At 46.5% G+C, this 144,179-nt stretch overlaps 1 protein-coding gene across 1 annotated transcript; it reads left to right on the top strand.

The window, feature by feature from the left end:
* The first annotated feature begins 43,507 nt into the window (after positions 1-43,507).
* Positions 43,508-98,657, top strand: LOC144781632 (microtubule-associated protein 1 light chain 3 gamma-like). Its single transcript, XM_078660586.1, has 4 exons — positions 43,508-44,096; positions 47,567-47,622; positions 78,493-78,599; positions 97,947-98,657. Exons 1-4 carry the CDS (start codon positions 44,033-44,035, stop codon positions 98,104-98,106), a joined length of 387 nt encoding a protein of 128 aa, XP_078516712.1. The 5' UTR covers positions 43,508-44,032; the 3' UTR covers positions 98,107-98,657.
* The last annotated feature ends 45,522 nt before the right edge of the window (positions 98,658-144,179 follow it).

Raw genomic sequence — 144,179 nt, 5'->3', positions numbered from 1 at the left:
TGGGTCACTGGGGGCCCTCAACTTTTTGAACAGGTGCAGCAACAAGGCTGAGATTGCACAGGCCTGATGCATGCACATTTAAAACCTTTTTGAAGAGGTTAACACCTGTCTGCCTGTCTAGAGCATAGTTACATAGGCTAGAGCATATTTATTTATTTATTTATTTTCAAAGTTTTATATAGCGCGAACAAGATCTTTGCAGATATCAGAGCGCTTTACAGGAACAAGGGGTAAGGGAAACAGGAGAGTGATTAAACAAACTTAGCATAGTTACTTAAACTGTGGAAAGGCTGTTCCAAAGATGTTAAAGAAAACAGGCCTTTTTGCAGATGCCCCCACTTTTTGCCCCCATTTGGACTACTAGATGCTGATTTCCGACAGTGCACTGACACCTGCTAGTCAGGCTCCAGTGCCAGTGCTCCCTCCCTAAAACTGATACCTGTGAATTGGCAACCTCAATTGGCAAGAACTTTCACCTCCTTATAAGCCCATCGTATATGGTAACAGAGGTATCCAGGGCATGGTTGTTAAAGGGGTCACCATGGCCTGAAGCACTGTTTGTACCACCCTGAGTGACTCAAGTCAACTGATAACAGCATGCCTGCCACTGCAGACTGCAGGAGCAGTGCAAACTGCCCAAACTTGACATTGCCCTCACCATGTGTGGCAAGGTCAATGCACTGTTTTAAATATGTTTCAGTCACACCGTAAGGAAGGCGTCCTGAGCCCAGGAGGCAGGGTGCATTGTGTTTAAGGCGAGGGCATGCAAGTACAAGCTTAGCTGTCCCTAGAGTGGCTTTTTCTATTAAAGGATACTATAAGTGATAAGTGGTTAAAGGATAACATGGGCTGGCATCCAGGTAAACCTGAGGTTGGCAGCTCCAGAAAAGTTCTGCCAACATTTCTCACGTTTGGTATCCAACAACGTCCCTCATCACCCCTGACATGATTCTTGTGTTGAGGATGATGTGGCATGCACCCAGGTGGCTACCTTGGAGAGTGTCTCTCTGTTTACTCCAGCCTTTCCTGTGCTCTGGCTTGCAGCCTGCAACTGCTGCTGCCGAGACATGAATCTGACCCCTGCCAGGAGGTGTGAACTCTCCCAGGAGTCAGAAACAGTGGCCTAGACTGGATGGCTAGTGAAGTGGCACATCTAGGCGGGGAGTTTCAAAGCCTTCACCGCTTCTGATATGCAATCAGGCTGCCTCTCAAAGGAGGAACAACCATACCATTGCACTCAGGCACATTTGCACCCAGGCAGGTGGGAAAATTAGTTATTCTGGAGTTGTACACTGCCAGAATGGTAGCCACACTTCAAGGTTCTGGGTAGGAAAGTTGACATACACCCCTGGATGTTGTCACTTTAGAGCATTTTAGCCGATGGAGCTAGTAGCCCATTGGCCACTTGCACCCACTCCTCTAACACCCCTAAATCTAGGATTTAAGGGCTGCCCCTGACAAAAGAACCTCAATTCTGATCTGACTTGTAAAAAAGGACACAAGAGGAGACTCGAGTCTGCGACAACAAGAGCTGCACAAACCAAAGGTGTGATACTCTCCACCTATGGCAACCTTCCTGGAACTGCATGACTGCAACTCATCCTGAACCAAAGACCGGTTCCCCCAGAGAGACAGACCCCTTTGAAAGCTGAAGTCAACTCCAGACCCCCTCCCCCTCCCCCTCCCCTGGACTAGTGGCAGTAGTCCCCAGCAAACCACGGGTAAAAAAACAATATGCCGGAATCAAAGAATCGCTGGACCCTCCGAGGGAGAGCCCAAAAGTAGTTGGCCCAGTTCATTGTGAGAAACATAGTCCGGACCCTCAGCAAGTGTCAGGCAGCTACTGTTGTCCTCTGGACGTCAAAATAACTTTCTGTTGACCCTCCCACTGCCAAGACCTGTTGGTCACCAGTCCGGCAACCACCACCTTTACCTCATCTCTGCACCTCAAGGGAACACCGCAAAACCTTCATCCAACATCAGCAGTGACTTCATTGTCAACTTTTACACCCGATTCCCCATCAGCACTGTGTAAGCAGTAAAAACATCACCCCCGCTGCTGCTGCTTCAGCACCAAGACCATCCTCTCATATAACTATACATTCCTCTCAGTAAGTTAAGCACATGTTCCAGACATCTACTTGTAACTTACCTGTCTCCCGTGCCTCAACCATTCATGTTCTGTGAGCGAGGAAAGCTTGCACAACTCTGTGATGTTGGATCTGTTCTGATGAAATAGAGAACTGCACATATTGCCTTCTGTGAGAGATGAAAGAGTATTTTGCTATTGCCATGCTGTCCCTATTCTGTGAAGAATTAAAGCTTGCACTGCAGTTGCCTGATTGGTGCCTGCTTGTGCCGCTGTTACCCTATGCTGTACCTGTCCTGTGAAGCAGGAATCCCTGCACCCTTTCTGCTCAGGGTGTAGCAGCTGTAGGAAGAGGGATGTTTCCACTGTTGTAGCCCCATCTTATTAAATTAAATAAAAAACAAAGCTTAATTTAAATGCCCTTGCAATACTTTCCGAGACCAAGGCATACACAAATGTTGACATAAGTGACATGACCTCACCCATGCTAGGGAACCTATAATCAAGAGATTCTACAACCTGTGAATAGTTGTACTCTTATATGCTTCCAAAAGCAATATATGGAACCCACTGATAAAGCATACAACATTAGGTAGGTGAGTAATAATCATCCTATATGAGTACATGAAGGTATGGTAATTCTGTAACAGGGTTGGGTATTTCTAGGAGTTTTGTACTTCTTGTATGTTTAGCTCTGTTTACAAACATTATAGGTCCTTTAACGCCTCTCCCTCACTCTTTAATATGTTATCTACCTGTGTTGTTCCTGTCCTGTGTGTGCGAATTGTGTGATGATCTTTCCGCTGTTGACTCCTATCCTCAACTTATCATTTGTGTTAGAAAAGGTTGCAAGACTGTCCATGTTTACATTTATTGTTTGTGAACCTCGGTATAAAGCTTTCCACTCCACATAATAAATAAATGATCCACATTGCCAGTGCTTGTTTTAATGCATAGTGTGAGTGAAATTGTGAACCCTCACAAAATATGTGAGCAGAGTTTAATTTTGGTTTTACGTGTTAAAAAATCGTTTTTGAAATGAAGTAGGGGACTAGGTACATTTGAAAAGATAGCTGACAAGTGGCTCCATGTCATGTATTCTACCTTCTGCAACGTTTGCCATTTTAGCTAACAGCACTTTGCATGCTGTTTTTTTAAATTTTATAATGAAACTTTTAAAAGCAAAATTACGAAACCTACATCGCAGCATGCTGTTGGGGTAAAATAAAAAATAGATGGCGTTGTGTATGTTGTAGAGCCAATGCGGAGAATTGTGAAATGCAAAATAAAATGTACTTCCTGTTTTTTTCTTGCAGGCAATCATGGGTTAAACAGCCCAATGCTTGGTCAGCACAGCTTGTGAGATGCAAATGTCAGCATCTCCTTCTAATGGGCTAACATTAACACACCTTGGAAAAGCAGCTCCCTAAAAGGACCTATTTAGAAGAAGAATGGAGCATCAGCAAGTTAGACACAAAGAGAAAAGAAAAATAATGACCTTTCACCCTCTCTTGCCAAGCCCATGGTGGGGGAGGGGGCAGAGGTGAGGAGTGGGTGGCTGTGTGATGGTGCCAGTGGCATAACAGACCCTTAGCGGGCCTTCCTGCAAGGAATGGTGAGGGAGACCACCTACAATGCCAATCTATACCTGTCGCCAACCACCCTGTAGAAAACCTTCACCTTCGCCGCCTGCATCTTTATGACATAAGCAGGAGTTTCCATACTACGTTTAGTGTCAAAGAGAAAAAAGTCATCCTAGTGGGATGTGCATGCTCTACATACCTGCACACTGAAAACCGAGCTGTGGTCATACTTTTTATTATAATATTAATATTAATATTAATGAGGTAGGTCGCAATTTGCAACCCCCTATGAATCGCAAAAATAACAGGGATGGTGGCCTGAGGAGATCAGCAGTCCACCATGTCTATGATTGCTTTTACATAAAGCAATCATTTTTGTTGTAAAGCAGCCCGTTTTCCTTATAGGAAAATGAGACGCTTTCCCCCCCCAAAAAATGAGACCACTGCCTGCGCTTAAAAATGCTTTTACAAACATTCACAAAGGGGGAGGGGTCCCTTGGGGCCTCCTTCCCATTTGCGCATGTCTTACCACCTACTTGAAGTAGGTAGTAATATGCAAATGTTTTGCAACTGCATGCACGGGCACAAAACATTCATGCATACTGTTAGGATTCACTATTTGGCGGGGACGCCATACACACGCCCCTTCCAAATAACAAATCACAAACCCATTTTGCGATTCGGTATTAGGTTACCGAATTGCAAAATTAGGTTTAATGCATCACAAAAGCATTTTTTGCAATCGCAAATAGGCCGATTCTGCGAATCGGCCCGTTTGCGAGGAGAAAAATGCTTGATGCATCTGCCCCTAAGTGACGTGTTGCCGTTCAGTAGGCGGCTCTATGCAAAAGTTGAGCGGCCACCTTTCAATTGCTTTTTACTACATTTGTATGTTAAACTGGTACAAATTAGGTCAACCTTTTGCCCAGGCTGTGATAACTTGTTGAAAAATGATAAAATTATTAGGCAATACTATCACAAAATATGACACATTACGTCACGTAATTTGTATTTTCTTGCCACTTAATTTAAGCAACCTTGACACGTAGGGGCCCATTACGATGGCGGGCGGACTTTAACGGTAAAAGGGACAGAGTTTTGTACTTCTTGTATGTTTAGCTCTGTTTACAAACATTATAGGTCCTTTAACGCCTCTCACTCACTCTTTAATATGTTATCTACCTGTGTTGTACCTGTCCTGTATGTGCGAATTGTGTGATGATCTTTCAGCTGTTGACTCCTATCCTCAATTTATCATTTGTGTTAGAAAAGGTTGCGAGACTGTCCATGTTTACATTTATTGTTTGTGAACCTCGGTATAAAGCTTTCCACTCCACATAATAAATAAATGATCCACATTGCCAGTGCTTGTTTTAATGCATAGTGTGAGTGAAATTGTGAACCCTCACAAAATATGTGAGCAGAGTTTAATTTTGGTTTTACGTGTTACAAAAAGTTTTTGAAATGCAGTAGGGGACTAGGTACATTTGAAAAGATAGCTGACAAGTGGCTCCATGTCATGTATTCTACCTTCTGCAACGTCTGCCATTTTAGCTAACAGCACTTTGCATGCTGTTTTTTAAAATTTTATAATGAAACTTTTAAAAGCAAAAGTAGGAACCCTACATCGCAGCATGCTGTTGGGGTAAAATAAAAATAGACGGCGTTGTGTATGTTGTAGAGCCAATGCGGAGAATTGTGAAATGCTAAATAAAATGTACTTCCTGTTTTTTTCATGCAGGCAATCCTGGGTTAAACAGCCCAATGCTTGGGCAGCACAGCCTGTGAGATGCAAATGTCAGCATCTCCTGCTAATGGGCTAACATTAACACACCTTGGAAAAGCAGCTCCCTAAAAGGACCTATTTAGAAGAAGAATGGAGCATCAGCAAGTTAGACACAAAGAGAAAAGAAAAATAATGACCTTTCACCCTCTCTTGCCAAGCCCATGGTGGGGGAGGGAGCAGAGGTGAGGAGTGGGTGGCTGTGTGATGGTGCCAGTGGCATAACAGACCCTTAGCGGGCCTTCCTGCAAGGAATGGTGAGGGAGACCACCTACAATGCCAATCTATACCTGTCGCCAACCACCCTGTAGAAAACCTTCACCTTCGCCGCCTGCATCTTTATGACATAAGCAGGAGTTTCCATACTACGTTTAGTGTCAAAGAGAAAAAAGTCATCCTAGTGGGATGTGCATGCTCTACATACCTGCACACTGAAAACCGAGCTGTGGTCATACTTTTTATTATAATATTAATATTAATGAGGTAGGTCGCAATTTGCAACCCCCTATGAATCGCAAAAATAACAGGGATGGTGGCCTGAGGAGATCAGCAGTCCACCATGTCTATGATTGCTTTTACATAAAGCAATCATTTTTGTTGTAAAGCAGCCCGTTTTCCTTATAGGAAAATGAGACGCTTTCCCCCCCAAAAAAATGAGACCACTGCCTGCGCTTAAAAATGCTTTTACAAACATTCACAAAGGGGGAGGGGTCCCTTGGGGCCTCCTTCCCATTTGCGCATGTCTTACCACCTACTTGAAGTAGGTAGTAATATGCAAATGTTTTGCAACTGCATGCACGGGCACAAAACATTCATGCATACTGTTAGGATTCACTATTTGGCGGGGACGCCATACACACGCCCCTTCCAAATAACAAATCACAAACCCATTTTGCAATTCGGTATTAGGTTACCGAATTGCAAAATTAGGTTTAATGCATCACAAAAGCATTTTTTGCAATCGCAAATAGGCCGATTCTGCGAATCGGCCCGTTTGCGAGGAGAAAAATGCTTGATGCATCTGCCCCTAAGTGACGTGTTGCCGTTCAGTAGGCGGCTCTATGCAAAAGTTGAGCGGCCACCTTTCAATTGCTTTTTACTACATTTGTATGTTAAACTGGTACAAATTAGGTCAACCTTTTGCCCAGGCTGTGATAACTTGTTGAAAAATGATAAAATTATTAGGCAATACTATCACAAAATATGACACATTACGTCACGTAATTTGTATTTTCTTGCCACTTAATTTAAGCAACCTTGACACGTAGGGGCCCATTACGATGGCGGGCGGACTTTAACGGTAAAAGGGACAGAGTTTTGTACTTCTTGTATGTTTAGCTCTGTTTACAAACATTATAGGTCCTTTAACGCCTCTCACTCACTCTTTAATATGTTATCTACCTGTGTTGTACCTGTCTTGTATGTGCGAATTGTGTGATGATCTTTCAGCTGTTGACTCCTATCCTCAATTTATCATTTGTGTTAGAAAAGGTTGCGAGACTGTCCATGTTTACATTTATTGTTTGTGAACCTCGGTATAAAGCTTTCCACTCCACATAATAAATAAATGATCCACATTGCCAGTGCTTGTTTTAATGCATAGTGTGAGTGAAATTGTGAACCCTCACAAAATATGTGAGCAGAGTTTAATTTTGGTTTTACGTGTTACAAAAAGTTTTTGAAATGCAGTAGGGGACTAGGTACATTTGAAAAGATAGCTGACAAGTGGCTCCATGTCATGTATTCTACCTTCTGCAACGTCTGCCATTTTAGCTAACAGCACTTTGCATGCTGTTTTTTAAAATTTTATAATGAAACTTTTAAAAGCAAAAGTAGGAACCCTACATCGCAGCATGCTGTTGGGGTAAAATAAAAATAGACGGCGTTGTGTATGTTGTAGAGCCAATGCGGAGAATTGTGAAATGCAAAATAAAATGTACTTCCTGTTTTTTTCATGCAGGCAATCCTGGGTTAAACAGCCCAATGCTTGGGCAGCACAGCTTGTGAGATGCAAATGTCAGCATCTCCTGCTAATGGGCTAACATTAACACACCTTGGAAAAGCAGCTCCCTAAAAGGACCTATTTAGAAGAAGAATTGAGCATCCGCAAGTTAGACACAGAGAAAAGAAAAATAATGACCTTTCACCCTCTCTTGCCAAGCCCATGGTGGGGGAGGGGGCGGAGGTGAGGAGCGGGTGGCTGTGTGATTTAGATAGTGCCAGTGGCATAACAGACCCTTAGCGGGCCTTCCTGCAAGGAATGGTGAGGGAGACCACCTACAATGCCAATCTATACCTGTCGCCAACCACCCTGTAGAAAAGCTTCACCTTCGCCGCCTGCATCTTTATGACATCAGCAGGAGTTTCCATACTACATTTAGTGTCAAAGAGAAACAAGCATTGGCATAGCCAATAGGTCTCGCCTTTGGGACCTTATATGTGTTTTGCCAGAGCTATTGGCTTTGCCAATGGGTTTAAGCTATGTTGCAGAGTTATGAAAGACAACAAACAGAGCTTTTTAAAACTGATAAATGTATCTAAACTTTATTGTCACATCAGAAAATGAACCTGGGCCACTGATCCAAGGTACACAAAGCCTATAACATACATCATACTGCACCTGGGACACTGTGGAAGGCACATCACTACCCAAAACCTGTAACAACATACTGCACCTGGGACACTTGTGCTAGGCACATCACTACACAAAGCCTGTAACATCATACTGCACCAGGGACACTTGTGCAAGGCACATCACTACACAAAGCCTGTAACATCATACTGCACCAGGGACACTTGTGCAAGGCACATCACTACACAAAGCCTGTAACATCATACTGCACAGTACCCAGACAGTTTCCTGCACTAACCGCCCCCTCACAAAACGTGCTGATCACACACATCCACCATACAACCAAAGGCAAACCTGGATATTAATATGCCAACATTAATGTGACATCAAACTAACAAATACACAATAATTTGTGATGTCACTGTCTAACATTGTGCCTCGAACTCCACAATGCACAGCGCATTGCCGGGGACCTCACAGAGCAGTTACTTAGAAAACGACCTTACCCCACTCCGCTGTGACCTTAAAGTACATCTTCTATATGACGAACAGAATAAGTTAAAAAAAATATTTCTCAACTACAGTTAAACAAGTTCCCGCTTCCCGCCGGGCCGCCGCGCTGCCTGCGACGACCCGGAAGCGGTTGGGCAGCCGGCCAATCGCAGCGCGGCCCCAACCGGAAGTCCCGCCCCCATCGCGGTGCGAGAGAGAAGCCACTGTCCGAGGAGCCCCGAGGGCTCCTGATCGAATCCCGGTCCCGAGATGGGGGACCGGGTGAAGAGCGGCCGGGCGCATGAAGAAGGCGGGGCTCTCATGTGGTGAGAGTGCCCCGCAAAGCGCAACCGCCGCCCGAGAGGCACGCCGAGCACCGCCAGAACAGGTGAGTGTGTTACGGAGGAGGAGGGGTGAGTGGGGGTGGGGTGTGCGCGTGTGTCTGTTGTAGTGTGTCTGTGCGTGCGTGTGTCTGTCTGCGCGTGTGTCTGTTAAAGGGGGGGTGCGTGTGTGTGTGTGTGCATGCAGTGTGTGTATGTGCGCATGCGTGCGGGAGCCTTTCTGTGCATGGGAATAGCAGGGACGGCGACGCGACGTGCGCGCTCACGAGCTACAATCTCCAGGAGGACAAGCTCGTCACAGTCTGCTGTCTACATTCCCCGGAAAGCCCGGAAAGTGACGACATAAGTTGTCTCCCTAGACAGCAAAAGCTTCGCTTTTGCTTTCGTCTAGGCGAGACCTAAAAAGTCATCCTAGTGGGATGTGCATGCTCTACATACCTGCACACTGAAAACCGAGCTGTGGTCATACTTTTTATTATAATATTAATATTAATATTAATGAGGTAGGTCGCAATTTGCGACCCCCTATGAATCGCAAAAATAACAGGGATGGTGGCCTGAGGAGATCAGCAGACCACCATGTCTATGATTGCTTTTACATAAAGCAATCATTTTTGTTGTAAAGCAGCCCATTTTCCTTATAGGAAATGAGACGCTTTCCCCCCCCGAAAAATGAGACCACTGCCTGCGCTTAAAAATGCTTTTACAAACATTCACAAAGGGGAAGGGGTCCCTTGGGGCCTCCTTCCCATTTGCGCATGTCTTACCACCTACTTGAAGTAGGTAGTAATATGCAAATGTTTTGCGACTGCATGCACGGGCACAAAACATTCATGCATACTGTTAGGATTCACTATTTGGCGGGGACGCCATACACACGCCCCTTCCAAATAACAAATCACAAACCCATTTTGCAATTCGGTATTAGGTTACCGAATTGCAAAATTAGGTTTAATGCATCACAAAAGCATTTTTTGCAATCGCAAATAGGCCGATTCTGCGAATCGGCCCGTTTGCGAGGAGAAAAATGCTTGATGCATCTGCCCCTAAGTGACGTGTTGCCGTTCAGTAGGCGGCTCTATGCAAAAGTTGAGCGGCCACCTTTCAATTGCTTTTTACTACATTTGTATGTTAAACTGGTACAAATTAGGTCAACCTTTTGCCCAGGCTGTGATAACTTGTTGAAAAATGATAAAATTATTAGGCAATACTATCACAAAATATGACACATTACGTCACGTAATTTGTATTTTCTTGCCACTTAATTTAAGCAACCTTGACACGTAGGGGCCCATTACGATGGCGGGCGGACTTTAACGGTAAAAGGGACAGAGTTTTGTACTTCTTGTATGTTTAGCTCTGTTTACAAACATTATAGGTCCTTTAACGCCTCTCACTCACTCTTTAATATGTTATCTACCTGTGTTGTACCTGTCCTGTATGTGCGAATTGTGTGATGATCTTTCAGCTGTTGACTCCTATCCTCAATTTATCATTTGTGTTAGAAAAGGTTGCGAGACTGTCCATGTTTACATTTATTGTTTGTGAACCTCGGTATAAAGCTTTCCACTCCACATAATAAATAAATGATCCACATTGCCAGTGCTTGTTTTAATGCATAGTGTGAGTGAAATTGTGAACCCTCACAAAATATGTGAGCAGAGTTTAATTTTGGTTTTACGTGTTACAAAAAGTTTTTGAAATGCAGTAGGGGACTAGGTACATTTGAAAAGATAGCTGACAAGTGGCTCCATGTCATGTATTCTACTTTCTGCAACGTCTGCCATTTTAGCTAACAGCACTTTGCATGCTGTTTTTTAAAATTTTATAATGAAACTTTTAAAAGCAAAAGTAGGAACCCTACATCGCAGCATGCTGTTGGGGTAAAATAAAAATAGACGGCGTTGTGTATGTTGTAGAGCCAATGCGGAGAATTGTGAAATGCAAAATAAAATGTACTTCCTGTTTTTTTCATGCAGGCAATCCTGGGTTAAACAGCCCAATGCTTGGGCAGCACAGCTTGTGAGATGCAAATGTCAGCATCTCCTGCTAATGGGCTAACATTAACACACCTTGGAAAAGCAGCTCCCTAAAAGGACCTATTTAGAAGAAGAATTGAGCATCAGCAAGTTAGACACAGAGAAAAGAAAAATAATGACCTTTCACCCTCTCTTGCCAAGCCCATGGTGGGGGAGGGGGCGGAGGTGAGGAGTGGGTGGCTGTGTGATGGTGCCAGTGGCATAACAGACCCTTAGCGGGCCTTCCTGCAAGGAATGGTGAGGGAGACCACCTACAATGCCAATCTATACCTGTCGCCAACCACCCTGTAGAAAAGCTTCACCTTCGCCGCCTGCATCTTTATGACATCAGCAGGAGTTTCCATACTACATTTAGTGTCAAAGAGAAAAACGTCATCCTAGTGGGATGTGCATGCTCTACATACCTGCACACTGAAAACCGAACTGTGTTCATACTTTTTATTATGATATTACTATTATTGACAACATTTTAACTGTAGGCGCTGAATGAATGCTCCCCTCACTGATGCCTAAATAGGGGATTAGGTTTGTAAGGGACGTGCAGATGCAAATTAAATCTAGTCACCAAAAGGTGAAGATTATGCAAGTTATTTCTTTTTTGGCAGAGCAAGTTCATCTACCATAAATTTGAGGAGCTCCCGTTCTATGAGATAGTCTGTTCCCATTGCTATTGAATGCCTTATTCTGAGTGCCCAGGTGTAGCACCATTTGGTCTGTGACTTAATGTGTGCCCCCTCTGAAGTCCACTTCTTGGGACATCAATGATGGTATGGCTAGTGGTATTTTAAACATTGCTTATAATAAAGCGCAGAGATAACATAATACAGATGTATGAAGCATTAAGCTACATACCACATCATCTGCTACACCCGCTACACATTTTAGCAACAACATTTTTTTAACTTAAACAGATCAATAGTTATTAAAATCTAAGGGCCAGATGCATCTGAAAAATATTTTGTGATTCCCTAATTACAAATCTTTGCACTCACAATTAGAGAATCACAAAACGGCATGCATGAAAGTGTGCAGTACACTTTCTGTGATTCCTAAGGGGCCACTAATGACTACCTCATGAATATTAATGAGGTAGGTCGCAATTTGCGACCCCCTAGGAATCGCAAAAATAACAGGGATGGTTGCCTGCTGAGATCAGCAGACCACCATGTCTATGATTGCTTTTACATAAAGCAATCATTTTTGTTGTAAAGCAGCCCGTTTTCCTTAAAGGAAAATGAGACGCTTCCCCCCCCAAAATAAATTAGACCACTACCTGCGCTTAAAAATGCTTTTACAAACATTCACAAAGGTGAAGGGGTCCCTTGGGGCCTCCTTCCCATTTGCGAATGTCTTACCACCTACTTGAAGTTGGTGGTAATATGCAAATGTTTTGCGACTGCAGGCACGGTCACATAACATTCATGCATACTGTTAGGATTCACTATTTGGCAGGGATGCCCTACACACACCCCTTCCAAATAGCAAATCACAAACCCATTTTGTGATTCGGTTACAGGTTACCGAATTGCAAAATTGGGTTTGATGCATCACAAAAGCATTTTTTGCAATCGCAAATAGGCTGATTCTGCAAATCGTCCCGTTTGCGAGGAGAAACATGCTTGATGCATCTGGCCCTAAGTGACGTGTTGCCGTTCAGTAGGCGGCTCTATGCAAAAGTTGAGCGGCCACCTTTCAATTGCTTTTTACTACATTTGTATGTTAAACTGGTACAAATTAGGTCAACCTTTTGCCCAGGCTGTGATAACTTGTTGAAAAATGATAAAATTATTAGGCAATACTATCACAAAATATGACACATTACGTCACGTAATTTGTATTTTCTTGCCACTTAATTTAAGCAACCTTGACACGTAGGGGCCCATTACGATGGCGGGCGGACTTTAACGGTAAAAGGGACAGAGTTTTGTACTTCTTGTATGTTTAGCTCTGTTTACAAACATTATAGGTCCTTTAACGCCTCTCACTCACTCTTTAATATGTTATCTACCTGTGTTGTACCTGTCCTGTATGTGCGAATTGTGTGATGATCTTTCAGCTGTTGACTCCTATCCTCAATTTATCATTTGTGTTAGAAAAGGTTGCGAGACTGTCCATGTTTACATTTATTGTTTGTGAACCTCGGTATAAAGCTTTCCACTCCACATAATAAATAAATGATCCACATTGCCAGTGCTTGTTTTAATGCATAGTGTGAGTGAAATTGTGAACCCTCACAAAATATGTGAGCAGAGTTTAATTTTGGTTTTACGTGTTACAAAAAGTTTTTGAAATGCAGTAGGGGACTAGGTACATTTGAAAAGATAGCTGACAAGTGGCTCCATGTCATGTATTCTACTTTCTGCAACGTCTGCCATTTTAGCTAACAGCACTTTGCATGCTGTTTTTTAAAATTTTATAATGAAACTTTTAAAAGCAAAAGTAGGAACCCTACATCGCAGCATGCTGTTGGGGTAAAATAAAAATAGACGGCGTTGTGTATGTTGTAGAGCCAATGCGGAGAATTGTGAAATGCAAAATAAAATGTACTTCCTGTTTTTTTCATGCAGGCAATCCTGGGTTAAACAGCCCAATGCTTGGGCAGCACAGCTTGTGAGATGCAAATGTCAGCATCTCCTGCTAATGGGCTAACATTAACACACCTTGGAAAAGCAGCTCCCTAAAAGGACCTATTTAGAAGAAGAATTGAGCATCAGCAAGTTAGACACAGAGAAAAGAAAAATAATGACCTTTCACCCTCTCTTGCCAAGCCCATGGTGGGGGAGGGGGCGGAGGTGAGGAGTGGGTGGCTGTGTGATGGTGCCAGTGGCATAACAGACCCTTAGCGGGCCTTCCTGCAAGGAATGGTGAGGGAGACCACCTACAATGCCAATCTATACCTGTCGCCAACCACCCTGTAGAAAAGCTTCACCTTCGCCGCCTGCATCTTTATGACATCAGCAGGAGTTTCCATACTACATTTAGTGTCAAAGAGAAAAACGTCATCCTAGTGGGATGTGCATGCTCTACATACCTGCACACTGAAAACCGAACTGTGTTCATACTTTTTATTATGATATTACTATTATTGACAACATTTTAACTGTAGGCGCTGAATGAATGCTCCCCTCACTGATGCCTAAATAGGGGATTAGGTTTGTAAGGGACGTGCAGATGCAAATTAAATCTAGTCACCAAAAGGTGAAGATTATGCAAGTTATTTCTTTTTTGGCAGAGCAAGTTCATCTACCATAAATGTGAGGAGCTCCCGTTCTATGAGATAGTCTGTTCCCATTGCTATTGAATGCCTTATTCTGAGTGCCCAGGTGTAGCACCATTTGGTCTGTGACTTAATGTGTGCCCCCTCTGAAGTCCACTTCTTGGGACATCAATGATGGTATGGCTAGTGGTATTTTAAACATTGCTTATAATAAAGCGCAGAGATAACATAATACAGATGTATGAAGCATTAAGCTACATACCACATCATCTGCTACACCCGCTACACATTTTAGCAACAACATTTTTTTAACTTAAACAGATCAATAGTTATTAAAATCTAAGGGCCAGATGCATCTGAAAAATATTTTGTGATTCCCTAATTACAAATCTTTGCACTCACAATTAGAGAATCACAAAACGGCATGCATGAAAGTGTGCAGTACACTTTCTGTGATTCCTAAGGGGCCACTAATGACTACCTCATGAATATTAATGAGGTAGGTCGCAATTTGCGACCCCCTAGGAATCGCAAAAATAACAGGGATGGTTGCCTGCTGAGATCAGCAGACCACCATGTCTATGATTGCTTTTACATAAAGCAATCATTTTTGTTGTAAAGCAGCCCGTTTTCCTTAAAGGAAAATGAGACGCTTCCCCCCCCAAAATAAATTAGACCACTACCTGCGCTTAAAAATGCTTTTACAAACATTCACAAAGGTGAAGGGGTCCCTTGGGGCCTCCTTCCCATTTGCGAATGTCTTACCACCTACTTGAAGTTGGTGGTAATATGCAAATGTTTTGCGACTGCAGGCACGGTCACATAACATTCATGCATACTGTTAGGATTCACTATTTGGCAGGGACGCCCTACACACACCCCTTCCAAATAGCAAATCACAAACCCATTTTGTGATTCGGTTACAGGTTACCGAATTGCAAAATTGGGTTTGATGCATCACAAAAGCATTTTTTGCAATCGCAAATAGGCTGATTCTGCAAATCGTCCCGTTTGCGAGGAGAAACATGCTTGATGCATCTGGCCCTAAGTGACGTGTTGCCGTTCAGTAGGCGGCTCTGTGCATAAGTTGAGCGTCCACCTTTCAATTGCTTTTTACTACATTTGTATGTTAAACTGGTACAAATTAGGTCAACCTTTTGCCCAGGCTGTGTTAACTTGTTGAAAAATGACAAAATTATTAGGCAATACTATCACAAAGGGGTCGATTCCGATTCGGGGAAAACTGCTCCGAATAGCCGTACAGAGCGTTTTTCCCGTACGAATCGTACCTGCAACGTCCCCCGTACGTACGACGAAGTACGATTCGTACCAGGAGCTGGACTCCGTACGAATCGTACAGAGACTGTACGAATCTAATCCCTGTACGAATCTCCCTCGGAACCCGCTGTGCGCAACATCCGTATGGTTCGCGGATGGTTTTTCTGACCCAGCAAGTACGATTCGTGTCGGGTACGCACCGTACAACGTTTTTTCTACGGGAGTCGAAAACATCCGGAGAAGCAGAGTTCGCCTCGAAACAGGTACGGAACGCACCCCCCCGGGTACGGTGCGTACACCATATGATCGCAAGGGTACGGTGCATACCCCTGCGATTATGGGGTGTACGCACAGTACCCCGCGATCATGGAGTGTACGCACCGTACCCCATGTTCGCTGGGTGTTCGCTGCGTACACCCTGCGATCACGGGGTACGGTGCGTACACCCCATGATCGCAGGGGTACGCACCGTACCCCTGCGATCATGGGGTGTACGGACCGTACGGTGTGTATGTGATTGTGTGCTTTTCCATACGAATCGCCCTTACCTGACGTGGACCGTACAAATCGCGTCCTCATACCCGGGTCCGGATCGTACTCGTCGGGTCGTACGGCATATTTATGATTCGTACGGAGAGGGCTCCGGATAAGAATCGTACAGACGTTTTTTTTCCAGGATCGGAATCGACCCCAAAATGTGACACATTACGTCACGGAATTTGTATTTTATTGCCACATAATTTAAGCAACCTTGACACGTAGGGGCCCATTTCGACGGCGGGCGGACTTTATCGGTAAACGGGACCGACTGCCAGGAATGCGGTGGTCCCGCTGTGCCCATTAGGATGCGACCGCCACCCTGGCGGTTGCATCCCGCATATTTAACATTGTGGCGGGCGGTTCTGTAAGCAGCACCCGCCACAATGTTAAAAATGCACGTTGTGTATTGGCATGCACAACGTGACTGCCTGGTGCCTGCCACCTTGTGTATGCCAATGAAGGGGGGTACCATAGATACCCCTCACGTGCAGCCACCCACCCACCACACCCCCCCCGGGGGCCCGTTAAAGCAAACTCCGCCGGTCTTTCCATGGCGGCATCGCCGCCATGGAAAGGCCTTTCTGAATGCCCATGATAATATGGATGGCGTTGCCTGCAAGACACTGCCACCATATTGTCTCCCTTTTCCGCCCGGTCGGCAATCCGACCGGCGGAAAAGCAGCGGACGGACTTTCCGTCCGCCGCGGTACCCCTGCCATGCTAATTTGGCAGGGGGTAAATGGCGGGCTGGGACTTATCGCGGGCGGATCGCCACCGACGGGCGGCCGGTGGCAATCCGCCCGGGATCATAATGACCCCCGTAATTTGGTCCTTCCATGCCGCATAATTCCAATAAATATAGCCCAGAATCAGTACTAGATTGCATTATTGATGTCCAGCCGGACACTTGATTTAATAAATCGAAGCAATTAGTAATGATCAAACACAAAGTAATCGAGTGGGACACAGGCCTGTATCCTGCAGAAACACATAAAAACACAATTACAAATGAACAAACATTTTTCAGGCAAAGCAGGGAAAAGCTTTTCGCCAATACAAATAATCCGGGCAAGCATTTTGAATAAACAGTGATTGCACTTGTTTTAACAAATCGGTTTAAAATGCAAACTGTTTAAAAAGTCGACGACGTTTCGATCCATAACTAGATACTTGGATCATCATCAGGACAGGGCGAATTGCAGGCCTGAGGTAATTCGCTACCTGGACCTGAGGCGTGGAGGCTCAGTGTGAGCAGGGGAGCGACAATTGGATCCTTACGGTGTAGGAGACGTTACATTGAGCGGTCTAGGTCAAAAGCCATTGACCTTGTGATCAGAGTGACGCTACTCCACGCTACCGGCTGTATGTGTGATCGGCATCTAGCCAGCGCCTGTACCGAAACGTTCTAATTTGGATGCCCTTCGGCCATCATTACAAGGCTGCCTCCAATTCCGTTCATAGGTTTGCTTTAAAAGCCGCCCTCGGCTTTTAACCTAGACCGCTAAGTACCTAGTATCTAGTTATGGATCAAAACGTGGTCGTCTTTTTAAACTGTTTGCCCGGTAAACCGATTTGTTAAAACAAGTGCAATCACTGTTTATTCAAAAAGCTTGCCCAGATTATTTCTATTGGCGTAAAGCTTTTGCCTGTTTTGCCTGAAAAATGTGTGTTCATTTTTAATTGCTTTTTTGTGTGTTTCTGTAGGATACAGGACTGTGTCCTACTCTATTACTTTGTGTTTGATCACTACTAATTGCTTCGATTTATTAAATCAAGTGTCCGGCTGGACATCATTAATACAATTTAGTACTGATTCTGGTCTATATTTACTGTAAATTGAATTAGATGTTTGAAGGGACAATTGTTTTTCATAACTAGTTGACACCCAGGGTCCTTCCTACCTTGCGGGTTCCCTTGTTTACACTAAACGCATAATTCCAATGGCCCTGGTAAACAAATTAAATGACTTGTTGTGGGGTTCACATTCAGTGTAAGTGATGTGGTCCCCTTTTCTCGCATCTCTTCGGATTTAAAAAAAATCACTTGTCCCTACAGAACTCCTACCTTTATTTTATTGCATATGCAGGGACACATTTAACTATGTCTAACAGGGCTACCAAGTTTGTCAGCTTATGTGGGACATCTCATTGTTTACAGCAACTAATGTGTAGCATTTTCAGGCCTCACATGTGACACTCTGACTGATAACTTAGGGAAAACTGTCTTTGACCCAAGCAGATAATTTGTATGCCCTTGTAACAGAGATTTTCCCTGATGCACGTTCAAAGACCTTTTGCAGGTAACTTACCCTAATGGTGTCAGGAAGTTTACCTAGCAATCAATACAAATTGACTTCATTCGGACCTCTCACAATATTATGACTCCTGTTTCAGCAATAACTCCCTTACGGTCACTTGCCACTATCATCACCTAACTAATAAAATCATGTGCTTTGTCCCCTTCCCCGCAGCCTCTTAGACACTTCCGTGGTATAACTGACTGCCTTGTTATACACAAAATAAAAGATTTTATTTCGGAAACTAAAATAGCCAGTGCTGCTGTACATTCCTGCTATGGGGGCTACCAGTATGAAAACACAGCATACTTTGTGGAAACAATGAAGAAAAAGGTTTCCATGCTTCATATGTGTACAAGAAATTTTCAATTAGACCTTACAAAGTGACCTCACATTTTTCCATTTCAGCTATGAGTAGGTAATGCATTGCATTCTGGTACTTGTAGTCCTGTCTATAATGGGAAAAGCAATATTACAAGAGCCAGGCTTAAAAAAACAAGGCACGTCTGACAAGAGAGAGGTTGAGATGCCTACTTTAGAATCCTGCAACTTAATGTGGTTACTTAAATATTGAATTCACTGATTTTTTTTTATGTAACACAGGCATTACTTTGGTTTAAAAAATTATACACAAAGCACTTGTAAATATTGCAGTTAAGCTGGTCACTTTCGTTTTTTAATGCTGTGCTTTTATTTGTATATATTTGTCAGTTATTTTTAAACCCTATGTATTGTATATTGCTTTTACCTTTTTCCTGGTACATTATTCAAAGTTCTTCAAAGCATCCCAACATCCTTCCTGGGAACATGCGTCCCTGGAGAGGGAGTCGCCCACCTCATGGTTACCTGTACCAACCAGGCATGGGAGCGCATAGCTAAAATAGTGCGTAAAACCTGAGCTATACTGCCCGCTAGTGCCTTTGCCGTACCTCCCACTTGCACCGGTCACTCATGAGGTTGTGTGCTGAGAAATGCTCCATAAAAGGAACCTGCATGTTTGGGGCAATCTTTACCATGAGGGCATATTAAAGGACCGGCAGGAGCTCCTGACCGGCGACAACGCCACTCCGCTGGAGGTTTTCATATATATAAGATTGGAGCATGAAGTCAAGGCCAATATCCTGGGTTTCCCACAAGAACCCACCACAATGGATTTGCTCCACACTGTGTTAAAAATGACAGGGCCTGCACATGCGGTATCCAGCATCTACCACACTGCTCTACTGGAAAAACCACTGTTAAAACAGGTGGCTAGTGGGGCATGGGGCTAAGATCTTGATGTGCCATCGACGGACAAGCAATGGACCTACTGCTGCACACATACAGAAGCCATCGCGGCGAGCAGCCAATTGCGGATCATACACTTTCCCATGTTCCCTGTGCTTGTGGCTACATAGCTGAAATAGAGACACCAAATAGAAAGCTTGTAGCATTGAGTCGTTTATTAGCCAAACGCAGAGTGGCATGCAGATGGGGCAGAGGGTGAACCCCTAAATTCGAAGACTGGATCTCAGATTTCATCTTCTGTAAGGACCAGCTATCGAAGTATGCGCAACTCCTGCCTGCCTCGTCTCGCTCCCAGAGAAATCTGGGAACCCCTAGTGGAATATTTGAGTGAACACTCAAACTGAACTCCTGCATGTTGGTTGGGCTGGACACTTGGACTGTGACTCTCTGGGGTAGAGAGGAAATATGGATATATGCACTCAATCTGTTAACAAAGACCGCCTCACGAGCAAGGTGGAGATATGGCCGGATCCTTCATACTGTACTTGTATTTAGTGGGAGTCTGTACTAACTTGATTTCAAAAGCAAATATGTGTTCGCGCTCTGATGTTGATATCAATTGTTAGCATGACATCCAGATGTAAACATGTTTATTTACAGTGGCGTGCATTTATATGCCATATTACTTTATGCTTTGCTGTACGTAAGTTGGAAAATGTAATAATTTTTTTTTTAAATCACCTGCAATGCCTAGCAGAAGAGGGATTAAGGGAGGGCTCCACTTCGGAATAGGGTCTGCAGCACAGTGGCGGGCGATGCACGAAGTATTTTAAGGGCGAGAACCAGGCTGACATAACGGTTCTAGTTTCTTGGCCACTGCTTGGTAAGAAATTAATACCGGCCTCTCTATTATATGCGTGGACAAACGCCCGGTCGAGAAGTACAATGTCCATTGTGGTTTATTTTAGGTTACATCAATATTGGTGACTTTATCAAAGAGTTTTAACATAAAAATAGAAGATGAAAAGTGTCTACAAATCTGCAGCAATACTGCGGTGTCTGGCCAGCCCATCCTGCCTCCTAAACTCTCAGCCCGGTAAGGTCTAACCTTCAAGCACTGCATAAGTGCAGACTCCCTTACTTACCTAGTGCTCTGAAGCGTGCACCTGACCCCTCCTCTGGTTCACCTGAATGGGCCCTTTTTCTAACAGAGCACTTCCAAGATCAAAATAAAGAAAGGGATCAATTGAACATCACCTCACCACGGAAAACAACGAGAAATGGCACATTAACCATAAATGATATATCCAATGTCTTTACCTCACTTATTAATAAAGAGGAAATAACGTTTCAGCAAGACCCTCAACTTTCAAATTTCTAGTCCTCTTATGAAGGCATGAGGCAAAATATTACCCGCCATATTGCCAATGTCCGTTCGGATGGGGCCCCGGGCCCTAACGGACTCCCGCAGGCCCTTTTTAAAGCTGATCCCATGCTTTGGTCTGGACATCTGGGCCCACTATTTTTGCATTGCCGACACACCTACGATATACCGGATTCATAGAAAGGAGCAACAATTCACCCAATTTTTAAATCAGGCAGAAGAGCTGGTCCTAAAAACTACAGGATGATAGCACTCTCAGATGTAGACTCCAAGTATTTCGCCAGCCTCTTGTTGGAAGATCTGTCGTCCTGGGCGGTAAAAACCCAGCGGCTGCCATTTAATCAGACCGGCTTTGTGGCCAAATCAGGCACTACTAGCAACCTACTGGCCCTATCCATACTTATGGAGAAAGCAGCATCCTCAAAAACGCCATTGCACTGCTGCTTTGTTGATTTTATAGCGGCCTTCGACCGGGTGCCTAGGGCCCTTTTATGGCACAAATTACAAAAATGGGGAATCCCGAGTATCCTGTTAAAATTAATAATCCAACTTCATTCAAACACCTGGATTCGCATTAAGTTGGGTGACGGCTCACACGTCTCAAGAAAAATACCGACTTCCTGTGGAGTCAAACAAGGGTGTGTGTTGGCCCCTCTTTTGTTTAAATTTTTTATCTCTGATTTATCCCATCTACTGGACAAGGTCAATTCTCATCCCCCTCACTTGGTGGAACCTGAATTAGTAACTTGTTTTATGCCGACGATCTTGTGTTATTCAGCCACACGAAGGTCGGTTTACAAAGACTTCTTGACCAGCTGCTTTCTTTTACATTGAGTAATGCTCTGGAATTAAATCTTTCAAAAACGAAAACTATCACCTTCGGGAATCGGAAGCAGCAAACTGGTGGTTGGTTCTTTGATGACAAAAAATTGAAACTGTGACATCATATAAATATCTGGGTCTTTACATGGATTCCAAGGGCTCTTTTGTAAAACAGAAAGAAGCAGTCAAAGCAAAAGAACTGTCCCTAGAAGCAGCAATGATGAAAGTTTCGGCACAGTTACTTGGCCAAGTTTATCCTCCCTCCTGACAGTTATGAAGGCAAAGATTACAAACTGTTTAACCTACGCCCAAGAAATAATTTTGGGGAGCAACTTGTTAATGCTGAATAAAACAACAACCAGAATCTACAAACGAGTCTGGCACCTTCCTAAATCGGCCTCTCCGGCCCAGATCAGGCTCAAGCTCGGCCTTCTGAACCACGTGGGCATCGGTGCAGGCGCATTCATCAAATTGTGCCACAGACTACGTAATTCAAGGGAAGGAAGCCTGGAGACCAGGTTGTGGCAAGAAATATCAGCAGGTCACACCAGTCAAAAACATCGATGTTTCCTTGACCACTCTTTGAAACTGCTCGATGCCGCGGACTATTGGGGAACCAATCCGCCCCAGCAGGCACTCAAATTGTCCATTAAAAAAAGTGTTCGCCTCTGGTCTTTCATCAGGACAGGGCACAAATGTCCAAACGAAAACATGCCCGGTCGATAATTACTGAGCTCAAACCCAGATCAGAGGCCTCTTACCTTTCGAGCACCTACGCAGCAGTTTGAAAGAAAAGATTTATGGCCCTGAGGATGGGCGAATGGCCCTTTTCAAAACACTTGCCTGCATGGCGTCGTCCAAACGAGGACACTAACTATAGGGGCAGTGGTCATTACACGGAATCAATTGAGCATGTGGTGTGTGTTTGTCCAGCATTTCTCAAGGATAGAAGGCTGTTGTTACGCAGTGAATGGATCAAGCACGGCGTTCGATCATGCCGGCAAGCCATTATATCAGCAATGAACCCCAACAACACAATGCTCAACGTTAAGTTCGCAAAATTTGTTTTTCAAATTGCAAAAAAACTTAACTTCATGGGGTTGCAGGACCCATTGCCACAATCTTCAAATTCATGTCTGGTCTGGGACCTCCTGACTCACCAACAATGTCATTACGTTTTTAAACATATCTTAGCAGCTTCATGTGTAAAAACATTAATAACAATATTTATATATATTATGGTACTTTGTTAAATAATTTAAATTTTCCGTTGCATTAAGATGAAATATATTTTTTGCTTGTTTTTAAATTGTCATGATTTTAAGTAATCGAACAATAAACAGTTCATGTGTCAGTTGTTTGGCTACGACTTCTACTGCACCTACTCAGAAAGATATTATTTGCTTGTATGAAGGAAGACCTAGTATAAAATATTACTCTTGCAGCTAGAGGAACCATACATTACTCTGATGTGTCTGATGCAACGATGGAGGGAGAACGCCAGGCTCCAGAAAGTGGGTTAGAGTTAGTTTCATCTATAATTGAACGAGTGTTCTGAAGTTTCCAAAGGAATAATCTTGCATTGTGGATTGTTTTAAATATATGCTTTCTTTGTCTGAAGCTTTTAAACAGATGGCATTAACAGTGTTATTAACAAGAACATTCTGTCCCCTGTTATAAGGGAGCCTTCAACATTGAACCCTTCCCCTGTCTGGCCCACAACAGAGAGAACTTTAGTGTAATGCTACTTTTGAGAGACATGTAATAATTGTAAGCACAAATTGCATTTCTGTTAGCCAACGTGAAATATGCCTTAGCTACTGTTCAGCATGATGAACAGTATACCACTGCTATGAATGCAGGACAATCAATATGTCGTTGACTATTACTCCGATCTGTAGTGAAGAGCATAGTGATTCGCAGATAAGAATTATACATTGGGGCCACCTAGCAGCTTCATACAAAGAGTCCACAGAGTCTTTCTTCTAAAAGCATTGTGCTGTACCACGAAATGATTGCACAGTCTACCTGAATGAGCTCCCCACTAGAACAAGCATTAGCATAGCCAAAAGGTCTCGCCTTTGGGACCTTGTAAGTGGTTAGCCATGCAAGGATATTGTGCTGCATAACTAAATACTTATAAGGTCCCAAAAGCGAGACCTATTGGCTATGCCAATGCTTGCTGTCAATGTGGCCTTGTCCTCCAACAAGGAAAGATGTTTCACAGTTTTCCACACAACACACCTATTAAAACGAGTCTGACAACTGTAAGAGAATCTCAAGCTCTCTCCACAGTAGCCACTGGGCGCACTGACAGTGACTCCTGAGGTCACAGTTAGCATGCAGCTCAGCAGTGTCAGGTTGTGTTACATTGTAGCACAGTTACCAACATGAGCGCAGATGAACCCAGCCAGCCCTAAAGCATACCAGGAGCATTGTGCATGCACTCTCTGATTTCAGCATAGTGCATACAATATAGGTGATCTGCTTGACAGCTGTGCGAGGTGCAATAATGTGTGACTTTCCAGTGCAGTGATGCAGACCATCGCACTGAAATGCGTTAGTCTAACGCCTGATGCGTGTTACTTGGCAGGGCTGGGCTAGGACTATGCCCAGCTCCCACAAGAGTGTGGCATAATGGAAAGTGTAGACACCCCAGGTAAGGATCCCATTGGACCCTACCTGTCACTCCTCTGTAAAGTCCCGAAATCTAGTAATTACGTGGCATCTTCAGACTCTAAAATCAGATTCCTGATGACCTACAAAGAGCAGACATCGAAGAGCTGCAACAGCAACAAAGAAGGATGAGTGACTGACTCTGCTCCAGCCCTGCCGGCCTGTCTGCTGCCTTTCGCCCTTGCTACAAAAGATGATTTGTCCTGCAGGCCCAGTGATCACCAAAGCCCTGGGAGGACTGCCTACCTTCAACAAAGATCATGAACTCCTGTGGACAGTGGACCTGGCCAGAAAAACCCAACTTTAAAGAACAAAGACCTCTGCCCTGAGGAACCGCGAAACTGCCTCTGGACCCACCTCCGAACCTGATACCCACCGCCTGAGTCCATGAGGCCCACTGGTCCTGCGAAGGTTCCCTAGTGATTCTGAGTCAGTGTGGGCTGACCCCTTCTGGACTCTACCTCGATGCCTGCATCTTCAATCCGAAGACTCCCCCTGACCACGACCTGCCCGGTAAACTGCTCCCAACACCAGACGGCCCCCACTGCACTCAAAGCCCCTGGGCCTTGGGGAACTTGACCAACGGTGTCCCTACGTCCTCTAGCATCAGAACTTACCTGGGCAGCTGTGGGTTTTCTAAGTCCAGCCTCCTGGTCCAAGCCTGCAGACGTTTTCCAGAACTGATCTCCCACATTGATTTCAATTAGGCGCCCGATTCTGTGTCGGCACTCTGTACCTGGCTGCTCCTGTGCCACTGAGGGTGTACATTTGGTGCTGCCTTGTGGCCCATCTGTGCTTACCTTAACTCCAGGAGATCGACCACCGACACAGCTTTACTTATCTGTGAGCAGGGCAACTTCGATAACTCTCCATTACTTAACATAGGCACCTGACACCAAGTTTGACCTCTGCACCCGGCTACCCCTGTACTGCCAGTGGTGCACTCTTGGAACTACCTTGAACCTTGCCTGGTGTTGACCTGAAACCCCGAAGACTGGTACTGAGTCTTGTACTTACCTTCAAAACTGCATTCTTGTTTTCCTCCCATGAGGGGTTAGGGGGGCAGCCGAGCCGCGAGGTCTGCCCCCCGGGCTGTTTTGGGAGGGGAGGGAGCGAGTCATGGGCGCGGCCATTTTGCCGTTTTGGGCTGCTTTTGGGTATAGCCCAAAAGCAGCCCAAATTACATGTTTTACAGCAAAACGATAAAAGGGGCTTCCCGCGTGACCCAGCCACCATTTTAGGTATTGAAACCTGGTGGCTGGGAGCGGAGCGAGAGGTTTTTGTTGTTTAGCGTGGTTGGCGGCGTCTTTCAGGTTGGCGGTGCATTTTTCTGGGCAGTTGAGGCAAGCGAAGATAAGATGCCTGACAATGGGGATTTTCGTGTGTTGGAGGCCATCCGCCTGCTGAGCGAGGCCAGGGGCGCGGCCCGTGGTTTAGCTGAAGGGGCTGGGCAGCCGCAGGGGGGGAAGCATGCTGGAAAAGGCGCCTCTCTGCGAGAGCGCCGCTCTGGCGAGGGAGGGGCGGAGGAAACTGTCAGGCCGCGTGTGGGGAAGGCCCCGGTCAAAGAGACAGGACAGCGCGGTGACACGCGGGATCTCCCCAGCACGTCGGCTGACGGCCGGGAGATCCCCCAGAAAGGCAGGAAGGTAGCGGTTAGGCAGCGACCGGGGCAGAAGGCGGTAGGGGGGCGGGGCACGGAGGCGGGCGGTTTGGGCGCCACAGCAGGCTCAGTGCAGGGGGGCAATAAATCCCAGAAGAGAGCAGGGTCCCCTGACAGGGGGCAGGTAGGTGGTACAGGGCGGGGGGAGGAGGAGGAGCCCCTCACCAGCCAGAAAGGGGGACAACTTGGAGGGGGGGAGGGGCAGGCAGGAGACAAGGCCGGAGAGTAGAAGGGGGCACAGGGAGGAGTGAGGCAAGGCATTGGAGGAGGGGTGTCAAGGGGGCAGAAGGTAGGAGATGTGGGGGGGCGGGGTGAGGGTGGAGGGAAGAGCTGAGTGGGAGCGGTTGGGTCTCCCCAACATTAATAGACGCGGGGGAGGGCGACCAGGACTGGGAAGGCCTGGACGTCTTTAATTCCTGGGTGGAGGGGTTGAGAGAGGCCCAGGGTGAGACAGGGGGCAGGCCAGTGAGGGGGCAGGGGACGGCGCCACGGGTGGGGCAGGCAGAGGGGCAAGGTACAAGGGAGGTGGCAGAGGTCTCCCTGGGGGTGGGGGGATTGGGGAACTGGCATGGAGCGATGAGGAGGAAGGGGGAGAGGTCGTGGGGTCGCGGGACAGGTGGCGGGAAGGCGGGGGGGCCGCGCAGTGGCAGGGACCCAGCACATCAGCAGTACTGTTTTTATTGCCGGGGACTGCGCAGTGCGGGGCTCCAGACTTGGCCAGGCTTGGTGCGGCGGAACGGCGCCAAGGTGAAGGGAGGGCCGTGTTTCTTGCAACAGGTCCGGAGACAGCGAGGGACCACGACATGGCTGGCACAAGAAGGCCCCTGGTGGGCTCGCTGGCCCATCACCCCACAGGGCCCCTACGGCTTGGGGTCCAGCGGCGGACGGAGAGCAGCATGGAGGAGGACTGTTTTGTATGGTCGGGTGGTAGAGGAGGGGAGCGGGCAGCGGGTAGGGTGCAGTCGGCGCCCGCGCTGGCTCGCCAGGTATATAGGTGGGGCGGGGTAGAGCTCCGTGAAGGTGATGAGGAGAGTTTGGAGGAAGGAGAGTTACGGGAGGGCGAGGGCGGACGGGGGTCCGTTAATGGTGTGAGCTCTTTCTTGCAGGTGTCACGGGGCCTGGGTGCGGCTACGGCCCGGACACAAAACAGGGACTGGCCGGCGATGGGGCGGAGAGGTGTGGAGCGACAAGGGGAGGCGCTGGTGCCAGGTAAAGGCAATGCGATGCGCGCGGTGTCCGTGGGGGTGGGGGACGGGGGAGAAGGGCTGGTGACCGGTTGTGCAAAGGCAAGTATGTGACGGATAAGGGTGTGGGTTCGGAAGAGGTGGTGTTGGCGCCGGCGGAGAACGGTGCACCGGGAGCGGCAGGGCCGGCGGCCGGGGAGACGCTCGGGACCTCGGGAAGTGCGGCGGGGGAGGCGGCGTGGGTTGGCAGTGGGGAGAAGGTGGAGAGTAAGGAGCTGAAGATAAAGCGGCTCCCTTATATGGGGGTCACAAAGCCGTTGGGGGTGCACTTAATGGCGTCCACCAAAGAGAGGATATGGAAAGGGGAGTATGTTGAGCTGTTGAAATTGCTACACCGCGAGGTCAGATCGAAAGAAGGGTCAAAGGAAGAGGAATATGAGCTGCAGAAGCGGCCGAGGGTGCCTTTGACGATTGAGAATTGGACGGCGGCGTTTTAAATTTTCGCGAGTGTATACTGCGAGAAATTCCCTGAGCGGTCGGTGTCCATGTTCAAGTACATGGACGTTATACGGAAGGCGCAGATCACAGGGGGGGGTTACGCATGGGCGCAGTACGACGAGGAGTTTCGGGCTCGAATGGCGTGGGATCCGGAGGCCAAGTGGGGGGAACTGGACTGCGACCTCTGGCAGCACACAATGGGGTTGGCGGGGTCAGGGATGGCCATATTTACTGCCAGCAGTTTGCCTTTAGTGTACCAGCCCTTTCAGGGGCGCCCCACCCGTGGGGGGTTGGGAACAGGGGCCAGGAGCCAACCCGGAGCGGCGGGCGCATGTTGGGATTTTAACCGAGGAACGTGTGCCAGGGAGCATTGCCGTTTTAAGCACGAATGCTCGGGATGTGGTAGGTACGGACACCCCGTGGTCCGTTGCATGGCCCCACCCGTCCGCAGGGGGGAGCCCAGGCGCCGGGAGGAGGCGCGCGTCCCGGAGCCGCCCCGCAGGCGGGCAGCGGGCGAGGGGGTAGGGGCTCTGGGACCCAGGGCTCGTACTCCAGTTAAGTTGGAACACCTGGCAGTGGCCCTGCGTACTTACCCGGACGTGGGGGCCGCCGAGTGCTTGCGAGACGGTTTCCGGGTGGGGTTTCGGTTAGGTTATACGGGGCCGCGGCAGAGGCGTTGGGCGGACAATCTGCGGTCCGCAAGGGAACACCCGGAGGTGGTGCAGAGCAAATTGGACAGGGAGGTACAGGAGGGGCGCATGGCAGGTCCGTTTTCGGATTGGCCATTGGAACATTTGATAGTGTCCCCCATTGGGGTGGTGCCCAAGAAGGAGGCAGGGCAGTTTCGCCTCATCCAACATTTATCGTGGTCGGAAGGGGGGTCGGTGAACGACTTCATTGATGAGGAGGAGGCCACGGTGTCGTACTTCTCGGTGGAGGCGGCCATGGTTTTGGTGGTAGAGGCAGGCCCCGGTGCAAAAATGGCTAAGTGCGATATCAAATCAGCTTTCCGGTTGTTGCCGGTTCACCCAGACGACTGGTGCCTACTGGGAATCCAGTTTTGCGGCCGCTGGTATGTGGACAAGGCGCTGCCGATGGGCTGCTCGATGTCTTGTGCCCTTATTGAATGTTTTAGCACGTTCCTCCAATGGTTTTTTACGGAACGCACGGGTCACCAGGGAGTTACGCACTACCTGGATGACTTTTTCTTGGTCGGGCCCCAGACTCCACGGACTGCCAGGTGGCGCTGGACAGGTTTCAGGAGCTCATGGAGGACCTAGGTGTGCCCTTGGCACCGGAAAAGACAGTGGGACCAGGCACGGCGCAGTCGTATTTGGGCATTCAGCTTGACTCAGTGCGGATGGAGGCACGGTTTCCGGAGGACAAAAAGAGGCAGATGTTGGGATTGCTGGAAGTGATGGTGGCGAAGCACAAGGTGGCAGTCCGGGACATTCAGGTGCGGTTGGGTCACCTGAAATTTGCGTGCAGAGTGGTGCGAGTGGGGAGGACATTTTGTAGGCTTTTGGGTAGGGCGCTGGCGGGCAACAAGCCTCCACACCACCGCGTGCGTTTGTCGGCGGGCGTGCGGGAAGATCTGCGGATGTGGCGGTTTTTCTTGAACCAGTTCAACGGTGTGCCCTTACAGCGGGACCTGGACATGGTTTGGGAGGTGCAGATTTTCTCAGATGCGCCGGGCAGTGACGGTTTCGGTTTGTACTGGAACGGGAAATGGTGTGCGGAGAGTTGGCCCCGAGAGTGGCGTGGAGGGGGCCGGAGCATTGCATTTCTGGAGCTTTTCCCTTTGGTGGTGGCGATTTGGCTGTGGGGGGAGGTGCTCACACACCGGCGGGTGACTTTGCATGTGGACAATATGGCTGTGGTACAGGTGGTGAACCGGCAGTCGGCAAGGGACGAACAAGTGTTGAAGCTGTTGCGTGTGTTTGTGCTGGGCTGCTTGCGACATGACATTGCTTTTCGCGCGGTGCACGTCCCGGAAATTGACAATGACATTGCGGATGCCTTGTCTCGTTCGCAGTGGGGGAGATTCCGTGGGTTGGTCGAGGATGCAGAGCGGGACCCGACGCCCATGCCAACTCAGCTGTGGCGAGTGGGCAACACCGGATGTTACAGCTGGGTCTAGGATCGTTGGCAGAATCGACCAGGGCAATGTATGTGGCGGCATGGGGGGAGTTTTTGGCGTCCGGGGCATGTTGGAGGGCTCCGGGAGCTGCAAGGCGGGGGGATGTGGTGCGATTTATGCTCTCGTTGATAGACAGGGGTCTCCGGAGGGTGACCATAGCAGGCAAGTTGGCAGGGATATCCTTCATGGGTAAGCTGTGTTGGGGCTACGCACCCTCCACGGGGGAGCTCGGGTCTAGGATGTTGGAGGGATGGGCCCGGGAGTGCGGGCGGGCAGGGGTGTTGCGGTGGCCTTTGTCGGAGGACCTGTTGCAGAGTTCTGGAGGTGTTGCATTTGGTGTGCGTGGATGAGAGGGAAAGGTACTTGTTTACGACTCTGATGGTGTGGATGTTTGCGGGGGCGTTTCGGGTGTCTGAAATGGTGGGCCGAAGAACGGTCCATGGTCTGGGTTGGGCGGAGGTGCATTTGGAGCACAGGGAAGTGCGCATTTGGCTGCGGCAGTCGAAAACGGACCAGCGTTGGGTGGGGGACTGGGTGGCGTTGCAGGAGAGGGGGGACTGGCTTGCCCGGTGCGCTGGGGGTGGGCCTGGAACGGCGTTCGACCGGGGGACGGTTTGGTGTTCCAGCACGCCGATGGATCGAAGGCGACGGGGCCGCAGTTGCTGGGGGTGATGAGGAAAGCTCTGGGCAGGTTAGGGGTTGATGGAAGACAGTATGGCACTCACTCGTTCAGAATTGGGGCGGCTTCGGAAGCGCATCGGCGAGGTTGCGGCGGGGGGCCATCATGCGCCTGGGGAGGTGGTCCTCGGCTTGCTATCGGCGGTATGTGCGTAGCTCTGAGTTGGTTTAAGTGCGCGCTGAATGTTGGGGGGGACACTTTTACTTACATTTGTTTTTCATTTCAGGTTCGGTGGCGGGTCCTGCGCCACAGGGGATGCTAATTTGGATTGTGGGCCACTCATTTGTGAAGAGAGCGAAATTGCAGGCCCAAGATAACTATTTCGGGGAGAACCTGGGCTTTAATCCTGCGCTGTTTCAGGTGGTGTGGCTGGGGAGGGGGGGCATGCGTTGGAAGGAACTTATGTCTTCTTTGAACGGTATGGTGCGGGGGGGGCGGTGCCCGGATGTTTTGGTTCTCCAATTGGGGGAAAATGACATGGTGCGGGAGACTGGCCTGGTTTTATTGAGGGCGATGCGGCGGGATTTGGCAGAATTGCGGCGAAGCTGGGCCGGGTGTTCGGTGGTCTGGACGGAGCTGGTTCCGTGGAGGGTTTGGCGTGGGGCGAGCCGGCCACAGGCGGAGGACAAAGCGCGCAAGAAGATAAACGTAGAAATGGTGCGTTTCTGTCGGCATCTGGGGTTTGCGAGGATCTGGCACAGGGACATTCACTATGATGCACCGGAAATGTTCAGGGGTGATGGGGTACACCTCTCGAGGATCGGGATGGACTTGTACCTGTTGGAGCTACGGGAGGTTTTGGCCCGTTTGTTAGGAGTGCGCCGGGAATAGGAGTCTGGTTACAGTTTTGAGCTGTTTCGCGGCGCAAGCCGGAGAGAGGGTGGGGGGGCAGGGAAAGGGGGAGGAGGTGTATTCACCTGCATCCACCTTTCCCTGGGTGGTGGAGTTTGGTTGGAATGTTGGCCAAGTTTGGCTGGAGGTCGGTATTTTGGTGTTAAGTTTGGGGACTTGGGGAACGGGAGCGGGGAAAGGGGTAAACAGTTGGGGGTTACATTAGAGGGTAGTTTGGTTACAGTTGCAATAGGACAAATAGGAATGTAGGTATTCTGAAGCATTGGATTTAAGACGTAGGGGGGAAATTTGGTTATTCATGGGATATAATTCTGTTTATATATTGTTATGTTGCGTGGTGGAGGGATATTATCATGTGGGATCGTAGGGGTGGAGGGAGAAAAACAAAAAGGGGGTCAGGTAACTCGATGTTTAGAGAGGTTCTAGTTTTGTAAGGCAGTTAGCCAGTTGGTAAAAAATGTGATGTGCACCTGTTTCAATAAAGCGGCCTTTTACACACACAAAATTGGTAGTCGGTCAGTGCTTGCCTCCCTCTCTCCCTCCCAAGAGGGGTTTGGGGGGCAGCCGAGCCGCGAGGTCTGCCCCCCGGACTGTTTTGGGAAGGGGAGGGAGCGAGTCATGGGCGCGGCCATTTTGCCGTTTTGGGCTGCTTTTGGGTATAGCCCAAAAGCAGCCCAAATTACATGTTTTACAGCCCAACGATAAAAGGAGCTTCCCGCGTGACCCAGCCACCCTTTTAGGTATTGAAACCTGGTGGCTGGGAGCAGAGCGAGAGGTTTTTGTCCCACCCTCCCTCCCTGGTTTTCTGGTTTTAAGGGGGTCTTTTCCATCGGGTACCCCTTTTTAGGGGCAATAGAATAATTTTATGAAGGCCGTGGCATTGGGACAGGTTCACAGGGCAAGGTTAATTTGTATGTTGTCGCTGGAAGCAGGTGCAGGCGGAGTTTGGTTGGAATGTTGGCCAAGTTTGGCTGGAGGTCGGTATTTTGGTGTTAAGTTTGGGGACTTGGGGAACGGGAGCGGGGAAAGGGGTAAACAGTTGAGGGTTACATTAGAGGGTAGTTTGGTTACAGTTGCAATAGGACAAATAGGAATGTAGGTATTCGAAGGCATTGGATTTAAGACGTAGGGGAGAAATTTGGTTATTCATGGGATATAATGCTGTTTATATATTGTTATGTTGCGGGGTGGAGGGAAATTATCATGTGGGATCGTTGGGGTGGAGGGAGAAAAACAAAAAGGGGGTCAGGTAACTCGATGTTTAGAGAGGTTCTAGTTTTGTAAGGCAGTTAGCCAGTTGGTAAAAAATGTGATGTGCACCTGTTTCAATAAAGCGGCCTTTTACACACACAAAATGGTAGTCGGTCAGTGCTTGCCTCCCTCTCTCCCTCCCAAATGTAAACATTGCTGAACTGAAAAATTGCACTGAGTGTTCACTTTTAAAGTCAAGTCAAGTCAAAGAAGCTTTATTCGGTATGTAAAAAATACAACTATATAGCAACAGACATAGTAACAAAACAACATACATATATATCAGATTATTAGGGACACGTTTCCGCTAAAATATGTACAAAATGTTATCAAAAAGTAAAACACAAATAATTATAGAGTTATTTCTACGTACACTACAGTATAGCGGCATTCATCTGATATTGATATATGTGCAAAGTAGCCTGATAAAGTGCAAGTGTTAATTCCATCGTTCCTAAAGTGCAATATGAATTTAGCAGCACAAAACCACATGCTTAAAAGGTCTAAACTACGTCATAATAAAGTGCAAGTGCTATGGCCTTCTTTCAGTGCTCAACAGAGATGATAGCAGCAATTATACAATATTCATATGTGTGCAAATTAGCATGGTTAGCATGATAAAGTGCAAAGTGTCAGTAACATCCTACCAAAAATACACAATACGTTTAGCAGCACAGATTTCAAGTACTTAAAAATGATAAAGCGTTATTGAATAAATTCATATAATAATTGACTTTCTTACGGAAATACATTTTAAAATATAAGTGGGCACATGGAAACATACGTCTGGAGTCTCTAGATTGAACATCAGTTGCATCGCTTGTTGTATACCACGCGTATTATATTTTAAAAAGATGGGTTTCAAATAAAATTTTCTATAAAAGGTATAAAAGTTACAGGATAACATAAAATGACAAGTGTTCTGTTTGGATTTGCCGTCACAAGGACACAGACAGGTAGCGGGTTTCTTAACCGCAGGAAAGGCCACAAGGTGGTGCACAATTCCCAGACGGAGACGGATCAATACAAAACGGTGAGAGTTAGTACTAACAATGCTAAGATAGGGTTGGAAGCCTTCATTGATATTATATTCCAGATAGAGATTGAACGTACTTTGTTTTGCATATTTTTCCGCTCTAATCCCAGCTGTATGTTTAAGGAATAAGATTTTAAGCTCCTGCTTCGAAGGTACAAAATTAGTTACAGGGTCTTTGAAGATGTTTAGGCCATAAAGTGTCATGTACCAATATTGTATATGACTTAACCAGGGAATAGTTGATCGACAATCAAGTTTAATACAGTCATTAATTACATCCTGGGTGAACTTTGTCTCCTCCTTTGCCCAAATTGAGCGCCAAAGGGACAGGGGACGTAAAACAATTAAATCATTAACATGATTCATATTAAGTTCCCTGTGTGTTAATTCAGTTGAAGCCGTAGCTGGTGCACTGATTAAACGTTTTTAAAACACATTTTCCTCACGGTGAATCAGTTTGGTACTCTGGGCATCATATCCCCATACTCCGGCTCCGTATATGGCTGAAGATATACATCTTGCATTAAATATAGATATCATTTCATGAATTCTCCGTCCCCCTAATTTTGCAGCAAATCTAAAAATACAACTTGTATTCCTAACCATTTTAAATAGGACACTTTTTTGTTCATTAACCCATCTCCCATCTCCTGAAAAGGTAATACCTAAATAACAGAAACTACTGACAGATTCTAATCTCTCCCCTTCTAAAAAGAAGGGCTTACATTTTCTCAGTTTCTTACCACATACCATTGTAACCGTCTTTCCTTTATTAACTTTCAACTTCCTGTTTTCAATGAAAAGATGGAATTGATTAATTAGATGTTGCAGTCCATTATGTGTCCTAGAGATGAGGACCGCGTCATCCGCGTATAAAAGGATTGGGATTGGGTTACCATTAATGGTGGGTGCATCTGCATTAATCTGTCTTAAAATTTGATCGACCTGATTAATAAAAAGCGAAAACAGTAGAGGGGCAAGTACACATCCTTGCCGAATACCTCTCCTGATCTTAAAAAACGGGGTACATTCACCATCTCTTCCGTATCTCACTTTGCTGGACAGATTGTTATACAGCCGGGCAAGCAGATGGATAATTTCAGTGGGGGCGCCCATCTCCAATAAAGTAGGCCAGAGCAGTGCATGTTCCACCAAGTCAAATGCTGAACTCAAGTCGGCAAAGCACAGGTACAGATTACCAGCTTTGGCTTTAGTGTACTTGCCGACTATGAGTTCCAGGTTCACGCACTGCTCCATTGTACCTATCCCCCTACGAAACCCATACTGGACTGGGGATAAGATGTTTTTTTCCTCAGCCCAGGCTTCCAATCTCACTAGTAGGACTCGACTAAGGATTTTAACTGTCGAGTCCAGGAGTGAGATGGGTCGATAGTTTCGGGCCTCGGACCTAGATCCTTTTTTATGGAGGGGAACAATAATTGACTGACCCCATGTCAGTGGCAAAGTATCTTCCACTGCAGCATTAAAATAACGTGTTAAAATTGGGGCCCATAGGATTATTTCATGTTTATAAAAGTCCATGGGTACCGCATCAGGCCCAGGTGCTTTCCCACCCTTACTATTTTTAATTGCCTCTGTAACTTCATCCAAAGTTAAAAATAGGTGCATTTTCTGCCATTTAGGGCATAACAATGCATCTGCATTAAAAACCAACCCATCTAGATTAATATCAGAGTTAAAAATCTCTGAGAAGTGAACGATCCAGGCATGGCAGCTAACATGAGAACTAACTTCGGAATATTATCATTCTTTAAAAAAGGGCCATTAATAATTTCCCAAAATAGTTTATGATCTTTAGTTTCAGCAGCCCTATCTAGTTTATACCAAGCGTCATTTTGCAACTCTTTTTTCCTAGATACCAAAGCAGATTTATAATTAATTCGTCCTTCTCTGACTCTTTCTTTATCTCTTGGTTTATCATCCAGCGCTATTTTTAGATTTTTTAAAGCCTGGGCACACTGTTTATCAAACCACACAGTTTTGATTCTTTTAGGCTTTCTATTTCTTACGGCCAAAGACTTCTCAACGGTACTTGTTATTTTTAAAAAGTTAGAGAGTAAGGTGGGCGCGGTCACAGTTGGTGCTAAGCAATATTCAATCTCTATATTACATTTACAAATGATATCCTTCGTCAGTTTATTGGGGTCTATCTTGGTCCATTTGATCCTCATGCCGTTTGGTCTCTCGGCCGTGATCCCTTGGACGGGCCTACCATATACTGTTGTTTTCGGGCCCCAGCCCATTAGTTCCACTGAGATACTATTATGGTCACTCACGGGCTGCTCTATTACCCAGACGTTGGAGTAAACTGTGCCATTAGTCACCAGAATATGGTCAATATTAGAGTTAGCATCCCTCCCTCTAAACGTGGGGCACTTTTCATTTTTTTTATTCTTAACACATTCTAGTAGCTCCAGATTTAATCGAGCTACCAGATTGTTCAGTGCACTACCATAATTACTGTGTGGGAAATGGTTAAAGAAGATGTTATCACCACCCGGGTACTCTTCACGATGTCCACAGATCCCCCTTCGGGCTTGACTACATGCTTTGATGTTAAAATCTCCTGCCCATAGTATCACAGTTCTGTTATTTGAGCGCGCAATTGCTGCTTCTATTGCACACTCAACATCAGGGACGATCTTATCCCGATTAGGACCCACAATATTGTTATAAAAATTCACAATAATTAGATCCCTGCCTTTACTGTGTATTAAGCGTAAAACTGAGGCGTGCTCACCCACCACCATATATCCTCCATCATTAAATTCCGTTAGTTTTGTAGAAACCAATGTCAGTAGACCCCCCTTTGCTCTGCCAGCCTTAGAGGCTACTGCTGTCACGCTGTAAGAGGTGTAACCATCAACTTGTATTTGTTCTCTGTGCCATGTCTCTTGTAAACAGATTATATCATAACCCTGTTTAGTAAAGTTGTCCCAAAACGGTGTATTTAGTTCAGCAGCAATTCCTGCTATATTCCAGGTGGTAATTACAAGGGAATCAACATAATTGTCTCTTGTGCCCTCAGAGTGATTAGATAATGATGATGTTTCTATACTTGGTATCGTATTGATGATTTGTAAAGCATTGATAGTCGTCATAGTTACATCATTATCTTTGCTTGATTCATAGTTGGTCACATTTAAGGTTTGCTCCGTTTCAACTCTTACACAGCATTGACCCCCCCAACTCTTTTACCAAAGTTACTGTATCACCAAATACAATGATCTCAGGTTGTGTGGCCGTAGATGATGCATTCAGTCAATCATTCTCCTCTAATGAGTTGAACACCTGGAATCTATTGTAAGTTGGGACTGCAAAATTATCGTATATATTGAACAGTTGGGCCGGAGTGGGGGGAACATCTGGATGGTTAATATGTACAGCTCTTGGGTGCTGAAATGGGTGCGGGGTAATTTGCCTTCCTGACTGATTCCTATAAAAGTAATCAAGTGGGAACAAGGTGGTATTATATTCCTGATTAGATGGCATGGGTGCGTGTAATATCGAATCTCTCGCCCATTCAGTAGTCCTATAGTTTATAACTATGCAATCCCCATTTATCTCCTTTTTATTTGGTCCCACCCATCCTAACCTCTGAGCAGAAATGATCTCACTGGCCCCACGTATTGGGAAGCCACAGTTTTTCACCAACCAGTGCAAAGTTTTATTTTTTAAAGTATCTTGATTTTCAAATTGGGTAGGCAATAATTTGGGTATGTTAGCAAGGATCGCCACATATGGTCTACATCCCGGTGGTAAATTAATTGTGGCCGGAATGATATTATTATTGTGATGCCTGGGTGCTGACGGGTTCTTATTATAAACATGATCGCCTGTATTCTTCTGACCACCTACGGCTTTCATCCCTTTTGTTGTGTTGGGAAAAATGGTCGCTGGCCTCTTGCTGCCACTTATAGTAGCTGCAGAGTTCACCGCCGGGGCAGTCTCAGTAGAGGTTCTATTTACTATACTTGGTGTATTTTTGTTCAATTTTCCGGGTGGTACAATAGTTGTAGGGGACCTAACCTGTGTACCCAGTTGTTCTAAGACATCCAGGTTAGCTATACCCAATTTTTCTAAGTTCTCTACTTTTTTAATAAGGGTTTCTAGGGTTTCTGTCACTGGTGCAATGTGGGTTATTATGGTTTTCTCCAAATATTGCATCAGTCCCTCAACACTAGTTGGAGTTAGTGCTTCCTCTGGGTACATGTTTCCACTGTTTTGATGTTTCTCACCCTCCCTCTCACGGTCTACCTGAGTTTGTACCGCTCTCTTCTTTTTGCGTCTAAATGCCTTACCCTGCTTACTGATTATCAGCCTCTTCCTACCCAAAGTAGGTTTCATTTTAGGCTGAACAGACCCACAATCAGTTTCGCTGCTTACCAAACTGATATCACTCGTTTCTACAGTGGGGGTGATGCCGTTGATGTCAAAGCCATCTAAATCCCCCAGATCATTAGACGCGTCATTCTGGATTGTAGGCTGCGGTGTGACACTTATTGTCATGTCAGGTGTTAAAGACAGTCTGCTATCCCTGACACAGGTAATAGATGGTTCTGAATTTTGAGGTACAACAAATTGATTTGGGGCATTTCTAGGCAGACCTGCAAAAGATTGTAACAAAGGGGAATCATGAGATAATGATGTTTCATTTGTAATATCAACTAATGTGCTAGCCACATTTGGCGATTGAGTTATTAAACACATGCTAGCTGGCAGTGAGAGTCTTCTCTCCTTGCTCTCAATGGCATTAACCACAACCCCAATAGTTTGCTGTAACATTCTATCGATAGCAGTTAGGGTGGGTAAAGGAGGTGGTACCGATGTTTGTTTTCTTGTAACCGAACGTGTATGCATGGGAGTTTTTTTAACAACCACTCTACTTTTACTTTTACCCTCCATCAGGGCTATTGTCAACTGCTAGTCGTAACAGTCAAACGTACAAGAGAGTTACCTTCATGGCCAAGGAGAAAAATCAAGGGGGGTGGCCCAGGCCAGTCTCTGAGGGCCTCAGAGGGCCCGCCCTTTGCCCGGGCTTAGCCCGGCGCGTCTCGCGCGCGTCCTCGTGGGACGAAGGAGTGGGTGTGTCTTTATGCGCCTCCTGGCGCTGCGCAGTGATGGTGGAGGAGGCGTCCTGAACACAGGGCTGCTGGGGGCTGTAGTTGAATCTCTCCCGACCGGCGGAGCCAAGCCCGGCCAGCCGGAAGTGTTGGAAGATGATGCACAGCAGCGGAGCAAAGCCCGGCCGCCCCACAGCCACAACTCTCGAGCAGCACGCCTCAGCGGAGCCTCAGGGACAGGAGGTAGGCTCGGCCGGTGTGTACAGCTTTCCGTTAGACCGCCACCCGGTCCTCAGCAGTGGGTGTGTCTTTATGCGCCTCCTGGCGGTGCGCAGTGATGGTGGGTGAGGCGTCCTGAACACATGGCTGCTGGGGGCTGTAGTTGAATCTCTCCCGACCGGCGGAGCCAAGCCCGGCCAGCGGGAAGTGTTGGAAGATGATGCACAGCAGCGGAGCAAAGCCCGGCCGCCCCACAGCCACAACTCTCGAGCAGCACGCCTCAGCGGAACCTCAGGGACAGGAGGTAGGCTCGGCCGGCGTGTACAGCTTTCCGTTAGACCGCCACCCGGTCCTCAGCAGTGGGTGTGTCTTTATGCGCCTCCTGACGCTGCTCAGTGATGGTGGGGGAGGCGTCCTGAACACAGGGCTGCTGGGGGCTGTAGTTGAATCTCTCGCGACCGGCGGAGCCAAGCCCGGCCAGCCGGAAGTGTTGGAAGATGATGCACAGCAGCGGAGCAAAGCCCGGCCGCCCCACAGCCACAACTCTCGAGCAGCACGCCTCAGCGGAGCCTCAGGGACAGGAGGTAGGCTCGGCCGGCGTGTAAAGCTTTCCGTTAGACCGCCACCCGGTCCTCAGCAGTGGGTGTGTCTTTATGCGCCTCCTGGCGCTGCGCAGTGATGGTGGGGGAGGCGTCCTGAACACAGGGCTGCTGGGGGCTGTAGTTGAATCTCTCCCGACCGGCGGAGCCAAGCCCGGCCAGCCGGAAGTGTTGGAAGATGATGCACAGCAGCGGAGCAAAGCCCGGCCGCCCCACAGCCACAACTCTCGAGCAGCACGCCTCAGCGGAGCCTCAGGGACAGGAGGTAGGCTCGGCCGGCGTGTACAGCTTTCCGTTAGACCGCCACCCGGTCCTCAGCAGTGGGTGTGTCTTTATGCGCCTCCTGGCGCTGCACAGTGATGGTGGGGGAGGCGTCCTGAACACAGGGCTGCTGGGGGCTGTAGTTGAATCTCTCCCGACCGGCGGAGCCAAGCCCGGCCAGCCGGAAGTGTTGGAAGATGATGCACAGCAGCGGAGCAAAGCCCGGCCGCCCCACAGCCACAACTCTCGAGCAGCACGCCTCAGCGGAGCCTCAGGGACAGGAGGTAGGCTCGGCCGGCGTGTACAGCTTTCCGTTAGACCGCCACCCGGTCCTCAGCAGTGGGTGTGTATTTATGCGCCTCCTGGCGCAGCGCAGTGATGGTGGGAGAGGCGTCCTGAACACAGGGCTGCTGGAGGCTGTAGTTGAATCTCTCCCGACCGGCGGAGCCAAGCCCGGCCAGCCGGAAGTGTTGGAAGATGATGCACAGCAACAGAGCAAAGCCCGGCCGCCCCACAGCGACAACTCTCGAGCAGCACGCCTCAGCGGAGCCTCAGGGACAGGAGATAGGCTCGGCCGGCGTGTACAGCTTTCCGTTAGACCGCCACCCGGTCCTCAGCAGTGGGTGTGTCTTTATGCGCCTCCTGGCGCTGCGCAGTGATGGTGGGGGAGGCGTCCTGAACACAGGGCTGCTGGGGGCTGTAGTTGAATCTCTCCCGACCGGCGGAGCCAAGCCCGGCCAGCCGGAAGTGTTGGAAGATGATGCACAGCAGCGGAGCAAAGCCCGGCCGCCCCACAGCCACAACTCTCGAGCAGCACGCCTCAGCGGAGCCTCAGGGACAGGAGGTAGGCTCGGCCGGCGTGTACAGCTTTCCGTTAGACCGCCACCCGGTCCTCAGCAGTGGGTGTGTCTTTATGCGCCTCCTGGCGCTGCGCAGTGATGGTGGGGGAGGCGTCCTGAACACAGGGCTGCTGGGGGCTGTAGTTGAATCTCTCCCGACCGGCGGAGTCAAGCCCGGCCAGCCGGAAGTGTTGGAAGATGATGCACAGCAGCGGAGCAAAGCCCGGCCGCCCCACAGCCACAACTCTCGAGCAGCACGCCTCAGTGGAGCCTCAGGGACAGGAGGTAGGCTCGGCCGGCGTGTACAGCTTTCCGTTAGACCGCCAAAATTATTTTTATTTAAAAATGTACCTACCTTTTTACGTACAACTTGGTCTTAAAATAATTCTTTAAAAGAGCGTATTTTTATGAAATTGGTGAGGATCTCGTTTTTGAGTTGTGTATCTTTTATTAGTCACTGTATATAACAAATGTTTAACACTCCACTGTGTTAAGCCTAGGGCTGCTTACCCACACTACCACAAATAGAGCACTTTGGGTTTACATTGAGCCCTGTACACTTCTGGGGGAATCACTGGACTCTTTATAAGATATAACCCCTTAGTGGTATGTGCAGCAGCAGCCATTGCAGGTAAGCGTGGTGGGACAGTGAGGGGGCAGGGCGCTGCGGGGGGTGTAGACAGATAACGAATAGGAGTTTTTTATTTAATTTCTTCCTATTCCGTCATCTGTTGACATCCCTGGCCCACCCCACTGCACTTATCTGCACCGGCCGCTGCTGGATATATGGTATATGGCATGTGGCCGCTGCTGGGTATAAATCTGTACTCCATTCAGCGGCTCGTTTTGGTTTTGGGGCCAAAAGAAGTGACCACATCACTCCTTCACTGCTTTCTCTTCATTGGCTTCCAATCGAAGCAAGGTCAATCTACAAGACTGCCTGTATCTCCCACAGAGCCTTGCACACTTCCTCCCCTCGATACCTGGCGAATAAACTCAAAACCTCTGGAGGCTCCAGACCTTCACATGATGCGGAAAATGTACTGCTTGAGCCCCCCACCTTCAAAAGGAAAAGATCGACGGCTCACTCCTTCTCAGGCAATGCGGTTAGAATCCGGAACTCACTTCCTCCACCTCTCCGACCATCTCTATCCGGACCTTCAAAACTGTCCTCAAATCTCTTCACTTCCAAAGACACTTCCAGAATATTAATACATCCCTTTTTATGCCCCTCAAGGAAGTTCTTACAATGTTGTTATTATGTAATATTTGCCTGAACATTACTCATCCTAATGTGTTTTTGTTTTCTGTGTGACCGCCACCTATTGTTTTATTTTACCTTTTCATTTATCTCATTTGCATCTGTAACGTGTAAATATGTATATTTTCCTCATGTAACGTACTGGGTTCGATTGTGAAGCGCTCTGGCACCTTTGGGTAAAGTCTGCGCTATATTAAATTGCATAAATAAATAATATATTAAATAAAGTGCCAGCTCCCCACCGCATCTAATAACAATGATATTAAAATTTATTTATTTATTTATTTATGCATTTTTGTATAGCGCGGACTTTACCCGAAGGCGTCAGAGCACTTCACATTAGGAACAGAAATGAAACATAATGAGAAACATTACAAAAGAACAGATTACAAAAACATACGTTACTTACATAAGGTAATAGTGACAATTGTGAGCAAACAAAATACATGAGGTAGTAAAAATTGTGAGCAACCAAAAATACATGAGGTAGTAAAGGTAATAGTGACAATTGTGAGCAAACAAAATACTTGAGGTAGTAAAAATTGTGAGCAACCAAAAATACAAGAGGTAGTCAAAAGTGCACAAGAGGAAAAGTGACAAGTGTGCAGTTATAAGAGAAAACAGTATAATTTGAGGTATAGTACTGCAATAAGTGCTAGACACTCAGGCACAAGAACAAGCGTTACGTAGGCAAGGTGGCACTTGTGCAAGTATCAAAGGTAAAAACATGTGAGAGGTAGCAACCGTGTGTTACAAGGGCAGAGTGGTGTGTGCATGTTACAAAAGGGCACCGAACACCAGTACATGGAAAATACTGCAAAAAGGCAGACACTCCAACCACAGGAATACACTGGGAAGGCACTTCCATGGTCATGGAAAGTAGAAAAAGAAAAGGCAAAGTCCAGCAATTAAAAAAGTGCCCTCTCAATGACAGAGGTTTCTGGTCATCCTGCTCAGGGTAGGCTGTGTGGAAGGGCTTATATTCAGGGACGTGTCTGCATTTGGGATACATGTGCTAAGGAAAAGAATCAGTTTAGCTGCAGACGGAAGGGCAGAGGTTATCAATTGTGGGAGGGGCTTCAATTCAGGCAGGGTTATGTGCGGGAACAATACCCTCCGCCTTCCTCCTGCACAAACAAGCAGAGGGAGTCTAAGGTCCAGGGAGGGGTATTTGGAGGAGAGTGGGGTGGGTCCAGCCAGGGTAGGATTTCAAGTAGGGGCAGGCTAGCCTCCACGACCGAGTATCTGCGGAGGGACTCGCAGAGGACCGTAGTATTGGTATCTAGGGGAGGGTCGAGGTCAAAGGGAGGGGCAATGTTAAGGGGCGGGTCTGGTGGCCTGGATTGTTTTTCAGGTCATGTGTTGGGTTGTGTGCAGGGATTGGGGGTGGGGTTGTATTACAGGTGAGGAGGCTGAAGTCCAGGCTGAGGTTATGTAAGGTAAGATCATCCCGAGGGTGGGGTTGTGACCGTTGTGTGGTCCAGGGAGCGGTTATATGCAGTGGCTCGAGGTTATCTGAGTGGTTCGTGGGCGGGGCCTGGGGGGTCGACGGAGGGCTCGCTCCACCAGTAGGCGGAGAGGGGGCGGTCCTTGGACGATCCCCTCAGCACGCTTCGGCCGTGGTCAGTGTGTGCGCGTGCAGGTCGTGGCGTGAACAGTGCTCAAGTGCGAGCTCGCGGGAGGGGGAAGGTGTTATTGAGGCTGGAGCTGGTCAAGCCGGTTTGAGTCGGTTCTCTGCTTGTGTCTGGAGAGGAGGGGTATTAAAGCTACCCCCGGAGGAGGGCTGCAACCCGCGCGCCGTCGGGGAGATTGATTGCGAACAGCAGGACTCAGCAGCTCCTTTGCACAGTCCCCTAAAAGTTGTCTTCTCCGGTCCAGTCGCTTCTCGAAGGCGAGGAGGAAGACTGCCAGCCCCCCTCTCGGCGGTGGCTCACCTAACCCCACATTAATTGAAGACCAGGACTGAAACAGCAGAGTCTACAGCCTGGAACAACCCGAGAGTGACCAACTCCTTTCACGAAAACGAACCCAAGAGTGACCTCCCACCCCCCAGGGGTGCACCCCGGAAGCCGGACACCCTTGCTGCAGGCAGCCCCGAGTCCGTGTCTCCGTTTCTCCGAAGGAGTGAGGATGCCCCCCGTGGATAGGAGCCTAGAGTACACCAACCTGCCATTCAAGGAGCGGAAGTGTCTGGGTGAGTCTGGAAGGGGGCAGGGTATGTGCAAACATGTGTTGTGGTTGCCCCGTCCCGTGTTCCACGCGGACGTAGTGCCTTCTGTCCCTAGCCCACTAAATTGCATTTATATAGCGCTTACTACCCCAGACGAGGCGTAGCGCCCTTCACAGTTGTCACGTCTCGTCACCAGAGCCCCCGCTGTAGAGGGCTGTCTGCCTCTCTCCATCAAACTCCCCAGAACTTCTGCAAAGTGTGGGTTTTTAAACGTGTTTTTTATTGCATTCTTTGCGGTCCATCGCACCGTGCTTCGGGTGTGCTCTTGGTGAATCTCACCTTAACTAACGCATCACCTGCACTAGGAACAGCCGCTAGAAACTTTTTACTGTGGTCGGTTTTAGTATTTGGCTTTCAGCTCCCAGTGAATTCGCTTCTGGGTGGTGACACTTGCGCTAAATAAATGCCTTTACTGTAAGTAAGTTGTCTCCAGGCAAAGCACCTAGAGAGCTATGTTTTTTTACCTGGGTGTATAGTTGGCTAGCCACACATATATTAGGAAATCTCGGCAAAGTCTGTTTCACAGACTCGTACAAATGGACAAGCCACATAATTGATGGTAAGAGCCAAAACACGAGCCGAGCTGCAAAAAAATCAACGTTTGTATACTCTCGCTTTCTCGAACTAGCTAGATAACGATCTGACTTTTCGTTCTCCCTCTTGTGATCTTTCTCCCTCCCGTGCCTCCTTCCCTCTTTGCTCCATTCTTTTTCTCTCTCCATTTCTACCTTCCGCCCTCTCACTTATATGCACACTCCATTTTCCTACTCTTTGTCTTATATTTTCTCCCCAAACTCTTTCTCTGGTCTTTCTTGCTCTCATTGCCTTTCTCATTTAACCCCTAAAAAAAAAACAGGTTGCCACTCCTTCTGGTTCCCCCTCCTTTCTGGTTCCCCTCTCTGTGCCTTATCACGGCATTCTCCAGACCCCTCCCCCGCTGCCAGTTGCAGTGTTTTTGTTGATTCTGGAAACTACTAGGCTTGGCTCGGGACTCCCAGTGTGGACCTCGGACTGATCACAGCCTCGAGCCTTAACTGGCTCACCTATGTCTACCACTCTGTCGCTCACTGGATGCTTTCCTCTCGCTTTTTCTTCTCCTGGCTTTTTTTGTCTCGTTATCATCCACTAGCTCGCTTCTCTCATGCTCTGGCTCGCTTCGCTTTCTCCCTTGCTTGCCCGCTGGTTCGGTGCTTTTTCCTCAGCTGGTATGCTTCGCTCATTCTTGCCCGCCGCCCCCAAATTCGCTTGTCTCCTCTGGTGAACCATTTCTTCTGCGATCATCCCATGGCCCATTTTGTTCTTTGGTTTGGTTCCTTAATCCCCTTCACAGGCTCTTCTTCAGATGGCACAGCAGTCTTAGGGTGCAGGACTGTAAATATTAATGAGGTGTATCCCCCATGTCCTGTAGCCACCTCCGAACTGGAGCATGAATTGCCCCCCACCCCCTTTGCACGTCTCTCCCAGGCTGGCATAGCCGAGCACCCACGATTTCGCGTTACGCATATTAACCTAATCGAAATTACGCCAAGTGATATTCTGCAACGTTTTACTTTTTCACAGGAGCGCCTAGAACACGAACACTTTTTGAATACTAGTGAATTACATCTGCACACATCATCCTTTGTGTGCAGCAAAACTGTATTTCACTGCTAATGCAGGGGCACGCCTCTTTTATGGCAGAGGAGTGTCAGCCTCACTGTCCAGAGCCAGTGGGTGATAAATAAAATGATAATTAAACAATTGTATTATAATTTTATTTATTGCTGTCGGAGCAGCACAATAAGTATAGAGACTGACATTTCGGGAAGGAGGAGTCATGTGCACGTATAAGTGGGCATGTCTGTTTGGCCGGCAGTCTTAGGTCGTCCAAACAGACATGCGCACTTACGTTTCTCCAACCCAGGTGTGTTACACATCCTGGTTGGAGAAAAGCCACTGTCTCCCAGCCACTGTCTCTGAATGGTAAACGAGGCCGCTCAGACCAATCCTGGCGTTGCTCAAATACAATGAGAGCAGCGTCTGGTTGGGTGGGGAGCCATTGCCTTGAGGCCCAGCTTCAACCGGGCTGGACAAGAGGAGCAACTAGGCCGCAGGGAGTGTAGTGGCAGGCAAGTCATGTAAATATTTTTTTACTACTCAAGTCTTCCCACCTGCCTCACCACCCTAGATAGTCGGTGGCCACCACTGTGCAAATGTAATGGTCATTTTGAAGGAAAACATGTTGTCTGTAACGGTAGTGCTCTACCTCTCCATTTTACGACACTTCACTCTGCAACATGCCATTCTACTCTGCGCCAATCGCACCACAACACACCGCTCCCCTACCCACCACACTCCAATTTATCCCCATCCCCTCAAGTGTACCCCAATCTACCCCACCCATCTCCAGTCCACTCTACCCCAGTCCACTATAATCCAATCTACCCTGCTCAAACTCACCGCAACCCAGTCCACCCCACTTCATACTCCACTGCAATCTATCCAACTCCTCTCCACCCCAGTCTACCCCACTGTTCCCTAATCTACCTGTATCTACTCCATTCCTTTACCCCCTCTAAAATCTACCCCTGCCCAACTCCTTTCTACCTCCATGCCACTCCAATCTCTCCAACTCGCCCCCCCCCCCCCCCCCCCCCCCCCAAAAAAAAACCGTTTAGCCATGCTGAACAGCAGCCACACTGGTGCATGTAATGGCTAACCTATATTACTGAACCCAATAGCTCTTGCATAGGCAAGATCTATTGGCTTTCCCAGTGCTTGTTTATTGTAGCAGCATAAAACAAAACATGGAAGCGGCTGATATCAGCTGGTCAAACCATTGCTTTGGCTTGACAGAAATTAGATGCCGATGCGCGGATTGTTGTGCAACACAAAGCAAAATAGTTCAGGAGCATTCAGGAACTTGCAAAGGCTAGATTTCCGTTTGCTAGCCCACCAAACATCCGCAGTGTGTCTGGGGTATAGCATAAGGACACTTGGCATACAGGTTCTCAGCGGCCCTGAGGGTGGACAAAAGTGTCTTCAAAGGAAGGGGAAATGTTGTCCAATCACTTGGCGTGTCCCCCATATGAGACCATTCACCCTGCACAATGACCCCACATATAAGAGGTTTACAAGTAAAAACAAAAAAAATAAGGTTAAGTAGATCAACTGCCACCCAAGGGGGAAGAGTGAAACGTTCTGTGCCACATATCCTATACTCCTTCTCTTCCCCTGCTAGGCACCCGATGGGTAACAGCCACCCTCTGCTGCGGATGAGAGGCACTATTTGGGTGCACTGCATATGCAGCAGAGACTTGTGCCGTACTGTTCTGCTAGGGAATGTTGTGTACGTCATACTATACTGTGGTTAGTGCGGTTGTTACATTTACCTCACTTCCCTGTTGCTTTCCACTCCATGTCTTACCTGTTCCTCTTTTGTTTGTTTCTTTCAGCCACCAGAAAACGGGAAGTGGTTGGCATGCGTTCTAAGTTCCCCTCTAAACTGCCGGTTCGTATCTTAATGTTTGGGGAAGAAGGGAGTGATTTCAATATGCTAATCTGTGAACCTTTCTAGTGTACAAAACATTTCGAAGCATTTTGTTTTTAATTGATGGGGGCTCGAGGATATGCTGTCTTTTTGCATGGTAAGTAATTTAGAGGGGCAGTCATAAGGCAGCTGGTGGGTGCATATTGTATTGGCTTTAACTTCTGTTGTATGGTGTTGATCAGAGCTTTTTTTGGGCTGCTAGAGTTTTATTTTTCTGATTCATTAAGCATTTATATCTGTTATATGGTAATTCTTGGAGCCACATGTGGTATCAAAAATATCGTGCTATTAATGGGTAAACACTGGGAGTGATCATGTCTTTCTGGTAATGAACAGATATATATCAAAGCAGTACCCTTTCAGGCTTAGTGCCCTATAATGTAATAAAGGATGTAGGGAACTCCGGGTAGTTCCCAAGCTTTAGGTGGAGAGCACTTCCTTCAAATGAAGCACTCTACAACACAACTGACACACTAAAACTGCTCTCCTCAAATGTCTGCTTGTCTATCAGAGTTTTTAACCCCTTCGCTGCTAGGCCTTTTCCCCTCCTGTGCTAAGCCTTTTTATGGCTATTTGGGGTAGTGCGTGCTTAGGACCCTGTAACTCTTTGGCCACATAAGGTATCCACGCCAATTTTGCGTCCTTTTCTTCCAACGTCACGGGGATTCTAAAGGTACCCAGGGTTTGTGGGGTTCCAGAAATTAAGCAAAATATAGTAACATTTTTGTTTTTTTCAGAAAATGGGCTGCAAAGGAAGGCCTCTGGGTTTTTCCCTGCAAATGTTGTCAAAAAGGGGTTGTGGGGCTGAAATCGCCACTTTCCCAGCTTTTAGGGAATGACAGTCTTGAACCAACATTTTTCACAGTTTTGGCAGTTTTCTGGGACATAGCCTATTTTTAGTGCTTCCAACCTCCTTCCAGTTAATGGTAAAAATTAGTATGAAAACAATAATGGATCCTGGAAAGCTATACGTTGTACACCTTGGCAGAGAGACTAAAAAGACCAGGATCCCTGCAAAGCAATCTATTCCTCAAACACACACACATACTGGTTGGATTTGGCACAAGGGCAAGTGATGGTTCAGTATATCAAATTTTATTAACAAGAGATTTCGCAAAAATGAAATGCACTGTCAATTACATGGACACAAAAACTGAACCAATGACTCGCAGCTCGTGAGCTGTAAAGCCACTTCAAGGCACCAACCGCTTTACAGGCCATTCACACACCTTTCATACCTGATACACAGAAGACCATTCACACAACCAGACACGAAAGCAACACATCACAACATTCAAAAAGAAGGGACAAGGTGCAACCTGCTTCAAAAATAAAAAAAAAACAATTACTACACAGCCATCAAGTCCTCAAACACACCACATACTGGTTGGATTTGGCACGAGGGTGAGTGATGGTTCAGTATATACAATTGTATTAGCAAGAGATTTCACAAAAAATGAAATGCACTGTTAATAATTGAAAGGACGGAAAACTGAACCATTGACTCGCAGCTCGTGAGCTGTAAAGCTACAACAAGGCACCAACCTCTTTACAGGCCATTCATACACCTTTCATACTTGTGACGCAAAAAAAACATTCACACCGCCAGCCGCGGACCCCTCACATTACTACACCTCCACCAGCAGACAGCGCCATTCAAGGGCCCATCACTTTCACATGCCCACATTCCTGACACAGCAACTACACAAACTCATGGATTGCATGGAGTTGGGCTCACTAGCACTGTGTAGTGACCAGCATTAAGTCACTTCTCACACACTGCCAGCCGAGGGCCAGTCCACGCACACCGCCAGCCAAGCACCAGACCACGCACACCGCCAGCCAAGCACCAGACCACCGCCAGCCAAGCACCAGTCCACACACACCGCCAACGAAACGCAAGTCCACACACACCGCTAGGCAAACGTCAGTCCACGCACACCGCCAGTCAAGCGCTACTCTACGCACACCGCCAGCCAAGCACCAGTCCAGGCACACCACCAGCCAAGCACCAATCCAAACACCACCAGGCAAGCGCAAGACCATGCACACCGCCAGCCAAGCACCAGTCCACAGACTCTGCCAGCCAAGCACCAGTCCACAGACACCGCCAGCCAAGCGCCAGACCACGCACACCGCCAGACAATCGCCACTACACGCAAACTAACATCATATTTTAGAATTTTTTTTATCTAAATAAAATAACATAAACAAATTGATACAAATCTACTAACACAACAACTAAAACTAAATACACAACTTAAATGCCAACTTTGTTACTGAACAATAAGTATTAAAGAATAGAGGCCAGGCAGTTCACTTTACCACTCATGGATGCTCCCAAAAATTATTTTGCGTGTGGTACATTCTAAAACAAGCTGGTACACATAGCCCAGAGTTAGGACAGTCGGGGCAGTACATAACAACTTCCTTCTGCAAACCTCTTCGCCAACAGACTCTACATCTCCGACTGGGAAAGTCTTTTGAGGAAGTAGGAGGAATTTGATCAGGAAAGTGGCGATCTTTCAATCTGGCAACATCCTCCACCACTCCAACTCTAGGAACACTTGCCTGTTCCACTAAAACAAGGCTGCCTATTACAGACTCCTGAAACTTTACAAAAGTCATCTTTGAGGACAATATTCCTGGAACACAACAAAAGCATTAAAGGTTGCCAAGTGGAAAAGATGTATAGCCAACTTCTTTAATGGTGATTACTACTTTTAAAAATATTGTGTGATTATTGCTGTCAGTACTGTGTTGGTGCACCGGGGTCTCATAGGGGCTTCCTGCATCAAAGAGGGCCTGTGCTCGTTTCTTCCCCTGCCCGCCCCGTTCCGACGCGGCAACCAGTGCCGTTTGAGCGGAGGGCGGGACAGGAAGAGCCAGTCACCCCACCCAGCCTCTCGCGCGGTTAGCGCTCTAGCTTTTGCAGCAGGCAGGGCATTTAAGCCCTCTCGTCGCCCAAGCGCGCAGCGGTTGCGCGCAGGGGTGCGCCTTAGTCGCGCCTTAGTCGCGCCTGAGACGAGCCAGAGAGGAGCCCGTCTGTGCCCGTCCGTGTCCGAACGGGGCCAGGGGCCATGACCCCAACTTCTGCTGCATCCTCCTGTAGGGCAGTGTCTAGATTAAGATATTCCTCTAAGGACCTACGCAATTTGTGGATTCCTCCGCACAAAGGCTGTGCACAGGACTCTGGGCCATGTCCTGGAGGCCCGTTCTCATGCAAAAACTGCCATTACCAGTCATACCCCTGCAAACTCCCTTCTGACATATTGTCTCCTGAGGACCTTAGTCTCAGGTCTCCTAGGGGAAATAGTATATTGTGCAACATAAGATCTCTTTCGAAGCACCACTCTGAGGTTTGGGATTTGATTCACTCTACCCGCCCTGACTACTGTTTCTGTACGGAGACCTGGCTCAAACCCCATTTGGTTCCTGCAATTACATTGGGGATCCCCTTGGGGTACAAGATACTTAGGCTTGACCGCCCTGTTAAGACTGGCGGTGGGGTCGCCATTATCTATAGGGACACTCTCACCGTCACCATTCTAGATCAATGCTGTACCAAGGACATAGAAATTCTGGTCTTCAAAATTGGTTCTAATCTAGAGGCCAGCTGGAAGGGGGCATTGGTGTATCGTCCCCCGGGCCCTTGTGCTGATGCTTCCACTCTCCTTCTGGAGACGCTGGCCCCTCATTAATATAGGGACCAATTTTATACTCCTTGGAGATTTTAATATCCACAGCGAACTCCCCGACAATGTAGAAGCCCATAACCTGCTGGCTGATCTAGCAGCCCTGGGCTTCAAACAGTGCAACCAGGGCCCGACCCATCGTGCCGGTCACACTCTTGATTTAATCTTGTCTAACTCTCACACTCTGACCTGTTTCCCTCCCACACAAGTGGAGTGGACTGACCATTTTGTGATTACTTTCTCCCTCACACAGGAACGCCCCCAACCTGCTCCCCTCCCGTTATGGCGTAGGCAGTGGCACAAAGTGTCGGCAGATACTTTTAAAGATGTTTTTATCCCTCCCGACATCTCTCCCTCGGATACCGCCGACATGGCCCTCTCTAAATATAATGCGGCCTTGAACACTGCTGTTAACCTCATTGCCCCTCTAAGACTCTGTAATCAGCGGTCCAACCGTAGGCAGGAACCATGGTATTCTGACTTACTGCGTGATGAAAAGAAAGCATGTAGGAAGTTGGAGAAGACCTGGAGAAGTTCGCACAATGTAGCTGACAAATCTCGCTACCACTCGGCCTTGAGACTTTACCATAAAAATATTAGAACCGCCCGCAAAAACCATATTGTCTCCCAATTATCGGAGGCAGGTAATGACTCCAAACTACTGTACCAGGTTCTCTGTACCTTCACTAAGCCTGTTGCGTGTGATAGCCCGGAGACAGTGTCCCAAAAACTGTGTGATGATACTGCTGGGTTTTTTGCCAATAAGATCGATGCCATCTATCATAATATTGCCCAATCCATCACCTCGGTCGATACCAAGGATCCCTCTCCCAGCCTTCAGCTCGGAACAGTCGGACTTGGCCCTTCTGTATTATCCTCAATTCCTGAGATCAGTCTGGATCAAGTCAACTCTTTGATTGGGACAATTAAATCGGGCAGCCCGGTGGACCCTGTACCCGCCCGTGTCATGCATCTTATTGGGAATGCTCTTAGTCCCACCATTCAGATGGTGATTAATCGCTCTCTTTCTGAAGGATTGGTCCCTCTAGAGTGGAAAAAGGCCCTGGTCAAGCCCATCAGAAAAAACACCTCCATCCCTTGGTCGGATATGACCAACCTGAGGCCGATCTCCCTTTTGCCGTTTGTCAGCAAATTGATGGAGAAACATGTCAACCACCACCTTTCCAGCTTCATCGAGCAGACCGGCTGTCTGGACCACTCTCAGTCAGGGTTCAGACCTAGGTATAGTACCGAAACGGCTCTTCTTTCCGTCACGGATACTATACGCATGTCTCTGGACAGGGGTTTGTCTGTGGTGTTGGTGCTGTTGGACTTGTCCGCAGCATTCGACACCATATCCCATGCCATTCTCCTAACCAGATTAAAGGAGATTGGCATAGACAAATCTGCCCTGGCGTGGTTCACCAGCTTTCTTGCAGAGCGTACCCAGAAGGTTAATATGGGCTCCTTCAGTTCCATCTCCACCAATATCACCAGAGGAGTCCCGCAGGGCTCCTGTCTCAGCCCTACGTTGTTTAACGTTTGTTTCCTCCCTGGCCGACATCATGAGGTCCTTTGGGTTTTTACCCATTTCTTACGCTGATGACACGCAGCTGCTGTTTACCTTTAAAACCTATACCCCTGAGATAAGACGAGCTTTCTCCAACGGCATGACTGCGGTCGCCAGCTGGATGGCCAGGAACTTTCTCCAGTGCAATGTGGGAAAGTCGGAAGTCATGCTGTTCGGGGAGGCAAAAATCCTGTGGACCCCTGACTGGTGGCCCACAAGCCTGGGAAAGGCCCCTTCCCCTAAACAGGTGGTGAAAAATCTGGGGGTCCGTTTAGACCATGACCTCACTCTTGCTCACCATGCCAACATCACGGCGGGATCCTGCTTTCATGTCATCAGCCTCCTTCGGAAAGTGTTTCCTCTTCTCCCTGACTGCACAAGGAAGACCTTGGTCCAGGCCCTCGTATTGTGAGCCGCCTGGACTATTGCAATGGCCTATTGTTAGCAGCCAATGAAGGAGTGCTCAACAAACTTCAGGTTGTACAGAATACCGCGGCACGCTTCGTGACCAATGCCCCCCCTAGAACACCATCCCTGCCCCTTCTTAAAGGGCTCCACTGGCTCCCCATCCGGAAACGGGTGGAATTTAAGACCTGTTGTGTGGTGCACAAGAGTGCATAACCTAGGGCCCCACTATCTGGCCGAAAAATTTGTCCATCACCGCCCCTCCCGTACCTTAAGATCCAGCAATCAGCTGTTACTTCAGATTCCCCGACACAATAAGACCAGACAGGGAGGTCGCGCTCTTTCTGTTATGGGTCCTAGTCTGTGGAACAACCTCCCCTTTTCCCTCAGACAGTGCTCCAGCCATCAAGCCTTCAGGAAATGTGTTAAAACTACTTTATTTCAGAATTAGCGCCAGTTTGGACCTGTATCACTCCACAGCACCGCGCGGAGATACACCTTCGGGTGTGATTCCGGCGCGTTACAAGCCCATAAATAAATAAATTGTATCAAATGTAAGCCTTACGAAGAGCAGCATACGGTTCCAACCTCTGATCTACTCTGTCAACACCACCCATGTGCCTATTATAGTCTAAAATGCACACAGGTTTGCGTACTTCTGCAACCTGACCCCAAACAGTCACCGGTTCAGTGCTTTCATCATGGATGGTAGTCAACATGTAGACATCTCTCCTGTCTGAAAACTTCACAGCTAGAAGCTCCTCGCAATGCACTGCACTGTCCCCGGGCAAGCTCTTTACAAACAAGTTCTTTTGGGAACCCTTTACTGGTAGAGCGGGTTGTGCCACAAGCAACAGTGCCACTTTGGCCAATTCCCTGAACAACCGCACACCAGTGTAGAAGTTATCTACATATAAATGATGGCCTTTGTTAAATAATCCTCTACCAAGTTCCCACACAATTTTCTCAGTCACTCCAAAAGTGAACGGACAACCGGGGGCGTTAATACTGGATTCCTTACCGGTGTACACCCTGAAATTAAAGACCTATCCAGTCCGACTGTCACACAGCATATACAGCTTAATTTCATAGCGTGCCCTCTTACTAGGAATGTATTGCCTAAAAACCAAGCGGCCCTTGAACAACAACAAAGACTCATCCACTGAAATTTCCTTCCCAGGAACATAGATCTCAGAAAACCGATCAACAAAGTGATTAATGACATGCCGAATCTTGAAAAGACGGTCACAATCAGGGTGAACTAGTGGCAAAGCGAAACCATTATCGACAAAATGCATCATCCGAAGCAAATACCTATCACGACTCATGACTGCCGGAAATATAGCAGTTGCCATCAAGGGAATAGTAGACCAATATGAAGCCATTGATGGCTTCCTAAGCAAGCCCATCAAAAAGGTTAAACACAAGAACTTCTTCATCTCTTCCAGATTTGTGGGAGTCCACCGGGCAGCTCTAGCGTGGGGCTTAAGGCTTGCACTGTTCTCCCTCAAAAACTGTTCTGCTTACAAATTAGTCTGCTCTACAATCTCAGCCAAAAACACATCATTCATAAACAACTGAAAAAAATCAATCGGCAAAAAGTTTCACCCTACACCCTGGAACACCAGTACATTCAGGCAATGCCGGCTGCACCATGCCTGGGGCAACCCAGAGGTCAGTACTTTCAACGGGAAGACTTGCAGCCCCCTGCTGCTGCCCAGCTGCCTCTTATCTCACTATACCAACAGGACGTCTTGCAGTCCCAGGCTGCAGCCCTGATGCCTCTTGTCTCACTACACCAACGGGAAGTCTAGCAGCCCCAGGCTGCAGCCCAGATGCCTCTTGCTGCACTATCTGCACAGCAATGTCCTCCTCAAACACCGGCACTTCATCCACACCGAAAGTAGCTTCATCAGCACTCGGAGTATCTTCATCATCAGATGATGCCATGTTGAGAGAACTTACTACCTGAATCTTCACCTCCCACCTCTGCCTCAGAATCAGTCAGTCTCTGGACCATGGTCAGAGGAAGAATCAAAAAGCATTCCAACAACTTGCTGTGCAGTAATCCGGCGGCTAGCCATTATCCTTACTAAAAAGGGAGACTGCACAAACAACTCCACAACCAACACTGTGCAAAGTAAGTAAACAAATGTAAGCCTTTATCACAAAGATCTATATACTGAAAAATATACAATTCACTTACAAGAGACCGCTACACTCACCAGTACCTACTCTGCAAAGACACAGCAAATAGTCCACGATATCCCACTAGAAAGAAGAAAAAATTCTTACATCTACAGAAAGCAAAATACACATCAAGCACAAATGCAAAACATGTTTTACAATCACAAAAAACAGAAAACAAACATACTCGTATTATTACACTTTGCAAAAAAAACATTTACATTGAAATTGTACAAAAAAGGTTTCTTACCAAACACATGCAACTACACAAACAGCAGAGCCACCAGTAACGAAACCGCACACTGCAACAGTCTAAAGAGAAAATAAAACATTCCACTTTACAAGAAAAAAACCAATACACATTACAACAGGGTATGTCACAAATGGGGTGTCTGTCCCCATGGGGGGCAGAATTTAAATCTTTTTAAATTTGGGCCCCCTGGAAGCAACCCTTGCCCAAGGGGTTGCTTCCATTAAAAAAAATAAAAATATATATATATATTCCCTGGTGTCTAGTGGGGTTTTCTGGCACCCCCCCCCCCCCCCGAGGGCAGAAAGTCCAAATTAAGACACTGGTGGCAGAACATATTTTTTAACAAATATGGGCCCAAGGAAGCGACCCTTGCCCAAGGGGTCACCTCCATTTTAAAGAGCAACAACATCCCTGGCTCTAGTGGGCTTGCTTCTCCCCCCCCCGGGTCCAGAATCGACCAATAAATCGGCCAATCTGCAGAAAAGTCTGAAATAATATTTGCCCCCAGGGTCACTTCCTTTACACAAGAAAAAACAATCCCTGGTGTCTAGTGGGCTTTTCTACCCTCCCTGGGTCCAGAACCGGCCCAAAAAACGGCGAGGCAGAAAAGTCTACAATATTCAAATTGCCCCCTGGAAGCGACCCTTGTCCAAGGGGTCGCTTCCTTTACAAACAAAAATAATCCCTGGTGTCTAGTGGGCTTTTCTACCCCCCCCCCCGGTCCAGAATCTGGGAAAAAAATGCCCGATCTGCTGATGATTACTATGCCCCCCCTGAAAGCGACCCTTGCCCAAGGGGTCGCTTCCTATTAAATAAAAACACATCCCTGGTGTCTAGTGGGGGCATTCCTGGTGCAGGATCGCGACGCTGAGCGCAGTCCTGCACCAGGAATGCCCTGCATTGGGACATCAGGGGAGAGGAAACACTGTTCCCCCCCCCCCCGATGCCTCAAAGCACCGAGAAACAGTTCCCCCGGAGAGCCAAAACCTACCTGCTCTCTGGACGCGCTGGAAACAAATGGCTTCCAGCGCGTCCTGCGCTTCCTGATGACGTCCGTGCGCGCTGACGCTGCCACCCCTGCTTGAAAGTCCACGATCGATGCCCCAGGGGGGTGTGGTGGAGCGCCAGCGCTCCCCCGGGGGCTGTGCAGATGACGGAGCGGTTGCATCATCAGCACAGCCCAACCGATGCTGATGACGGAACCGCTCCGTCATCAGCATCAAAGGGGTTAAGCATATGATTAGCAGAATGCCACCTGGGCCAGGTTAGAAAAGTGACAGTGTTTTGCCATTTTTGCAGCAACGTTTTTGGGCTCAGGATTAGCTTATTTAGAACTTGGCAGTTGTGATACTCTGTCAAAATGTGGAAGATGCTGTCTGCCGTATTTAGAGTACCTTTACTATCATGCACTTGTAATACAATGATGGGACATCCACCCATTTTTGATGGAGTGCACGCTACCAACTGCAAATAAGGCCCTTGGTATTTACACAGTGCATACTAGTTTTTGTGGCACTGGTATGGTTAACTAACAAGAAAAGAGGGGCCCCTTAAGACCAAAGGAGTAGGGCACTATACAGTGAATAAAAACAATATCCTTTGGACAAGGCTGTTTTATTCAAACATCACTCTATCCATACGTTACATTCAAATCTAATTCCTCACTTTGAAAACTCACTCATCCATACTGAGAAAGATTGAACCATATATATAGCCCGCAGATAAACAATGCAAAAGAGCTAGTAAAAATCTACAAATTGAGTTATTAATTATACAGAACACAGATAAAAAAGGACAGAAATTTGGTTGACATAATCTCTCACAATAATCATTAGCAGCAGTCCTTTATGCTATACAATAACAAAGGATAATACAAATGAAAACAATAAAAAAAAGTGAGTGTAACTAACACAGACTAGAACAATATGCCATTAAAGATTTACACATCCGTGATAGAACAATGCCAAGAGCGTGGAACCTAGTACTTTGTGGTTTGTACTAGTTAGCCACCGCCCGTGTTCACGGATTGTTTAGTTGATTGGGCGCCGATGTGTTTCGATGAATCAATTATACCTCCATCTTCTCAAGAACAAACACTTGACTCTCTTATATTAAAACCTTGCAAAAGGCAGATTAAAAACCTGTGTAATGAAATACAAACATCAATCAGTTGTCCCTAGTCTGCAAAAAAGCTAAAAGGACTATAATTTTAATACAAGTAAGTTTCATATTTGATACATATTTTTTAAGACCTGCCATTCCGTGAAATACATAGTAGCCTGTCTTTGATACATTTTAAAACACTCTTTTATGATCATATTTATTGGCCCCTCCTCAATGTACATAATCCCCAATGCACACACAGGAGTCTAAGAAAACATATTCCAAACATTTTGATAGAACTCCAATGTGAAAGCCACTGTTCGAGGCATATGAGCTGCAGATCGTACACTTTTGCAATAGATCGCCACCTGGTGTTGGGCTCGGGTGATTGCAGGTTGTTGTCTTCTTGGAAGAAGTCTTTGTAGTCATGAGATAGGTGACTCCTCCCTTGGACAATACTGCGCATGGTCATCGACTCCATCCTCAGATTGTTTTTTTCCGCCACTGGGTTCGGATGAAAGTTTTCCGCTCCGGCTAGAAAAGACTTTCAGCAACTTCGATGCGTAAAAACGTTATACAAACATTTTTGACATCGAATAGACTTTTCGACATCACCAGCTACATTCCAGTGCTTCGACGCGCGTCGTTGGGCCTATCGGCGCCGTACAGCCTACACCTCATGGACTGAACTCCATTCAAGAGATGCCCGGTATGTTGAGCAAAATTCCCTCATAGTGACCATCACGAGGTCTGCAACCTCTGTCTATCGCCGGAACACGACGAGTCGACCTGCACAACTTGTGCATCCTTCCGATCGAAAAAGACCATTCGGGATCGGAGGGCACGTCGACACGAGATGAGGAGAACGGCCCCAGCACCAGAGGCCATCTTCGAGGAGAAGATCGTTGAAGAAGACATCTCCGAGAGCGAGGACATCTCCGAGGATGAGGCTCCACTCGCCGCCGAGGAAGACTCGCCTGATCTCTAGATCATATCGGAGGCAGAGGACTCGGATGACTCGATTCCATCTCGTCAACCCGTGAGTACTCTTGCCCCTGCACAACAGACACTACCAAAGGCAACGGTCAGCACTCCGCCAATGGGCCCCAGTCGAGACCGAAATATTCCCTCAAACACCCCGCCTTCGGACTCGGCTCCGAGGAAAACAACTACGCCTTCTGGTGCCTCGGCACCGACAAAACCACACGTGCAGATTCCACCTCTTCTATCGGCACCGTAGCATACACATCCTTCGACACCGAAGGATTCTTCGACACCGAAGCCAAAACGCCCTTCGGTGCCCAAAGACAAAGATCCTTCGGCACCCAAACCAAAAGATGCACCAGTGCCGAAGCCGAAAATTGTACCGGATCCTCAAAAAGCTCCGGATCCAAAACATTCCGGTTCCACAAATAAAGATGGAAAGCCAGCGTCCGAAGCCTCGAGGCCAACGAGACCTGTCTCTATTCCTAAAACTCCAACTTCGGTACCAAAGACTCCAAGGCCTGATTCAGAGACACTTAAACCCCCAAACAAGCCTACCAAGCCAAAACCACCTTCGGCACCGAAAATGTTGCCACGGGACTCTGTAACGCCTCCTACAGCAAAAAACACAAAACAACCCCCGTCGGCACTGACAAAATCGACGCCGAAGAAGGTTGGAGAGGAAGAAGGGCTGTTTCGACCAGATCCTAAACAAAAGAAAGTCCATATCAACCCAAAGACTGGACATGTGGAAGCCATTTCTTACAAGAAAAGACCAGCACACACCACTTCTACCTGTGGTTCCTGCCAAAAAGAAAGATTGTGCAACTTCTCCAATGCACCCTTCCTCTCCTTCACCTTCTTCCTCTCCTATCCCTCCTTACTTTTCACCTGCAGTTTCTCCTGTTCAATCTCCTGCATCACCACACTGATGAGGAGTATGATATAGGTGGAGGGAATGACATACCAGACCCACATGCATACCCGGTAGATGAAGATATCAATGCAGATACATATCCTAGAGAGGACGATTTGAGACTTCCCACCACACAATGTGCCCGACATTCCTGATCCTCAATCCTACCCAGCAAAACCTTCCCCTCCAGAAGATAGTATTGGGTTTAATCATCTCTTAAATAGAGCTGCCCTTTACCACGGGGATTCAATGCACTCTAATGCTATAGATGAGCATTTTTTACTTGATACATTTGAGCAGTCACAAAGGTCTACGCAAATACTACCCATGATCAAAGGAGTCATTAAACATGCTCCAGAGGTATTTAAGGACCCGGTACGTTGTAGAGTGTTACATCCAAGAATAGAAAAGAAATATAGACCAGCACCAGTCTATATTAAGGGACATCTGCCACTAGACTCTTTAGTAGTGTCCAATGCACGGAAAAGGGCTAATTCCCAAACTTCTGGTGACACGCCCCCACCTGACAAGGAATCCAAAGTTATCGATGCGTCCGGGAAACTGATTGCTGCGCAGGCTACAAATATATGGCGCATAGCGAATACACAAGCCCTGCTCTCATGCTATGACAGGGCTCACTACGACCAATTAGAAAAACTGCTAGAGCACCTCCCAGATCAATACAAAGATCAGGCAACAGAGCGAATACAAGAAGGCAAATTAATATCTAATGCCTCAATTAAATGTGCACTAGATGTAGCTGACACAGCATCCAGAGCAGTCAATATTAGTGTTATACTCCGACATGCGTGGTTTCGCATTTCAGGGTTTAAGACTGAGGTTCAGACTACCATCTTGAACCAGCCCTTCAATCAAAACCAATTGTTTGGGCCGGAAGTAGACACTACATTGGAAAAAATGAAAAAAGACACAGCTAAGTCTATGGGTGCATTACAATCCACACAGACTAGAAGTTCTTTTCGCCGCTCCTTTTATAGAGGAGGCTCTAAGCAAACCGGCGCAGATACATCCTCTTTCAAAACGCACACACAGACCTCCTCTAACAAAGGCTACTTTAGAGGAGGATGCAGAGGCAATAATAATAAGGGAAGAGTTAACAACAACAACCGCTCCTCTTATACTCCCAAACAGTGACTTCCCTCTGGCTCCCCTACAGCATTCCACTCCTGTGGGGGGCAGATTATCACAGTTCCTACCTGTCTGGAACTCCATCACAACAGACAGGTGGGTAAGACAAATTATCCAACATGGCTACTGCCTAGAACTCACAGCAACCCCCCCCCCCCCCAAACATACCACCCAGGCAGCGTCCAATGTCTACAGACCATATGACTCTGCTTCAACAGGAAGTTCTAGCACTTCTACAAAAGCATGCTATTCAATTAGTTCCTTTAGAAGAACAGGGAACAGGAGTTTACCCCTGTACTTTCTAATACCCAAGAAGGACGGGACACTACGGCCAATTCTCGACCTCTGGCCCCTCAACCATTACATACAATCGGATCATTTTCACATGATCACTTTGCAACAAGTACTCCCACTACTACAACAAGGCGATTTTCTTTCAACACTAGACCTAAAGTATGCCTACTTTCACATTCCCATACATCCTGCTCACAGGAAGTTTTTAAGGTTTGTCATACAAGGACAGCACTATCAATTCAAAGTCCATCCATTCGGGTTCACAACAGCACCACTTAGCAGTAGTAGCAGCACATCACAACAGATACATGTCTTCACTTACCTAGACGATTGGCTCATAAAAGCAAAATCATTCAGTCAATGAGTCCAACCCACAAAGCAAACTATTCTAACACTGCACGACTTAGGGTTTACCATAAACTACACCAAGTCGCACCTAGAGCCTTCGCACGTTCATCAGTATCTAGGAGCTACCATAAACACATCTACAGCTGTAGCGTATCCCAGTCCAGCCAGGATACAGAGAATTCAGACCTTAGTCTCCATTTTTCAACACCAGCAGTCTCTCCAAGCCAGAGTGTTCATGAGACTTATAGGCATGATGTCATCTTGCATCTTCATAGTTCCACATGCAAGACTGCAAATGCATCCGTTACAGGAATGTTTAGCATGACAGTGGAATCAGGCTCAAGGTTAGCTCGAAGACCTGGTGTTGGTAGAAGACCGTACATATCGCTCTCTGCCACCAAAAACTTGACAAGAGGACCGCCGTTCCTAGAACCTCTTCCACAGATAGTGCTCACAAAAGACGCATCCCTAACAGGATGGGGAGCCCATCTCTTACAATATACCACACATGGCCAATGGAACAACCAACACAAAATGTTCCATATCAACCATCTAGAGCTGCTAGCAATCTTCCTAGCACTCAAAACGTTTCAGTTGCAAGTACAAAACAAAGCTGTCTTAATCCGGACGGACAATATGACAGCCATATACTACATACAAAAACAGGGGGGGGGGGACACTCTCTACAACTGTCCCAGCTCGCGCAGAACATTTGGAGATGGGCCATTCCTCAAAACCTACACCTGACTGTGGAACACCTTCCAGGAATTCATAATCAGATGGCAGATCTGTTGAGTCGACAGTCACAACAGATTCACGAATGGGAAATACATCCACAAGTGCTTCAACCATTCTTCCAAATGTGGGGGCATCCACAGATGGATCTGTTTCCCACCCACGAAAACGCAAAATGCCCAACCTTCGCCGCCAGGTTTCCACACCCACAGTCGGAAGGGAATGCGGTATGGATGAACTGGTCAGGCAGATTTGCGTACGCTTTTCCGCCTCTCCCACTCATTCCACTAGTAGTGCGCAAACTCAGACAACAGTCTCTCAAGCTAATACTAGTAACTCCCACATGGGCACGCCAACCGTGGTTCACCACACTACTAGATCTCTCGCTGGTTCCACATCAAAAGTTAAAGCTCACCCCCTCCCCGTTAACACAGAACCATGGAGAAATAAGACACCCAGAACCAAGCCAACTGAATTTGGCGATCTGGCTCCTGAAGTCTTAGAGTTTGGTTACTTAAGCCTACCACCAGACTGTATGAACATAATTAAAGAAGCTAAAAGACCCACTACCAGAGCGTGGTATGCCGCTAAGTGGAAAAGATTTGCAATATATTGTAACAATAATCACATTGATCCACTGGATGCTTCCATCCAAAATATCTTTTGATACCATTTGCATCTACAAAGGTCCAATTTAGCTTACTCTTCCATACGCCTGCATCTGGCAGCAATTGCAGCCTATCTACAGAATAGGCAACATCTATCTCTCTTCAGAGTACCTGCAATAAAAGCATTCATGGAAGGATTAAAACGAATAATCCCACCTAGGTTACCACCTGCTCCGGTATGGAACCTAAACTTTGTCCTTACAAGACTTCCCCTTTCGAGCCTTTACACAAGTGTGAATTGCAATTCCTAACATGGAAAACTGCTTTCCTTGTTGCCATCACCTCTCTCCGAAGAGTAAGTGAAATACAAGCATTCACAATACAAGAACCATTTTTTCAGATACATTCTAATAAAGTGGTTCTTGGGCCTAATCCAAAGTTCCTGCCAAAGGTTAGTACTCCTTTTCATCTTAACCAATCAGTAGAGCTACCTGTGTTTTTCCAAAACCCAGACTCTGTAGCAGAAAGGGCTTTACACACCTTAGATGTTAGAAGAGCCCTGTCATACTACACAGATAGGACTAAATGCTTTAGAAAGACAAAACAATTATTTGTATCTTTCTCTCCCCCACACAAAGGCAACCCCATCTCTAAGGGGGGAATCGCCAGGTGGATTGTAAAGTGTATACAAATATGCTATCAAAAAGCTAAACGTACACTAACCGTTCCTCTAGAGCACACTCCATTCGCAAACTAGGAGCCTCTATGGCTTTCTTAGGAAATATACCACTAGAGGACATATGCAAGACAGCAACATGGTCTACACTACACACCTTCACTAAACACTATTGTGTTGATGTGCAGGCCAAGCAGCAAGATGCAGTGGGCCAAGCTGTCCTAAGAACACTGTTTCAAAATACTGCAACGGATACAAGCGACCTCCGCTAGGGGAGACTGCTGCACAATCGATGCAAAAGTATACGATCTGCAGCTCATATGCCTCGAACGGAAAATGCTACTTACCAGTATGCATCTGTTCTTGGCATGTAGAGCTGCAGAGTCGTACACGCCCTCTCGCCTCCCCGGGACTTGTATCCATTCCAGTTCTCATCTTATTTAGATGCACACGCATGGACATCCTTTCTCTTTACTTCTACTAACTCCATCATTTCCCATCATGGTGAAAAACAATCTGAGAATGGAGTCGATGACCATGCGCAGTATTGTCCAAGGGAGGAGTCGCATATCTCATGACTACAAAGACTTCTTCCAAGAAGACGACAACCTGCAATCATCCGAGCCCAATACCAGGTGGCGATCTATTGCAACAGTGTACGACTCTGCAGCTCTACGTGCCAAAAACAGATGCATACTGGTAAGTAGCATTTTCCTTTAGGTTATCTCCAAATATATCTATATATATATCTATATATCAATCTTCTCTCCATTTGTACATACTGGCATACAATCTGAACTTAATATTCCACCCTTTTAGCATTCAAATATCACTCGCCATACTACCATATAACCTAAAACAAATCCACCTCACCTATTGTTGGTGAGGAAAGCCACGATCTGTGTGCATGTCAGCTACTTTTCATAAAACTAAGAGTAGCCTCCTTAGGTCAATCCGGATAACTCTACGATTTATCTGAAAACATATAGAGGTGCAATCGTTATAATAAGTCCCTCCTAGTTCATTGAGCTGGCCTGACTCGTGAGGGGAAAAGAGGGGGACCTCCCCTTCACTTTCCTTGATCTTTTCCCTTCAGGATGGCTCGGTATAAACAAATGGGCCAAAGTGTATCTTCACAATCCAGACACAACGTAAAAATGGCTCTGAAAAGCACAGATAGTGTGGATCAAGGCTCAACGCTTGCATGGTGGATATTATATGAAGGAAGGTGGTCTTATAATATTTACCTTTGAATTTGAGCGGTTATAGTTTAAGGATGGACTCAGGGCTCTTTAAGAGTCTTACCGTTAGTCCTACTTGGGTTATTCAAGAGGTTTCAGCCTTCGCAGGTTCCCTTTCATAATTAGGGTCTGAAATCATAATAAGTGACCAATGTTAGAAGCCTATTTATACAGCTAGCCTTATGGGCCCTTAGGGAGGATTCAAGACTGCCCCGTCCCGCATATTAAAAATGGAAGATATAATCTCTTCCTAAGATGTCCCAATCAGGCTCCTATCCTGGCGCGTTCTAAGTGCAGGGCCGCCGTGTGAGCCCTGTAAAATCAATCACCGGCAGTAGGTAGTGTCACGGAAGAAGCAGACGGCCCGGTTCTTTTATACTATCGAAGATCTATGGAACACCTGGTTATCGAATCGCCCCCTAGTGGGAAGCTATGTTTCTCAGATCTATGGAACACCTGGTTATCGAATCGCCCCCTAGTGGGAAGCTATGTTTCTCTGGCTAAAGATCACAATCTCTTCCGGGTTAGACCCTAACTATAGAGTCTGTAGCGCGGTTGATAGGACACAGTTGTCAATATCAGGCACCATCTTAGCCTATGCAAGGTCCATATACCACAGGCTTCTCTCAGGGGATAATAAAAGCTAAAAATCAATACACAGAACCTAACTGTAGGATAGTGCATGATGACATAACATTTGGAAACTGGGTCTGCTCTATATCTTAAGAGCGGTCCCCCTTCCTCTAGGGAGAAATATGTTCCCTATCTCCGGCTAGAACAGAGGCGCCATCTTAGAGTGGGCTGCATCTGATTATTCCACATACTAATGGGTTCAATAATCTGTTCTTGATCAGCTTAATAGGTCCTTGTCATTCTGTCTGACATCTACTAAGGTTGTATTTAAAGCAATATATTAAAAAAACAGGGGGGGTTGCTTCAAAGAGTTCCTGCTACTATATTCGTGGGAAGTGGATTGGAAAGCCTATTACTCACCCTAAGCTTCGAGAAAATGTTTTACTAATGACTGGGAAGTTAAAAGAGGGGGGTGACACATTCCCCATTTTTATTAAATGAACTAACCTGTTTACAAAAAATCAATTGAAGGAAACCTGTTTGCACTTACACCATGTTATAGGAGCAGAATAGGTGATAAATGACATCCAATCTTCCCTTTAGTTGAGACCCCTAGTAATGGTGTCCAATTTGCACATAAACCATTTTTCTGGTCTTTTCTACATTACCACCACGTCTGTTTTGTTTAATTTTTTCCAGTACAAACCACTTGAAAGCATCACATCTGTGGTTATTCTGACAAAAATGTGCTGTCAGGGGTGCATTCTCTTTTTGTGTTCGTATAGCAGACTTATGTTCTATTAATCTGTATATAAGTTCACGTCCTGTCTCTCCTACGTAACCTAGGCCACATGGGCAGACCAGGAGGTAAACTAAGTTTTTGGTTCTGCAGTAGGTCCATTCTTTGGATGAGACAATATTGCCCCTGTATTTTTTTTGGTCAACTATACATAGTTCGCAGACTGAACAAGATCCGCATTTGTTGTTCCCTATTGCTCTAGTTTGGAAAATAGCGGTTTGAATATCATCATCTTTGTCGGTGTAAGTGTGTACCAATGAGTTACGGAGATTTGTGTTACGCCTGAAGGCGAACAGAGGTTTTTCAAAAGGTTCTTTTTCTTTCGTCATTTATAGTCTTCCAGTTCCTATTTATTATGTTTTTTTTTTATTTGATTACTCACTTGTGAGAATTTGCTCACAAACCCTATCTTCTCAGTGGTTTTATTCTTCTTTCTTTTTGTTCATGTCAAGCATAGCCTCCTATCATAAAATCTAGCTCTTTTGAATGAGTTTTTAATCAATTTTTGTCAGAATTTATATAAAAGTCTTCAAGTGTAGTGCAGTTTCTGCGAAGTTGCAGTAACTCCCCAAAGGGGATATTGTCTTTTTGTGCCCTGGAGTAATGACTTTTGTAGTATAGTATGGTGTTATTATCTGTTGGCTTACTGTCTAGTTCAACTGCTAGTTTATCACCGTTTTTGATAAAAAATATCCAAAAAGTTAATGTGAGGGTTACTACACTGAGAGGTGACTCTAAGATTGGAATCACCTAGATTAAGCCAGGCTATAAATTCTTCCAGTTTGTCACTGGCAACCCTCCAAATGAAAATGTCATATATGAAGCGATACCAGTGACTGGTGTTCTTGAAGAAAGGGGCCAGTTCATTGAACACATGGACTTGTTCAAAATTGCTCACATACAGGCAGGCCAGACTTGGGGCGCAGGTTGCGCTCATGTTGGTTCCCTTTATTTAATGGTATTAGTCTTTCTTATATAATAAAAATTGTTCTTCAATACCATACTCGCAAAGCTCATTATAAAATCTAGGTTGCCTCCCCCAAGGTCTTCTGCTTGAAGCATAGCTCCTACTGTTCTCATTGTGTTGACTTTGGGGATATAAGGGTACATGGCTTCAATGTCTAAGGAGACCAAAAACTGGGTCACCCCATTTAAACCCAAACCTTCGAAGGTTGCAATTGCGTGTGCGGAGTCTCTCGGGTAGGATCTCTGGCAACAATGGGTTTGAAAAAGAAGTCTGCATACTTATTGAGCAGTTCTAAAATAGAACCTATGCTGCTTACTATGGGTCGCATCGGAGGATTTTCAATATCCTTGTGAATTTTAGGCAATCCATATATTGCCCGTGTGATAGGGTCTGAATTACATAAAAAACTTCTTTTGCGGCCAAGTCTAATAGTTCATACACATCTTTTCTTAGCTGGATATTTTTAGAATGGGACACTTGTTGATGATGATCTCTCATGTTGAGTAAACTCGTCATTTTCCAATCATACTCCTTCTGGTCAAAAATAACAATAAGGGCCACATTGCTATTGTTTTCAGACTTGGGCCCAGGTTATGAGTGAGCAGAAGTTTTCTGGCCCCTGAGTAAACCTCTGTTTGAGTTGTGTGGCATTTTACTGAACCCTGTAATTACTGTGTGTGATGAAATCCACACCATTAGTTAATATTTTGGGTGGTAAAATCTGCAAGATTTCTAGAGGAGAAAAAAGTACACAATTGACAGGGACATGTGGATTTGGGTGCAATGTCCTGTAGTATGAGGTCATAAGCAGTGCATTGCGGGGGTGTAAGTTAATGTTGACTCAGTTAACTAGAACTGCTGAATTTCTATGGTTTTGTACGTGTTCAGTCTGAGCCTAACTAACTTCTCTGTAACCTTTGCTTTTTTTCAGTGAATTTCCCCTTTTTTTAAAATGTTATTTCCTAAATATAACATCCCTGTGACCTTTGAGAGTAGGTGTGTGAGTGGCTGTATAGGTCTGAGTGGGTGCATGGGTGTCTGGGTCTGAGTGAGCGTGTGAGTGGGGACATAAGGGTCTGTGAGTGGGTGCGTGATTGTCTTTCTGTGAGTGGGTGCGTGAGTGTCTGAATGGGTCCGTGAGTGGGGGTGTGAGAGTCAGAATGGGTCTGTTTGTGGGGCCGTGAGGAACTGAATGGGTCTGTGCATGGGGAAGTGAGGGTCTGAATGGGTCTGTGAGTGTCTGAATGGGTCTGTGAGTTCCTGAGTATATATATTTTTTAAAGTCTGCAGAATTCTCAGCGAAGTTATATGGGGCCGCACTGAGAGTCACAATGAATTTTTGAATCTTCGCACAGTGAGGACTGGGTGCAGCTTATTCCCCCTGAGTGGAGATAAGGGGAATTATCAGCCTGCGCTAGCAAGAAAAACAAGATCATGGAACGCTGCACAGCTGCATGCACACCACCGTCCTCGCAAGACGACAACGTGACAAAAAGATAGGATGTTGTACCTCCGCAAAGAGGGGCAAGACAACTGCACACATGGTTCAACAACGACCTAGATAAGGAGCAGACTCTTCACCTCAGTCACAACTCCAATTAACAAGAAGAAGACATTAGTGTCTACCTGACAGCAACAAGCAAGTCATTTCAAACCAATTTCCCCAGACTGCTCTCTTAGTGCTTTAAGAAATGAAGAGCCCAAAGTAGCCATGCAAAATAGTGAAGAGCAAGCAAAAGTACCATTCAGCCTTGAATTGTTTTAGAAAAAGGGCCCTCCAATAACACATTACATTTTCGTTAGCAGTGATGAGAAAAATTAAGATGGAGGAAGACCTGGTAGGATTGCCATCTAAAACAGGGGCAAGGAAATACCCCACGGGGCACAAAGGATATGCAACGGGGCCAACCGTCCTTAGAGTTCCAGTTAAAACAAACAATACCCACACCGTTGATCTCGATTAGTTTAATCAATAACTCAGAGGAGGCCAAAATAGAAGGCGCACACCGGAAGGGATACCGACCCAAGAGAATTGGATCAGACCAACACCAGTTACCCAGCCCCTGGACACTTAGGCACAAGATGCCTGCAAACTAAAGAAGAGATTAAGTCGGGGACAGCTGAGATGATTTGAAAATGACCGTAGTCCATGATCAAACCCCAGTGATCCATAAAAACAGTACTGTGGAAGGCAATACGCTGAACACACGTACCTACTACCTACTCTGCGTCTCATGCATATTTCTTGATTCGGGGGGGGGGGGGCCCATCACCTCATTTTGGCGAGGAGTGAACCTATATTTCCCTTGTCTAAAGAGACCTCCACGCAACTGGTGCTGCTGTGCTGATCGACTTAAGCTTCAATTTCATTCTCATCGATTCAACAAGGAGTCCATCTGGCGGCTGCTGCTTCATCCATTGTACTCTTCGCTCTGCTCTGGAGTGCTCCGGTGTGTGGCGTTTCCAAGCTTTACCGTAGAGTGCTGTTTCCTTCTCTTCTGCCGGTCCGTTGTTTCTTACTTTGCCACTGTGAACAGCTAACTGACATCACTTTGGGCCTTCACTTTCAAGATCCTGCTGCTTGCCTGATGCTGCCTGGTCTTGTCCGCGTGTTGCCTGGTTACGCCTAACGCTTGTGTTGATGCAACCCTCCTCCTTGCCTGACGCTGCCTGTCTTCCTCATCATCTCCTTTGCCTGCCTTGCCTGACCTTTTCGTCAGCCCGCACAGCGTGCAGATGCACTCTTTCATTCACCAATCTCGTGCACCGTGGCAGGCATTGTAGCTTTTTGCCTGATCTTGCCTGATGCTCTATCAAGTTTACACTGATGTCGGAGCTCACAGTGAGGTGGCATTACTGGTCTCCAGCGCTGATTCACTCACCTGTGCTTCATTTTTTTTAATTCAGCGTTTACACGCACAGCTGCCTTTTGTGCCAGATTTCCACATACGTCGATCTCACGGTAAAATCGTTTTACTGGTCTTCAGCGCTGATGCGCAAAACTGTTGTTCATTTCTCTCTCTCTCCAGCTCTGACTTGCATACCTGCCTGTTGTGCCTCTTCCCTTCAGCGCTGACACGCACAGCTACTCTTTTGCACCACTTTCTTCAGCACTGACCCACACAGTTGTTGTTGGGTTCATTTACTTTCAGGGTCATAGCTTAGGTTAAACGCTGGCATTCTATTGTTAAGGAGGCTTTTTAGTCGCTCCTGTCCTTTTGTCCCCGGCCACCGGGACTGAATCTTTCACATGCGGTGTGATACTGTCTCCTTTAACTGGTCCATACGCACTCTATTCCACCACACTTGACGCCGGGCTCGCAGTCTTGTTTTATACGCAGCGTTTCTAATGTCGGAGGTGTTTTACTACGATCCGTACACCATATTTGTGGAATAACTTGTAGCCCTTTTGCCATTCTTGTGCCCACGCCATACGCACTCGCCTCGGAGTGCGCACAGTCGGCCCCGGCGTCTTGTTCTGGTGCGTCCGTCTGTGGCTCGCGCCTCCACTGCGGCACTGTTGGCACTCCCCCCCCCCCCCCCCCCCCCCCCCGCAGCAGAAGCATGTCCGCAGTGGCGCTCGCCGCCCCCTTGCCACCAAAGCACAGCCCTTTTTTCAGGGTTTGCAGCATTTTAATAATACGGGTTCACCTTCGCCATGCTTCCTACACATTTCTCCTATTTATGTTCTCCTGAAGGGAAAGGAAGCAGTGTATTGCGAGTAGAAAGGCTCCCAGACTGGAGTGGTCTGTAGTAAAACACCTTTCCTTCATTGCGCTTTTCACAGGGAAACCATGTTCTCTCCCAGTACTACTAAGTGCTTTCTCTGCTCTCGTCTCTTCCGTTCTTCACCCTCCTCTTGTCTCTTCACCCCCTTCCGCATAACTTACACCCCCCTCTCCCCTCCGAGCCACACTCACCCGGTGTTTGTTGTCACCCAGGGCCCGCATGCGATACTTTTACAGAAACACAGTCTCGGTTCAGAGGAAGGCTTCTCAACTTTCATTCGATTCGAGGGAGGCTTCGCTCGATGCTCTGAGCTGCGGAATGACGATGAAAGGATTTGTTGTGTTGCCGCATATTTATTGGACACTTATTTCAGAAATATTAAAGTATGTCATGGGCTTTGAATTTAAGATAATGCGACGCAGGTCTGGACTTTTTTGAAAGAATGGCTCCTGTATTTCTTGCATTGGGAACGAGCTGTCCAATAGTAAAAGGAAGCCGGACTTTGAGAATGCGGTCTGGCTTAATGGCAATCATAACATTGGCATTAATATTATAATTATTGTTATTCAATAACCACCACAACAACCGTGACAATAATTCTTGCGTAGAACTTTGTAGGGACCTGTGCCTAGTATAAGAGATGTAAAACCTCAAGGTTTAGTATTACTCAATTTACTGACCCCAAGAGTCCGCCCGGCCCAAAATCCAACTCCTCACGTTTCAATAACTCATTGAGCCATCCTACCGGCACCTCACGCACTTTATGCCGAAGCAGGTGTGTGAAATGAAATGTAGTGGTTAACCCGCCGATTGCTAGGCTTCACACCTCTCCGTACCAAAGGTGTATGTTGTCCAGGAGGGAGCGGTGTCCTCTCCCTGCTGTCAGTCTAGTAAATGTTTCAGGTGTGGTAATCCTGGTCACTTGGCCAACTTTAAAGACTGTCCTTGATGGAAAGTCTTGTGTTTGAATTGTGGTAAGAAGGGACATTTCTCATGCTGCCATTTCTCATGCTGCCGCAGATCTACAAAAGAACAAAAGAGGGACATGGAAGGTGATATTTATGATCATGACTGTCAGGTTGTTGAGATTAGCCAGGCCAATAGTTCGGGCAATCCGGATCCCTTTGGGGAGGGGTTTATAAATGATCAATCAGTAAATGCTTTTTGATTCTGGTGCCAAGATCACACTCATTCCCAAGCTTTTTTTATGATCAACAACTTCTGATCAAAGTCAAGCTGGTGAAGCTGGACCTCAAACCTAGAGGTTATGGTTGGGAAAATCATTGACATCTTGGGGTATTTTTGGGGCAGTATTAAATTTAAAGGGAGAATTGTTCCTGGTAAAATGTATGTCTCCTTGAAAGGGGGCTCTTTAATTAGTTGGTTTCACCAGGGTGATCTTTACGTGTATTTAGACCCCAATCAAACACCTTCTTTGTGTTTGAAGAATTTACCTGCTGTTAAAGCAGTAAATGGAGGGATTGCTATTTGGGTTGCAAGATTTCCAGAACTTTTAAAAAAGGAATTGGGTTGTCTCAAGAACTATATTCATCATATAAAAATGAAGCCAGGTGCTACGCCTATGGTAGCAAAAGTCAGAGGTGTACCTTTGTTAGTGAAAGACTGTATGAAGAACGAATTGGATACGCTTGTTAAGAATAGGATAATTCAAGAGGTGGAGGCAACTGAGTGGATCTCTCCAGTGGTTACGGCTCGCAAGGCCAATGGAGAGTCATGGCTATGCATTGACTTAAGGGAGTTGAATAAAGAAGTTATTGTTGACCATTATCCTCTCTAACATCACGGAAATGTTGACTTCCTTGGGTGGAGCTAAGCATTTTTCAATGTTGAAACTTTTATCTGTGTACCATCGGGTCAAACTCGAGGCTTTCCAGGAGCTCAAGACTTTCATAACACCTTATGGTACTTTTAAGTTTCTCAGGGTGCCCTTCGGTCTCATCTCCGCAGCCTCTGTGTTTCAGAGGGTGATAAAGAGGGTTCTGAAGGGTGTTGCTGGGATTAAAGTCTATCAAGATGACATTCTAGTGTATGGTATTCATCTAGAAGAACCTAATGAAAGGTTGGCCTTGGTCTTAGAAATAGTTCTTGCTGCTGGTCTCACACTGAAGTTTGAGAAGGGCCATTTCCATGTTGGGGAAATTGAGTACCTGGGTCATTCATTTCTGGTTCAGGCATTAAAGTCAAACCGTCCTTGGTACAAGCTATTTCTAACATCAACTATCCCAAGGAAAAAAGAATTGGTAACATTGTTAGAGATGTCTGAATTTTACAATAAGTTTGTTCCCAACTTTGCACACAAAGGAGGCTTTGCAGGGTCTATTGAAAAAGGGATTTGTGTAGAGTCATGCTTGCAGTGAAGAGTTTAATAGTATCAAGCTTTTGTTTGAATCATGCACCTATTATCGAACTTTGATTCTTCTTTAGTATCTTACCTCAGACTGATGCAAGCTCCGAAGGTTTGGGTGCTGTTTTACTACCCGAAAGGTGGTGGCTCTGAAAATACCATTCTTTTTAGATCTAGGCCTTTGGGATGGGCTGAGTGTAATCACTCAGTGGTGCAGAAGTAGGCCCTTGGTGTTTATCGGGCCATTCGCAAACTAAGAAAATTCTTGTGGGGGAAACCCTTTGAAGTAATCTCTGATAACAAACCTCTTAAAGGTGTGTTCTGCAAGAAAGGTGTTGATTTTCTTTCTCACAGAATAAGAAAATGGGTTGTTGTCTTGCAGGAGTTTCAATTTGATGTTTTTTACTTACCGGGCTCTCAAAATATTTTAGAAGATTTTGGGCCAGATGTATCAAAGGGTTTTGCCCATTCTGTGTCTATGGGGAAATGTGTTGATACATATGGCCCTTTCTTTCCAGGCTACGTAGTCCAAATTAAATTTCTCGTTTGTCAGAGGAGAGTGAATTCTTTCTGGAGAAGAATTTGAGGAGGCGGTGTGTGGCATTACCGAAGGATTCATCTTGGAAGAGGTGTGGAGTGACAGTCTCAATGCGGACAATATTTTAAACTGGTTATGTTAAAGGTACGAGATGGTTGGGTTGACAGACAAAATTTTGATGAGAATCTTAAAGGGTTTTGTAACTTTAAAGATGAACTGACCTTGGTGAATGACATTTTGATGCGTGGAAGTAAGTTGGTGGCCAATGCTCATGTGAGCCATATGGGAATAGCAAAAACCAAGGAAAGGATCAGAGAGGCTTACTGAAGGCCGGACATGGATGTTTGCATAGAGAGAATTGTTCACAATTGCTCCCAATGTGCTGGGAGTGACCAAGTGCTGAAGTGTAAAACTCAGCCAATGATTATCAGGGAGCAATCCTGTGGTCCGTGGCTTGATGTTGCCATCAATATCTTGGGGCCTGTGAAGTTGAGGTCTCAAGACTGCAATGTGTTGGTTTGTGTGGACTTGTATTCTAGGTGGCCTGAGGTAAAGATTGTTAATTCTGTTAAACCTAAAGTTGTCATGGTATTTTTTAGAGGAACTTTTTGAACGGGAAGGGTTTCCCATGTCTTTATCTGATAATGGGGTCCAGTTTACTTCTCATTCCTTTGAGAAATTTTGGGAAGAAAGAAGCTGAAGACCTAAAAAGACTGCGTTATGCCATCCTGAATGCAATGGAGTTGTGGAAAGATTTGTTGAAGTACTGAAGGAAACCATGCAGTTAGCTGTGACTTCTGGTGAGGATTGGGAAGCTGCTATCAAAAAAAGTTCGAGTACAGATTTACACCTCTTTCATCCAGTGGGGTGGCACCTTTTAGATTGTTTAAAGGGAGAGCGGCCATCAGACATTATTCCGTCATGGGTGGTCTCTAGTAGGAAAATGGCTGACAGTAAAGTTGAAAGCACTGGTGTGGAAGGAAAGGGAGTTGAGATGTATGGAAAGGAGGAAGGAATTGTTTGATGTGAGTAAAGCTGCACAAAAAAAACACTTGTAGGGGTTGGTGACTGGGTCAGAGAAGTTACCAAGAAAGGGTGTCAGTATTTCCAAGTTTGGTAAACCCTTGAAAATCATAAAGTTGTTTAACAATGCAGTCAAGACCAGTGACTATAAGTTATAGAACCTTGGCAGGATTGCCAACTGTTCTCCTCCTGATTCTGAATGTGCTGATGTTCCTGTGCCTTATCCCACATCTCAAGCCACGAGAGGAAGTTCTTTGCGCATGAGAATCGCACCTCGTCGTTTGCAAGATTGTATACGCTAATTATTATAATTTTTTCTTTGTCAATGCTATGCTCTTTTCCCATCCTATGGTGTTGGGTCGATCTTCAGCCTTGGGGTTGAGTGGGTGCCAAACTGACTGATGTTGGCTTTTTCAGATACATGCCCATCATTTTAGTACAACAGATTTATTTTGATTGATTTGATTGTTAGATTTGTAAAGCACAACGAATGCCCGGAGTCGGTGCTGAGCTCTTTCTTCATCCATCTCTAGTCAAAGATTTTGATATCAGTTGAGTTCTTAAGTGCACTCTGAAATTAATTGACCGTTTTCTAGAGTCCAGGATTCACATCAATGAATTCACAAAGTGCTAGATACCATTCATACAGAGGACCAGACATATTGTAACAAAGTTTCCCCTTGATATTTTTTAGGTCTCGTCTAGGCAGCACACATGCGTTGCTCTAGGAGATGACCTTCATAAATTGGTCCGGTCTTTTCAAGCACTTGTGCTTGTGCTGGCATCCACCTTGCTGGAGCGAGCAGCGGCGCGCGCTAATTGAAAACAGATGACCCGCGCGCCGCTGCTTGCTCCCGCAACGTGGATGCCAGCACGCGTGCTTAAAAAGCAGTTAACATTTTTTTTCTAGTCCGTGCGGCCACAACACTGGATCACTGCTTGCAGCTCCGTCTCGTTTGATCAGACCGCCTCATTCCTTGAAGAGTTGAAAGCAGACTGCACATTCACTCGTTTATCTCAGGTGCTGAAAACCGTGTTAGAAGAGCGTTTCAAAGCAGAGTAACCTTCCTGACACACTCAGCAGGTGCTCCGGTTCCCGGCCACAACACGGGCCCCGGCCCCTTCTGGTAGCCTGCCTTCTCTTGTATTGACAATTATCCCTCCATACCATTGTTGAGATTTTTTAAAATGTTTTTCTTTTAAACAAAAACAAGTGCCCAGTTATGATGCCGCCGGAGACAGCTTTCTTCTTGCGCTCGAAGTGCAGAACTTGAAACGAGTCTTAAAAGCAGATGCCTGTGGGATTCAAAGGTGAGCCCGAAAACAGCAGGGCTGTTTGAACCTGTGCTGTGCAGTTATCATGGTAAGGTTTTGTGGTCAGACGTTCTATTGCTAATTTAGCCCCACAGAGAACCCTATTTTTTCTTATCGGGCTAGAATAAGAGGCAGATTAGGGAATTGTAATACACTTGAGTTATTGAGTGAAAAATGTTGTTGCAGGGTATCCAAACTGATGCAAATTGACCCCTTTTTGGATGGTCACCCTCACTTTTTAGGTCTCGCCTGAGCAAGCGCACATGCGCTGCACTGCAAGGCTTTAGTAAGGGCTTCAAAACTGTGAACACATGCTAGTGCGTATGCTTTTATCTCCCGCCATTGGCCTTTGCCTCCTTCTTTCTAAGAAAGACAGCACTCAATTGGCCCAAGGTGGGTGCATGGCCCGCCTTTTCTGTCCCTTGGCCTAGAGTGCTCAGGAGCAAGCAGCAGCAACATCTGTTTCCAATTATCGCACCCGCGTCTCGCGGTCTCGTTAATTCGAAACAGATGGCGGTCGTGCTGGCCCTGGTGCACTTTTGCTTGTTTCTAAAATCAGTGAGTGACGAGGAGGATCTTGTTTATCAATGGAACACTGACTTTTACGACAGCCCTTAAGCCCATGCTACGTCTGTGCACGCAATAACACGAAATATGCTTTTAAGGCCAACTTACAACTGCTTCAACTTTGCAACAGTGACGGATAAATAAAATGTAATACATAGGAACATTCAGCAGCGCCATGGGTGTCCATCACGTCATCCTACAGCGTATGGCAACTTGAGTTCTGCTTCACATCCTACGAGCTTCACCCCCCCCCCCCCCCCCCCAAAACCGCGCTATCAATATCCGCATAATGCCCATTTCCATAGGGCCTACCCCTGCTTTCTATACACATAATTGGAAGGCAGTCTAGGTGCACAAAGTCTGCTGGCAGTCTTTCGTCTGCAGGCCGCGCGGTGAGGCGAGCTGGGGATTTCCACCTCGGTAGCAGGCCCTCTTTAGACTCCACAGGACGCCAAGCCCCCCTACCGGCGCTCTGACCCGGCCCAATTCATTGTAGTCCAGCCACTTATCTAAGCGGCCCTGTTCCACGGCCAACAGTTGTAGAAGTTAAGCTTTGGGGGGAAATTGTTCATTGTAGCTCATTTAAGTCTCCCTCTGAGGCATACACGTTTTCATTGAAATCCTAAAGGCTTCATTCGCTGTGTTGGATCATTACTAACAGAGCCACACATTTGTTGAACATTGGGTGCCATTTCTCCCTCTTTCGACCTTCGCTGTCGGGAAAACATTTTACACTCCTAAAATGTACCTGTCCCAGGCTCAAAGACTAACAAGCTTTTGTTTTTCTGATCAGACTGCGAGAGGTTACCCGATTAGTTCCCTTCATAACATCCCTAAATGTGTTCAAGAGCCCCTAGCATTTCAATTAAATCTGTGAAAGTTCAAATCTCGGTGTCTTCTTATTGGATTTTTCCCATTTTAGTCTCATTTCACTCATAAATTCTTTTCTTCTTTTTATTATAAAAATGATTATGGAGCTTTATTGTGTTTCTGTGCCATTTTATAACGTATATGCACTGCTTAAATACTCCACACGCTGTCTGTGATTTAAGCTGGATTAGTTTCTGTCCTGTTACCAGGGATTGAGCACAGCTTTATTTTATTTAATTTGTACATCATCTGGCAGGTGATGGCCTTATCCTTTGAGCCGTACACTTGCCCTACCCAATTAATAATCCACTTCGCTTCACAACGGAAACTATTGATGAAGCATTTAGCACAGCAGACCCGATTATCTCTCAAGATGTATGTTCAGTTTATAGTTCTATAATGAAAGTGGCAATCCCTCCTAGATCACACGTGCTAGATTGGGCATAATGCTTTATTCTGATTGAGCAAAGAATGAGGAAACTGAAGATTACCCGTTTCCTTCCCAGTGCTAAGGACCTACGGGAGAGCATCCGTTTAAATGTCTGGGTTTCTTGCATTCGAGACTGACATTTAGTCTGCTGTTACGGTTCTGAATGCAATATATGTAGTAATCCAGGGTAGGTGAGCTTGTGTTTGTGTGTTTTGTTGATTTAAAATTTGGAAAAGGGCCCAAACAAGGTGTGTTACAGATTGGTTATTAGGTCACACAGAACAGATACTTTATTCCAAATGGGCACCCACTTGAGGGCACACGAAAAGGCTTCGTTGTAAAATTGGACCTGTGCTGGTACAGCTCCTTTTTCTCCATTTCAGAATGTATTGATATTGGTTTTTACAGGCTCCTGGTGTACCTGTTGCCTCGGCTTGTTTCTTTGAGTTTATGCCTCTGCACGTCTGACTCCTTCCATCTCTCATTTTCCAGGTCATTGTAGAGAGGTACCGCAAAGAGACATTCCTCCCACTTTTGGACAAAACAAAGTTCCTGGTTCCAAAGGATATGTCAGTGGGGCAGTTCATGGCCATTCTGAGGTGAGTCAAAGAATGGAGCCCCGCCCGCCCCCCCCACCCACCCACCCACCCCAAAAAAAGACTACACTCGGCGTGATGACACCTGTTCTTAAGGAGGGATTAGGGCAAACCCCAAAATATAATCTTGTCTTGGGGGACAAGGGGAAGTGATGGGGAAGATGGAGATCCTCATTCGAGAACGGTTGGCTGGGACCGGATTTGATTGCTTATCATTTAAAAGAATAATTGTCTGGCCAAGTTTTGCTCAAGTTTTCAAATTGGTTCCTAAATATCTGTGTTTGTAATGTAGTTTGGCTTTGACTTGAGCCCGTTTGAAAACCTGCCCTCTTGTAGGTGAGCTCTGCTGGAATTGAGGAAATGTTTGCCACTTTAGCAATGTTTGCAGAAGTGCAAGAAACGTGAGTGTTACTACTGTTATCTAAAATCTGATACAATGAAAAACTTCCTTGCAAATGTAAAGGAAAGTTTAAAATTCTATTAAGGACACGGAGGCGAGGATTAGGCTTTGTCTCTCTTTACTTTTATTATGTAAAATTACTCCAGCTGGCATTTTAAGATTGTAAAAGTTAATCATGAAAGAACTACATCTCTCATGAACACTTGGGAGTGACATCATATATTTCAACCAATGAACAGTCCCTCGTATAACATCCTGTGTCCTCATCTAGATTCCTCTTCCTGAGACGGCTGTCAATCACCATTTTACTGCTCCCGTTTGTTAGAATCTGCCCCTGCAAAAAAGGGATACCCATTACTTGATACGGTAAAGAGATCTCAAATATCCTGACACAACACAATTCAAAATAATGCCAACAAGTCCATAGGTGAAAACAGATTTTCGTATCATAAATCACCCCATAACATCAACTTGTCTTCAATAATGGGACAGGGAGAATCTTTTTAAGAATTCTTAGGGTTGGCTAATCCTCGCCTGCGTGTCCTTAATAGAACTGAAACTTTCCTTTACTTTAGCTAGGACATTTTTCATTCTATGTCAGGACCCGGAGGCGAGGATTAGGCTAGTTCAAAGCTTATCCCCCACCACCACGTTTGCCAGAGAGGTCACTGGTTTAAAATAAAAGGTCTTGAAGGTGGAGTCATTTGACCAGCCTGCCACATTGAGGATATCTTCAAGGCGAGCTCCTAGGCAGAATGCTTTTGAGGCCATGGCTCCTCTGACTGAGTGGGCTCCAAAACGGGAAGTATCAATTAACCCTGGGCAAAGCACTACGTTTTCGTAGTTTGCGCCACTCCGCACTACGCAAACTGCACGTAGCACAGTGCAAACATGCGTAGCATAGTGCAGTGGTCATTTTTTGCTTGATCACGGTCCTCCACGTCAAGTTAGCGACCGCGAGCAAGCAAAATGACATCCTTGCGAGACTTTTTCCTTGTTCGCGATCAGCAACATCAAGTTGCCCATCGCGAGCATGGAAAATAAACCTCCCGGCGAGATTCTCAACACGGGGAGGTCATGTTTCTCATTGCGAGTGGTTGCATATGCTCGCAATGAGAAACTACCAGTCCGCGTTGAGAAAGCTGCAGCTCGAGTAAAAATCAACTCAAGCGGCAGAAAAGAACGGCTCGCACTGTGCAAGATGCTGTTTTCAATGATTGCACGGTGCCGGATGCTTGTCCGCACTGTGCAATCATTGAAAAGGACATCTTGCACAGTGCGAACATGCTACTACGCAGTTCGCGTAGTGCTACGCGTAGCGCTACTTCGAGAACTACGTCCACCCCTAGTATCAATCCCTGCATCTTGCATGACCCACCAGACCCATCTGTGAGATTTAGTGAGTGCAATTAGCAATTTTTTCTCCCCATGAGGGCGAAGTTCTTCAGTCATAGTATCATAAGCCTTAATAGTGTGCACTACACACAATTTATGATTTTCTCGTACAGCAGGATAAGAAACTGTTTTATAATTACATTTCGTTCTTCGAGAAATATGAAACTAATCTCCTTTCGGGGTAAACACCTTACCGGTTATATCCAGGACTCTGGCATCCGACACTCTGCGACAAGATAACAAACGTAGAAGCACAGCCAATTTTGCCGACAGCTGTTCTCTGGACAGATAAATATGAGGCCAAGACTGAAATAAGGACAGGACTTGAACATCCCATATGGATGTGTACTTGGGTTCATGAGGAACTAAAAGTCTAATTCCTCTTAAGTTTCCTGACCAACGGATGTTCTCCGACTGGGAGACCATCCACAAGCAAGTGACCTGCTGAAATCGCTGATCTATAAGTATTGATTGCTCGATATGCAAAACCCTGGGAAGTCAGACTCGCTAGGAAGTTTACCACGTGGACAATGTCTGCCCCCAAGGGATCAGTTTGGTGTTGATGACACCAACCCAACCATCAAAACCAGGTGGATTTATATAGTCTTTGTACTATCTGCCCAGGCCCTAGCGAGCAAGGAGGAAGCGTCTATCAAAAGGCCTGGAACTTGCCAACGTCGCCTGTAACCCTCCAGGCCATGCGGTGAAAAACCCAGCTAGGACCAGCGGACGAGGATTGACTTGGGGATCCCGGAGGAGATCCGGAAACTGGGGTAGAGGGATTGGAAAATCCCAAGAAAGTTCTATCATCACTGGAAACCTGACTTGAGATCTCCAAATTGGGGTTATCACCACTACCCCCTCCTTCTGCCTGCGTACCTGCACCTTCAACCTGGTTATCATGGCGAAGGGAGTAAAGGCATGAGACTGTCCTTGCTCCAATCTTGTAGGAGGGCATCCAAGGCTGTCTCCTGTGAATTCGGCCTCCAGCTGCAATACCTTTGATTGGGAGGTCCAGTCCGGACACAAATAGGTCCATGGAGAAAGGATCCCACCGGGTCTGAATTTGCCGAACGATCTGTGGTTTCAATTTCCACAGGCTGACATCTCCAATGGCGAGAGTGCCAGTTGGCTACCTGATTGGGGCTCCCAGGAAGATGCTCCACTGATAGATTTGATTGGCCAGACAATACTACCAAAGGGTCCGGGCTAGCTCCGACAGGGTCTTTAACCTCGTACCTCTGATGTGATTGACGTAGCATACTGCTGCCACAATGTCCATTTTGAGAAGTACGGAACATTTCACTTTCTGTCCGGCCCAACTGCGAATCGTGAAGGATCCCGCCATGAACGCCAAGCAGTTGATGTGTAGAGAGCGTTCGATGGAGGACCATTTTCCGCCTGTGGAGAAATCCCCACAACGCGCGCCCCATCCGGAACTGCTGGCGTCTGACTCTATTATGGGGTCTGGTTGGAGCCGAAAATCGCTCTGCCATTCCAAGCTTCCATGTGATCTAGCTACCAACCCATCTCCTCTTTTGCTTCGGGTGAGAGTGGAATCGAATGTGAGTATGAGAGGCCTTTCCGAAGAGGTTTGATTTTTAAACACTGAAGGGTCCTGTAATGGAGAGGACCCAGAAAAATCGCTTGGATAGAGGACGACAGAAGTCCCACTATCCTTGCCAGTTATTGAAGTGACACATCATACTTGGATATTGTTTTGAAGTGACGATAGAGTAACCAAGAGTTGAACCCTTTAAATGACTGCGCTGTCCCCCGTCTCTTTAACACTAGAAATGTTGCTGAAGAAACCTTGCGGGCGAATGACTGAACAAGCTATTGTCCCTTTCTGCAAAAGACTGTCCAATTCTTGGTCCGCCAATGTTCTCTGTTCGGGTGGAAAAATCAATGGAGGGGGTGGGTGGGGTTGGGACCGGGTTCCATAAAACACTATGTGAAAACCCCTTTTCCCCGAGTGTCTATAATGCCCATGCATCGGAGGATAGCTTCCTCCAGTTTGACTAAAAAAGGACCAACCGCCCCCCTATGGAAATTTCAGTAGAATTTTGAATTCTCACCTTGAGTATTGTTAAAGTTGCCTCGCTTGCCGCCTCTGCCTCCACCACGACAGGGGTAGGATTTGGCTTGATAGGAGTTCCCAAATTTGCCAGGATCCTGCCATTGGCCCGGTCTGGATTCGCCACCTTTGGCGGCTGTTTGGAATGGGCGGCCGGACTAGCGCCCCGTACCTTGGTTGGCTGTGACAAAAACACAGGGGTTGAAAATTATTTTAATGCAAGATTGCGCCTTGTCTAAAGCATTGAACGCATTAACAAATTTGCCAAGTTCTTTTTATAAATGGGTCCCGAACAAATTCCCTTGGGCTATCGTTCCGGCCTCTGATGTGGAGAGCTCCCCTAGTTTGGGGTCATTCTTAATGAGGAGTGATCTACGCCTCTCCATGGAGATCGCGCAATTTGCGTTCCCCAGAAATAATATAGCCCTTTAGGCCCAGTTGGTCAGTACCTCCGGGGATATGAGGGAGCCGGAGGCCTTGGCGTCCTCCACCATATCCATGATCTTTGCCAAGGGCCCGGCGACATCCAGGAGTTTATCCTGGCATGAGCGCCAAGAGCGATCAATCCTTTTTTTAGGATCTTGCACAAACTTAGCGAGAAAGGTGTCCATTTTGGGGTCTATCTCTGTAGTCGTGGCCACTTTCCCTTCTAGGGTGGGACAGGGACATTCCGCCTTGAGGCAACCCCTCCCCTCTTTATCGAAGGGCTTTCTGAGTGGATTGGCCATGTAGGCTGCCACTTTTAGGAGCAGGACACCATTCTGCGGATCTAGGGTCCAGGAATTCATTTGTATTTAGTAAATCCCCGTGGGCGAGGAAGTTGGTGTCCGCAGGGAGGTCTGACCATCCCAGAGAATTGGCCGTCGGGCGCCATGGTCTAGAACTATCCCCATCAGAAGTGTTGGGTGAGTCCTCTAAGTCAGTCTGCGGTGGTGAGAGTGGAACTACCCCCGAGGGACCTGGTGTCTGGGCATCTTGAAAGGCCTTCTTAAGGCTTGCGAAAGTGTCCAAATCAACCTCCGGATCTTCTGTGCGTTTACGCTTTTACACACTGTTGGGAGGGTTGCTAGGTGGGTTAGCCACCTGTCCAGGAGGTAGGGGTGCCAGGGGCCCATTAGAATCTTCCCTCACTTTGAGGGGGTTGCTGACCGTGCACTTGAAGTGCCTCCAGTCTCTTCTCCAGGGGAGCCACCGCCTGTGTCACTGCCCCGAGTATGGATGCATCTATGACCTCGCAACACTGGAGAATATATGTGGGAAGAGGAGGTTACCTTCCTTCCTATAGATGACCAGTTTCCTCGTATTCCATGAGGTAAAATTAATTAAGGGAGGATTCCCACGTAAACTGAGGGGTTAAAGTCTTAAAGACCAATTAAATTGCTGTAGGTCTTGAAGACAAACAGATTATTACAGGGACTGCCTCCTTATGTTTCTGTGGAGTAAAAGTGCTTGGGGTGTCGCTTATTTTAATTTTTTTTAAAGTGCCTTCCCTCGTAGGGTGTTTTCCCTTTAGGCACCGGCTTGTGTAAAACTAACACTAGGAGAGTGCAGAGAACAGCTGACTAGTTAATCTAGCACCTTGCGTGTGACTCGTGCCAAATTTAAATTCTTTGGATGCGTGCGCTTTTCAAACCACCCCCGTGTTGAGTAATTGTAGCTGGAACAAAGCGTCCGTGTCAGAGGGAAACTGCCATGTTCCGGCTGCCGGAGGGTAGAGGACGCTCTGCGCGCGTAAGTCAATAGCGTGGGCCCCCTTCTGGTTGGAAGACCGCACTGGCACACCAGCCTGAATAGAACGTAAGAGAGAAGACTCCTGCGGCGATAATGGAACCAATTAAACACCAATTAGGAGCGGCAGCGGGCGGAAAGCTCCTGCGGCGCTCCCAATTACCACAGTTACCAGAAAAACCATGAGAGAAGACACACTTATCTGATTGCTGCTGTAGCAGCGAAGGAGGAATCTAGATGGACGACACAGGATGTGATATGATGGACTGTTTATTGGTTGAAATATGTGATGTCACTCCCTAGGGTTCTTGGGAGATGTAGTTTTTCTTAAAATGGCTGCTGGAGTAATTTTACATAATAAGTGACGAGACAAAGCCCAATCCTCGCCTACGGGTCCTGACATAGAATCTCAGCTAAAGTGATTCCTTGTGCAGCCGAATAACAACTTAACATTGGCTATTGAAATGTTTGCTTCCTTGGGAGGTCTATTAAAGATATGTTGAAACCACAAGCTTAAAGTCACCATTGATAAGAAGGAAACTGACCTACTGGTGGATTCAGGTGGCAAGAATGAGAAATTTCCTAGTTATCACAAAGGAAAGTTTCAATTCTTCTATTAAGGACGCGGAGGCGAGGATTATGCATATCCTATCTTCATTTATTTGACATCAAGTTAAAAGAAAAGATAACAGAAAAACAGTCCATGAACTACATAACCCATGAGGCACAGCTGTAGCCATGGGAACCAGTCCACCAATCATAGTCCAGCCAAGTGCATATAGAGACTCCCTCGACGTAGTCCTTCCTCTTTCGCTGCTGCAGGAAGTTAAGTCGACCACAGTCTAGTCCGTCTTCTGATCAGAACCTAGGATAATAGAGAACATTATAATCTCCTATCGATGAAAGACACATACACGAGAATAGTACATAATCACATGGCACTATATAAAGCAATTACAAAGGCATTGCAGAAATAAAGCATAAGCTGTAAAAATCGTCGTGCAAAGGGGAAAAAAACAAGACCGATCCATGTACAAAATACCATAAGTAGCCACAAGAACATTACTTTCCTGATACATAGAAAAAGACATTCATTAATACAGTCAAATGTCAAGGAGGGAGGCTAGAAGAAGCCAGGGAGGGATAATCCTCGCCTCCGCGTCCTTAATAGAATTGAAACTTTCCTTTGTGATAACTAGGAAATTTCTCATTCTATGTCAGGAAGAGGAGGCGATGATTATGCGAGTTCAAAGCTTACTTACCACCAACGCAGCGGCTTCATGAATTGGTTTAATATAAAACTTTTTAAAAGTCGATTCCGAATACCAATTGGCCGCATTCATAATGTCCTCCAATCTGCCACCTACCTGGACAGCCTTGAAGGCCATAGCTCCCCTAGTAGAATGAGCCCCAAAGTGCCTGACATCAATACCGGATTCTGATATAATCCACTTAACCCACCTAGCAATGGTAGGGGAAGAAACCGCTTGAAACGTTTTTTTAATGGCAATCAGAAGTTGCCTCTCGCCAGGAGGTCGAACCTCCAAAGTCATATCCTCCTAAGATTTCAGACCTCTAACCACACATAATTTACGAGAATCTGGGAAAGCAGGGTAGGTTACTGACCTTTTACTTGATTTTCTCCTCCTGGAAATGGTAAAGGTAACACCTTCCGGGGTAAAAACTCGGGCGGAAATGTCAAGCGCCAGGACATCTGAAGCCGCTTACAAGAAGTAAGACAAAGGAGAATAGCGAGTTTATCCGAAATCTCCTTCCGGGATAGGAAATCATTATCTTGCCAAGATGAGAGCAAACGAAGGACCAAGTTAACGCCCCAGAGACCTGAATAACGAGGCTCTGGAGGACGCTAAAGACTAATTCCCTTCAAAAGCTTACAGACCCATGGATGTTCACCGACACGAGCCCCATCCACCAGAGAGTGACCAGCAGAAATGGCTGACCGGAAAGAATTAATGGTGCAATAAGCCATTTTCTGATGGAAAAGTTCAGCTAGGAAGTTTACGACCTCAGCAACTGAGGCATCCACGGGATCTAGGTGTTTTGCCACACACCAACGAACCCATCTTCTCCAAGCTGATCTGTATCGCTTGGTAGTACCCGGGGCCCAGGCCTGTTGGGTGAGAAGTTCAGCTTCTCTCGCAAGCGAGACACCAGTCCATCGTCTCCTGAAATCCTCCAAGCCATAAGATGTTGATGGCCTTGGAGAACAAGGGCATGAGGGTGACCCAGGGGATCCGACAGGATGACCTCGAAAGACGGCAACCGAAGAGGTCTGTCCCAAGACAATTCCAGAAGGGACTGAAACCAAATCTGTGCTCTCCAAATCGGGATAATCTGGATCAGAGAGGCTTTCTGCCTGCGGACCTGGGCTGCAACTCTTTGAATGAACAGGAATGGGGGAAAGGCATAATCTAGAATCCCTGACCAATCCTGAAGGAAGGCATCCACCGCTTCCGCTCCGGGGTCCGGCTTCCAACTGAAGAATCGTGGGAGTTGGGCATTCCATCTGGAAGCAAAGATATCCACCAGAGGAAAGCCCCAAAGGGTTGTAATCTGAAGGAACACTGCAGGATCCAGCTTCCAATTGCTGGCATCCCTGAAATGTCTGGAGTTCCAATCCGCCACACAATTCTGATCTCCCGGGAGATACTCTGCTGTCATCGAAATCTGACGTTGAAGGCAGTAATGCCAAAAATTCTTGGCGAGATCCGCCTGAATCTTGGAGTGAGTTCCCCCCAGGCGGTTGATCTACCTCACCGCCGTCTTATTGTCCATTCTGAGGAGGACACAACAGGAGACCCTGTTCGTCGTGAAGAAACGAATGGCAAAAGAACCCGCTAGAAGTTCTAGACAATTGATATGGAGAAGTAGTTACTCCTCCGTCCATCTGCCCCCTACCAAGAGAGAACCGCATCTGGCTCCCCAGCCCAGGTGACTGGCATCCGACTCGATCACTAGATCCGGGCGGGAGCCGATAATCGCTCTTTAATATGGTCTATCCACCAAAGGAGCTCCGACTATGCTTCCGAGGAAAGGTAGATCAATTCCGAATAAGTGAGACCCCTCCGGAGATGAGAAGCCTTCAGCCTCTGAAGGGCCCTGTAATGCAGAGGTCCCGGAAATATGGCCTGAATCGAATACGATAACAAGCCCACAATCCTGGCCAGCTGACAAAGGGAGATCCTGTCTTGACGGAGAACCTTGCAAATCTCCTTTTTGATTTTGGAAATCTTCTGAGACTGAAGATTCAAGGTGGCATCCCTCGTGTCGATGCGAAAACCTAGAAAAGCATGCTCTGTTGGGGAACCAGATCCGACTTCTGGGCATTGATGGTGAATCCCAGATTCTGTAGAAGGGAAATTGTATTCTGCAAGTGGAGGAGAAGATGATCCCTGGATTGATCCATCAGAAGGATATCATCCAGGTAGGTAATCAACTGGATGCCCTTCGTGGGGAGATGCTCCACCACAGGCCGAAGTAGTTTGGTAAAGCACCAGGGTGCTGAGGAAAGACCAAAGGGAAAAGTTCTGAACTCATAAGTCCGACCCCTCCACAGGAATTGTAGGAACCTGCAATGTGGGGGCAAGATGGGAACCGATAGATAGGCATCTTTGAGGTCCAACCAAACTAACCAATCGTTCCGGAGAAGGAGATCTCTGAACGGATGGTTTCCCTCCATCTTGAACTGCCGATAAACCAACCACTCGTTGAAAGACCGGAGGTTGATAACCGGTCTGAAGCCTTTTTCTTTCTTTTCGACCAGAAAGAGGTTGCTGAGAACCCCGTGGATGAAGATTGGAAAGTACGATAACGCCTTTGGAAAGAAGATCCTGAACTTCTTGATCTATCAGCGACTCTTCTGAGGCTGAAAAAAACAAAGGGCGGGGGCGAGAGGATTGAAGGGGGGACCCGTAGAACTCTATGTGAAAACCTTGAACCGTCTCTAACACCCATGGATCTGACGTGAGTTCTGCCCAATTTGTAAGAAAGATATATCCTGCCGCCCAGATGAACAGGAGAGAGGAGATCTATGCTTACCATTGAATCCTCTGGAATTATTTTGGTTTCCACCTCGGCCTCTGCCTTGACCTTTGCCTCCAGGGGAAGGGTAGAAGGTTCCCTGTCTACCATCGTTCCATCCATTGTTGCGCTTTGCTTGTGCTCTATTGGGGCCTTGGTTGTATTGACGGCCGGAAGAGCGACCCCTGCCTGGTCCAGCCCCACCAAAAACCTTTTTCGGGAGAAAGTTTTGTGGAAGCCTGCGCCTTATCCAGAGCCGAAAACGTGGCAACAAATTTCCCAAGCTCCTTAACAAAAGGATCACCAAAGAGGTTACCCTGCGCAACAGAGCCAGCCTCTGAAGAAGACAACTCCCCTAGTTTAGGGTCAATCTTCAGAAGGAGAGAACGGCGATGCTCAGCTGAGCGGGCACAGTTGGCGTTGCTCAAAAGGCACATGGCCCTCTGTGCCCCCCCACAACGTCATTCGTTGGGATTGGTTGTGCTGACTCCCGCGACCGCTCTGCTAACTCAATAATCTAAGTCAGGGGACCAACAACATCAAGAAGTTTACCCTGGCAAGCCCTCCAGAAGCGATCTATACCCTTCTTAGGGTCCTTCATATATTTCACAAAAAAAGTGCATAGCTTTGGGTCTATTTCAGGGGTAGCCGTAACACCATTAGGGAGGGAAGGCCTAGGACACTCCGACCTGAGGCGTGATCTCACTTCCTGATTAAGGGGTTGTCGGATCTTAGTGAGAACATAGTCCGCGGTCTTTATCGGGAACCCATTCTGTAGAACATGGACGAAAGATACAAGTGGGGTCAAACATGTCAGGATGAACCGGCTCTCCATCCCCTTGTTCTGAGCAAGAAGGCTTAGGGTGCCAAGAATCCATCAAATCCTCAAAGGAATTATCATCATCCTCAAAAACATTGTCGTCATCACCCTCTCCGCCATCGGGAAACCCTTCATCAGGGTCCAAATCTGGGGTGGCATCGCCATCAGTATATCCGGATAAGTCTTCCTCCCGATTGGATGCGCTTCTTAGCGTGCGCGCACTCTTATGGAAGACTTCAGCTAGTTTATTGAAGCCTTCGAGGTGCCCCGCGTCACGCTTAACAGCCTTGCGTGACACCACAGAGTGAATGCCACTAGGCACAGCCCCACTGTCCCCACTGTCCCCCAGGATACCAGTACCAGTTTTAAAAACATGAGCAGACAACTTATTGACGCTGTCCTGCAGAGGAGCAAGCGCCTGGGCAATGGCCGAAGAAAGGAGCTGGTCAACCTCTGCAGGAGAGTGTCCCTGGGGGGGCTGTTCCTCATTAGAGGGAGCTGCCACATAGTCATGTTCATTGCGTGACTGCATTGTCAAAGAGGGTCGGGCACCCATAAACTGACAAAAACCCTATTAAGATACAAAGGCTTCCCCCAAAACAAGTGCCCTGTATGATAAATAGCAATGCCTCAGAACAGTATAGGTTTGTTTGTTGTGTTTTTTTTTTTTTTTTTTTTTTTTTTTTTTTTTTTTACAGAAAAACCAACAAAACTGCAAATATGGTCAAAGCCCGTCAAAACCTACCGCAAATGCAGTGTCAGTGAAGGGGGAGAGGCAAAACAGTAGAAAAACGAAGCGCTAATGCCTCGGCGCATTTCTACCACACGCGCTCAAAGAGCGCTGTGGAGAAAGCTGAAAAGACCGGCAGTGCGTCTTCCAACGGCGGCACACAGCGCACGCGCGCTTCACAAAGACGCTCGAGCCAAAGCCTACCGTGTCTGACAACGCGGGAGAGACCCCGCAACAATAAATAAGCAAACCATTTCAAGAAAGCCACTGTCAACAACGAAACTACCCCACGCCACAATCCCAATGTCGCAATAGATATGAAGGGACTTCGGGGGCAGCAATGAAGAAAGAGGAAGGACTAGGTCGAGGGAGTCTCTATATGCACTTGGCTGGACTGTGATTGGTGGACTGGTTCCCATGGCTATCGCTGTGCCTCATGGGTTATGTAGTTCATGGACTGTTTTTCTGTTATCTTTTAACTTGCTGTCAAATAAATGAAGAAAGGATGTGCATAATCCTCGCCTCTGCTTCCTGACATCGAATCACCATATTCTCATACTTATCATTTTGCAATCTTCAGATGTGCCCAGTGTATCCTTTAAGGGCTGATGGGGCCATCCATTTTTCTGCTAATTTAAGTTTTAAAAAGTGGTTCTCCGATGTAAAGTTTATGTGGTACGCAAATTTGGGGGGAAAAGCAAGACTTCCTTTCACAAAGTGAAGTTGTACTATATTTGTAGATTTTTTTTTTTTTCTTTTTTCTGTTTGTATCAAGGTCCTTTTCTTGTGGAAAGGAAGATGTGTGGTGACTGAGTGTAGTTCCATGATGTCACTACATCATGGAAGCTGCACAGTAAAGGGTCTCTGGGTTCCATATCTAGAGAAGGCAGAGACCGGGTCGACTTGTACAGCTGTGCTTCCAATAGAGGGGAAAAAACGTATGTTCAAAATCTTAACTGGCTTGTTTTCATCCCACCACAAAAAAACGATCTGACTCATCTAGTGCTGGCAGTGTCTTATTGCTTTTTCCCCCCAACTTGTTGCTGCACAGCAGCTGCGAAACTGCACAACACGGGTAGAGGACCATGACAAAAACAATAGCTCTTGCAAAGGTGATACCCATTGGCTTTGCCAATGCTAGTTGGTGGTCATGGTCATGGTGGTCTATGGAGCGAGAAGAGGTCTTCTCGGGCTTTATTATATAAATGTTTTCCTAAACATATTAAGTGGTACAGTAGTGGTCACTACTGCAGTGCTTAAGATTACATTTTCTGCCTGTTAAACGGAACGGTAAACAGTGTTTTCCTTCAGATTTCTGAGAAACGCACAAACCTGCAACTATTGCATATCTATGTTCCTTGTGCAAACAGTTCAAGAATGCGGAGCAATTCTACACATACCCTGAGTTCAAACTGCTGGGAATAGTGGAAAAATACTGGAAAAATAAGGGACAATTGAGCGTAGGTAATTTAAATGCTGAAAGGCTCCTGTTCATATTGAACGTGCCTGTCTTTTAGGACCCAACTACTATTAAGCACCTCAGTGCATTCTGTGCATAAACAATAGCCCCGTTGAAATGCAGCATGGCCCGTGTACGGTATGTAATATCAGATAAACCGTTATTAAAAATGATGCTACATGTCCAACTTGTACAGGAGGGTTTATTTGTACAGGCTGCCAGCGTCACGAATATTAAATCCAAAACACAAGGTAAATTTGCCAATCACTTTAGACGACTTTTTGCCTTTCCGCAAGCGAACAGAGACTGGGCAGAGTGTTTCTCACGCCCTCTTCTGTCGAATGGCTGCGGCTGGTGTTTGCCATTTGAAGATTGAGCAGGCTCGGTTTCCAGGTTTATTTTATTCTATTACGTCGATTCTCCTAGTCCTTCCGTTTGAGGCTGCCTTTCTTCCTCATCTGCATCCTTTGGTCATGTGGGGGTGGTTTGTCTTGGTCAGTGCTCCGTTGTCTGCAGGGATGGAAGGCACCGTCCCTCTTTCTCGTAGAGATCCAGGCACTCAAATACTTCAGCGGCTGGTCTGTGAAGCATGCAGATCCTTGGTTGCAACCCAGTCTACCTCCAGCAGACCTTCCCCCCCTGCTTACATCCATTTCACCTGCATATTTAAAATTCAAAACGAGCAGCGCCACGCTTTACTCTGGAAGTTGTATGTACATCCCATGTGCAGGGAGTAGCTATTGATAGCGCAGTGGCCACGGGGCACGGAGTTGGAGTGGCCCACTGAACCCCCAATTATAGCGGATTTTATGCCCAAACCAGGGACTGGGAGCACTTTCCTGGTTTCTATTGGGAATTAAAACACCCTTGCTATACTACACCGCTACTACACTACACACCATGGCTCATACAGTCGTTGTTTTAAATATTCAAAGCTCGTGTGGATAGTATTTTTAAAATAAATGCAGATGTCATGGGAATCATTCTTAGAGCTTTTTAGGAGGGAGAGACTTGTGCAAAGCAGGCACCTTTTAGGCATTTCTAAATTGGATGATAGAATATTTATCACCTGGAAATATCCCTACCCAAAAGTGGACATAAATGTTTGGGGTTAAAAAGCATTACTTTTGGAATTAAGTTTTGACACTCCTACTATGCTCTAAGCTCCGTTCATTTCTATGAGGGTTAGGGCACGGATTGCCCTTACTGAATGTACACTACCTCAAGGAGGTATGCGGTTTACATTTTAGGACGAAAGGGTGCAGCCCAGGCTACCATCATGCTCTAATGTGTGAAAAAGGCCGCTTTATTGAAGCTCCTCGCAAAATTACCCTTGGCTTTTGCCTTGCAAAACTACACCTCACTATACATTTATTCTCCTACATAGCCTCCTCCCCCACCCCTAAGGTTTCCCCATCTTTATCCTTTTTTGCAACTATTTAAAAACCCTACTGTGTCATTAAGTGTTGAACTTTAATCCTGTAACCACTTCTCTACTTCTCTAAACCTCTACCTATGTATCTCCTATCTTAACCTTATTGCCTGCTCCCAGAGTAACTTGGTTGTAACCGTAAAGTTAACCTGTAAACTTGTGTAAAAAACAATATATATATCTACCAGATGCCACTCAGAAAAGTCCCTTCCTTTCTATGACTTTTCGAACTCCTGACCGAGGAAGATTTAGAATACCTTTGTATGTCTTAATACCCTGTCTATAACCTCTTTTATCTGAATCCGATATAGCTCCATCCCAAAGCGAGACAAGTGCACTCAATCGCATCTGAAAAAAAGATACCTCCGCATACTTCAATTCTGGATGCTCTTCTCTACCGAAATCCCCATCTGTACAAAATAATCTCATGTCCCTATTGATCTTCCTCCTTGCTTTGTCAATAGCGGCAGGTCTTTCAGCCCGCTCCATTGTCTCCTAGGGATAAATTCTGTCCAAATGACAAAGCATCCTGACAATAGCTGTCTGATTTTCCCCCCCCTCCCCAATAAATCCCTTTTTATCTGCTTCAGTAAAACTAAACCTTTGCATACCACAAGATCATGCTCTCCTAGATGGACAATTAAAACATCAGGGCAAATTTGCCGTTGTATTAAATTATTTAGGAGGGCAATAGATTGTGGTATCTCATACCACCTTTTGTGTGCCAATTTTTTTTAAATAAGAGTCCATCCCAAGGTTAAAACCTTTCTCCTTCTGAAGTTCATGTTCCGCCCATTTTGCAAGCGAATGACCGACTATCCAAATAAACAGCTATGCCACATCCAGCCCCGCTTCTGCACCAGAAAAAAACATGTGCGAGTAAATAGAAAACTACATGTTGCAGTCTCTAGGCTCCCCCAACTTGACAGATCTCTTAAAACAATCAGAAGTCAAACGCCAAAAATGCACTACTCTGTCCCTGTGCCAAACCCGCTTCGCTGCATCAGTGGCTACCCTGATCCTGAAGGAGTGAGTATCAAACTCTCCTGGAGCTTCCCTCAACTGTAGCAAAGATCTCAATCGCCCACAATAGCTGCGCAGCAGTTACCACCTGCCCAGATACTGTGAAAAACGACCCCATACCCCTCATACACCCCAACCTACTGGACATAAAAAAAGGATCAGCACTGGCCTCCGCTACTGCTTCTGCTACTGCTACTGCTGCCACTACTTTCCTCCCTCCCTCCCATCTAGCCCTGCCACTACTTTCCTCCCTCCCTCCCTCCCTCCCATCTAGCCCTGCCACTACTTTTCTCCCTAATAGCTCCGAAACTCTGAAAGCTCAAATACATTCATGACATTAATGCAGAAAACCGTGACCTTTCTCCCGCACTTCTGCTTTGTGCGAAGCCACTGACTTCAAATGTTCTTCCCACCTGGTGGACCGAGTCCCCTCATAAACCAGCCTAAACTCTTCCTTGAAACCAAGACTCGATAACCAGGCGGGATAATGTTAGTCAAGCATCCAGTTACTTTTCCCCTGTAACCCTGTGCTCCCCTCCCTCCCTTCCCTCCCCCAGTCATCTGCTGCCCTTGCTATCCGTTATACAAGCTATTTTGCTGGAAACTCTGGCCGGACTGCTGCCTCCCGTTGTATCCTACTCCAAAACATTACACCAAGAGGTGACGTTCTGTTCATTTTGAGCACTCTTGCCTAAATTTGCAGTACTGTCTCGTGCAGGCTCCCTTATTAAAGTCCCTACAGGCCCCTTGGACCCCCCCCCCCCCCCTCCCCCCCCGATTTTCTTTTTTGTTTGTTGCGTATGCTGTCCCCTACCCCGGGTTGGGCGTTTCTGAAAGGGGTGGTAAACTAACTGTAGCCCACTGGTTGTGTATGTGGTCTTCCCAAACTTAACTGACCCCATTGTTTGATACAGATCTGTATCAATTTTGCACATGGGTCCCGCGCAGGCATGGCTCTGAACGCCTCATAGTGTGACCACGCAGATCCCCAGTAAGTCACCTGAGCCCTCCTGATTATGTCCATGTATTTAAAAAAGGACACGCATCTCTCCGGGGACTTTTCACAATAAACGCTCGCAAATATCACGAAGGCTACTGTCCAGTTTTCTATTGTCATGGTCACCTTAGGCGATACAAAAGGGGATGATGGACGGAGCGTTTGAGCAAATCAAACACTCACCCCCAGTCAACTGATCTGGGTTTAATCCATCACCATTCTTTAGCCCACTCAGCCACCCCATTTCAGACATGGCCATATGCAAATCAGTCTGACCCTGTGCATCATGGGAACAGTCCAGCCCGAACTGCCAAGCCATGTCTTCCATGGACCGGAAACAAGCGTCCTGGGACCGGTTTCGGATTCATAATCCTAATCAGCCAGGCTATCTTGAATCCAGTGGCCAAGTGAGCAAGGGGCTCACGTCTGAGCATACCCTGCCACACTTAGGGCGAACAAAGCGATACAAAAGGGGATGATGGACCTTAGGCCTCTTAGACCACTCCAGCTCCTCCTCCGATCCTTCTTTTGACCTCCATTCCCTGTGTAATAACTCCAGCATCTCTACATATTCCCCTTCCATATCTTTTCTTTTGTGGTCCGCATGAAGTGTGCCTTTGTCTCACCCATGTAAGGGAGCTTCTGCAGTTTCATCTCATGACTTCCTTTTGCTCCTTCTACTTGCAACCTATTGCTTTCCTTCTCCCCCCACCTCATCCTTGAGTTGTGCCGTCTCCAATATTTGTTGACTTTCTGTTGACCCCACTTGTGTTGCCTTCCCCTCGAACATCTGTGCCACCGTACCTACCCCAGTATCCTTCACATACAAACCTTTTCGGAGACGGACCTCCCCACACGTCTCCTCTCCGCCGGAGGCAGTCCCTACTGACACTCTGGTTGGAGCGAACATGATGAGCTTACTCCCCATCGGCCTTACCAGGTGTCCAGGTTGATGTCCACACTTCATCCAGCCACCTAAACAGTTGTGCAGGGGGTCGAATGGCGTTGACCTGGGCCAAGTAACATCTTATTACCCTGTTTCTGCAACACACTAGGCACATCATTACTGTGACGCCAAACCCCCCTCCATTATCTCCTCCTCTATGCTGTCCTCATTGTAATCGAACTGTATGACATCCATCTCTCTTCCCTCCTCCCCGACCTGCCTGATCTTCCACACCTGCCTCTGCACTGTCCCCAAATGAGAATGAGCTTCTCCAAATCTATACCCGGGCACCACTGGGCCACATCCCGTCCTTCGGCCCCAGCTATGTGCTCTCGCCCTATACACCTCACTGCTGCCTCAGAGCCCACATTGTCCCAACTGGGCTGTGGCACCGCTATGGCCACCTCTGACCTTCATGTGGCAGTGTTCCTACCATCCCTCGACGCACTTCTACTGGCTGCCCCAGATTGTGCCATCTCTCCACCTCTGTATCTTGTAGCCGCATGTGACTCACCAGAGTCTGCCTTATCCTGTGCCTGCTGATCCTGTAAAGAAAAAGTAAGGTCCGGCAAACTGGGGTTAGTAGCCATGCCTGCTCCTGCCTGAACTAAGACCATAAACCACAGCCAATATCCCCTGCTGTCCTCCACCCGTGGGGGGTACCCCTGCTCCCTATATGTCCCCACCTCTCCCATTCTGAGCTGCGCTCCCCCCTCTCCTCCCTACCCCTGCTGGGTGCCCCTCCTCCGCACTGGGCCCCCGGCATGTATATACCATCGCTGGTGGCGGAATGGCATACATTCTGCTGCTTGACCTCGACCACCCCCGCCCCCGCTCCTCCCCTTCACTCCATTACCACAATTCCGCCACTAGGGCAGACGCTGGACCCCGTTCCTGACCCCACCCTCTCGCCTCTTATTTCTGATACCTTCTTGACTTCCAGTTGCATCTCCTGCATCTACACCCCTCCTTGGACCCCCGTGATCTGAGCCACCAAGGTGCTCCTGAGACACTGGGGAGCCCCACTGGGTCTGTCTGCCTCTCCCCTTGTGATGGTTTCCCTCCAACCCTGGGCCCTCCTCCCCCAATGTCTGCTGTGTCCCCCCTACCCAACACACACCCTTCCTCACCACCCTGCTGGTCTTCCTCCCGAACTAGCTCACTCCCTGACCACCCCACCCTGGTCCCCTTCCTGTTGTACCACAGAGGGGGGGTGACCCACCTTGAACATGGCCCCGAAGCCTACAGCCTCTAAGCCTGCTACACCTCCACCACCTCGCTCATGGCTCCTCCAGTTTCAAGACGACTTCAGGATGCGCTGACCTGTAGCTGTGTGCTGTTGAGAAATAAAAAAACTTTCAACTGACTGAGACTTCTTGTTCAGAAGGACATTAGGGTTAATGCACATTGATTACTAGAGAAAAGGAGCAATGGCACAATTTGTTTGCGGTTCGCCTTCACATTCAAGGGTGTGAGTGAATATGCCATGGGGTGGTGTGATTAAAGGATGGAATCTGAGAGTGGTTAATTGGCCAAAATCACCTTTAAGGAAAGTCAATGAAACATGAGTCATGGCGACTTGCCTGAGTGCTCTTTCATCGTATTTGCCTAAACTCAGAAGAGGGAAGAAGGGAGGGGGCTAGAAAGGATCGAGAAATAGTTCCTATGATTTTAGCACTTAAATAGGCTCATGTTTTTCTAATTCCCTGTGTGCCAGTCTACGCAGCTAATGGCCTATTATCTTGGAGGACACCATCAAATAAAATCCAAAAGAAGACCCATTTTCCATATTATTTTCATGTTTAAAAATAAATACAGAAAATGTGATGGTTTTCTGTTTGTATTTCTGTAAAAACGGAAAACTAAGCCCCATATTTATCAAAGTACTGCCTTCTGAGGTTTTCTTAGGTAAGATTGGTATAACCGGTCTGCATCCATCCATCTTTCGTACATACATGCCACTCCCACCCTACTGTTGACTTGCCCTTTTCACACACTCGGCCATCCATACAAACTCGCCATTGATTACCCAGCACTTTTCACTTTAAAAAAAAAAATAGCACATTGGCTTGTTCAGTGCTTGTTTATACGCTGCTGCTAAACTACCCTTTCAACATTCCCCCTTTCTTGCAGTTTAATGATTTGACTTGTTCTCACCACTGCCCTCTTGCACTGCAACTTTGAACTCCTTTGCCTTTTCCAGTCTTCTGTTTCTCGCCCCCTTGTCTCTGCCGCCATTCTCCTGCAGTGATGCCCTTCCAACTCCTGTTGCTGTATTGATTTCTTTTTACTTTTTCTGCAGGAACCGGATGCCTCTAGGCCACGCCCACGCCTTCTACTTCCTGCTGGATGGCCGCACTCTACCTACAGTTAGCATGAGTATGGCAGAGGTGTACGCAGCCCACCGGGACGAGGATGGCTTCCTATACCTCACCTACGCCTCACAGGAAGTATTTGGCTAGCATGCCATGCACAATCGTTCAGTGGGCACACAGCATCTTTCTTGTGCCAGCAAATCGTTGCCTGCCCGCTTTCTCCATCTGCCATTTATGATTGGCTGCTGGAGGAACATAAGAGGCAGGAGTTCCTGCCCATTCATTGAGAGGACACACTGGACCACCCTGCCAGAGCCACATGGGAGAATATGGACCTATATTCAAAACAGCTGGACTGTGTTTTTTGGAGTGGGGGCGGGGGGGGCTCATGGAACAGTGGAAGTCAGCAGAAGGCTGCGCGACAAATGGTGGGTTTTGGTTGGAAGTATGACAGTGGATGGAACTGACTTGGTTTTGTGGCCTTTTTATCTAAAGTAAAGTAATCTTCCATCCGGCCCCTCATGTGCAGGAGCTTCTGCTTCCTGCTGGAGTGCAGGGGGGCATGTCATGAATACAAAACAGCCTTCAACACACTTTTTAAAACATCTTAAGAAGAAAATAATTTTTATTTTAAATATTAAAATATAATGCAAATGTTGAAATTGTTTTTGCTCAATAAATTGTGTTTTTCATACGTCCCTCATATTATTTATTTCACAGAGGGAGTTCGATGTGATGGGATTGTGCTAGGAAGCTTAAGTGATAGCCATATTTGTAGGGCATTGGTATTACTTTTGTATCTATTACTACTTCGTTCGGTCTCCATTCCTCCAGACTGGTGAGATGTTCCGGTTGGCAGACCACAGAAAGGAGTCGATTCAAACAAAATAGTTTACAAAAAAGGGCTTGGCACATTTGTGTTGGGAGTTTGCCAAAGACCCATGTCTACCCTACACTTGGCTTATTTTTCCAGTAGAGTACACATTCACAACTTTCTTCCCAATGCCTAGTCTGTCCTGGAGAAATGTTCAAGACCTAGGCTTCAGCAGCTGCTCATCTGAACAAAGATTGACAAAGCCAATTGTTCTGGCTTGAATAAGCCAATGCATATCAACCCAGGCGTTCACAAATGTGGTTTACTTGCATTGTAGGCACACATGTTATTTATCACATTAAAGCCGGTCCTATCTGCTTTATCAACCTGGAAAAAAGTAGCAAAGTGTATTGCTGTCTATATAGAATGCATGTATGAGAGCAAGAATTGAATCTAACAAACCTCATGAATGAGTGTACTTTTCATTTGTGTTTAACCATCTTATCATAACATTTGTAGCGAGTTTAAGGGAGATATCCCATTCTTTTGGGATACAATTAAACCTGCATATATAACAACATATAACTATTCAAATCACATCACACCATACCACTGGGTAAACAAAAGTGAAGAGAGAGAAGAAGCAATGAAACCAAAGAAAGTATCTGAGGAGCCCATGTGTTCAAGGAGAAGCGCAGAGTTTATTCCTGTCCCTGTGATACAAACCTGTCCCTCAAAGAGGCCCTAATTTGAAGCCTCTTTTTACGAGCTCGATTACCTTTGTGTGCATAAACGGCCCTTTTATTGTGATAGATTAAGAATAACCGGGCCAATCGGTGATTGAATGACGGAGGGGCGCTGGGTCAAACCAAGCTGTTGCCAAGCACAATCTAAGTACTGCTATGGCGAGAAATAAAAAGGGAAAAGGAGCTGAGGGAAGAGCTTCCTGCTCCTAGACTCCAAGCAAAATCAATTACCAGGTAACCTTAATACGCAGGTTTAATTGTATCCCAAAAGAATGGAATATCTCCCTTAAACTCGCTAGACCCAGACATTCCGCCAACATATGCACCGAATCTTATATAGATCTGTAGGTTGGCAGAAATAAGTATTGACCAAGCTAATGCGAAGTAGGAGAGAGTGTCCTCCTCTGACTACAGTAACCTCACTCATCGAGTAGCATGTTTATCAATATCATTTAATAGTTTGTAAATATCTCCATTCGAAGATTTATGCCTGGCTAGTAAATCTACAAGTTGAATCTAATTGAACCCCTCCCCACCGCCCCTTTTCTTCCCCATGAAATCCCCGATTTGCAAAATTTATATAATTCATTATTTCCTAAGAGTAATTTACTACTCATATTTTCAAAGGTTGTAAAACTTTTATCAATATAGAAATCCCCAAAAATAAATGGACCGAGATTTTTCCTCCATCGTCTAAAATACAGATCATGAAATATATCTGGTAAAAGAGGATTAACATGAAGGGAGTATAGAAACTAAAATGACCAACCCCAAGTTTTTTCTCGACACTAGTCCACACTCTAAAAGCATATAGAAGTGTCTTGAACCTAACTTTTTTAAAATGACCAAATTCTAATTTCCGGAACAAGCAGCCCTGAACTACAGTTCCAAGGGTTAATTCAAAGCATGACTGTACAGTATTCTAACACAGCCCTTCCTGAGGCAGGTCAAACAGCAAGGGTATTTGTTGCAGTGCCGAGGCTCAGTAATACAGCCGGAAGTTTGGTACAACTCATCCGCCCCCTTACCTGGGTAGGGAGAGGAACTTCAGGGTCCTCCGGGGCATGGTATATGCCCAGAGAAGCCTCCAAATCATGCCGTTCGAAGCCTTGAACCACAAGCTTTGCAGCGTGAATTTTTCTGGACTCACTATGCTGTGCAGTATTCCGCGGTCTAGTGGTTGGGTCCGGAATCATAGTCTTTCCTTTGTGTTTTTTTGTTTTTTTTTCGTAGCCCAGGTGGGCGTCTACGTCCCACCTTTTGGTGTCCTTCCTGTGACGTCGGCATGCTTCCTGCGGAAGCTCCCACCCTTGGGCGCCATCTTCAGATTCTTTTTTCCGCCGTTGGGTCTGGATCGTTCCCGAGAGGGCTCCAGAGATTTGGAGAATAGAGAATCCAAAAACCAAGTTTTTGGGAAGAAAAGACTTAAGAAGACGAAGTGAGACTACAGCATCGAAGGGGGCGACGAAAGAAGAGCATCTTCGAGGAACTTCGACGTCCAGAAGAGTGTGCAATCAGGGGGCCCCCTGAACACAAGAGATGGACAACACACCATTCAAATTCTGCTGGAACTGCCACCACAATTACGCGCAGCAAGACCAACACCCAGTTTGCAACCTCTGCCTGCCGACCACGAAAGCAGGGACTGCAACGCCTGCTCCGCCTTTACGCCGAAGACCCTTCGAGTGAGAGAGGCAAAGAAGAGCTAACTTCGCCATGCAGGGCAAGGGCCAACCACCGTCCCTTCGAGACCTGGGACTCTCGACCGACAAGGAGGATTACGTCACCGAAGAAGACGACGGCTGCACGGTCGTAGAGACCGATAATACGAAGACTCCAGAAAAGGTAGGAGGCTCGACGTCCCAAAAAGGCACGAAAGACTCTCGACAGTCTGCCCAAGACTCTCGAAAAAATGAGGGAAAGACCCCGTAAGCGCCGACGCCGAAAGATCCGGCGTCCGCAGCAACACCCAGGGCCAGTGGATCCTCACAGAAGGACTCCCAGGCGCCAAAGTGCGGCGACCAAACAAAGTCGTCAAAGCGTCCACGAAAAGGAACGTTCGACGCTGAAGACCTCTTCGACGTCGACGAAGGACACGAAACCCGTCTCGACGCCGAAACCCGTCTCGACGCCATCAAGCCAGACGAAGAGACCGGCACAACCAATAGACGCTGAACAGGCTGCCGAGATGGAAAGAAAAAAGAGAAGACTCGAGGCAGAGATGGAGAACATCCTGCAGCGAAAGAAAGATTTCGACGAAAGGATGAAAGCGTATACAATTCCGTCGAAACCAAAGCCACCGGTGGTCGAGTTCGTCGAGGAAGAAGAGGAGTTCGAGGTCGAAGGACAGTCTGAAAACCAGTAAGATCTGGAATATCGAGTAGAGTCCCCCTACTACGAGGAGGAGGAAGATGACGACCAGAGGACTTTTCAGGGCTCATCATACTCAGACACACAGGACCTAGAGTGGCAGGACCTCGAAGCCAAGAGTCCAGAAGAGGGAGTGGACACATATCCGGCGAGGCCCTCGCCGCCCGACGACATTGGACTTTACAATGAAGTCGTCAAGAACGCAGCAGCAGCGTTCAAAGTAAAACTCGAGGAGGAACAGCCAAAGGCGGATTTTCTCGTGGAAACACTGCTCCCAATACAAACTAGGAGCCAGTACCTGCCCATGCTCGAAAGCATCAAAGGACAAGGGAGAGAGGCCTTCAAAGATCCTGCGACTTGTAAACCTGTCACACCTAGGACGGAGAAGTACAAGCACCCCCCCCCCCCCTCAAGGACCCACCCTACATCCAGGGAACGGTCACTGCAGACTCCATCATTGCGGCAACAGCAAGGAAAAGGGCCAATGTCCCAACAACGTCTGGACCACCCCCAGACAAGGAGAGCAGAAGGATGGACCTGACAGGGAGAAAGATCGAGAGGAATGCCGCAACGCACTGGCGCATGGCCAATTCCAACGCTCTGCTGAACAGACACCAACACCAGATCCTGGACGACCTGGGCCAGTTAGTCAAACGCCTCCCACAAGAATACCAGCAAAGAGCTACGCACCTGGTAGAGGAGGGAAAGCACATGGCAAATTCTTGCCTAAAAATCGCACTGGACGGTGCAGACACAGCCAGCAGACTTATGATGCATCACGGAAAAGAGACAAGCTTGGCTCAGAATATCAGGCTTTAAACCGGAGGTGCAACACAACATCCTGAACACCGCGTTCAACGGCGAAACACTGTTCGGAGCACCAGTGGACGAAAAGCTCACCCAGCTGAAAAAGGACAACGACACCGCTAGATCCATGGGGGCCTTGCAATTCAGAGGAGCAAAGAGAGGAACCCTGTCACGGAGACCAAACCGGAGAGGGGGAAACTAGCCGGGAACGTCGCACCAGACTTTCCACCAGTCCCACCAGGGCGACACCCAGACGCAACAAGGCCAGCAAAAACAACACTTGCAATACCAACAGAGGGGCCAGTCCTTTCGCAGGAAGGGGAATGGCCAGGGAAACAGAAGAGGTGGACAACAACCCACCTCCAAGTGACTCTGCCACACTACTAGTGCACACCCTTTCAAAAACTCCAGGGGTGGAGCACAGATACAACAAAGAGGAGTGGCTCCGACTAAACATGCAAGAGCATGTAACACCGGTGGGAGGAAGACTGAACCTTTTCTTCCAGGAGTGGAAGAAAATAACTACAGACAGATGGATTCTCAACACCATACAGTACGGATACTGCATAGAGTTGGAAAAAACACCACCAAACAGAAAACCAAAAAGGAGAGCACTAGCAAAGAAGGAACTAGAGCTACTTCAAAGGGAAGCACAAGAACTCCTGCAGAAGGAGGCTATCGAGCCTGTACCTCCCATAGAGAGGAACAAGGGGGTGTACTCCACGTACTTCCTGGTACCAAAGGTAGACGAAACAATGAGACCCATCCTGGACCTAAGGTTCCTCAACAAATACATAAAAACCCAAAAATTCAAAATGACATCCCTGCAGGAGGTCCTTCCACAGATACAAGGCGGGGACTTCATGGTCCCCATAGACCTCAAAGATGCCTTCCTGCACATCCCAATGAACAGGCGGCACAAACATCTGCTAAGATTTGTCATCAACACAGATCACTATCAATTCACGGCACTGGCATTCGGACTGAAATCGGCACCAAGGGTTTTTACAAAGTGCCTTGCAGCAGTCGCAGCACACTTCAGGAGGGAAGGGATCCATGTATACCCTTGCCTGGACGACTGGCTAGTAAAGGCAAGATCATACAAGACATGCAAACGGCACGCACAGCGAGTGACAGATACACTGATGGCCCTGGGTTTCTCCATCCACTGGGGAAAATCCTCAATTAACCCAGAACAAGTAAAAAAATTCCTGGGTGCGCGGATAAACAACGTACAGGAGAAGGTGTTCCCCAGCGAGAAGAGTAGGCTGGCACTGTTGAAGGAGGTGCGCCTCTACCAGAAGGGGTGTCCTCTGACAGTGAGGGCGGCGAGCAAGATGATGGGCATAATGGCCTCATGCATACACATAGTGCCGAATGTACGACTCCACATGAGACCACTCCAGTGGCTACAGGACCAATGGTCACAAGCTACAGGTTGTTGGGAAGACCTAGTGGTTGTAACACACGCAGTGCATGAGGAGATATCATGGAGGAACAAAGGAAACATAACAAAAGGGAAGCCTCTAACACCACCAACACCAACTGTGACCATCACCACAGACTCATCCCACAAGGGATGGGGAGCACACATGAAAACTCAGAGTGAGGGGTCTGTGGACACCAGCGGATGCCGTCAAACACATCAATTACCTGGAACTAAAACCCATTTTCCTTGCACTAAAGGCATTCCAGACGAAGCTGTACAACCAAACAGTGTTGATCCAGACAGACAACACAACAGCGATGTTCTACATAAACAAGCAGGGAGGAACACAATCAGCCCCGCTGTCAGAACTAGCGCAGGAAATATGGAATTGGGCCATCCAACTAAAAATAGATCTACTGGCGATTCATCTGCCAGGGAAGGACAACGTGGAAGCTGACTGGCTCAGCAGACAGACATCGGCTTCACACGAATGGGAGTTCAATGCCAATGAGACTGTTCGACAGGTGGGGAACACCATCGATAGACCCGTTTGCAACACGCCAGAATGCAAAATGCCAGCACTTCGCATCCAGGCAACCAGGGGAAGGGTCACTGGGGAATGCCCTATGGATAAGCTGGTCAAAGACATTTGTTTAGGCTTTCCCACCGATCCCCCTGATACACAAGGTACTCATCAAGTGGAGAACGAGCAACATGACCCTGATACTGGTGGCTCCACTGTGGGCTAGACAGACCTGGTACTCTCAGATTATGGAGATGACACAATGCACCACACAGATTTGGGAGAAGGAAAGCCCTACTCTCCATGCAAAACGGAGAGGTGTTGCATCCAGAGCCGGAAAGCCTCAGCCTGGCAGCCTGGCTCCTGAGGACATAGAGTTCGCACACCTGAAATTACCTGAGCACCGTGAAGGTACTTTGAGAGGCAAGAAGGCCTAGCATGTGGAATTTCTACGTGGCCAAATGGAAGAGGTTCACACTATGGTGCAGAAAGGAAAAACTGCACAACAAGATGACAAGAGACTCAAGAGTGCTTAAATACCTCACGCAACTGCTCGAGGCTAATCTGAGCTCATCCTCGCTAAGGGTACACCTGGCAGCCATAGTTGCTTACACTAGAGGAGAGACGGGGAAAAGCTTCTTTACTTCACAAATTGTAAAAATTCTTGGAAGGTGCAAAGAGGATCGCACCGCCAAAGAGGTTACCAGCACCAGCGTGGAACCTCAACCTAGTACTAACGGAACTCATGAAAGCGCCCTTTGAACCGATCCATAAGGCCTCCCTACAAATGCTAACTTTCAAAACCGCTTTCCTGGTGGCAATCGCCTCGCTGCGCAGGGTGAGCGAGCTACAGGCGTTAACGCTACAAGAACCCTACATACAAATTCACAACGATAGGGTGGTGATGAGAACTGACCCACACTTTATGCCAAAGGTGGTGTCTAAGTTCCACATCAACCAAACTATTCAAATACCTAGTTTCTTCCAGAAACCAACGACCAACGCAGAAAGGGCACTGCACACTCTGGACGCCAGACGAGCAGTCACGCACTACATGGAGAGAACTAAGGATCACAGAAAAACAAACAATTTTTTGTGTCATTCGCAGACAGTTTCATGGGAAAAGCAGTTACTAAGGGGACAATTGCACGATGGATCGCGCAAGCAATACAATTCTGCCACAAACAAGCTGGGCAAGAACTGGCAGAGGGGCCGCGGGCCCTTTCAACCAGGAAAAAGGGAGCAACAATAGCCTTCCTGGCTAACCCTCCCATTCAGGATATATGCCTGACGGCAACATGGGCTTCAGTGCACACGTTCACAAAACACTACTGTGTGGACAAACAAATGAACAAATCAGCACAAGTAGGACAGAAGGTGCTTCAACACATATTAAAAAATCAAGGCTCATCTTCCACCCAGCCGCCACAATGATAACAAACCGCTACAAAATCCAGAAACATTCACGCTGCAAAACGAATAGTTTCTTACCTGTCGGTGTAGTTTTGCTGCTTGAAGATCTTTCTGGAATCACTAGCGAACCCACCCACCTCCACCAGAAAGATGAGACTGGAGTAAGAGATGGTAAAAAAGGGGCAAAGGACTTAAACAGACTTTTGAAGGAAAAAGCGGTGAAACAAATATTCAAACATTACCATACTATTCGGAAACAAAACACAAACGGGGAAAAAAAGAATCCGAAGATGGCGCCCAAGGGTGGGAGCTTCCGCAGGAAGCATGCCAACGTCACAGGAAGGACACCAAAAGGTGGGACATCGACTCCCACCTGGGCTACGAAAAAAAAAACAAAGAAAAGACTACGATTCCGGTAGTGAATCCAGAAAGATCTTCAAGCTGCAAAACTACACAGACGGGTAAGAAACTATTTATCTACCTCACTGGGTATATCCCTAAAGATATACAGGATTCTTGGAAGGAACATCTTTTTGATTAAGTTACACCTCCCAATCGGGGAGAGTCTGAGCGTATTCCATCTAAGCAACTTGGCCTTGGTTTTATTAATGAATGGACCCAAATTACCCTCTACCACATGATCCATGTCTGCGCTGATATTGACACCCAAATATTCTGCGTTGGAGACCACCCGTGTGTCTTCAAACTTGGTGTTCTCATTTATACATATCTGTGTTTTATCCTTATTAAGTCTGTCTCCCATGATATGTCCAAAGAGGTCGGACTGCTTTGATGGGGGCAGGGATAACAATTGCAAGGTTATCCGCGTAAGCTAAGATTCTAGTCTCCCTGACCCGGCGGGATTAGAACATTACCTTGAATCCGGAGGATTAAAGGATCTATATAGAGGGCAAATAACAGGGGGAGCACAGACATCCCTGCCTTATCCCCCTCCTGGATTTTAACTATCGGAGTCCCGCCCCCACCCCTAACGAGATTTTAGCCATTGGATTAATATATACCATTTTAACCCACTGAGCCTAGACCCCTCTCCTCAAATGTCGCTCACAAAGGGGCCAGGAGACCCTATCGAACACTTTCTCAGCATCTAATAATCGAATCCTAGGGTCTCCTTTGATTTTGGCCACATCAAATAAAGTGATTACCTGACGAATGTGGTATGTGGTACTCATTCCCAGAATAAAGCTGTGTTGTATGGGTAAGACAATTTCTTTAATAACCTTAGATAGCCATGAGGCTAAGATTTTAGCATATACCTTGGCATCCGAATTAATTAACATAATAGGCAGATAAGATCCTAACTGATTCACTGGTTTTCCCTTTTTGGGGAATGCTACCATCATAGCAGAAGCGCATGAATCGGGAGGAGGACTGCCCCTCTGAACTGCCAAAAATACAGCCAACATAAAGTTATAGAGGGTGGTAGCAAAGACTTTATAAAATTCCCCTGGGATGAAATCTGTCCCCCACTGCTTTTCCAGGTGCTAATCCTGACACTGTAGCTGTAATTTCTTCTATCGATATGGGTAAATCTAAAAGCTCCCGATCCTCCCTCCCCAATCCATCCATAGTCACCTGATCTAAATATGTCTCTATCCCTTCTGAATCTACCGTCTCTTCGCCATACAATTTCTGATAGAATCTTTGAAAAGTATTAGCCCCTCTCCCCCCGCTCCGTAGATGGGACCAAGCTCGGGGTCTTCAATTTGTTTAATGTCGCCATACGTTGCCTGCTGTCTAGCATGCAGAGCTAAGGTATGCCCCACTTTTTTCATTCAGCTCACCGGTTTTGTTTTTCTATACCGTATATTCTTCTACCGCTTTTTTAGCCGAGATGTCCCCCATTGCTGTTTTAGCCAATATAACCCGAAGCTGGGCTGCCTCAATGTCAAGTCCCATAGTAACCGCCTCTATCAGGGCTTATCGCAGGCTGAGACCGGTTTGGTAGAGTCCCTGCCTTTGGTATTTCTCCTGTTTCAGTCTATTCCAACTATATCTGTTTCCCCATGAATCCTAGCTTTAAATGTACTCCATACTACTTCAATGGGAGCAGTCCCTAGATTTTCAGCCATAAATAATGGAATCCACTTCCTTAAATCTAAAATATAATCTTCATCTAGCAACAGAGCCCTTACAAATGACCACCCCCACCCCCCTTTGTGTTAGAAGTTGATATTCATGCTACTTCACAGGCTAAGGGATTGTGATCGGACATCACCCAAGGATATTCAAATATGCGAGAAGCGGAGATCAACCTACTGAAATAAAAAAATATAGTCTCGGTGCGCATGCACCTAATGAGGGGCAGAATAGTCCGCATAGCCTGGGTCCAATGGTTCTTGATCAGCCCAAACATCAAGAAGCCCATGTAGATTAACCAATTAAACTAGTGATCGGAAGACTTTGGGCTTACGCTCTTGATACATCGCAGCGCTTGTCATCAAGGCATCCCTTGTCATCAAGGCATCCCTTTTTAGATTAATGTTAAAATCCCCACACACATCGAAGGGACATGGCCACCCAACCAGTTCAACACTGATCCAGTCCAATAGTACTGAATCATCAATGACCGGGCCATAGTGTCAAAACCCCTCCATCATGAGTGCATTCTACTATGGTCCATATTCTGAATTTATCCGCCCTGAATCTAGTGATTCGGATCTTGCCTTTACGAGCAAGTATCGCTATCCCACTGGTACGGGTGCCTTGCAGAGTCCAGGAGAACTTGATACCCTGTGAATTCCAATAAATATTTGCAGGACCCCTCGACGTATGTTTCCTGCATACATAGTATATCCACTTTTAAATACTGCACATCAATGTTAACCCACTGCCTCTTCTGAAAATGATTTAGGCCACAGATATTGATTGAAGCTATTCTTACACTAGTCTTCTTTTAATATAAAATAAAGTTGCCTGAAGGTTACCAAACTCAACCTGTGCATGGATCCCCCCTGACTGACCACCCACCCTCCACCTCCCCCAATTCAGCCCCCCTCCCAAACCATGCCATGAGCAAAAGGGTCACTCCTGCAGGTGGTGCTAACCTGCATGCTGCTCCTGCTTCCACTGCCGTAAACCACTCAGCCCCCCTTCTAAGCCTGAGAAAGAAGAGTGAAAAAAAGTGGGAGAAGCCCATTCTACAGAGCCTGGATAGCCCTTCAAAGAATCCAAAAGATATATTTTCAAAAGAAAAATCACATAAGAGGAAGAAACTCTACAACCTAACAAAATTCTCCTTTTGTGTCAGAAATGAAGAGATACAGCAAAAGGATCTTTTATCCGCCCAGTCCAATTTCATTAGATTTCTTTGAAATATTCTTGTACCTTGACCTCCGAGAGAAAAGTCTGAGTATTTCCTTTGAAGAGAACCTTGAGACGAGCTGGGTTTAGCAGAAATACGTGACGTCCTAGCTGTTGGAAGGGAGAAAATAGCTGCCTGAGACTCCATCTCTAGACTGTCACATGGCAAAAGTCTGGGCGGACAACAAAAGTTTGCCCATCGTATGATCTCTTTACTTTCAGTCTTGCCTTGTCAAAGATCGCTAGGCGTAGAAGGAAATTACCGAAATAAACCAGGTTGGCTCTCTATCGTTCAGGCTGGAGAGTGAGGTTTTTCCTGGGGGTGAGGGGGTTCCTGTAAACCCTTTGCATTTCGGATTCCCAATCCCATCGGGCAAGTTCAGGGAAGGCACCCTTTAAGTTGCTCGAGCATGAAGTATCTGATGTCGCATCCCTTCACATTCTCTGAGGCAGAGAAACCGTAAGTTGTTTCTACGTTGCGGGTTCTCGAAATCCTCCCATCTTCCACACCAACAAGCTGGGTCTCGTGTAGATTTTGTCCTTTCTCGACTGTTGCCACCACCGCCTCTGCTGCCGCCCTCTCCTCCTCCACTAAGGTGACCTGCTCTGCCATTTCAGAACAAATTTTGGTAACTTCTCGCACTGCGCCTGGTATTGTCTTTGTGGCCAGATGCGCTCCCTTGTGCTCAACCCTTGCCTCGGACTGCATCTGTTTCAGCATAGAGAAAATGGTGTCCATTGTGGGTGCAGGATTCGTATCTGATGGTGGGACCCCCTGTGGTGTAACCGATCACTCTCCCTCCAAATCACTATAAATCTGGCGAGTTGCCGAATAGTCCCTCTTCAATTGTCCGGAAATGCTTAACACTGGTCCAGAATCCTACTCACTCCTCTTTGATCTCTCACTATGCTGTTTTGAGAGAGAGAGAGAGAGACACTTTTCCATTTAAGGTTTCACCTCTTCCCCCCCCCCCCCCCCCCCCCCCGGCTGTTCCCCAATGTAAATAGAAATTAGTCACCATCAGTCATTTCCTCGCAGATGCCCCAGAGGTCTGAATTGTCTGTTAGAGAGTAGAACTTTTCTACAGCCTCAGGTGATCCTCCTGCTGCCCCTAGATCCTGATCCATCCCTGAGGGACAGCTCTTGTCAACCCTATTCAAACCCCCATCAGAAGATGCGACAATAGTGGGTGCTAGCCCCTGAACCCCAGCCTCCATCATCTCAACAGATAACTCTCCTTTCTCCCCCGACTTTCTACCATATCCACGACTTTACCCTTTTCCATTTCGCTTTGCGCGGTACAACTCGGCAAACTTAAACCAGTCCCCTCAATCTCTGAAGGAGTATTACTCTTCAAGGCATATGAGCTGCAGAATTCATACTTTTGCATAGATCGCCATCTGGTGTTGGGCTCGGATGATTGCAGTTTGGTGTTGTCTTGGAAGAAGTCTTTGTAGTCACGATATAGGTGACTCCTCTCTTGGGCAATAGTGCGCATGGGCTTCGACTCATCCTCATTGTTTTTTTTACGCCATCTGGTTCGGATGCAACTGCGGCTCCGGTTTGGTACAATGTTTCCAAACCATCACAACTCAACAGTATTTTTTTAGTTTGCGTGCCCTTTGACGTGCTAACTAAAAAATACTAGATTCCAGTCGCCAACGCGGGCCGCTGGGCCTATCGATGCCATTTGGGCCTATGGCTAATGGAAAGGACTCCATTTAAAAAATGCCCCCAGTGTGGAGCTAACTTTCCACACAGCGACCACCACAAGGTCGGCAACCTTTGTCTCTCGCCAGAACACAAGGAAAAATATTGCCAAGCCTGCGCCTCCTTTTGATCCAAAAAGACTATCCTTGATCGCCGGGCTCAACGACACGTTATGCTGCAACAGGCTGCACCGGTGCTAGAAGATATCTTCGATGAAGTCCCTGACATTCCAGAGTCTGAGGATTTGGAGGTGCTCAACATTGTATCCGAAGCTGATGACTATGACTCCGATGACCACATCACTCCAGGTCAACGAGTGAGTACAACTGCCCCTACCGAGAAAAAGAAGGCTCCGGTCAAAACTTCGCCTGAGAGCCTTAGTCGCGACCGAAAGAACTTCAGAAGCCCCGCCTCCAGGCCCGGCTCCGAAAACAAAGGAAAAGCCTTCCGGCGGCTCTGGACTGAGCAAGCCATATATATCGGTGCCCAAAAAACACAGTCCTTACTGAAAGCAGGAATACATCCAACTCCCTTACCTCCAAAAAGGCCCCGGCATCGAGATCTGTGGCACCGAAAGACCAAAAGGCCTTGGATCCGAACAAACCCTGAAAACCTTCGGATCTGAAAAAGATTACTGACTCGACATCGAAGCCGAAGGAGCGAGAAACTCCTTCTAAGGCTCCCGAGTAGAAATCAAAACCACGTTCCAGAACCGAAAGAATTGGCACCGAAAGGAGACGCCATCCAGGAAGAACTATTTCAACCAGATCCTATCACTCCGAAACAAAAGACATTGCATGTGGACCCTAAAACAGGCCATATTGTCAGTCTCCCAACAAAGGAGAGGAAATTGGACACCTCACACTCTCCTGAGGTGCCTTTGAAAAAAGAGACTTTGTAACTTCACTCCTACAACCCTCTTCTCCTGTTCTTCCTACTAAGCCTTTGTCTCCTGCAAAGTCCATACACTCGCCTATACTCTGTCCACACTCCGGACCACCACAGGATGGTGATGACCATGGGGACGGGGGTGGACATGATGTCCCTTTAGATGACCCGGATGATGACACTGCTATACCACAGCATACATGGGCAGATTACAATGATCCTGCAGATCCTCCAGACTTTCCTGATCCAGAGGCATACCCAACACAGCCATCTCCCCCAGATGACAACATAGGGTTTAGTCAGCTTATTGATAGGGCAGCCCAATATCATGGCATACAAATGCATTCAGACCCCATGGAGGAAGACTTCCTGGTAGATACTTTTGCCCAGTCACAACGGACAAAACTAACATTGCCAATGCTCAAAGGTGTCATTAAACACGCACCAGACATCTTCAAAGACCCTGTTAGGACCAGAATTCTCAATCCTCGCATTGATAAAAAATATATACCCGCCCCCACTGATCCCACGTACATTAAAAGACCACTCCCTCTAGATTCTTTGGTAGTGTCCAATGCAAGGAAACGTGCCAATTCTCAAACCTCTGGTGATGCTCCACCTCCAGACAAAGTCTAAACTACTAGACGTTTCAGGCAAACTAGTTGCCTCCCAAGCAGCTAATCACTGGAGAATAGCTAATGCACAAGCACTGCTTGGCAGGTATGATAGGGCTCACTACGATGAACTTTAGGACCTAATTCAGCATTTGCCTGACCAATAGAAGGCCAAAGCCCATGATCTGGTCCAGGAGGGTAAGTTAATTACAAATGCATCCATTGAATATGCCCTCGATGCAGCAGACACTGCATCTAGATCTGTCAACACCAGTGTCTTACTACGCAGACATGATTGGTTGTGCATCTCTGGTTTTAAACAAGAAGTACAAACTACTATCTTGAATCAGCCGTTCAACCAAGAACACCTGTTTATCCCAGCTGTAGACACCGCTTTAGAAAATATGAAAAAAGACACGGACACTGCAAAATCTATGGGAGCATTACAGTCTCCATCAACACAAGGCTTCTTTTGTTGCTACTTTTATAGGGGTGCTTCCAAAAACATCTGCGCAGACACTGCTTCCTCCTGCTACAAAAGCCCCACACAAACCTCCCCCAAAAAGGGATATTTCAGAGGTGGGTTCAGAGGAAATAACAAAGGGATAGGCTGAGGTAACAACAATCAAACCTCTCGCACTACCAAATAATGACTTCCCTCTGCTCCCTCAAGACCAGTCTACTCTGGTCGAAGGAAGACTCCCACAGTTCCTACCTGTCTGGAACTCCACCACTACAGACAGGTGGGTAAGACAAATTATACAGTATGGTTACTGCCTGGAACTTACCGCAACTCCCCCCAACATATCGCCCAAACAACATCCTATGTCCACAGAGCATCTAACGCTCCTCAAACAGGAAGTTCTCACTGCTTCAAAAGCATGCAATAGAACCAGTTCCCCTACAGCATCAAGGGACAGGGGTTTACTCCCTGTACTTTCTAATCCCCATAAAATACTTTATTTTCAGACCAATACTGGACCTCAGACCTCTCAATTTCTACATAGTCAAATCACTTTCACATGCTCATTCTTCAACACATCCTTTCACTACTTTAACAAGGTGACTTCCTTGCTACTTTAGATGTCAAGGACGCCTACTTCCATATTCCTATACACCCTGCTCACAGGAAATATCTAAGGTTTACAGTGGATGGCCAACACTATTAGTTCAAGGTTCTCGCATTCGGAGTAACCACAGCACTCAGGGTCTTCACAAAGTGTCTTGCGGTAGTAGTTGCACCCTTGCGGAGACAACAGATTTATGTTTTTCTATACCTGGACGACAGGCTGATAAAAGCCAAGTCACACAGCCAGTGTGTTCACCACACTTACCAAACAATTCAGCTGCTCCACGACTTGGTGTTCACAAAAAACCTCACAAAGTTACATCTCCAGCTCGCCTACCTACATCGGTATCTAGGGGCCACAATAGACCCTTCCAAAGCTCTGGCATACCCCAATCCAGCCAGGATAACCAGTATGCACGCCCTCATCACAAAATTCTAACCCCAACACTCCCTACCAGCTCAAGTGTCTATGCAGCTCATAGGAATGATGGCCTCTTGCATTTTCATAGTACCTCATGCAAGACTTCAGATGCACCCTTTATAGGAATGCTTAGCCCGTCAGTGGAACCAGGCTCAAGGTCAGCTTTCAGATCTGGTGTTGGTGGACAGCCGCACACATTGCTCTCTGCAGTGGTGGAACACACAAAACCTTTACAAAGGGTGGCCATTCCTAGACGCAGTTCCACAGATAGTGCACATAGCGGACGCATCACTCACCGGCTGGGGAGCCTATCTCCTAAACCACACAATTCAGGGCAGGTGGACCACTCAACAACAAAATGCTCCACATCGATCACCTAGAATTACTGGCAATTTTTCTAGCATTAAAATCATTCTAACTACATCTCATCAACAAGACTGTCCTTGTCCCCACAGACAATATGACAGCAATGTACTATATACAGAAACCAGAAGAAACCCATTCTTTGCAACTTTCTCAACTAGCGCAAAGCATATGGAGATGGGCCATTACGCAAAACATATATCTTCTGGCAGACATCTCCCACGAGCACACCATCAGATTGAGGATCTGCTAAGTTGTCAGACACAGCAGATACACGGATGGAAACTTCATCCCAAAGTTCTTCAACCATTTTTTTTTAAAAATGGGGCTACCCAGACAGGACAGAGATCTGTTAGCCACACATGCAAACGCAAAATGCCCAACCTTTGCCGCCAGGTTTCCACACCCGTTGTCCAAGGGCAATGCGATATGGATGAACTGGTCAGGTAGATTTGTGTATGCTTTTCCACCACTCCCACTCATTCCACTAGTAGTACGCAAGCTCAAACAGTCTCTTAACACTATCAATGCTACAGCAATTCATCCTCTGTGCTGCAGATCCTTGAATCCCATTGTTCATGACGAGCTCAGCTCGTCATGAGCACACAAGCAGTGTACTGCATGACGAGCTGAGCTCGTCATGAGCATGGAAGGGGTTAAAATGATCCTAATTGCTCCAACATGAGCCCGACAACCATGGTTCACAACACTCCTGGAACTCTCAGTAGTTCCACACCAAAAACGACGGCTCTCCCCAAAGCTACTTACGCAGAACCATGGAGAGAGACAGCATCCAGATTGATTCAACTGAATCTAGCAAACTGGCTCCTGAAGTCCTAGAGTTCGGTTACCTCAACCTCCCACAGGACTGTATGAACATTATTAAAGAAGCCAGACGCCCTATTACTAGAGCTTGCTATGCAGCCAAATGGAAAAGATTTGTCATTTACTGCAATAACAACAACATTGACCCACTAGATGCTTCAATTCAGAACATTATTTGCTATTTATTGCATCTACAAAAATGTAATCTAGCATACACATCCATACGATTACAGGAACCACCGCAATGGAGCGCACACCGCTAGCCCCTCCTCCGGATCGCCCCTCCGGATTCTGGTACTTGTAGTTCAATAGTGGATCACCCAGGTGGGTGCAAGTCGGTACTTGTTGGACTGATGAATCTCTAGACCCGATACATGTCCCGGGTTTTTGGGTATCGCCCGAGACATGGCTCGGGTTTCGGGATAACTTCCCTCATCAGTAGAGAAATGGTTAGGGGTGGAGGAGAAGGCCGCCAAACAACCGTCAATGGCCTCGATGCCCGAACCGGCACGCAGGGCAGCATCCAGGAGCCCGTCGGCTCAAAGCTCAAGGGAGCCAATTAATAGAAACCACCGCAATGGAGCGCACACCGCTAGCCCCTCCTCCGGATCGCCCCTCCGGATTCTGGTACTTGTAGTTCAATAGTGGATCACCCAGGTGGGTGCAAGTCGGTACTTGTTGGACTGATGAATCTCTAGACCCGATTACATCTTGCTGCCCTTGCCGCTTACCTGCAAAACAGATACCATTTGTCATTGTTTAGGGTACCCACTATCAAAGTGTTCATGGAAGGCCTTAAAAGAATAATTCCTCTTGCAATACCACCCTCTCCGGTGTGGAATTTAAACATTGTCCTTACTAGGCTCATGGGTCCTCCATTTGAACCTCTACACAAATGTGAACTACAGTTCCTTACATGGAATGTAGCTTTCCTTGTCGCAATCACCTCTCTCAGGAGAGTAAGTGAGATCTAAGCTTTAACCATACAATCACCATTCTTACAAATACATCGTAACAAGGTGGTTCTTAGAACAAATCTGAAATTCCTTCCCAAAGTAATATCTGATTTTCATCATAATCAGTCTGTAGAGTTACCTGTTTTTTCCCCAAACCCAGATTCCGTAGCAGAGAGAGCTCTTCACACACTTGATGTTAAATGAAATGAAATGAAATGAAAAATTGCATTTGTATAGCGCATAACTGCCCTAGGGCCTCGCAGCGCTTAGAGCGCGTTAAGAGCTATACTTTATTACATTGACAGAACTAAACCTTTTAGAAAGACAAACCAACTGTTTGTAACTTTCTCTCCACCTCATAAAGGAAACCCCATCTCCAAAGCTGGAATTGCCAGGTGGATAGTCAAATGCATTCAAATATGCTACCAGAAGGCAAAACGCACATTACCAATCCCCCCTAGAGCGCAAACTAGGGGCTTCCATGGCATTCTTAGGGAACATTCCCTTAAATGACCTTTGTAAGGTAGCAACATGGTCTACGCCACACTCCTTCACCAAACACCATTGTTTAGACATGCAGGCAAAACAACAGGCTTCTGTAGGCCAGGCTGCTCTTAAAACCCTTTTTCAGACCACTGCAACAGATAGAGGTGACCACCGCTAAGGGAGAGCATTGCTATACTACATTCTATGCAAAAGTATGAATTCTGCAGCTTATATGCCTCAAATGGAAAATGCTACTTACCAGTATGCATCTGTTCTTGGCATGTAGAGCTGCAGAATATCATACGCCCACCCGCCTCCCCGGAACCTCTTTCTGTTCCAGTGCTATCTTACTTAGATACACTCACATGGGCATCTTTTCTGTTTCTTACAAGCACCATAATTTCCCATCATGGTGAAAAACAATGTGAGGATTGAGTCGATACCCATGCGCACTATCGTCCAAGGGAGGAGTCATCAATCTTGTGACTTCAAAGACTTCTTCCAAGACAACAACGAACAGCAATCATCCGAGCCAAACACCAGATGGCGATCTATGCAAAAGTATGATATTCTGCAGCTCTACATGCCAAGAACATATGCATACTGGTAAGAAGCATTTTGCTTCTGCCATCGCAGGTGCAGCGGGGGGGAGTGCAGGGGGAAAGGGCTTACCCTGCTCCTTCAGTTGTAGCCCTGCTTGTGCTCTCTGGGAATCTTCCTTCAGTCCCCCTTTGCAACTAAGGGACTTCCCAGATGGGGATGCAGTTCCTATTGTTTCCTCAGTCTTACGCATTGTCAGTCTCTTGCTGTGCGGAGCAGTGCGCACAGGCGCACCCCCAGAAGCTCCGCCCGCTCTTTCAGAGGTTTAGCTGTTTTTGGTGGCATCAGTGGGCTCCGCGGAGGTCAGAGCAGAGGGAAGGTACCACAGTTATCGGAGAGAAACCCTGCTCTCCAGACGGTCCTGCCCAAAACCAGCAGTCTGATGGCGTAGCTGAGGTGTTGTTGAAGCTGTACACCCGCACACTAGAAGAAAGCGGTGAGAACGAGCAATGGCGTTGGTGGCCTAGAGCAGGGACGGGGAAGTACCTACTGCGGCGAGCTAAGCGGCTGCCATCTTGCTCTGTCACCAGCTGAGTGCACTTTTCAGATGTAAAATAGTTTCTTTTTTTTGATAATCAACTTTATTAGTTTTATAAGAACAGAGACAATTCATTGGTTGCAGTTCAATAAGCATTAAAGGGAACATGACAGGATTGATTGATGACAAAGATACGGCCAGTCCATCAGGGTCTGACACAGCAGTCCATACTGTAATTACAGTGTTACATGGATTAAAAGGAAGACTGATCATCATGGTGGCAGCATATTAAACCATTTACCCCACACTTTGTGGAATAGATCAGGACATCCCCGGGCTTCAAATAGGGCCTCTTCCTGGATCCCACACCAGTCTACTCCCCTCTTCCATCCCTGCACAGTAGGTGCCTTGGCCTGCGACCAGAGCGCTGCTATGTCTCTTTTGGCCACGGCCACCGCCACCACTTTCCCCAAAAGGCGCTTGTCCATCCTAGAGCCATCCAGGCCATCAAAGACCCCCAACAGCATACGCATTGGATCATGTGGAACCTCCCACCCCAAGGCCTGCGTAAGCTCAAGCTCCACCCCCCCTCCAAAACGACGCCAGTGCCGGACAACACCATACCACGTGGTAAAAATCGGCAGGGGTAGAGGCACATCGCGCGCCTGCCGGAGAGGGCTGCAACCGGGCACGGAATAGACGTGCCGGGGTGAGGTATGCCGCGTGGAGGTAGTACAATTGGACCAGGCGCAGCTTGGAGGATGTGGTCAGGGTTTTGGGCGCCATGAGGGCATCCCTCCAATCTGCCTCTTGTAGGGGGCCCAGCCAACCCTCCCAGCGAGCCTTGAGCTGATCTAGGGAAGCGGGACCATTATTCACCGGGGATCGATATATGTGGGATATCCCCCCCCCCCCCCCCTGCCCAGGTTCCCCGTCATCACCTGAGCCTCCAATGGGCTAAACTCTGAAAGGGAGACCGGAGGTGAGACATGCGTGTGGAGGGCGTGTCTGAGTTGCAGGTAACGATAGAGTTGGGAGTGAAGAAGAGCATGGCGCTGCTGTAGGTCTGCAAAGGAACCGATCACTCAGACATCCCCGAGCACTGAAACTTCAATGAGGTCCCAGATGCGGAACCCCTACAGGGACGAGGCCTCCCGCATCCAAGACCCATGCCAAAGTGGCGTCTGTCGAGTGAGTGTCCGGTCCCACCTCACGTGACGTGCGCCAGGCTAGAAACACCGTCCTACTGACCGGGGCCATTGCCTGTGGCACTAGACTACCATACAAAAACGCCTGAACCTGCGTGAAGTCCAACACACTGAGTACCACACGATAGGCAGGGTCGGACCAGCCGCCCGCATACCAGTCGTGGATGACGAGGAGTTTCGTGGCCAGGTAGTAGAGGTGTAGATTGGTCACCCCCATACCCCCGTCAAAGTGGGGAATGCAACAGTGTGCCAGGGATAAGCATGGTCTCCCGCCTCCCCAAAGAAACCGGGTAAGGACGCCGTCGAGCTCGCGAAACCAACTACCCGGAAGGTGGACCGTGACGTTCTGCAGTATGTAAAGGAAACTGGGGAGGACCATCATTTTGAAGAGCGCACTTCTGCCTAGGGGGTTTAGGGGAAGGGTCTGCCATTTCTTGAGATCCGCCTTCATCCTGACGACCAAGGGCGTAACGTTCAGAGCCCACTCAAGCTTCGGTAGAAGAGCTACCCAAAATAGTTCCTTAAATATTCCAATGGGAGCACTTTGTGGAATGTGTGTGGGGTCTAGTGTCTGCAAAGCCGACTATACCCCTAATCGAGTTAGGTATATTATATCTATTTATTTATTAGATTTATTGAGCACACAAATACCCGTAGGTGTCTCGGCGCTTGTGGATAGACTGACTGTATGGTAGGAGTTATTGATTGAAAAGCCAAGTCTTTAGCTGAATACGAAAGGTTAGCAAGAGTGTGCTTATCTTAATTTGGTATGGTAGGCTATTCCAGAGTTTGGCGCTTGTAATTATGAAAGATCTGTCACCCCATGATTCTTTCTTTGTTTTTGGGACCTTTAAGAGGCTTGCTGTAGAGGACCGTAGAGATCGTGCTGGCCTGTAGGGACATAGAGATTGTTTCAGAAAAGCCGGTCCAGAGGCGTGAATGACTTTAAAAGCAATGCATAAGGCTTTGAATTTTGTTCTGTGTCTTACCGGCAGCCAATGGAGCTGTCTGATAACTTTAGAAATTGGTTTGAACTTAGGTGTCCCTGTAATCAGTCTGGCCGCCGCATTCTGCACCAGCTGCAGCTTGTTCATTACTCTTTCTTGGGCGTTAACAAGGAGTCCGTTGCAGTAGTTGATGCGTGCCATCACCAGAGTGCTGACTAGAGTTTTAATCGTATTGATAGGGACGTATGGGAGAGGTTTCCTAATCATTCTTATAGTGAAGAACGAGGAGGAAAACACCGCGTTTTTATGATGCATAAATGACAGTTTACTGTCAAAAATTACCCCCAGATTTCTAACCTTGGCAACCGGGGTGGGAGGAGGTCCAAGATCTGCTGGCCACCACGTGGGAGACCAGGCCGGAGAGAGATTGCCGAATACCATCACCTCCATTTATCAGAGTTTAGTTTAAGGCAATTCTTGGTCATCCACTCACTTATTGCAAGCATTCAGAGTTGGAAATTGCGGGCCATCTTCTGTCCATTGTTATTAAAAGCCAGTACCAGTTGAGTATTGTCTGAGTATGATGTTAAGGCCAGATGATGTGATTTATTGATCCTCGCCAAGTCAGACACATAGATGTTAAAAAGTGTTGAGGATCCCTGGGGAACACCACAAGGTAAGACAAATGGTGACGACTTAAATTTGCCAAAAGATACGGACTGTTCACGATTAGCAAGGAAGGAGGAGAGAAGGGATATAGCACTTTGTGATATTCCTGTTGCCATGACACGGTCGATCAAAGTAACATGATCGACCGTGTCGAAAGCTGCAGAGAGGTCAAGCAGTATGAGAACTGCAGACCCCCCCCATCTAAAATCATCCTGAATTCGTCGGAAGCTTTAAATAGGGCAGTTTCTGTGCCATGTCACTTCCTGAATCCGAATCTACACAATCCACTTAATTTATTTCCAAGACCTTTCAGATCTAGCTCCTTTCACTAGTGCCGGGTTCTATCTGCTGGCTTGAAGGGCCTTGAAGCGGTTAGGAGCATGTTGACAGGCTGTAGGGGAGCTTGCACCGGTGCACACAACATTGATAATGCCGAAATCTGCCTCAAAGCTGACCTCCGTGCCCGAGGACATCAACGTTTTAAGCCTCAAAAGGCTCCCACAAGAATTGGAAGCCAGGCAGAATCACATGTTTTTCCACCCAGTTAGTCAAAATGATTGTGAAACTGCCTCCAGCACAGCCTCTGGAACACCTTCCTCAAAAAGAGAAGACTGTCCTTCGTGGAGGAACAGTCTTCCAAAGACCCCTCCCCCGCCACTGATTCGATACCAAAGAAACGTGAAATGAGGGCCACCAGTTCTCTTTGTCTTCCTTTTGCCTCCTGCACCACACCCCCCACTTCACCCACTGTACCCATGCACACCATCTCCACTGCTGCCACCAGAGTTGTCCCCTCTTTCATACTTGGTCCCAAGTAGCCCCTACACCCCTTTTGAGCTTGAAAACCAGGCCAAGGCCCGACTGAGAATCCCTGGGATTACTATACCATGGGTTCCCCCAAGTGACCCTAATCTACACCACTACCCAATAAGATTCTCCCCTTCTGACAAAACGGCCTATCATGAGGTGATTCAGGAGGCTTCAGCCTTTCACAAAGTTGGCAGTATGTCACCCAGGAGGAGGACGAATTCTTTGTGGAGACTCTTCAAGTGAACGTGTACTGTCCACTTCTTCCCCAAGCTATCGGGCATCTTAAAATGCTGCTCCTGACCATTTTAATGAACCTGTAAAGGCCCGAGGGTCAAAAAGAAGTTTTAAGCCCATTCTTAGTGACCCAATATATAGCATGGGGCAGGTTTCACATGACACTGCTGGTCCAGAATACCTGCAAGCGTGCTTCTGCCCTAGCCAACAGTGATGTTTCTTTTTCAGATAAGCAGAGCAAAGAAGACTGACACAGTGGGCAAAAGGGTGGCAATCGGAGCAGCCCAGAAATGCATATCAAATTCAGTAGCACTCCTGTTGCGTTATGATAGGAGGCAGGGGAAGGCGGTGCAAGAGCTCCTTGTCCATCTCCCAGTGCAGTATAAGGAACTTGGGGAGGAGATAGTATCTGAGGGCAAAGTACTATCTAATGGCAGCATTAGCTGTATGATTGATGCAGCAGACCGAGCCTATAGGAGTATCAAAACCAGTGTTCTGCTCAGGCATATTACCTGATTTTGTATCTCTAGGTTCAGGTCAGAAGTCCAGCAGTATTCCTTCACCCTCCTGTCTGATGTGGAGCACATTTTAGGGCGCCAGATGGACAAGATGCTGGACAAACAAAAAGGATATGGAGAAGTCAATGGTGGTGTTTAAACCCACTCTGTACAGGGGCTCCTTTTGCAAGCAGCAGCCCAGAAAGGGAGCAAAGACTGCTTCGCTCATGCAGCTGCACTCCTGCCAGAGGCAGCAGCTGTCCATCCAACATACACACTCTCCTTCTTTCAGGAAGCCATCTTAACACCAAAGGAGAAGTGTCTACACTCTCTACTTTCTCATCCCAAAGAAGGACTGCTCTCTCTGGCTCATCTTCGAACCTGCAGCCCCTCAACCACTAGACCCTATCAACATTTTCGTAGAACAACTTTGCTGGATGTCATACCCTTCCTTCAACAGCAGGATTTCACTGGTATTTTTTTTAAGACCTTTATTTGCATCATTAGGATAAACATGCGTGGGCCTACAACCAATCCGGCCGGCCACAAGTCAAAAATGATCAAGAGTCAATATAAGCGACACAAGGCCAGTTGGCAGGCCAGCAAACACAATCGAACAATGCTAAAGATGGGAGAAGCGGCAATAGCGGCCCAATATCAGGATCAGTGAGGTCTATTTTATAATAAGGGGACAAGGCTCATGGCTGACTCACAAATACAGAAAAACCCCAAAAACAGGATTACACCCATGCCAAAACGAAAGGAGGGGGGGGGGGTGGGGGGGGAAGAGGATGTAAGGCAAAATACGACCGTAGCACAAAACAAACGCAACAGATAGTGGAGAAGCATACAAGTGCTACCAAGATCTCATGACCCCCACCCAATAACACGCTAACGGAGGCAATGGGAGCGAAAAACTGTACGAATCGAGCCCACTTCTCTCAATACGAGCCTGGGAAAAAGGGGAAGGGGGGGGAAAGGGAGGGGAGGGGGGGGAAGAAGGGAAGGGGGAAAAAATAGGAAGGAAACAAGGGGGAGGAAACCAAAAAAGGGGACAGAAAGGAGGGGGAAAGGAAGGGAAAAGAACAAAATAAAGAAAAATACAAGGAGAAACACAATCGTGCAAGATGGGCGCCACCCCGGGCCAGGCAACCCGCGGCTGATAGTACAGAAGAAAGTGGAAGCTGGCGAAAAGAAGGGCATGGCAGTCGCGACAAGAATCGAAACCGAGAAAAGTGGCATAGCAACAGACCCCAACCCACCCATGCCTGAGAAGCGAGGACAGTAGCGGCACCACTAGAAAGGGATAGAAAAGGGCCATAGAACCAAAAGAAACATATGAAAGACCCCACCCACCCGTCCCACCCCGCACCCCTGCAGAAGGCTACGGCCTACCCTCCAAACAGCGTGCCTGTCGCCCTAATCCGAAACCCGAAATATAGTGAAAAAGAAAAGTAGAGGAAGAAGACAAAAAGAGGAGGAGAGGAAATACAAAACAAAGGAAAATGGGAGGGAGGAACCAGAGGATATGAGCAAACACATTCGGCCACGACCCTCCCCCGGCCAACAAATGAATAAATATCAAATCAGTACTACACCTTCACATACAGTAAGAACCACAGGGAGGGGGAGGAGGGAGAGATTGTAACGTGTCACCGTGTCGGGAGTACAAACATCAATGCAGCGGGCAGGTACACCAGCAAACTATCATGTCGTGCAACTCACCCCCAACCCTTCCTGACCACGAAACCAACCCAATAAAGGATAATGTGAAGCGGACCACCCCGCACAAAATAATCGTAACGTAGTCCAGAGTCACGGCAGTGATATGAATCAGGTAGAGCCTTCGTACGTAGGGAATACAAAAAGTCAATTAAGCAAGTCAATTGTAGCAGGAACGGCAGGGCAAGCAAAGGCAAGCCGGAGTTCAGGTGCGCAATTCGGCAACACAAAGGTACCCCTCCAGAACAAAAGTTCGGATCCAACGAAGCGGGAGCAAACAGCGGCCCACCATGAGTCCCAGGCACCCGGGAAGAAGCAGATCTCCGCGTTGTGTGGAAGTCCTCGAAATCCAGGCGGCGAGGAAGCAGAGGGTCAAAAGTCACCGGCCCTTCAGTCGGCCGAAGAATAACAACAGCAACTCCTGGCGCAGCCGAAGGGGGTGAAGCAATGGCGGCATCAGGACGATGGGGGTGCATGGAAGAGCGGCGGCCCAAAATGGCGGCGAGCCGCATGGGGTCAGCAGAGGCACCGGGGGCCAAGACAGCGTACAATGACATCAAGGCGTCCAGGACATCTCCGGGCGTGGGCGCTCGAGTACACACCCAGGCCTCCGCACAATCCGGCCGGCAAGGAGCGTCGGTGCAGAGCGGAGCATCCCCCGCGTTGTCGGTAGCCATCTTGTGAGTTTCGCCGCCCCACACTCTACCGTGGGCCCCCAAACAGTTCCCAAATGTAGGACTTTACAGATCTCCGGAGGCTCCCAACAACGGCCTCACTGGCACAGGATGTGCGAGCGCCCGATGGGGGGGCCCCCTCCGAACAGTGGCAGGCCCCACAGGCGAGAGCCAGGTGCGGGGTTCAGGACCGCCGGACAGGACAATGGCGAAGGGACCCCTTCACACGGTCAGCCCCCAACACAACTCGTCCCCCTCCAGCCGCACGGCCCATTCATCGAGGCCGGTTCAGGATCTCCGGGGCCCACGCACAACGGTTCCCACCAGTGGCTCACTCTCGCGGTCTGGGCCGGCAATCTCTTCTCCGCCGGTCGGGTCCCGCAGGAATCTCTTCTCTGCCGGTCGGGTCCCGCAGGCGAGGTCCCGGTCTCAAGTGCCCGGAGGCCCCAATCTCACCGAAGGCACAGCTGCGGATCCACAGCACACAGGAACCTCCGGACCAGACGGTGAGGTAGAGTGGGTCTTTAAAGTTCAAATTCTGTATGGAAGTAGCGTCGCAGTGCAGGATATAAGGCAGGATAGTCAGAGTTAGCCGGAGGGCCGACGGAGCCGAGCTAAAAGGCAGCCATTCCGTCCTCGAGCTAGGCTCCTCCCTCACTGGTATTTTTAAAGTGCCTAGTAGCTCTGGTTCTGCATTTGCCAAGGGAAGGCATTTATGTTGGTTACATCCCTGCACCATTGCCTGTGGATCACCATAAGTGCTACCAATTCCCACCATCGCCATTGTTCCACATGCACTGCTTCAAGTGTGACCCCCTCCAAGAGTGCCTTGGAGTTCAATGATCCCTAGCAAAGGTCATTCAGATGATCTAGTGTTAGTACAGGCCAAGGCACATCACTCGCTGCAGTGATGGAACCGCAAAAACATGTTGCAAGGCAGGCCTTTTGCAGACAGTACAGCAAGTGACTATCACCACAGATGCTTGTCTCAGGGTAGGGCACACATCTCAACATGAAACCCCAGGGATTTTAGCCCTATCAACAACAGGGTTGCCTCCTAGAGCTGCTAGCCATTTGCATAGCTCTGAACGCCTTGCTTGAGGTAATTCAGAACAAAATAGTAGTCCTCAAGAGCGACAACATGACTATTTACAGAAGCAGGGTAGAACACACTGCCTTCAGCTGTCTCAATTAACTAAGGCCTTTTGGAATTAGGCACTCCACGACAAAACCCACCTCATCGAAATGTATCTCTGAGGTGGACAACAACTCGGAGGAGGATGGTGTGGTGTACACCTGCTTGGAGGATTCACCAACAAGTCCATGAGTGTGAAATGCAACCCCAAGCCTTATACAGAACCTTGCACCATAGGGGCACCCCACACATAGACCTGTTTGCCACAGCAGAAAAGCTAAATGGCTAAACACCACAACCAGAACAAGAATGTATGTCCCTCCTAAAGGATCCCCAGCTGCACACAACATTGGTCTGTTATGCAGCAAACTGGAAAATCTTAGTGCACCACTGCATTTCCAAGTACCTGGAACCCTTAAAGTCTAAAATGGAAGATATGATTGCCTACCTTTTGCACTACCAGAAAGCAGGCCTGGCCTACACCTCCAATCGCCTACATTTAGCTGTTGTTGCACTTCTGGGTGGTGTCAAGCTATTGCGGAACTGCACAACTCCACCTATTGGTAGGCAGGAGCACTGCTGCTGTAAAAAAACCTGTGTAAAAACCAAATACGGGGGTCACTGTTCCATCCAAGTGTATGCTGTGAAACTTTCACGCCCACATCAGATATAGATAGAGGAAAAGGTTAAAGAAGGAGGGGAAGGAAAGGCTAGGTATGGTAAGGACCATCTAAAGTGAAGCAAGAAGGGATTGGGGGGAGACATTTTTTGTCTCTTGTTGCCCTCACACACCCCAAAGGATGTTATGATTCATCGGGCGGTGCTCCTCTATGGGCTGGCGCTGCAATGCCCTACGGGTCCCCCGGAGGGTCACTTTGTCGGAGATCTTTTCAGAGAACAGCCGTATGGTGAGTGCGAGTATGCGGAGAGGGTCCTAGTGTAGGGTGGTAGTATAGGCGGTGGCTTAAAAATGGCTAGGGGATACCAAAGAGCAGTAGTTTAATTATTTAAGTATGGGTACCCCTGTCATGATAAAAAAAACAGAAGGTTGAGTGTTACAATGTGGGTAATAATGTACCCTTGGTAACAAAAGGTGTGGTCGGGTCGACATGTTTCGCGCTATCCTGGTCAAAGCGATCCAGTGCGCTTCATCAGGACCAGTGAAAGGAAGGTGGTGATAGTGTAAACTAAAATTAGTACAAGTGTAGGTGTGGGGGGTTGTACACCCCGTGTATCTGCGGTGCTATACCCCTATTAGAGCGCCGCAGTAATCAGACAAGGGCATTGCAGCACCGGCCTCTATATATATATATATATATATATATATATATATATATATATATATATATATATATATATATATATATATATACACACACACACACACACACACACACACACACACACACACACACACACACACACACACACACACACACACACACACACACACACACACACACACACACACACACACACACACACACACACACACACACACACACACACACACACACACACACACACACACACACACACACACACACACACACACACACACACACACACACACACACACACACACACACACACACACACACACACACACACACACACACACACACACACACACACACACACACACACACACACACACTCTCTCTACCACTCTTCACACCAAATTCTACTAGCTATGTTAGTAACAGGAACAGCAATATCTATAAATAAAACACATAAAATGGAAAGAAGAGATTAAAATAAGTGCTTACATCCACTGTGATAAATATTTTGTGCAGGACACTTTTGAAGGGGCACGTATGTTTGTAGAACAACTTAATACTAATGATTTAAATTTAAATTTTACATCTACAATGAGTACAACGTCAGTTTGCTTTCTGGACATTGAGGTTTATGTGGAATCAGGGGGATTAGCAACTAGATTGCATCGTAAACCAACAGCGGGCAATACTGTCCTACACGCGGCTAGTCAGCACCCCCATCATCTGATCCATAGCATCCCCTTTGGGGAGATGCTGCGCATCAATAGAATTTGTAGTACAGAGTTAGAATGTGCTATGGCCCAGGAAGCAAGCAAAAAACGTTTTCTTGCGAGAGGTTACTCGGATGCGGTTGTTCAAAAAGCAGTTAATCGTGCGAACAACATACCTAGAATACAGGCTTTGACACCTAAGACAACACAGAGTATGATTGGTACTGCACCTGTACCGGATTCCTCTCGTATTATTGTTACCTACAATCGCCAGCACAAAGAGATTAGTTAAATCTTTTCTCGAAACTGGAACCTGGTGACAGGGGATCCTGTCATCGGTGATCTAGTAGGTAGGAAACCTGAATTCTCTTTTAGAAAATCTGTCTCTATGGCAGATCGTTTGGTTAAACAGTCATTTGGAACAGCCAATCCCAGAGACCTTCATGGCTCTGAGGAAGGGTTTCAAAAAATGTTCAAGCTGCAAAGCTTGTAAATATGGCTGCAGCAAGACCCAATATGATACACCATTCAGAGAATTGCCTGTACTAATTACTAAACAGCTTACCTGCAAAACTGAATTTGCAGTTTATGTGCTGCAGTGTCCTTGTGAGCTCCGATATGTAGGCAGCACTCGGCTTCCGGCTCATAAGCGGATACTGCAGCACATAAGAGCAATCAGTACCAAAGACCATACCTACCCAGTGGCACGCCACTTTGAGAGCACCCATGACAGTGACCCGAAACATTTATCATACTATGTCATTGATTGCATCCCACCCCTTAAAAGAGGGGGCAATAGAGATGCTCTCTTGAGGGTTTTAGAAACTAGATATATTTTAGAACTGGACAGTCGTAGCCCAGGGGGTTTAAACGCAAGCGAGGACCTCTACACTTGCCTATGAATTTTTTTTTTTTAAATGACTTCTATATCAAATTCATGGCATTTCAGGAATACAAGTCATTAATATCATAGTTTTTTATGTTTATAACCCAGTTGGTTGCTCTTTAGACCAAGAATGGCTTTAGCCGTTTGTAAACATCTGTTATAGAACTAAACTCACAAAAGGGAGGGGCTCCTCTCTTTTTCATGTTAACATGAATTTAACAATTTTAATCATATCATTTCATATATTTCTTGCACGTAGCACTTTCTACAAATTTTTGCACTATATAGCAATGAATGCTCCTAGTCACATTAGCGAGATATGTTGAGAAGAGTTCTCTACTTAGATTCGAAATATTCATAATAGCACTTTAGTTCAAATTCCCACTTGGGATTTATCAATCAAGGTTGTCAACAAGGAAATGGAAGATTTTATATGTGATTTAAATCGGCATATGGTTTTAAGTTGTTACATATTTATATTAATTTAAATGTACATATATATGACCTTTGCGATTTGTTGCACATGTATATATCTATACAATGAATTATGTATGATCTTTACTCACTATGAGTTTTATTCACATTTTAGATGGAAGACTATTATTTGGTCTTCAGTCTTTCTTTTGTTTCCTTGAAATTAACCTGTGACTGGTGGAGGGTGGGACGATATGGTCCGCCCTTTGTGTTTACTATTTATATCTCATTTGTGGCATAACAATCATACCATGTGATCAAGACTGTGGAGACAGTCGAAACGCGTCGTGGCGGCATGCTGAGCAGAATTTTGCACGAATAAAGGCACCTTTTGTTCTGGCACTAAACTGGGTTCTACTCTTCGTTATTATCCTGTTGAGAACGATAATTGGATAACTGGAGGTGCTTCTAGCGTCTGGCGAAGCTTTGTTCATATATATATATATATATATATATAAATATATATATATATATATATATGTCTTACCACTCTTCACACCAAATTCTACTAGCTATGTTAGTAACAGGAACAGCAATATCTATAAATAAAACACATAAAATGGAAAGAAGAGATTATAATAAGTGCTTACATCCACTGTGATAAATATTTTGATGATGTTCCAACATGATGGATTGGCCTAGGTTTCGGCCTAGTGGTGCTAGACGGAATCCATTTTAGCATATTTGTTAAGAAATGGAGGATATTACACTGTGGATTCTTTGCAAATTGATAACAGTCCGGCACATATTAGTACACTGCAAAAGACTGCTTATATTTCATTGCCTGAATGGTAAATCTTCCATTATTTGTAGTACCTCGTTATGGAAACTGCTGCTTTAACATTCATGCAATGGTAGTCGAACCATCAGAATGCCATAAAAACATGGTTGGCTTTGGCCATAAGTAATACTGTTATCACCCCTGGCATTACACATGGACCCTGGAACAGTGCAGATACTGTACCTCTTCAGAGAGTGAAGGAACTTTGCATTGCTGAAGTCCATGCTGGAAATATTTTGTTAACCAAGAAAGTCTCTACTGCTGATCCTCGAGGTATCGGTTTTGCGGGTGAGTGAAGCTTTCTTTGATGGTGCCCTGGCTTCATACATGGACCCTCACATAGTGCAGATGCCATGCATGTTCAGACAGTGAGGGTAGCTTGCATTGCTGATGTCCATGCTGTGCATGTTTGGTTAACCAAGAGAGCTTCTACTGTTGATACACATAACGTATGCGTTCTGCGGATGAGTGAAGCTTTCTTTACTGTGCCTATGCTGTGTCTGTTGGGCGGAGGGATGATTGCACTACAGATTCCCATTCAGTGTCTCTTGTGCTAGTGAGGGGAGCTTGACTGCTGGTTTCCATTCTGTACCTTTTCTAAGAAAGATAAAAGCCAAACTGCTAGTGCCCAAGTGGCCTAGAGAGAGAGGGAAGTGCTCACTGCTAATGCCCATGATGTACCTGTTTTGCTACTGGAGGAACCTTACATTTCTAATGCCAATACTGCACCTGTTCTGTGAGGGAATGTCCCTGCCACTCCTGCTGCCATACTGTACTTATCTGAGCAGGAGAAAATGTGCACTTCTGATGTCTATAAGAATCCTGTTCTGAGAGAAAAGGAAGCTTGCAATGCAGATGTCCATTCTAGTTCTCTGAGGGAGTGAATCCTACCCTGTTACTGTATGTGATATACCTTTTGTGTTGACGTGGGAAGCTTGCACTATTGGTGTCCGTGCATTACCTGTTGATTCAGGGAGTAAAGCTTGCACGTCTGACGTCCAAGAAGAACCTGTTCTTTGTATTAGGCAAGCTTGCATTATTGAGGCCCACGTTGCATATGCTCTTTGGGGGGTAAAGCATGCACTTCTACTCATTGTTTGTGCCTGTTCTCTGTGGGAGGGACAACTCACACTTTTGAAGACCATGCTGTACATAGTCTATAAGGGAGGGAAGCTTGCACTAGTGATGTCTATGCAGCATATGCTTAATTATAAAGGGAAGCTTGCACAGGAAAGGTCCATGCAGCATATGTTCAATTATCAAGGGAAGCTTGCACTAGTGATGCCCATGCAGCATATGTTTGTGAGAAAGTGCCCTCTTTCTGCATTGTTGCCCCCACTTTTTTGCTGAATTGCTGATGTGCTTTGACTGAGTGAGCCCTGGGCTCCTGCTAATCAAATACCCTGGGCCTATGTTCTTTCCCTAAAACTGCATTGAAGCCTAAACCCAATTGGCATCGCTGGCCACAAGGCAGGCCCTGGTATATGGCACCATAGGTACCCAGGGCACTGTGACCAGAGAAGGCATCTAAAGGCTGCAGCACTTATTGTGCCATCCTTAGAGATCCCGTACCCTTACACACACACACTGCCTTTACAGGCTGTGTGTTTTGGTGCAGAACAAAGTGAAAATCGAAATGCCTGCTGCTCTCTGGGGCCTGAAACAATGCACATCCTGGGATGAGGTGCCAAGCCTCCTCCCCCAGGATGGGCAGGGTTCACAAAGGGGAAGTGTCAAAGGCTTGCTGCCTTTGTGAGCTTCCCCAGGCCACTTGCTGCTCTCAGCAACTGGTCCCCACTGGTTCGGACCCCCACTTTGGGCAAGAGAACCAGCGCCATAGACAAGTAAGGAATAGAGAGGTTTGCCCACCTCTGCCAACTCCACCCCTCAGGTGGGGGAGGCGAGGTGAAGCACAACTCTTAGTCCACGCCATATTAAAGATGGGGGGATTCAGCAAACCAGGGACAAGCTCATGCCCCCCTCCCACTGGAGAATGTCATAATAGGGGGTGTACCCACCCATGGGAAGGGACCCTTTGGTCCCTGCTTTATACCTACCTGTAACGCCCCTGAATCTAGTATTTAGGGGCACCCCTGAAACTTGCCTCCTCATACAAGAACCTGCAACAAGAAGAAGGACATGCGCACATCAGTTCTGTTGTATCCTCTTGTTTTCTTTCCCTCCGTCTCATCCGCAAGATCTCCCGGTTTTTTTCTGTTGATGCACTTAAAGTTATTATCACTGCCCTCATTACATCCCGCCTGGATTATGGTAATGGCCTGTTTGTAGGCATCCCTGCCTATGAGACTCGTCGTCTCCAGGCCATCCAGAACCAGGCGGCCCGTCTTGTCCTTCGTCTTCCTAAGTTCTCCCATATCACTCCCGCCCTTAAGACCCTTCACTGGCTCCCTGTTCAGTACAGGTCCCAGTTTAAACTTGCTTGCCTGGCCTTTCGGGCGCAAGCCCGTTCCGCTCCTTTTTTCATCAACTCCCTCATCTCCTCTCATGCCCCTCCTCGCTCCCTCCGTTCCTCCTCCCTCTCTCTCCTTCACGTTCCCCGCTTCCGTAAGTCTCGCACAGGGGGCACCCGCTTCTCTGTGCGCGCTCCGCAGATCTGGAACTCCCTGCCCCTCTCCATCCGCTCCATCCCCATCTTTTCCCACTTTCGGAAAGCCCTCAAAACTTTTCTTTTCCTTCAGGCTTTCCCGGACTAATTCCTCCCCGTATCTGTTAGGCAGATGCTGATGTGTTCCCCAGCGCCAGGAAGCCGCTTGGCCACAGAGCGCTTTATAAATCCCTTCTTCATTTCATTTCATTTCATTTCATTTCAAGGACCGAACAGCCATGCCGAAGCTAACAAGAGGAAGACGCCCACTGATTTTATGGGAGCAAAGCTCCTGGACTTTAGCTCAGGGCAAATGGGGAAACAAATTAACACGAAAGGTGCACCCTCAGCAGCACTAGGGCGGCCGGGTGCAGGGTGCTGTTTCGACGTCAGGCGCCCTGTTGGTTTCAATGGGGAACCTCCGGTTTGCAAAGGCACTGCAGGCACGGGAACGAAGGTCTTCTGGGTTGGAAAGATAGGGGTTGGTTAGGCACTGTTGGTTTGGGCACACAAGGCTTTGGGGCGTCGGGTGTAGGGTTGCCTTTTTGGGTCGGATCTTCTTACCAGCTCCTGGTCAGGGGAGCCTTCTGGATTTAGGCTGCAGGCGTCGGCTGAGGGTGCACCTTTCGTGTTAATTTGTTTCCCCATTTGCCCTGAGCTAAAGTCCAAGAGCTTTGCTCCCACAACCCAGTGGCCTGCTTGCCAGCACCCGAAGGCCGTCTATCCCCCATTGGATAACATTGGGCATCACCACTCTGCACCCGGCTGCCCCAGTGCCACTGAGGGTGTAACGAGAGTGCATCCTTGACCCTGGGGGAACCCTTGTTATAACCCCAGAAGCTCAACTCCAAAGAACGATTACTTAACTGGTAACCGTTAACTTAATTTCTCTCCATAGGAAGTTATTGACTGTTTTTCTTTGAAAAATGTTCTAAGTGTGGAGTTGATTTGTATAGAAACCAGAAAAATAACAATTGTGCAAAACTGATTTTACTTACCTTTTCTCTAGGAAATGTCCCAGTGTGATATCTAGGCATATCACACTGAGTAATTTTTTTATCTAAAAAGTAATCTTAAAATTAATGAAAAAGTAACTTTCCTGTAATTTTCATGGCAAGGTCGATACAGAGTATATGTCCAGCATTTCACAGTATTGCATTACCAATAATTCAAACTTTAAACATTTCAAAGTAAATTTACTATTGCATTTAAAACTGTATATTTACCGCAAAGTGTTTATCAACTTACCTGTGCCAGGCTTGCTTGGTTCTAGAATATAAATTACCTAAAAGAATATTTTTATACAAAACCAATTGGTTTGAAGTTCAGTCTTTGAGTGGTGGAAATCATTTGCTGATTGAGTGACTACAACAAATGCTTAAGACTTTCCTCTGATACTGCCTTGCTGCTTTACCACGCTACTACAAATAGAGAGAAGGGTTCTATCTAAATTTGCCTCTGCCTACCTTTGGGGTTCCACTAGACTCTGTGCACACTATACCTCACTTTGGTATAGTATATACAGAGTTAGCTTCCTACCATGTTGAATTATCAAGGTAGGCTTGCACTGGAGAGGTCCAGGCAGCATATGTTCAATTATCAAGGGAAGCTTACACTTGTGATGTCCATGCAACATATGTTCAATTATCAAGGGAAGCTTGCACTGGCGAGATCCATGCACCATATGTTCAATTATCAAGGGAAGCTTGCACTTGTGATGTCCATGCAGTATATGTTTAATTATCAAGGAAAGCTTGCACTGGCGAGATCCATGCACCATATGTTCAATTATTAAGGGAAGCTTGCACTTGTGATGTCCATGCAGTATATGTTTAATTATCAAGGGACGCTTGCACTGGTGCGGTCCATGCAGCATTTGTTTAATTATCAAGGGAAGCTTGCACTGGTAAGGTCCATGCAGCATATGTTCAATTATCAAGGGAAGCTTGCACTGGTGATGTCCATGCTGCATATGTTCAATTATCAAGGGAAGCTTGCACTGGTGATGTCCATGCAGAATATGTTCCATTATCATGAAAAGCTTGCACTGGTGAGGTCCATGCAGCATATATTCAATATCAAGGGAAGCTCCCACTTGTGATGTCCATGCAGAATATGTTCAATTATCAAGGGAAGCTTGCACTTCTGATGTCCATGCAGAATATGTTCAACTATCAAGGAAAGTTTGCACTGGCGATGTCCATGCAGCATATGTTTAATTACTAAGGGAAGCTTGGACTCGTTATGCCCATGCAGCATTTGTTAATTATCAAGGGAAGCTTGCACTGGTGATGTCTATGCAGCATATGTTCAATTATCAATGGAAGCTTGCACTGGAGAGGCCCATGCAGCAAACGTTCAATTATCAAGGGAAGCTTGCACTGGCGATGTTCATGCAGCAGATGTTTAGTTATCAAGGGAAGCTTGCACAGGTGAGGACCATACAGCATTTGTTTAATTATCAAGGGAAGCTTGCACTTGTGATGTCCATGCATCATATCTTCAATTATCAAGGGAAGCTTGCACTGGCAATGTCCATGCAGCATATGTTTAAATATCAAGGGAAGTTTGCACTGGAGAGGTCCAGGCAGCATATGTTCAATTATCAAGGGAAGCTTGCACTGGTAAGGTCCATGCGCATATGTTTAATTATCAAGGGAAGCTTGCACTGGAGAGGCCCATGCAGCATATTTTCAATTATCAAGGGAAGCTGGCACTGGAGAGGTCCATGCATCATACGTTCAATTATCAAGGGAAGCTTGCACTGGAAAGGCCCATGAAGCATATGTTCAGTTATCAAGGGAAGCTTGCACTGGTGAGGTCCATGCAGCATATGTTCAGTTATCAAGGGAAGCTTGCAGTTGTGATGTCCATAAATCATATGTTCAATTATCAAGGGACGCTTGCACTGGAGAGGTCCATGCAGCATATGTTCAATTATCAAGTGACGCTTGCACTGCCGATGTACATGCAGCAAATGTTTAACTATCAAGAGAAGCTTGCACTGGAGAGGTCCACGCATCATATGTTAAATTATCAAAGGAAGCTTGCACTGGCGATGTCCATGCAGCATATGCTTAATTACTAAGGGAAGCTTGGACTTGTTATGCCTATGCAGCATTTGTTTAATTATCAAGGGAAGCTCGCACTTGTGATGTCTATGCAGCATATGTTCAATTATCAAGGGAAGCTTGCACTGGAGAGGCCCATGCAGCAAAAGTTCAATTATCAAGGGAAGCTGCAATGGCGATGTGCATGTAGCATATGTTTAATTACTGAGGGAAGCTTGGACTTGTTATGCCCATGAAGCATTTGTTTAGTTATCAAGGGAAGCTTGCACATGTGATGTCCATGCAGCATATGTTCAATTATCAAGGGAAGCTTGCACTGGTGATGTCCATGCAGAATATGTTCCATTATCATGAAAAGCTTGCACTGGTGAGGTCCATGCAGCATATGTTCAATATCAAGGGAAGCTCCCACTTGTGATGTCCATGCAGAATATGTTCAATTATCAAGGGAAGCTTGCACTTCTGATGTCCATGCAGAATATGTTCAACTATCAAGGAAAGTTTGCACTGGCGATGTCCATGCAGCATATGTTTAATTACTAAGGGAAGCTTGGACTCGTTATGCCCATGCAGCATTTGTTTAATTATCAAGGGAAGCTCGCACTGGTGATGTCTATGCAGCATACGTTCAATTATCAATGGAAGCTTGCACTGGAGAGGCCCATGCAGCAAACGTTCAATTATCAAGGGAAGCTTGCACTGGCGATGTGCATGTAGCATATGTTTAATTACTAAGGGAAGCTTGGACATGTTATGCCCATGCAGCATTTGTTTAGTTATCAAGGGAAGCTTGCACTTGTGATGTCCATGCAGCATATGTTCAATTATCAAGGGAAGCTTGCACTGGAGAGGCCCATGCAGCAAATATTCAATTATCAAGGGAAGCTTGCACTGGCGATGTTCATGCAGCAGATGTTTAGTTATCAAGGGAAGCTTGCACAGGTGAGGACCATACAGCATTTGTTTAATTATCAAGGGAAGCTTGCACTTGTGATGTCCATGCATCATATCTTCAATTATCAAGGGAAGCTTGCACTGGCAATGTCCATGCAGCATATGTTTAATTATCAAGGGAAGTTTGCACTGGAGAGGTCCAGGCAGCATATGTTCAATTATCAAGGGAAGCTTGCACTGGTAAGGTCCATGCGCATATGTTTAATTATCAAGGGAAGCTTGCACTGGAGAGGCCCATGCAGCATATGTTCAATTATCAAGGGAAGCTGGCACTGGAGAGGTCCATGCATCATACGTTCAATTATCAAGGGAAGCTTGCACTGGAAAGGCCCATGAAGCATATGTTCAGTTATCAAGGGAAGCTTGCACTGGTGAGGTCCATGCAGCATATGTTCAGTTATCAAGGGAAGCTTGCAGTTGTGATGTCCATAAATCATATGTTCAATTATCAAGGGAAGCTTGCACTGGAGAGGTCCATGCAGCATATGTTCAATTATCAAGTGAAGCTTGCACTGCCGATGTACATGCAGCAAATGTTTAATTATCAAGAGAAGCTTGCACTGGAGAGGTCCACGCATCATATGTTAAATTATCAAAGGAAGCTTGCACTGGCGATGTCCATGCAGCATATGCTTAATTACTAAGGGAAGCTTGGACTTGTTATGCCTATGCAGCATTTGTTTAATTATCAAGGGAAGCGCGCACTTGTGATGTCTATGCAGCATATGTTCAATTATCAAGGGAAGCTTGCACTGGAGAGGCCCATGCAGCAAAAGTTCAATTATCAAGGGAAGCTGCACTGGCGATGTGCATGTAGCATATGTTTAATTACTGAGGGAAGCTTGGACTTGTTATGCCCATGCAGCATTTGTTTAGTTATCAAGGGAAGCTTGCACATGTGATGTCCATGCAGCATATGTTCAATTATCAAGGGAAGCTTGCACTGGAGAGGCGGATGCAGCAAATATTCAATTATCAAGGGAAGCTTGCACTGGCGATGTCCATGCAGCAGATGTTTAATTATCAAGGGAAGCTTGCACAGGTGAGGACCATACAGCATTTGTTTAACTATCAAAGGAAGCTTGCACTTGTGATGTCCATGCATCATATCTTTAATTATCAAGGGAAGCTTGCATTGGAGAGGCTCATGCAGCATATGTTCAATTATCAAGGGAAGCTTGCACTGGAGAGGTCCATGCAGCATATGTTCAATTATCAAGGGAAGCTTGCACTGGTAAGGTCCATGCACATATGTTTAATTATCAAGGGAAGCTTGCATGGAGAGGCCCATGCAGCATATGTTCAATTATCAAGGGAAGTGTGGTACTGAAAATTCTGGCCTCGTGTAATAAACTTTGTCGTAGCATGACGATTTTTATATCAAAAGACAGAGAATTGCTAGTACACTATGTACAAGCATTTTCGTCTTATTCCAGTAACGATTTCACCTCGAAATCGTCATTTTCGTCCTGAACCCTTGGCTCCCATTTTGTGTACAGCAGCCATTTTGTGAGTTGCCCTCACATAGGCTTATAACTACAGCCAAATTCGATTCCAAAGGACACGTACACCTTAATTGACTTCTCTGTGACCTTGGTAAGCTGAAACCATTGCCCCAGGCCGAACCTGCCCGGCCAGTTCCTTTCCCAGTGGCCGAGCGAGATAGCCTTGTCCCGTACATTCCTAATCGAATGCTACGTTCTGCAGGACATAATGACCTGGTAGTGCCACGGACTAGATTGGTCAATTGGGGAGACAGACGTTTCCTAGCTGCCGCCCCAAGATTGTGGAACACGCTTCCACAGACAATAAGATCAAGCCCAAATTTACTGTCCTTCAGGAAGAAAGTAAAAACCTGGCTATTCAACCTCTGAAAACTTGTATAGATCAAATAGGAGGGTAACACAGTACAGCGCCGAGATGCCTGCGGGCAGTTGTTCGCGCTTAATAAATGCCAAAATAAATAGCATCAAGGCACAACATGCCATAAACCTTTTCATCGCACACACACCCTGTCTTATCTTACTCACACCTGTCTCTGCTCCCTTCTTTATGGCCAGTTTACGATGGGGATGTGCCGGGTTTTTATTATGGGTTTCTGCAGCTTGTGTAAGAAGGAATGTTGGGTTTTTGCATGTTTGCAAAAGCTAGAACTGCCTCTTTCTTTTTTTGTACTGAGTCATGTAACGCTAAAAACATATAAAAGGCCTCTGTCCTCTTTGTTCCTCAGACTACCTCATCCACTTGCTACGGCTTCTGGGTGACGTGGCCTCACTATGTTAAGTTTAATAAAGATGTCTTTTCATATTTTCAGAGTCTGTGCCAAGTTCTTGTTATATTAGTAAGTATTCCCTGAGAGCGAAATTACCTAGTTCTTCAGTTGGCGCCCTAACGCGGGGATCATCAGAGAAGTGACTTTCTGTGGGAGTGATCGTGCCTGGAGACTGAAATAAACTGAGGAGGACAGAACAGGATTCTAGTAAGAAGGTACTCCGTGCACGGGGATTCTAACAATTCTATGATTCTGCAGCCCAGTATATTTCTGACCTTCCTGATTTTTGATCCTCCACATGATGTCACTCCATGTAGAACTTGACAGTTAGAATCTGGATAACATTTTGATTAGTAAAAGTAAGAGTTAAGTATAAGTGGGTCACTCCCAGTCCTTTGTTCTTTGATTTTTGGATTTTGATTGGTTCTTAGTTTGATTGTCCTTAGTTGTATTTGAAGATTGCAATTTTCGAAAACCGAGGGTCTTGTATATTTACGAGTGTATCGATAGAGATAGCCCCTTGAAGTTTGAAGCTAGATTAGTGAGCTATAAGATGCCTGATCTGAGCAAATTTGGAGCTTTGTGTTGGCCAACTTTGTATACGTTTGTATTAGCCGGCTTCCCCTAAAGGGGATATCTAAATAGGTTTAGTTTTAAAAACATATTTCTTCCTTGGTGATTTGGTATCCCCAGGGAATTAAAATATGACATAATACAAAACAAGGATCCTTTGTTCTGCGCAGTTTTATGAATGGAGATATGCAGAACGATTTTTGGTGTTCTGCCAGCCAAAGCTAGTGAATTAAGTGTATTGTGGCTTCGTGCACATACAGCAGTCTGTTGGGCTGTGTTTTTTGCAGTCTTTTGGAACCCTATTGCGACGTGCTTCTTGTAAATATGACTTACAGCTAATATTTACAAATGGCTTTGTTTTCGTCCTGAGTGTCGATTTGTGGGTTCAATGTGTGTTTCAATGTCTATGTGGTTTTTCTCATTAGTGTAACTTCAGTAATAGCTACAGCGCTGTATTGTGTGTCCCGAGTGTTTGAATTCTGTCTCTTTATGTCTGCAATGAGCTCTCAATGTGTGTTTGTGGGTTTCTTGATGTTTTCAGTTTGTTAAGTAAAATGTCAGATTAATTAATATATAGTAGAAATTAAATAACACTCCAGCAATTTACTATGTCACATGCTAAAATCGCTATATGTTGGTATTTAATTTACAGACTAAGCAAAAACGCATATGTGGAAACTGTTAAATGCTTAAAATAGATAAGTTAAAATTCACATTAACTAGGAATGCGAAGGGCCTCAAAAATAATTGTGTGTTTTTTAGCAAAGCGAATTTATAGCATTTTTTACTTACATGCATTGTAGTATATGAAAAAGACAAACACTTCCGCTAAAGTGGATTTTTGCTAGATTTAAATGCATCTTTTTGCATGCGCATTTTTAAAAAACTTGAAATGTCTGTTTTCAGTAAAACTGAAAGCGTGCTCAGGTTTCAGCACTCTTTCCGGTTTCAGCCTTTCCTGCCATAAGGCAGCAGATGTTGTTTTTCGAAGGCCATAAATAGCATTGGAATGTTTATTTAGCCCAGGACTTAGCCGTTAGTTAATCACAGTTGGATCTTTTTCATTTCAGAATAGTGTTTTAGAGGGTTACAAAAATAAGGTTCATCACTTTGTATCACTGGAAGACATTCCAAATACGGTTTTCCTCTCTTAAAACATCTTTTTCAAAGTATATTTTTGGTTCTGTTGAAAATACTGATTGCTCTTTAAAAATGGCGCGAAAAATGTCATGTTTTAAGTTAGGCTTTTTGTGCGTAGGCGCATAAATGAATGCATCTAAAAATGATAGGAAAGGGATGCAGCTTACCTTTATATGTGGAGTTATCATAAAAACAGATAATTGGTTTCATTGAACGAAAAATTATTAATTATGGGAAAATTATTTGAGAAAAAAATAAGTGCTTTTTAAAATCGTTTTTTGATATTTATAAAGCTTAATACTCATACTATGGCCTCCCAGTATTAAAATTTGATTTAATTTATGTGTTACGGTGTAATTAGGTAATTTGCATGTTGGTTTTCACTTGGCGCAGGGGTAAAAAGCTCATTTTTCCAAGGATTTACATGAGATATGACTAATGTCTAATATCTGTAACGTGTAAAGAACATCCTGAGGATGATTAATATGTAAAATAATTATAGGATATTTATTTTTAAGTGCCCCAAAGATAAAAGTCGAAATTGAGTTAAATGGTTTTTTAACACAGATTCTTGTTATTTACCATAGCTTGAAAGTGTCTCTGGCTTCAGTAAATGCATACATTTGTGTATGATACAAACTTGCGAGTTGTTATTAAGGTTGTTTTTCATAGCTCAGTGAGCCAATGTGCCCGGTGCAGAGGTTTGTGTTTAATATCAGGGTTGAAGGTTCTAAATTTAGCGGGGCCCATTTCAGACGTTCATCAATGTTAGGTTGCTAAAATGAGTACCATTGTATAGGGTGGTAGCAAACATTTGTTCTAAAAACTGGTATGTGTGAACCCTTCACAGTAAATGTAGTAGGCTTTCTGTCTTTGTCATGTTGACATTGCGACCTTTTAAATTCGAGCCTTGTCTCTGTGAAATGCAGAATAACATTGCTAAACAGGCCTCTGAAAGGTGGAATTTCTGGTTTAAAGTTAAAGACTTAATTCCAAAGGGAAATATAAAAAAGGTTTCTTGAAAGGTTTCTTTAAAAGTCCCAACATCATGACATTTGTATTTCTGCTCTAAAAAAATAATGTCTGCTAGTACAGAAAACGAAGTGTTGCATTACGTCTTAGACAAAAAAAGAAGATGCAGCCTTTTACTAAAATGTTGAAACCTACATGAATAAGTAAGAACGATTTGTCAATTAAGAAGTTTTTTTTTATCATGGAGATTGTGGCACAAGGCTAATTTTAGGTGTCAGGGAAAGGATTTTACCTCTAAAAGTTAAAAAGGCTTCATGTTGCAAGGTGACTGACAAGATGGTAACAGTTAAGTAATGGAAATTTGTTTTTGTATTTGTTAATGTGTATCATGTTTTGTCTTCTGCTTAAAAGTTACAATTGATGTCTGTATTATCTGTACATATTGTATATGTCTCTCTTTTGTGTGCTGTGTATTTTTTTTTTCCTTTTCGCTTCTGCTCACAGATCATTCATGGATTGCTCTGGGGGCTTTTAAGCCTAACAAGACACGTGAGTTTGGTTGGTTGAAATTAGATGGGTTTTTTTTGCGCAACTCCTTTGAAAAGAAATGTCCATGCGGTTTTCATGTTTGTGTATTTTGTTCTATCATGAATTGTTCTTGCTGGTTCTGTGTGTCCGAAAGTTGTATTTGACAGCAGATACCAACTATTGGTGATCTACTGTCAAACAGGAGGGTATCCTTACACAGTATTATGCGTCACCGCTCATTTATATATGCTATCGTTTTACAGCGAGTATATCTGATGGCTTGACGTCCGTTTTGTGCGTTTTTGCAAGTTTTATGTTGTATGTTGCTGCTTAAGAAATTATTACAAATTCACCCGTGTTGTTGTGAGGGGACATGTATGACGATATGTGTCGCTGTCAACAGTTGGGTAAAATGTTCGCTGATACTAAAATTCACAGATATGATTTTTTTACATATTGTGAACCAGACAGACAACACTTCACCAGTGTATGTCAAATTTGGCTAATAAGTATTGAAGAAAAATAAACAGCAAATTGTGTCATTTGTAGTCACGATACTGCCCTATCCTGTAAGGAACAGGCAGCCCTAAAATTATATATCCTGATTGGACGTAAGGATAAATTATAGATTTGTGACTCTTGTACATGGTGACCTAATTTCTATTTCACATTAGTCAGTTTTATTCTGCTTCCTAAGTGGCTTTCCTATGGCTCTGGACCGTAAAAGAAACCATGTTTCAATTTTTCCTGAAGAAGGAACTGGAACATTAGCTGAGATTACCGTATATGGTGTAGTGGCCAACGGTAGAGTTAAATTTGTAGACTATTGTGATTTTTTTTTGTGTATCACCCATACTCTTGGTATTGTGTCACATGCCTGACTATCACCCAAGCGCATCGTGTCTAGTTATTGGGGATTTTAGCTGTGTACTAGTCCCATTCCTCTTTTCCGTATTCCTTTCACCAGTCAGCTTTTTTTTATTATTAGTGTATTGTGCAGGTTCACACTTTCAGATTGCAGTAATGTACCAAGGACCCCCATCTTATGTATAATTCCCTTTTGCATAACTAGACTGGTTCTAAGAATTTTCTTTAGGCCTATTCTGATGTTTTTCCAGTCTGTCTGTTAAGGGAGTCATGGACTGATTAACTGACTCAATACTATGATACAATAAGCTTTCCATCTCAATAGGAGACACTTTTACGTTTTTTTTAATATGACAAATTCAATGCCTATTTTAATTTGGTTTTTAGTTCCTTTTTCTGCTGCTTTAATTTTAATGGACCAGATGTATTTTGAATAATGGAAATACCAGGACTCTCTAGTTCTTGTCTTTTGTTCCCACATCTTGATCATTAGCTTTTGCATTGCATAGTCCCACCTGATGCACAATTATTATGATAACATGTATGTGATCCCGCTTTTGAGATGTTCTAGATGAGGAATTTAGGAACACCTATGTGTATCATTGAGATAAAATGTGTTTGCCCCATTAGACATGCCACTATGTGTGAGGACATCCATTCAGATAGAATTCCCATGTCGCTATGATGATGAAAGATATGCTCTCACACGGAAACCCAATTGAAGAGACTAGAGGCACTGTTTTTCCTATTGCCTTTGTTTTTGTATTGCCTTTGGGAATGACAGTGTATTTCAACGCAGATTTGTCCCATGGCTGTGGCCACCCCTTTGAAGATCGCAGGCCACCTGTTTGCAGTCCCCTTGTTGTACAGTGAACTGTTTAAAGCATCGCACTTGCTTCATCAGAAGGCGTTCAACATCAGAAAAGAAGAAGGAGCTGGTTTTGCCACAGTCCCTTGAGATTTCAGTGCAAAAGAGCGCCTGTCATGTGCTGGTTAACCTCTGACAGTGTGCGGTCCCTTGAGATTTCAGTGCAAAGGAGCGCCTGTTATGTGCTGGTAAACCTCTGACAGTGTGCAGTCCCTTGAGCCCCTTGGCCTGAGTTTTGGCCACGCACCCCTTTTTCCCTTGCTTCAACGGAAGTACAGTGCACCGGAGGATCCAAGAGTGGCAAAAGGCACTCCATTCTGGTGCCCATGAAAGAGCGGCCTGAGCGTCCTCTGACACTGAATGATGAGTGTTGGAGTCTGAGAATGGTCCCGGGTCTGCACGAGAAGAGCACAATATCTGTAGTGTCTGCCGCAGAGGAGAGATACGGTGCACTGCCTTGAGACATTGAGACTTTTTGAATGAGCTATGAGTGTTTGCCAGGAGGG

This window comes from Lissotriton helveticus, chromosome 9 (assembly GCF_964261635.1).
Source record: "Lissotriton helveticus chromosome 9, aLisHel1.1, whole genome shotgun sequence".
NCBI lineage: Eukaryota > Metazoa > Chordata > Amphibia > Caudata > Salamandridae > Lissotriton > Lissotriton helveticus.
The sequence above is the reverse complement of the archived record's forward strand: the minus strand, read 5'-3'. Positions and strand labels throughout refer to the sequence as shown.

Excerpts from the sequence above, each read along its gene's own strand:
- LOC144781632 (XM_078660586.1), top strand. The coding sequence starts at position 44,033 with ATGCCCCCCGTGGATAGGAGCCTAGAGTACACCAACCTGCCATTCAAG. Across the intron at positions 44,097-47,566 it reads CAAGGAGCGGAAGTGTCTGG|CCACCAGAAAACGGGAAGTG; the intron begins GTGAGTCTGGAA and ends TGTTTCTTTCAG. Across the intron at positions 47,623-78,492 it reads AGTTCCCCTCTAAACTGCCG|GTCATTGTAGAGAGGTACCG; the intron begins GTTCGTATCTTA and ends CTCATTTTCCAG.